This window comes from Lithobates pipiens, unplaced genomic scaffold (genome assembly GCF_037356315.1).
Source record: "Lithobates pipiens isolate NorthernLeopardFrog02 unplaced genomic scaffold, aLitPip1_a1.2 Scaffold_44, whole genome shotgun sequence".
NCBI lineage: Eukaryota > Metazoa > Chordata > Amphibia > Anura > Ranidae > Lithobates > Lithobates pipiens.
In genome coordinates, this window is record NW_027507870.1 from 5,555,956 (window position 1) to 5,700,134 (window position 144,179).

General features: G+C 46.0%; 2 protein-coding genes across 3 annotated transcripts in view; both read right to left on the minus strand.

Annotated features, from left to right (window-relative positions):
- Positions 1-45,289: 45,289 nt before the first annotated feature.
- Positions 45,290-107,836, minus strand: LOC143956866 (uncharacterized). Its single transcript, XM_077467028.1, has 11 exons — positions 107,717-107,836; positions 97,120-97,215; positions 72,670-72,765; positions 71,060-71,161; positions 67,270-67,371; positions 62,968-63,057; positions 55,914-56,006; positions 52,073-52,135; positions 47,869-48,017; positions 47,650-47,750; positions 45,290-45,461 (listed from the first exon to the last, which is right to left on the minus strand). Exons 1-11 carry the CDS (start codon positions 107,781-107,783, stop codon positions 45,356-45,358), a joined length of 1,065 nt encoding a protein of 354 aa, XP_077323154.1. The 5' UTR covers positions 107,784-107,836; the 3' UTR covers positions 45,290-45,355.
- A 27,404-nt stretch (positions 107,837-135,240) lies between these two features.
- LOC143956868 (C-type lectin domain family 5 member A-like) overlaps positions 135,241-144,179 on the minus strand; it is a 13,658-nt gene continuing 4,719 nt past the window's right edge. Inside the window, exons 2-5 of one of the 2 annotated variants that reach the window (XM_077467031.1) lie at positions 142,758-142,871; positions 141,149-141,300; positions 138,987-139,093; positions 135,241-135,672 (exon numbers count right to left, since the gene is read on the minus strand). In XM_077467031.1, coding sequence (XP_077323157.1) covers positions 135,528-135,672; positions 138,987-139,093; positions 141,149-141,300; positions 142,758-142,871 — 518 coding nt within the window. In that variant the 3' untranslated portion in view covers positions 135,241-135,527. Of the gene's footprint in view, positions 135,673-138,986; positions 139,094-141,148; positions 141,304-142,757; positions 142,872-144,179 lie in introns of both variants that reach the window. The other variant, XM_077467030.1, reaches the window with a different exon arrangement.

The window sequence follows — 144,179 nt, forward strand, 5'->3', positions numbered from 1 at the left end:
CAGCTCCCTACAGCAAACTGGCTCTTTTTTTTCGGATCTGTCTCCCGCCACCATGGAGCTCCGCAGATCATTCTCACCGGTTACATCCCTGCTTCAGGAACCCAATATTGCATATAAGTGGGGCTACCCGACCAAATTATTGGTCACCTACCAGCAAAAATTAATACCGATTTTGTCTCCCAAAGATGGCTACAAAAAACTAACTAATTGGGGCCTACTCCCCATCCGCACGAAACCACAAGTGCAGGAGAAACACTCTGCCGGAATGGCATATCCACCTCGACGTCCTTCAAATGGGAGGGATAAAGTCTGATGTCTCTTAAGGATCAACTGCGCCCCTTGCATGTGCAAGCCTGCCAGGGTGACCTTTCAGTTTCACACCCCCGACGATTCGAAGTGTGCCAAGCACACTGCTGTATACTCCCTTTTTTTGCTTATAGCACTGCACAAGTTAAGATCTTCTAGTTAAGCACTCCTGTTCTTTTTTGCTCTTATATTTTTTTTTTGTTTTTATTGTTACTGTTAATTTGTTTACAACTGCTTTATCATTGACCCACTGGTATCTAACTCTTTGTGACCGATCACCTAGTCCCTGAGATCCGGTTTACTATTGCATAACCCCAGTAGTATAAGATATCGTGATCCTCGTCCTGTTCCTGTTTGCAGGCCGCGGTTCACAGCTTGTAGAGTGTATATGCCACATTGTACAATTACCATAACTACACGGTGTAATACTTTGTTCTTTATAACTTGTGGCTTGACATCTGTGCACAGCCCATACCACTTTATCATCATGCCACTCAAGATAGTATCCCTCAATGTCAAAGGGCTTAACTCCCCTTTCAAAAGAAACCTCCTTTGGAAAGAAGCTTGCAAACAACAAGCTGATATACTATGTGTACAAGAAACGCATTTTCTAAAATCTAACCCTCCCAAATGCACACACAAAAATGATTCTCATTATTTCTTCTCCAATCATAGCCAGAAAAAAGGATGTGGAGTGATGATAGCCATCAAATCCAACCTGACCTTTGTCCCTCATCAAATCGACTCAGATGAGGATGGTAGATACATAATAATGACGGCTACAGTTGACAATCACCACGTAACACTGGTGAATGTCTATGCACCCAATACATCTCAGAAAAAAATTCTATAAACAACTTAAAGCCAAATTACACCTGCTCAAACCTGACTCCCTTGTTATTTGTGGAGATTTCAATGCCATTCCAGATCCACTACTAGACTCCACCAACCCCGGAAGGAAGGAAACTTCCGCTTTTTCCCCGTTTATGGACTCTGAGAATCTATATGACCCATGGAGATGTGCACACGATGTTGAGCGCGACTACACCTTTTATTCCCACCCTGGTAATTCTTACTCTCGGATTGATCTCTTTCTAACGAACAAAAAAGCACTACTAGCCTCCGCAAAATCCCAAATTGGCACGATCACATGGTCAGACCATGCACCAATCTCCCTGATCCTGTTTCCCCAGGCCTGCCCCACTAATCACTCTGTTTGGCGTATGAACTCATCCCTGCTCACTAACCAGTCGTATGAACAGGTCATAAAATCCGATATTGAAAATTACTTTGAGCATAATTGTGCATCGGTAGCCAATCAGGCCATAGTTTGGTTGGCTCACAAAGCTTCTCTACGACGGCTCTTTATAAAATTGGGAGCCCAAGAACGTAAGAAACGTTCTGCGGAAGTAGATAAAATTCTACAGCAAAAAAGGACCCATAAATCCAACCCCACTAAACTAGTGTTAGACTCCCTACGTGAACGCAGAAGGGAACTTACTGAACTACTCAACCACAAATTTGACTATTACATTAAAAGATTAAAATTAAAAACGTATGCCTACAGTAATAAATCAGGAGCCTTCCTAGCCAAACAAGTCAAACAACAACAGCGCAAATCGAAAATCTCATACCTTTTCAATCCCAAGGGGGTACGCATGACTAGCCCCTTGGATATAGCTAATGCATTTGCATCCTTTTACTCAGACCTCTACAATCTTCAAAAGACGATGTCAAACCCTCCAATTGACACTATCGCTATAGAATCCTTCCTGTCCTCAGTACAACTTCCTTCATTGACCCCGACACAACTACAAGACCTGTCTGCCCCTTTTTCAATTAATGAAATCCAGACCGCTATCAAATCCCTCCCTTTACACAAAGCGCCGGGCCCAGACGGATTCGTCAACGAATACTATAAACATTTTTCTGACATCCTTGCCCCCCACCTATGCACTGCATTCAATCAGTACGCATCCTCGGGAACAATGCCGAAGGAGTGCCTAGAAGCCCTCATTGTAACTCTGCCCAAACCAGGTAAACCCGCAGATACACCAGGGAATTTCAGACCCATATCGCTCTTGAACACGGACACCAAGATCTATGCTAAGCTATTGGCTCTCCGAATCTCTACAGTGATGACCCAGCTGATCCACATTGATCAGGTGGGCTTCATCCCTGGCAGGCAGGCCTCAGATGGCACTCGTCGCTTTATAGATATTATCCAGTGGGCAGAACACACCAAAACGCCTTCTCTGCTTCTCTCTCTAGACGCAGAGAAGGCGTTTGATAGGGTACATTGGAAATATCTAGAAGCTGTCCTACAAAAATTTGGTATATCTGGCACACTCCTGCGTGCCATTCTATGTCTCTACACAAACCCTAGCGCGAGAGTTTGGACATCGGGAGTCCTATCGGATCCCTTTTATATTACTAACGGCACCCGCCAGGGGTGTCCTCTCTCACCCTTGATTTTCGCCATGATTATGGAACCCTTAGCCCAACACATCCGATCTGACCCAGAAATCTCAGGTATCACTATAGGTTCAATAGAACATAAAATAGGCTTATATGCGGATGACGTGATCATATCGCTCTCCGACCCGCATCGCTCATTGTCTGCTGTGAATCAAACTCTAGACCATTTTAGTGCAATATCTTTATATAAAGTAAATCACAACAAATCCCTAATGCTAGCATTAGGCATAGACAAACCAACTATACAACAAATATCTGACTCCTCTCCCTTTTCCTGGTCCAAAAATAATACTCTGACTTATTTAGGAATCCATCTGACTGCCTCTAGCAAACTTCTTCTGTGCACTAACTTTTCAGCCCTCGTAGAGAAACTCCATAAACTATCACATGAACTGAACCACCCATTTGTATCATGGGCTGGTAGAATTGCTCTAGTTAAAATGTTTCTGCTACCGCATGTTTTATATACCTTCCGCACTTTACCGGTACCATTCCTTCCGACACATCTGAAGTCTCTTCAATCCCTTTTCCATGCTTTCATCTGGCAACACAAAAAGCCTAGGATCAAGAAGCAAAACCTGATGGCCCCAACATGTTTGGGAGGTCTAGGTACCCCGAACATTGTCCTTTATTATAAGGCGGTCCTTTTAGACCAACTTAAACTTTGGTGGGACAGGTCCACCCCCTCCAATTGGGCACAGATAGAAGCAGCAATGCTTCCTGCCGAACCTAAATTAATTCTAGCTGCCTCACTTCTAACGCCCGGAATACAGTATTACCCTTTAAGCACTATTTCTGTCTCCCTGAGAGTCTGGACCTCTCTGCCTCAAATGTCCGGAGGCATACCACACTCTATGCTACCCTTTATACCAACCCAATCGCTCAAATTGGTCCTCCCTGATCTTCCACTTCAGCCGTGGATTGAAGCAGGTATTTCTGATCTCGGAAAGTTATTCTCTGGTTCACAACTGAAATCTTTCGCTACACTACAAACCTCCTTCAACATCTCCCCCAAATCTTTCTACATGTATCTGAGGATCAGATCTTTATTCGACAAAATTGATTGGACAGACCAATTTGGGACTTTACGCAATACGCTCGCATACTTCAATCTGAAGAATCACATCCGTAAGGGCATCTCGTATTTCTACAAAGAATTGTCTCGACCCTCGAAAGACCCTCTCCAGCCGCTAATCCTCCAATGGGCTACACACGTTCCGTCAAGCCCGCCTACAGAAATATGGTACCACGCTCTGTTGTTGCCTGCTAAACTTTCAAGAAGTTCAACACATTGGGAGTCACTACAAAAACTCTTCCAACATTGGTACTATACACCCAACAGGCTTGCTAAGATGTTCCCGAATACATCACCTCTCTGTTGGAGGGGATGCGGATCCATAGGATCCCTTTATCATGTCTGGTGGGAGTGTCCTTCTCTCAAAGTCTTTTGGTCCCAAATCCGAGCTGTTCTTCAGTCACTTGTCTGTAACACTTTGTCTCTTTCTCCCTTGGATCTCCTCCTTGGATTGTCAATCCCATCTTGGCCCAACCATTCCCACACAGTGTCCACCCACGTCCTAATCGCAGCAAGACTGGCGATTGCCCGCAAATGGAAAAGCCCTAATCCTCCGGATCTCCAAGAAGTACTGACAATCTTGAACTCCAACTTCACTATGGAATACAGCTTCTCTAAAGCCCACCTTACCACGACTAAGTTTCTCAGGGACTGGGACCCGTGGATTAAAGATCCGCGGAGCACGCAACTCACATGACTTTGACATCAGTTCAATCCAGTGGTCGGTTCTGTTTTATATTATACTTTTATTGTTTTATTCTATAGGTTAATGACGAATACAGTCAATACTTAATATTGTGTATATGACGTACATAATTCATTGTAAGATCCACTATGATAGCTACCTATTCTATCCATCGAATATCACACTGTTGCTATTCTAGATTTGATCTCTTTGTTGAGAAGCACGCTAGCATTAGTAGCGTAACATGTTGTTGACATTCACATATTCATTAGCAACCTTTGTGTTCATCAATGTAATTGAATGTAATTGCTTTTTTTGCTTTGGTACAACCTGTACACATTGTATCTCAGGAAATAACTTCAATAAACCTTTAAGTTAAAAAAAAAAAAATGAACAAAGCACATCCTTCTATAGCAGGGTGGACAAACTTTGGCCCTCCAGCTGTTGCAGAACTACAAGTCCCATCATACCTCTGCTTCTGGGAGTCATGCCTGTGACTGTCGTTCCTGCAAAGCATTATGGGACATTTACTTCTACAACAGCTGTAGTTGCCAACCCCTGTTCTATAGTGTGTATTTGCCTCAGTCCAAAGCACCTGCTGTGGTTCTTGTCTGATGTCTCTTCCCTCTTCTATTTGCTCGACTCACTTGTGACAGGTTAAGCCGACACCACAGAATTCCAGGACACAGTCCAACCCCCCTCCAGCACACAACAGGTGATTCATGTTTCCCTAAAAGACTGTGTGAGGAGGGGGGTGTCAATTCCCTTCACTTGGGTCTCAGATTACACTCAGCTCCCTGCTCTATGCTGTCCAGTAGGGATGAGCTTTGAGTTTGAGTCGAACTCATGTTCGACTCAAACATTGCCTGTTTGCCTGTTCGTCGAACAGTGAACAATTTGGGGTGTTCGCGGCAAATTCAAAAAGCTGGAACACCCTGTACAAGTCTATGGGAGAAATCTAAAGTGCTAATTTAAAAGGCTAATATGCAAATTATTGTCATAAAAAGTGTTTGGGGACCTTGGTCCTGCCCCAGGGGACATGTATCAATGCAAAAAAAAAGTTTTAAAAGGGAGCAGTGATTTTAATCATTCTTAACCACTTCCCACCCGGCCAATGCATATATACGGCCGGGTGGGAGCCGTCTACTTCTGATAGGAAGTTCAGGAATGTCCTTCAGAAGGAGCGGGATCACGTGCGCGCGTGCCCGCGCAGCGGCGCGATCCCGATGTGCTCGTGTCACCCGGACACGGCACATCTCAGATCGGCAGGAGGGCTCTGTGATTGGCCCTCCTGATCACATGACGGCCGTGTCCAATCACGGCCGTCATGTGATGTAAACAAACAGCCGGTTGCTAGGCAATCGGCTCCTCCTCTCCTCACACAGAAGTCATCGCTGAGGAGAGGAGAGCAGATCGCTGCAGCCAGCTGATGATCAGTGAGTATGAGCTGTTTTTTACAACTTTTTACTCACTGATCACCAGTCTAGTGTAAACACACACCACACAGTGTAAACACACATGTCACCACATATGTCCCCAAAACACACATGTCCCCAAAACATACATGTCCCCAAATAATAAAAACACATGTCCCTAATAATAAAAACATGTCCCCCACATATGTCCCACTAAAATCACATGTCCCAATGATTATCTGCACACATATGTACATGATCATTTGCGTACATATGTCCGTGATTACACAAACAAATTATTATACACTTAACGGAATTTTTTTTACCAAAAACATGTAGCAGAATAAATTTTGGCTTAAATTTATGACAAAATTTGATTTTATTGGATTTCTTTTAAAATAGAAAAAAGAAAATATATTTTTTTCAAAATTTCCGCTTTTTTTGCGCTTATATCGCAAAAAATTAAAAACGGAGTCGTGAATAAATACCACCAAAATAAAGCTCTATTTGTGCGAACAAAATGATAAAAATTTCATTTGAGTACAGTGTAGCATGACCGCGCAATTGTCACTGAAAGCGCTAGAGCGATGAAAGCTGAAAATTGGGCTGGGAAGGAAGGGGGCGAAAGTGCCCTGTATTGAAGTGGTTAAAGTGAAACAATAAAAGTGTAATATTCCTTTAAATTTCCTACCTGGGGCTGTGAATTGTCGGCTCCCGTAATACAGAGAACAGTCATTGATAAAAAAAAAAAAAAAAAAGAGTGGGGTTCCCCCAAATTCAATTACCAGGCCCTTCAGGTCTCTATGGATATTAAGGGGAACCCCGCGTCAAATTAAAAAAAAAATTACGTGGGGTTCCCCCTAAATATCCATACCAGACCCTTCAGATCCCCATCAGATCCCTGCCCCCTGCCTTCTGGAGAAATGTTGTGTATATTCTGTATTTTGAATGAATGTAGAGAAGAGAGGGCTGCAGAACCAAGCGTTTGCAGAAAGTTGTACATCTGTGCACTGAGCAGGATGGGAGTGATGAGTTATCACACCTCTCTGAATTTTAAAGATTGAAATACAGACGTTTGTTTCTGAGGTGAGACGTCGCACCTTGTCTGTACTAATCTGGGATGCCGACATATCATCTGGTGTCCAGTGGGGAACACACAAGATCTAAATGACCCCCCACTGGGAGGAGATACAGATTAAACATTTGGCCTCCCTTCAGCACTATATTGTAAATATCATAGCAGACGTGTCCTGTGATTTATTCATTATACAATTATATTCAGACCTTCTCACTCTTGGCTGGAACATGACACCATCCATCCATTCTTCTCCTATCCCCCTCTAACCTTATCTCTCTTCCTGCTATAAACCCTTTCTTCTTCTCCCTTCCCCTCCCCTTACCTTCTTTTCCTTCCTCCCCTGAACCCTCCCCTCCTCTATCTTCCACTTCTCTCTAACCTTTTTTCCCTTCCTCTCTTGAAACTCCCCATTCCCTTCTCTTTTCTTAACTTCTCTCTCTTCCTTTCTTAAATCTCCCCTCCTCTCAATTCCCTTTCTCCAACCTCCTTTCCCCAACCCTCCCTTCTTCTATCCTCCTCCCACAACCTCTCCTGAACCCTCCCTTTCTCTAATCTCCTAACCTCCTCTCCTGTACCCTCCATTCTTCTAACCTCCTCTCCCGAACCCTTCATTCTTCTAACCTCCTCTCCTGAACCCCCCATTCTTCTAACCTCCTCTCCCAAACTCTCCATTCTTCTAACCTCCTCTCCCAAACCCTCCATTCTTCTAACCTCCTCTCACAAACCCTCCCTTCTTCAAACCTCCTTGTCAGGGTTATGCAGTAATCTTCCTAGGTTTGCTTACCTCTCCTCCTATGTTCAGACTAAGAGGCCAGCCACTTCCACCTGGTGGTTTTTATAACCTCTCCTCTAAGCATGGCTCCAACCCAGGCCCTATCAGGGAACCTTATATTAACCTGTGCACTGCAAGCCAACAGTGCTGCTGATCAACCATTGTGTGTTTGGCTTCCTGTTTCCTGCTTACCGTGTGCTCTACATTTGTCTCTGTTACCGAACTTGGCGTGTTCTCAATGATTCCTGTCTGCTTGTGACCCTGACCTTTTGGCGTGTCCCTGACCATCCCTGTCTGCCTGTGACTCTGAACCTTTGGTGTGTACTCTGTTGTTCCCGTCTGCTAGTTGCCCTGACCCCTACTATCCTTGTTGTTCAACCTATACAACTAATGCGACACTGCGCTGTCCCAAAAAAGGGTTTGCTGTAAGAAGAAAACAAATGAAGATTGTCAGTTCATTCCAGTGACTGTCGGAGATGTCATTTTAATGATTATGACTACATAAACCCAAAAGTTGGAGAAGGGTTGCTTTTGAGGTAGGATCTATTGACCAGTGACTGGAGAGTCAGTGCCCCAGAATTGGAGCAACATGCCTTTGGTGACCCCTTGAATATATGTTCAATTGGGCCAATATTTTCTGGTAAGCCTACATCTTTTAAGGTGGGGGTACTAACATGTTGGTGAAAGCCTCCAGAGGAAACATCTTTGGACACTAATTAGCACATTCCATTCCGCTTGGATCTTCTTTTATACACAGACTATTCACATTGCTTTTGTTTCATTTCATTCATTCACTTGGTTATATGATATGTTATTGTTTGTGTAACCGTTCAATTTCTTTTATGAACACAGGATTATATATATTGCCCTGTTTTTCAATTTTTCACTTTGCTATATGACACGTTATTGTTTATGTAACTGTTTAGTTGCAACTAATATCACATGGTGTATTTTATATATAATTTCTTTTGTGATTCTGTCACGCTTTTCAAACATTACGATTTAGCGCTGCACTTTATACCATATTTACTGTATCCTTGTTGTTCAAGCCTGCTTCTTCTTTCTCCTGTAGTCTACTGTGAGTGTGAGCTGTGAGACCCTAGGGGCCGCGACCTGGAGTCAGACTGCAGCAAAGTCCATCCTCACCACTGGAGGCTCTGGTGAACACCCGCTGCTCTTAGACTCCGTGCCCTGGGGAATCTATGCTCTAGCTCCCACTGGGATCTGTGTTAGTGATCCTGTAGACCTGTGTCCTGAATATCCCTGGGTACAATCAGTCAGTCCTAAGGTCCACTACCTAGCGGAGCACTTCCGACTCCTACGGAGCGCATCTGTCACCAGGTGACCTGACAGTTTGATCAGCCATGGCCCCGGCTGACGTGCCGCTACCCACAGATGATCCGTTGCAAGGCCTAGTTTGCAGACTTGAGACTCAAGAATCGCATCAGACCCAGGTGATGCGATTCCTTCAGGATTTGGCATCCCGTTTTGAACAGGTTCAGGCCTCATTAGGACCCCCGGTTCAACAACCTCAACTGCTATCTACTGCTGCACCTATCACATCAGTTGAAGCCAGACATTCATTACAACTACCAGCTCCGGCCCATTTCTCTGTGGACTCCAAGGCTTGCAGGGGGCTCCTTAGCCAGTGCACAATTCATTTTGAATTTCAGCCCCAAAACATCATGTCTGATCAGGCAAAAGTAGCATATATTATATCCCTCCTGTCCGGCGAGGCGCTAGCTTGGGCTGCCCCTCTGTGGGACCTGAATGATCCAGTGGTTTCTAGCCTGTCTGATTTCTTGAAACTTTTTTGGAATATTTTTGAGGAACCGGATCGTGTCTCCTCAGTGGCTAGCGCTCTTTTATGTCTCCGTCAAGAGTCCACTTCTGTGGGACAGTACGCTCTTCAGTAGGGATGAGCTTGGTGTTCGAGTCAAACGCATGTTCGACTCGAACACTGACTGTTCGCCCGTTCGGCGAAGCCAGATCTCTGTGGGCCGTTTGTGCCAAATTCGTGTGGTGCTCAAGGCCCACAATGCACTGCACCATCGCAGTGCATTGCTGGCTCATGATTGGCCAAGCATGCACTGTGACCCCACATGCTTGGGCAATCACAGCGCCGGCAGCGAGGAGAGCCATAATTGGCCACAGACATCCTGCCTGTGGCCAATTATAGCTCAGGGGTTTAGTACACGCCCCACACTATATCAGGCTGCCAGCGCGGCGGCCTTGTGTAGTGTGTTCAGCCGTGCAGGGAAAGAGCTAGATAGGCAGGGACAGTGTGTTCTTTTCTCAGGCATCAGCAGGAGTTAGTGGGTGTTGTGTGCCTCCAGCGCAGTATACACCTATATCTACCCTTTATTGCTGGTGTTCTATAATACAGGCATCTGCAGGAGTTAGTGGGTGTTGTGTTCCTCCAGCGCACTATACACCTGTATCTACCCTTTATTGCTGTTGTTCTCTAATACAGCGATCTGCAGGAGTTAGTGGGTGTTGTGTGCCTCCAGCACAGTATACACCTGTATCTACCATTTATTGCTGTTGTTCTCTAATACAGCCATCTGCAGGAGTTAGTGGGTGTTGTGTGCCTCCAGTGCAGTATACACCTGTATCTACCCTTTATTGCTGGTGTTGTCTAATACAGCCACCTGCAAGAGTTAGTGGGTGTTCTGTGCCTTCAGCACAGTATACACCTGTATCTACCCTTTATTGCTGGTGTTCTCTAATACAGGCATCTGCAGGAGTTGGTGGGTGTTGTGTGCCTCCAGCACAGTATACACCTGTATCTACTGTTTATTGCTGGTGTTCTATAATAAAGGCATCTGCAGGAGTTAGTGGGAGTTGTGTGCCTCCAGAACAGCGCAGTATACACCTGTATCTACCCTTTACTGCTTGTGTTCTTTAATACAGGCATCTGCAGGAGTGTCAGAAACCATGAATCAGACTGAGACAGAAGTACAATTAAATCACACTTGTTTATTAATAAAAATAAAAAGGTAAATAGAAAAAGCATAGTCAAGCATAGTCAGAGTCCAGTATCCAGATCGGGTAGTCAGCCAGGCCAGAAGTCAGGGATCCAAGTAGAGCAACAGCAAGCAGGATGAGGAGCAAGAAGGGATGTCAGTAAGCCAGTCTTTAAACAAACTGCAGAAGATGGTTTCTAGTGATGTGACCAAGGCAAAGGCAGATATGAAGTGAGCTGGACAGCTTTAAGTAGGCAGGTCAGACGAGCTGGATAAGGAACAGCTGGTAACTGTGGACAGAGATGGGAGCTGGCAATTAGCTGACAGCTGAGCAGCCAGCCCAGAGAAGGAAGGGCTAAGCCAGCCCTGACAGTACCCCCTCCTCAATGACCCCTCTCCCTCGGAGGGCCACCGGGCTTGAGGGGAAAACGTCTATGGAACTCGTGGAGGAGGACAGGGGCATGTATGTCCGAGGATGAAACCCAGGAGCGTTCCTCCGGCCCGTACCCCTTCCAATGCACCAGGTACTGTATGCGCCCACAGAACCTACGGGAGTCAACAATGGATTGTACCTCATATTCCCCATGGTTCCCAACCTGAATAGGGTGAGGACATGGCACTGAGGTGGTAAATCGGTTGCAGACCAACGGTTTCAATAAGGAGACATGAAACACATTTGAGATGCGCATACTAGGAGGAAGGTCCAACGCGTAAGCTACTGGGTTAATCCTGCGAAGGATACGGAAAGGCCCAATGAACCGAGGTGCAAACTTCAGTGAGGGAACACGAAGCTGGAGGTTGCGAGATGACAGCCAGACTCTGTGCCCAACCTGGTAGGAAGGCGCAGGCAGGCGTCTGCAGTCAGCATGTAGTCTGTACCTATCATTAGCATGACGCAAAGCCTCCTGGACTTGTACCCAAGTGGAATGAAGACCATGGAGGAATACTGTGCGGAACAAACGAGTCAGGCAACATGGAAGGTTGGAAACCATAATTCGCCATAAATGGAGACAATCGGGAGGCAGAATTCAAGGCACTGTTGTGAGCAAACTCTGCCCTAGGTAATAGGTCAGACCAGTTGTTATGATGGTCAGAAATATAGCAACGTACGAATTGCTCCAAGGACTGATTGGCTCATTCAGCGGCCCCATTAGACTGCGGGTGATACGCAGAAGAGAACGCAAGCTGGATTCCCAACTGTGCACAAAAGGCTCACCAGAACCGGGAGACAAACTGACTGCCCCTGTCTGAGACAATCACCTTGGGTAGCCCATGTAAGTGAAAGATCTCCCGAGCAAAAATGGAAGCCAGTTCCTTAGAGGTGGGCAACTTCTTAAGTGGAATACAATGACAAATCTTTGAGAACCGGTCAACTACCATAAGGATAACAGTGTAGCCTTGGGAGTTGGGCAACTCTACAATGAAATCCATAGACAGGTCAGTCCAGGGCCTCTCTCCATTGGGTATTGGTTGTAGGAGGCCCACTGGAAGGTGTTGTGGAGTCTTACTCTGAGCACACATGGGAGAGGCAGCTACAAAGGCAGTAACATCAGCCCGTAGACTAGGCCACCAGAATTGTTGGGAAATGGCCCAAATGAGTTGATTCTTCCCAGGATGGCCAGCTGCCTTGGGAGAATGGTAAGTCTGGGGCACAGCAGTATGGAGACTCTCTGGGACAAAGCAGCGGTCACAAGGTTTATCAGGAGGAGCATGGACCTGAGCAGCAAGAATTTTGTCACCCAAAGGAGAAGTAAGATTGGTGCGAACCGTAGCCAAGATACGATCAGGAGGAATTATAGGAACCGGAACCGACTCCGACTTGGAAGTGGAGGAAAATTGTCGTAACAAGGCATCAGCCCTAATATTCTTAGTAATGGGTAAGAATGAGACAATGTAATTAAAGCTCGACAAGAAAAGAGCCCATCGTGCCCTTCTGGGAGAGAGTCGCTTAGCCTCAGACAAGAATGTAAGATTCTTATGGTCAGTAACAGGCACAGTGGTACCTTCAAGGAGATGTCTCCATTCTTTCAGGGCTAAAATTATCGCCAACAGCTCTCTGTCACCAATCTCATAATTGCACTCAGCAAGTGACAATTTCTTGGAAAATTGCCACACGGATGCATAGCACTCTCAGAGTTAGGACGTTGAGACAGAAGGGCACCAACTCCAGTCTTAGAAGCATCAAATTCTAGGATAAAAGGCAACGTAGGATCAGGATGTGCCAACACAGGAGCAGAAACAAAGGCAGCCTTGAAAGTCTCAAATAGGGATGAGCTTCGTGTTCGAGTCGAACATACGTTCGACTCGAACATTGGCTGTTCGCCCATTCGGCGAATTCCGAACGTTATGGACCATTCGCGCCAAATTCGTGTGGCGCTCACGGCCCACAATGCACTGCGTCATCGCAGTGCATTGCTGGCTCATGATTGGCCAAGCATGCACTGTGACCCCGCATGATTGGCCAATCACAGCGCCAGCAGCGAGGAGAGCCATGATTGGCCACAGGCAGGATGCCTGTGGCCAATCATAGCTCAGGCTGTGTAGTACACGCCCAACACTATATAAGGCCGCCAGCGCGGCGGCCTAGTGTAGTGTGTTGGCGTCTGAAGCAGTTAGTGGGTGTTCTGTGTACCTTCAACACAGTACACACCGATCGTTATCGGCCGATTTTCGATCTTGCTCTTCTGTAGTGGTTGTTGTCTGTGTGCCCTGACCGCAGTATACACCGCTATATTCACCTCACCTATATAGCTAGTGATCTATCTTTTATAATAGAGCTTGCAGTCAGTAGTGTTAGGAGCTTGTGCGTGCTGTCTGCATGCTCTGTACCCAGTACACACCGCTATATCCACCTACATAGCTCTTCTCTATTTGAGCCCACTTGCCATCTGCAGGAGTTATTGGAAGTTGTGTGTGCCTCCAGCACAGCACAGTATACATCTGTATATACCCCTTTATCTCTGGTGTTCTATAATAAAGGCATCTGCAGGAGTTAGTGGGTTTTTTGTGCCTCCAGCACAATATACACCTGTATCTGCCCTTTTTTTTTTTTTTTTTTAAATTGTAATTTTTATTGAGAGAATTTTTTTACAGAAAATGAAAAGATACAGAACTGACAATATTCAAAGAAAATCTGGTGCATACCTTATTGGAGAGACTGATATAACCTCATGGTGACTACAGATATACAGTAGCAATGGAAGGATAAAAATAGATAACTAAAAGAAAACAAAGCAAAATAAAATGCAGAAAGGAAATAAACAACAGAAAAGTATTACGTAAAACCTTATGAAAATAAAAGGCTGAGAGACAACACATATGTCGTAATGCAGGGGTTGGGGTCTTGAGCAGATGCTTCAATAACGTGACTAATATCTGACAAAAGAGGGCTACATACCACTATAAATTTCCACAGGAGGTAAGGTAAGCTTCAAATGGCCGTTGGGCCAGCAGAAACAGACTTGAAGTACCGACAAGATACAAAACATCGGGGAGCGGGAAGGTCAGGGAACACTAGGGGACGGACACCGACCGGGTGGCTAGGGGTACCAAGGGCACCTGTGGGAGCCCAAAAATCGAGGCATCCCAGGGGGCCCAGATCACGCCAAACCGGTCAATCCCATCCTTCACCATAGCCGTCAAATGTTCCATCCTGCGTATGTCCCCGACGGTTTGTATCAGCTGAGTCTGGGTTGGGGGCTGAGTAGACAACCAATTAGAGGGGATAGCTCTTTTAGCAGCAAGCAGCACATAGGAAGCTAATTTATTAGCTGCCTTCCCCAACTCCGGGAAGGGAAGGCCTAGGAGAAGGTGGACAGGATCCAATGGAATGGGGGTGTCAAAAATTTGCTGGAGCATGTGAGATACCATGGACCAGAAAGGAGTAATTAGAGCGCATTGCCAAAAGATATGATAATGCGTACCCTTGGTCCTCCCACACCTCCAGCACATGGGAGAAAGAGAGGCGTCATATCGATGAATAACCTCGGGGGTCCTATACCAGAACAGTAGGATATGCTGTCTCTCTCTGTGCCACACATCTGGAAATTTTAGAGGTGGAGGACCAAATTCTGGACCATTGCGGGAGAGTGATTTGTCGATTAAGGAGCTGCGTCCATTTGTCCATGTAGGAGTGGGATAGGGCAGTGAGAGAGGACCTCTGCTGGAGTATATGGTAAATACTAGAGATAAGCTTTGCTTGGTAGGGGCCCTGGGAGCAGAGCAGCTCAAAAGGCGTCGGTGTGGAGAGGGAGAGAGAGGGGGAAAGAGTTGAAAAGTAGTGAGTTATCTGGAGGTAGGAATACCGCATGTGGTTTGGGAGTTGACTGTCGGTTTGGAGGGCCGAAAAGGGCTTAAGTTTACGCGTGACAGGGTGAACGAAGTGGCGGAGTTGGAACAACCCCTCTTTACCCCAGGGAAACATACGAACATGCAATAGACTGTCAGGAACTAAAGGATTAAACAGCACATTAGAGAGGGGGGGACAGGGTGATGACAATGCAAATTTGGAAGAGCAGGAACGCCACAGTCTAAGCGTGAACAACATGGGACCCAGGCATAGATCCAGAAGCCCGGGGTCCCTCATTGTCCCCGGCGACCACGCCAAGGAGCAAGGATGGGTCGGATATAGGGAACCCATCTCAATCTCCGTCCAGCGATTCGGAGGTCTCAGGCAAGACCAAGACACTATCGGGCGCAGATGAGATGCCAGATAGTATTTGTAGACGTCCGGTGCACCCATGCCCCCCTGATCTTTGGGGGCAAAAACCACCGAACCAGCCACTCTATGGGCCCTGCCATTCCAAATAAATTTCAAGAACCAGCGCTTAAGCAACTTAATCTGTGACATCGGGATGGGGACAGGCAAGGTTTCAAAATAATATAACAGTTTTGGCATGATGGACATTTTCAACACGTTAATTCGGCCTATCCAGGACAGGGGAAGGGAGGTCCATCGAGATAACATACTGTTGATAGACTTAAACAGAGGGATGTAATTGGTCGGGTAAAGGGCGGAGTAGGAAGTCGTTAGCTGAACCCCAAGATATTTGAGGGACGATGTGCACCATTGGTAGGGGAATGTATTTTGTAGACGCAGGAGTTCCTCCGGGGGAACATGGAGGGGGAGGGCCTCCGTGTTTGCCGTGTTGACCTTATAGCCCGACAGGGAACTAAATTGAGTGAGTAGGGCATGAAGGGAAGGGAGGGAAATGTGGGGACTGGTTAGAGTAAGGAGGACGTCATCCGCAAATAAAGATAATTTATACTCCCTTTGCCGCATGGGCACCCCCTTGATATCAGGGTGAGATCTGATAGCCTCTGCCAGGGGCTCTAGGCAGAGTATAAAGAGGAGCGGGGAGAGAGGGCAGCCCTGTCTCGTCCCGTTTGTCATAGGGAATGAGTGGGAGGTGAAGGACACTAATCGGACCTGGGAAGAGGGGTTGGAGTATAGGGATTGTAGCGCTGAGAGAAAGGGTCCCCGCAAGCCAAATCTAGTGAGGGTCGCGAACATGTAGGGCAAGCTTAACCGGTCAAACACCTTTTGGGCGTCCAGACTGAGAATCAGGGCGGGGCGACGAACCCTGTTCAGCATGTCAATTAGGTCTATAGTTCGCCGGGTGTTGTCACCCGCATGCCTGGTTGGAACGAAGCCCACCTGGTCTCTGTCTATGAGCTTCGTCAGGAATTGGGACAAACGGTTTGCAAGGATTTTTGTAAATAGTTTGTAGTCTGAACTTAAAAGGGCTATAGGTCTGTAGTTGTCTGGTAGGGTCGGGTCCTTGTCCTGTTTAGGAATGACCGTGATGAAGAAGTGAAGAAAATGTTGGTGAGGTGACTTACCTAGAAGCAGCGAGTTATACAGGGTCACTAGATGAGGCGACAGGATGGGGAGGAAATGTTTGTAATAGGAGTATGGGAGGCCATCCGGACCTGGGGCTTTGTGGGAGGGGAGAGCCTTAACAGTGTTATCCACCTCATCCTCTGTAACGGGTGTGTTTAGTATATGCAGATCCGAATCTGACAACTGGGGGAGCTTCAGGCCCGACATGAACTCCTCAAAAGCAGCCAAATCAAAAGTTGGATGTTGTGCGGGGGTTAGGCAATTATAGAGTTTGTTATAGAAGTCGCCAAACACCTGGGTCATTGTCTGGGGGCAGAAAGTGTGGGACCCGTCAGGGAGTTTGATGTGGTCCGGGAAGGCGTGATAAGGCCTAGGGTTAAGTCTAGAAACCAACATCCTGTGTGGCTTATTCGAGTACTCATAGAACTTCTGTTTAGCCCACAGGATTGATTTGTCTATGTGAGACATGTCTAGGGATTTAATACGGTTCCGCAGGCCTGTGACCGTGCTCAGCCGATCCACCGTGGGGGAGCGCAACAGAGCCCTTTCTGCTCTGTGAAGTTCTAGGAGCATAGAAGTTTTCAAGAGAGCTGCATCTTTTTCCTTTGAGAACCGAGAGCAATACATTGCCCCCGGAAGAAGGCCTTGTGGGCCTCCCAGAGGGTGGATGGGCTGGGCACGGAGCCCTTGTTCAGGAGAAAATATTCGGTCAGGGCCGCTTCGAGTTTAGCATTGGTTTTAGGGTGCTTGAACAGGGACTCGTTGAGTCTCCAGTGACATTTCTTGGGGAAAGCAGCAGATAGCCATAAATCTAGAGTCAAGGGGGCATGGTCCGACCAGGTTATCGCACCCAGGTCAGAGAACACTGCATGAGATATCAAGGGGGCCGTAATAAAAAAATAATCCAAGCGAGAGAACATCTTGTGAGGAGGGGAGTAAAATGAGTATTGCCTACCCGAGGGATGTTTCAGCCGCCAAGCGTCGAACAAGTGGTGTGTACGAATAAGTTTCCTAAAGGAGGTAGCCAGGGTGTGAGAGGCCGGGGGAGGAGTGAGATTAAATAGAGATCGTCTGTCCCGGGCGGGAGAGAGCACAGCATTAAAGTCCCCCCTAGAACTGTAAAGGGAGTAGAAAGCTTATGCAGACGTGCCAAGGCATCTGTGAGAAATTTCACCTGGCCTGAATTGGGGGCGTAGACGTTCATGATCGTCATAGGATTAGAGAGATAGGATCCCTGCAAAATAATATAACGACCATGAGGATCCACTTGAGAGGACCTAACCTGGAAAGGACATGAGTTTTTTATTAAAATTGCTACTCCAGCCTTCCCCGAGGGGTCCGATGCCACATAAGACACCGGAAAATGTTTAGATGCGAATCTAAATGAGCTTCCGGCCCGGAAGTGCGTCTCTTGGACTAATATCACATCCGCGCCGGAGGCCCTAAACTCCCTCAAGGCCAGCCATCTCTTCCTGACGGAATTCAGGCCCTTTACGTTATAGGAGACCAGTTTCAAAGCCATGTCGCGTCGGGGCTGTCAGGCCAGTGAACATGCAGGTCAAAGGGCGGAGGCCCAGACACAACACGGCTCAAAAGGGGGCCAGGGAGGGGCCCCAACCCGCCTATCAGCACATTATAATTAAAACAGATATTGCTTACAATAGAGTTAGTTGCAACATGGAAAGAAACACCCAAAGACATATATAGACATAAAATGCACATAACAGTTATCGGCAAATGGATCAGAGGAAAAACCCCAATAAAAGCAATAAAATCAGAGAAATAAATGAAAAAAAAATAAAAAACAAAAAATAAGAATAAAAAATTAAAAATTAAAAATAAAAAACAAAACACCAAGAAGACATCAGAGCAATAATATGAAAAAAGGAAAACACATATCAGTCCCCAAAAAAGGGGGTACGCGTGCAGGCCCAAAAAGGGGGCCACTGAACATAGTGATGCGGAGCAACCATAAGGCCAGGACGGCCTAAAAAAAACAAGAAAAATCAGCAAAAAAAAACCTGAGAGAGTCAAACCCCTCAGGGGTCCTTGGCCGCAGCCCAAGGACTTGGTGGGGAGCATGGCAGTTCCCAACATGGAAGGGGGTCCGTGACGACCCGCCCCGACGATCCAGAGAGGTCGGTGGCGTAGTAAGGGCTCCTCATGTCCTCCGTAACAAAGTCAGTAGCCGAGGGAAGCAAACATAAACTGAAGTATAAAACAGAACCGTAGAAAAAACAGCCCAACTGGGATCTATGAACTAGCGGTGGATCCGCGCAGGGCCGAAAGCCAACTGTAGAGGCATACCTCACTCCACGGGGGGGGGGGGGGGGGGGGGACCGTCAAGAAGGTCGCAACCCCCCGTGTGAGGCAACAAAAAGAAAAAAAAAAGGAATGAAGTGGGCAAATCCCGAGGGGACCCCGACAGGTCTTCAGGTGGGGGGTCTGGAGCGTTGAGAGCGTTGGGGTGTGGAGTAGGCCCTTGATCCTCTTCCTCTCACCGGGGTCCAGATCCTGGGAGGAAGAGAGCTGTGTCTCGGAGTAGTCGGAGGAGCTTGGTCAAACTCTGCAGGGAGTGGGGGAAGGCCCAGCTTCTTGAGGAAAGCCTCCCCCTCCTGGGGGTCCCGCAGGGTGTGCTGGGCCCCCTCCATGGTGACACTCAAACGGAAGGGAAAGCCCCAATAATAAGGGACCTTGAGCTCCTGAAGGTGGGATGTGATGGGTCTAAGAGAGCGACGCTTGGCCAATGTGATGGGAGAAAGGTCACTAAACAGTTGAATCTTATCCCCCTTGTACTCGATGCTGGACCTGTTACGTGTAGCCTTGGTCAGGGCCTCCTTGCTTTCATAGAAGTGGAAACGCACCACTATATCCCAGGGCCTGGCCCCCGCAGGGGGTTTAGGAGCCAGGGACCTGTGGGCTCTGTCCAGGCGCCAGTCTATGTCCACTATGTCCGGGGCCAGAGTGTTGAAGAGGCCTAGAAGATACGGCCTGATGTTATTGTCAGCTATCTTCTCCGAGACACCGCGGATCCTGAGGTTTTGGCGTCGTTCCAAGTTCTCGAGATCCTCCTGTTGGAGTTGTAGCTGGGAGACGGAATTTTTAAGAGTAGCGTTTTCCTCTTCAAGGGCCTGCACATAATGCAGAGTCTCGTCAAATTTCGTTTCCAGGGTCGCCGTGCGTTCCCCTAGGGCATCTATTTCCCCCCTAAGTTCTCTGGAGATCCTCCCCATCTCCTGGGCTATGTCCCTGGTAACTTGCTGCGCCAGGGCCTGGAGCTTGAGATCCATCAATTCCGGTGTAAGGGCCTGCGGAGGGGGGGAAGGCGGGGGCTGTCGGGGTGACCGCTGCGAGGAATCCTCCGCCATAAGCGCACTGACATAGTCCTTCGGATCCCCCTGCGTGATCGGGGCCGGGGATGAGGGCCTAGTTAGAAAGCGATCCATATTGGAGGAGGGCTGCGGGGGACGATACGCCGATCGCTGATCCCCGATTTTTCCCATGAAGTGCCTGGGAGGGATGAGGAGGGTCGGAGGCTTGCCCCTGGATCAATCTTGTGCTAGCGTTAGCGTTACAGGGGCCGCGGATCGCGGGACGGGACCGGAACTCACGGATTAAACATCCGCCATCTTGGAGAGCCGCGCAGGCGACCTAGTAGAGATGTTTAAGGCATAAATCAGGTTGGTAGAAGGGCGAACGAAAGCCTTTGAGTGTAGTTGAAGGGCTTGGGTGGGCCAAGATGGCCGCCGGCTGGGCCAAGGCCTCAGACCCAAAGTGTGGAGGTGACCGCGGGGCAGGTAGAGGACCTTCCAGGTCCCCCAGTCCCCGCTGTGGCGGGGTAATATGTCCTTTCCCCTGGGGACAGTGGTACTGGTGCTGTAGGGGAGCCAGACAGGAGATCCTGGGTGTAGCAAGATGGCCGCCGGAATACAGCTCACTAACCTCTGAGCTGATTGCTGCTCCTGTGTCCTCAAGCTCGGCTCCCGTCCTCCAGCGGGGGGCCCCGAGGGTCGAGCGGTGCTGTGTGGTGCCTGGATGGCCGAAGGGCGGCCCAGATTCCGCCCTCCGGCGGCCGCGGGGACTGAGTAGGCTGCAAGATGGCGGCGCCCGGCCTGTGGTGTAGATCGCAGCGGCGGGCCAGTGTATGATGCCGAGACCGGCCAAATACCGCCACCGTCCGAAGGAGAGGTGTCCCGCAGGGGAGATGGGTGGTCCAGCGGGCTCCCAAATCGGATCCTGAGAGAGGATGGACCCGGATTGCGAGAGGCGCCAGCGGAGCTCCTCTCGAACGCGTCCCTCTTCTTCCGCTGTCGGCCACGCCCCCCTGTATCTGCCCTTTATTGCTGTTCTCTAATAGAGCCATCTGCAGGGCTTAGTGGGTGTTGTGTGACTCAATTACAGTATACCCCTTTATCTCTGGTGTTCTATAATAAAGGCATCTGCAGGAGTTAGTGGGTGTTGTGTGACTCCAGCACAATATACACCTGTATCTATCGTTTATTGCTGTTCTCTAATAGAGCCATCTGCAGGGCTTAGTGGGTGTTGTGTGACTCCATTACAGTATACCCCTTTATCTCTGGTGTTCTATAATAAAGGCATCTGCAGGAGTTAGTGGGTGTTGTGTGCCTCCAGCACAATATACACTACCCAACTGCTGTTTTACCCAACTCCCTTCAGGCCATTACCATGTCTGGAAGGCCAGCAAGGAGAGGCAGACAGGCGCGAGCCAATAAAAGAGGGCAAGTAGGCTCTGTGTCTAGAGACAACAGTGCTGGTCGTGGACGCGGTGCATTGTCATCAGCACGTGGCCATGGGACACGCTTGCTCTTCTTTTCGGCAGCTGGACATGTTGAACCGCAACATGCCAATGACTTGGTAGAGTGGATGACCAAGCCCTCTTCATCCTCCTCATCCTCTCTCACCCAGTCTCAGGGTACTAGCAAAGCAGCTGCCAACGCATTGTCTTCCCTCCTCTCAATGTCATCATCAGTGACTCCTTCCCTAGACCCACCACGTCCTCCTGAGGAGTCTCCTGAACTCTTTGAGCACAGTGTTGGGTACATGCTCCAGGAGGATGCCCAGTGTTTTGTAGGCTCTGATGATGACACTCATCTAGAGGAAGGCAGTAGCGTGAGCGCAGAGAGAGGGGATGCTCAAGAAGGACAGCAATCTGGCAGTCATGTTCCCCAAGCTGCAGCATACTGCCAGGTTTGCTACAGCGATGAAGAGGGAGGGGATGATGAGGGCACTGACTCCACGTGGGTGCCTGGTAGAAGAGAGGAGGAGGAGGCACATGTCCAACGAGGCAGGATGCCCTCCGGGGGCCAGCTTAGGGGCAGCACACCGACTGAATCACACAGCAGAGCTCCGCCTGTGCAGGGCGCTGCCTCTGCGCGTTATTCTAAAAGTTCTTTGGTGTGGGCCTTTTTTGAGACGAGTGCATCAGATCGCACCGCTGCTATTTGCAACATATGTCTCAAAAATATCTCGCGTGGCCAAAACATCAGCCGCTTGGGCACCACATGCTTGACCAGACATATGTTGACCTGCCATGCAGCTCGTTGGCGGTTCCTCAGTGGCATGTCCCCAAACGCCACTTTTTCTCACGGAAGGCGATTCCGGCTCTCTACCGGCATGTGGAAGGCAATGTCCTTGCCTCGCTGGACAGGGCGGTCAGCGGTAAGGTGCATATTACCGCTGACTCATGGTCCAGCAGGCATGGACAGGGACGTAACCTGTCTTTCACGGCCCATTGGGTCACTCTTCTGGCAGCTGGGAAGGATGCAGGACAAGGTGCAGTAGTGTTGGAGGTTGTTCCGCCACCACGCCTCCAAAATGCTACTATTGGTTGTGACACACCTCTCTCCTCCACCCCCTCCTCTTCTTCTTCCTCCATGGCCTCTTCCAGTGCTCTGTCCTCAGAACCAGCGGTGCTCCGTAGGCGTTCCAGGGGCTACACAAGTACGCAGGCAAAACGATGCCATGCCGTGCTTGCGCTGGTTTGTTTGGGGGACAGGAGCCACACTGGGGCGGATGTTTTGTCAGCTCTGCAGGGGCAGGCCGAGAGGTGGTTGACGCCACGCCAGCTTAAGCCAGGAATGGTGGTTTGGGACAATGGCACCAACCTCCTCTCCGCCCTCCGACAGGGACAACTGACCCATGTGCCCTGTGTAGCTCACGTCCTTAACCTGGTGGTGCAGCGGTTCTTGGGCAGGTACCCCGGCTTACAGGATGTCCTGAAGCAGGCCAGGAAAGTCTGTGTGCATTTCCGCCGATCATTTAATGCCTGTGCTCGGCTGGCTGAGCTCCAAAAGGAGTTGAACCTGCCCAAGAACCGCCTTATATGTGACATGCCCACCAGGTGGAACTCAACGTTGGCCATGCTGCAGCGGCTGCACACGCAGCAGAGGGCCATCAATGAGTACCTGTGCGACTACGGCACCAGGACAGGGTCAGGGGAGCTCGGTTTTTTCTCACCACGCCAGTGGGGCATGATCAGGGATGCATGCACTGTCCTGTCACCGTTTGAGGAGGCCACAAGGATGGTGAGCAGTGACAGTGCATGCATCAGTGACACTGTACCTCTTGTCCACCTCTTGGAGCATACGCTGCGTGGAATAATGGACAGGGCACTTGAGGCAGAACAGAGGCAGGAGGAGGAGGACTTCCTTGCCTCTCAAGGCCCCCTTTATCTAGACAGTGTTCCTGCTATGCCACCCATCACACAGGAAGAGGATGAGGAGGAGGAAGAGGAGGAGGAGGATGATTGTGTCAGCATGGAGGTGGAGGCTGGCACTCAGCATCAGCAGCAGCAGCAGCAGCAGTCTTGTAGGGATGATTTACAGTCCCAAGAAACACGTGGACTTGTACGTGGCTGGGAGGAGGTAGCTGCGGATCATGTTGCCCTTAGTGACCCAGAGGACTCCGGACCGAATGCCTCAGCTAACCTACGCTGCATGGCCTCCCTGATCCTGCAAAGCCTGCGGAAGGATCCTCGTATTCTTCGGATCAAGGAGAGGGACCATTACTGGCTGGCCACTCTCCTTGATCCACGGTACAAGGGTAAGGTTGCCGACCTTATCTTGCCATCGCAGAGGGAGCAGAGGATGAGACATCTCCGGGAGGCCTTGCAGAAAGGTCTGTGCAACGCGTTCCCAGAGACTGGGAGGTTACAAACTCCTGGTCCTGGACAACGTGTTGCTGAGGCATCGGTCAGAAGGAGCGGTGGAGAAGGTGGCCGTCTGACTGATGCTTTCAGACAATTTTTTAGTCCGCAGCCCCAAGGTATGATCGGTTCCAGCAACCATCGCCAGCGTCTGATTTACATGGTGCAGGAATACCTAGGGGCAAGGTCAGACTTGGACACCTTTCCCACCGAAAATCCTCTGGCTTACTGGGTGTTGAGGATGGATCACTGGCCAGAGCTTGCACAGTATGCAATTGAGCTACTGGCCTGTCCTGCATCCAGCGTTCTTTCGGAACGCACCTTCAGTGCTGCTGGTGGCTTTGTTACCGATCACAGGGTGTGCCTGTCCACCGAATCAGTTGATCAACTGACCTTCATCAAGATGAATCAGTCTTGGATCACCCACAGCTACCAAGCACCTGAAGCTGATGTAACCGAAAAAATTTTTTTGAAATATCACATCCCTTCAAGACTGCCTATGCTGAGTGACTGTCCTGTTATGTTGATTGTCTATCCTCTTCCTCCTCCGCTGATATGTTGGAAGAACATTTCTGGCTCTGGGTGATGCCATCAGCCCAATTTTTCTGCCCCTGTTTAACAGGGGCGTTTAATTACAATTTTTGATGCAATGCTTTGCAGCAGGGCTAATTCCTGCAATAAAACTAGAGTATATGGAAGAGTTTGCAGTGTGGTGGCACCAGCACCAGTGCCTAAGGCCCAATTTTTCTGCCCCTGTTTAACAGGGCCGTTTAATTACAATTTTTGATGCAATGCTTTGCAGCAGGGCTAATTCCTGCAATAAAACTAGAGTATATGGAAGAGTTTGCAGTGTGGTGGCACCAGCACCAGTGCCTAAGGCCCAATTTTTCTGCCCCTGTTTAACAGGGGCGTTTAATTACAATTTTTGATGCAATGCTTTGCAGCAGGGCTAATTCCTGCAATAAAACAAGAGTATATGGGAGAGGTTGCAGTGTCGTGGCACCAGCACCAGTGCCTAAGGCCCAATTTTTCTGTCCCTGTTTAACAGGGACTAGTAATTACAATTCTTGATATAATATTTCACAGGAGGGCCCGTTCCTGTGCCCACCCAGAGTAACTGTGAGGACTTATAGTGTTGTGGCACCAGCACCACAACCACCAAAGGTCAATTTTTCTACCACTGTTCAACAATGGCATGTAATTACAATTCTTGATATAATCGTTCACAGCAGGGCGCTCCAGCGCCCACCAAGAGTCACTTTGAGGGCTTACAATGTTGTGGCAAAACTAACACCTTGTTCCGCCATTTCTGCAGAGCATATAGGGCAGGCCCCTACTTTCAAACATCCAACTTACAAACATCTCCTACTTGCAAACGGAAGGAGACAACAGCAAGTGAGATGAAAAAAGACGGACGACAAAACAAATTATACAGGGGTGATAACCCTTCCCTATGTTTTCCAAAAAGCTTAAAAATAGTTTTTTTGACTGGAGCTACACTTTAAAAATGTACCAGTTGAAAATTACAAACAGATTCAACTTAACACAACAAACCTACACAGTCCCTGTCTTGTTTGCACCGCCTGTATACTGCTGTTCTGAGTATATAGGGCCTGGGTTCCACACGCATTTCCTTTTTTTAATATGGGTACAGGGTTCCCCTTAATATCCGTACAAGACCCAAATAGGCTGGTAATGGGCAGGGAGGGCTACCCATGCCATTTTTCTCAATGATTTTCAACAATATTGCAGAAACCAGATATAACATTAAAACCGCAAGCAGTTTTAAATGGTGTTATTTCCGTTTAATGTCATTTTGTACAGGGACTGTTCTAAACACAGGAAACACGTGGCACTTCACAGGCATACTACAGACACCCCCAGGGCACCATATTTAAAGGAATATTTCACTTTTTTTTTCACTTTAATCGTCATTAAAATCAGTGCTCCCGCCAAAACTGACATTTTTAAAAACATTTTAGGCATTGACCCATGTCCCCTGGGGCAGGAGCCAGATCCCCAAACCCTTTTTAGGACAGTATCTTGCATATTAGCCGTTAAAATTAGCACTTTTAATTTCGAATGTTTGAGTCCCATAGACTTCAATGGGGTTCTAACGTTCGTACGAATTTGGGGTCCGTTCGAAAGTTCTGGTGCGAACCGAACCGGGGGGGGGTTCGGCTCATCCCTAGTCTCAAAGGCCTTAATGGACTCCGGAGACCAACTCTGTGGGTTACCGTCCTTTCTGGTCATATCAGTCAAGGGCTTGACCAGAGACGAGAAGTTACGAATAAACTTCCGATAGTAGATGACAAAGCCCAGGAAACGCTGCAGAGGACGTAATCCTACGGGTCGAGGCCACTATAGGACTGCCGAAAGTTTTTCTTGGTCCATCGAAAAACCAGCAGTGGAAATGACATAGCCCAGGAATGTAACCTGTTCGCGATGGAACTTCTCCAATTTACAATAGAGATTGTTCTCTCTTAGTTTCTGAAGCACACGACAGACATCTGTGTGGTGGCTCTTCAGGGACTTGGAAAATATGAGGATATCATCGAGATAAACCACCACACACAACTGCAACAAATCTCAGAGGACATCGTTAATAAATTCCTGGAAAACTAACGGGGCGTTACAGAGGCCAAAAGGCATTACCAGGTATTCATAATGGCCTGTTCTGGTATTAAACTCAGTTTTCCACTCGCCGCCCTCCTTAATGCGCATGAGATTGTATGCCCTTCTCAATTCAAGCTTTCTGAAAACCGTTGCTCCCTTGAGGCAGTCAAATAACTCTGTAATCAATGGAATTGGGTAGGCATTCTTAATCGTGACACAATTTAGACCCCTATAATCTGTACAAGGTCTCAGTTTACCGCTGAGTCAGTCCTTGGAGCTTTTTACAAAGAAGAAACCAGCACCAGCAGGAGACAAGGATTTGCGGATGAAACCTTGAGAAAGTGCGTCAGCAACATACTCCTCCATGGCCTTATCCTCCAAGACCGACAAAGGGTAAACCCGGCCATGAGAAGGTATGGCACCAGGTTGAAGGTCAATTGTGCAATCATAATACCGGTGTGGAGGCAAACTACCGGATTGACCTTTATCAAAGACATCGCTAAAATTGCGGTATTCGCTAAAATTGCGGGAGTGAAGAGGTGCACAGGACCTTGGATACCTTCAGGAAGCATGTCTGCTGGGGTTCTCTAATACAGCCATCTGCAGGAGTTAGTGGGTGTTCTGTGCCTCCAGCATAGTGCAATATACATCTGTATCTACCCTTTATTGCTGGTGTTCTTTAATACGGGCATCTGCAGGAGTTAGTGGGTGTTGTGTGCCTCCAGCACAGTATACACCTGTATCTACCGTTTATTGCTGGTGTTCTATAATAAAGGCATCTGCAGGAGTTAGTGGGTGTTGTGTGCCTCCAGCACAGTATACACCTGTATCTACCGTTTATTGCTGGTGTTCTATAATAAAGGCATCTGCAGGAGTTAGTGGGTGTTGTGTGCCTCCAGCACAGTATACACCTGTATCTACCCTTTATTGCTGGTGTTCTCTAATACAGGCATCTGCAGGAGTTAAAGTGGTTGTTGTGTGCCTCCAGCACAGTATACATCTGTATCGACCCTTTTTTGCTGGTGTTCTCTAATACAGGCATCTGGAGCCTTTACAGTGAGTGTTGTGTGCCTCCAGCACAATATACACTACCCAATTGCTTCTTTTCCCATCTCCCTGCCTGCGTTACTATGTCTGGAAGGCCAACAAGGAGAGGCAGATAGTCACGAGCCAATAAAAGAGGGCAAGCAGGCTCTGTGTCTAGAGACAACAGTGCTGGTCATGGACGCGGTGCATCGCCATCAGCACGTGGCCATGGAACACGCTTGTCCTTATTTTCGGCAGCTGGACGTGTTGAGCCGCATCACGCCGAAGACCTGGTAGAGTGGATGATGAAGCCCTCTTCATCCTCCTCATCCTCTCTCACCCAGACTCAGGGTACTAGCAAAGCAGCTGCCAACGCGTTCTCTTCCCTCGTCTCAATGTCATCAGTCACTCCTTCCCTAGACTCACCATGTCCTCCTGAGGAGTGCCCTGTACTATTTGAGCACAGTGTTGGGTACATGCTCCAGGAGGATGCCCAGCCTTTTGAAGGCTCTGATGATGATACCCAGCTAGAGAAAGGCAGTAGCATGAGCGCAGAGACAGGGAATGCTCAAGAAGGACAGCAATCTGGCAGTCATGTTCCACCAGCTGCAGCATACTGCCAGGTTTGCTCCAGTGATGAAGAGGGAGGGGATGATGAGGTCACTGACACCACGTGGATGCCTGATAGGAGAGAGGAGGTGGAGGAGACACATCTCCAAAGAGGCAGGATGCCCTTTGGGGGCCAGCTTAGGGGCAGCACACCGACTGAATCACACCGCAGAGCTCCACCTGTGCAGGGCGCTGCCTCTGCACGTTATACCAAAAGTTCTTTGGTGTGGGCCTTTTTTGGGACCAGTACATCAGATCGCACCTCTGCTATTTGCAACATATGTCTCAAGCGTATCTCGCGTGGCCAAAACATCAGCCGCTTGGGCACCACATTCTTGACCAGACATATGTTGACCTGCCATGCAGCTCGTTGGCAAGCGTACCTTAAAGACCCATACCAAAGAACAAAGCGGACCTCTCCTTGCTCCTCATCAGCTGGGATCTCCAACCCCACTAGACCTTCAATCCTCTCAGAAACCCGCACTGAGGGGTTGTGGAGGGGCCCTTCCGGGGGAGGAGTCTGATAATGGTGCATATCTGCACCTAGCGTTCCGGTTAGCGCTCCATGCCCCCCGCCGCGCGGATAATGCCGCTGTTTGCGGTCCTCCTCTGATCCCCACCCTTCCGACCTAACCCTCGGCGGAGCCCCACCGCTAGTGAGGTGGGTCTTCTCTCCTACCTTCCCCCTTCGCTTCCCCCCCCCCCCTGGGGTCGGGACACGTTATATTGCGCTGAGCGGCGCGGCTGGTGGAGACCCGGATCTCCTGTGTGTTTGTGGAGATTCCTGTGTTGGAGCGGAGGTATGCCGGCGATGTCTTTGCATCGGTAGTACTGGCTGTGTAGAGCTAGGTAAATCTCCTTGGAAGGCCTACGAAGAGCTCTGCACGCCATCTACTGGACAAAGAAAGGTACTGCTCCCAGAGGACACTGGAAGGTATTGTGGAAAGAAAAAGGAAAAAAAGATCCCAAGAAGGTCAGTAAAAAAAAAAAAAAAAAACAGAACCTGCATGAGAATGCTGAATGTCGGGCAGAATTAAATTATGAAGACAAACCAGACTGCAAGCAACCACGGGGTAAGTGGACATATAATATAAAGCATTAAAATACTCTGCACTATAATCTCTGTTAAATAACGGGACTGATTGGAAAACCCGCTAAGATAAAAAGTTAATATATAACCAGGAATACACAGTTTTTTTGTGGTGTAATTGTGCCGGCAAGTAAGCAATTAGTTACACAATACAAAGTGACCCACCTTAATAAAACAAAATAAAAGGGGACAGATCTTTATATCACGTGATTGCTGTCGATTATTAGTAAAAAACGGAGTGAAAAAAGGAGTATGTTGAGATCGGAATAAAGGTGTACTAGCATCAACCCGACGGTAACACGAAAACACTGCGACAGAAAGAAACCTTAAAACCACATCTCAGTAGCCGTAGGTGGGCACATATAACAATAGTAATAAAGGTGCTCAAATATCGCGGTGCCAGATGAAGGGAAAAACAGCAAAAGCAGGGGCTATCCCGAAATCACCACGCCGGAGCTTGGTTACCAGCCCCGGTGCAATGAATAAGTATGTTACACAGACAGTAGCTACAGATAAGCAGCATGCTGAAAAATCTCAATACACAAAATTACAACAGGCGGAAAGCAGTGATAAAAAGGAGAGAGAAAAGAGCAAAACAGAGAAAAGGAAACATCAAACGCAAAACATCTCCGCACATGACTTAGAAACATTACTTGATGCACCATCAGAAGAAGGAATAGACCCAATAACTGAACTAGACCGAGATGTAGAACCCTCAATAACTCAACAGATACAACAAGACAACCGCCAAGTATTGCCCACTAAAAATGAGATAATATCTATGTTTGCAGCTCTGGAAAATACTATGAAAGCCGAAATGGAAAGATTACATAAGAACCTTGGACACATACTCGAAAGGGTAGAAGAAGTAGAAAAAAAAGTGGAAAAAGTTATGAATATAATAAAGAATCTGGAAGTAGAAATACAAAGTCTAAAAAAAGCACAACAAGATCAAGCATATAAGATGGAAGACCAAGAAAACAGAGACAGAAGAAAAAATCTAAGAATACACGGAGTTCCAGACGCACAACAACGAGAGGATTTGATTGATATAATTAAGAAGATTTGTAACCCCTTAATGAACAAAGGGATAACTAATGTAATAAATCTTTTGACACGATACCACTACTTCTAGTTAAAAAAATTAGAAAAAGTTTAGGCTGGTATAATGTCGGAAATTAAAATAGCAACATATAATGTGAGAGGAATGAATTCTCCAAAAAAAAGGTATAATATACTGAGAGAGGTGGAGGGAAATTCTGTAGATATTGTTTTTTTACAAGAAACGCATTTAACATTAGATTTAACCACTTGCTTACTGGGCACTTAAACCCCCCTCAGTCCCAGACCAATTTTCAGCTTTCAGCGCTGATGCACTTTGAATGACAATTGCGCGGGCATACAACACTGTACCCAAATTAAATTTTTATCATTTTTTTCCCACAAATAGAGCTTTCTTTTGGTGGTATTTAGTTACAGCTCGGAGTTTTATTTTTTGCTAAACAAACAAAAAAAAATGCAAAAAAAAAAAAATCATGTTTTAATAGTTTGTTATAAAATTTAGCAAACGGGTCATTTTTCTCCTTCATTGAAGTGCGCTGATTAGATGGCACTGATAGGCTGCACTGGTGGGCACTGATGGGCTGCATTGGTGGGCACTGATGGGCTGCATTGGTGGGCACTGATAGGCTGCATTGGTGGGCACTGATAGGCTGCACTGGTGAGCACTGATAGGCATAGTTAAGGTGGCACTAATAGGCACAGATAAGGCGGCACTGATGGGCAAAGATGGGCACAGATAAGATGGCACGGATGGGTGGCACGGATGGGTGGCATGGATGGGTGGCACGGATGGGCACTGATAGGTACCACTGATAGATGGGACTGATGGGCACTGATAGGTGGCACTGATAGGTGGCTCTGATAGGTGGCACTGCTGGGCACTGATGGGGGGCACTGCTGGGCACTGGTAGATGACACTGATGGGCATGGATATGTGGCACTGGGGTGCAGCACCTTTGAGGCAGATTGTGGGCACTGCTGGGTGGCACTGCTGGGTGGCACTGTGGGTGGCACTGCTGGGTGGCACTGTGGGCACTGCTGGGTGGCACTGTGGGCACTGCTGGGTGGCACTATGGGCACTGCTGGGTGGCACTGACGGGGGGCACTTACTTTTAATACATGTGGCACTGCAGGGGGCAGGTGGGCACTGGCAGGGGGCAGGTGGGCACTAGCAGGGCTGGCCATGATCGGGACTGATGTCCCGATCACGGCCGCCGGTGATCGGCTTTTTTTTTTTCTCCTCGCGCTGACAGCGCGAGGAGGAATAATAGCCGATTACCGGCTCTGTTATATCACATGATCAGCTGTCATTGGCTGACAGCTGATCACGTGATAAGGGGTCGGGATCGACCCCTTGCACGGATTGGTGATCAGCGAGTCTCATGGACTCGCCGATCACAGTGCACGGGACGACGTCAATAGACGTAGTCCCGGAAAAGGAGATCCGCGCTGTAGCCGTCATTTGGCTATAGCGCGGATCTCAAGTGGTTAAGTATTAGGTTAAATACACAGATGTTTCCAACATGGTATTATGCGGATACCCCATGTAAGGGCTCTAGGGGAGTAGCAATTGGGATCTCTAAAAAAGTCAATTGGAAAATGGAAGAAATAAAAGTGGACCCACAGGGGAGGTTTTTATTTGTAAAAGGATACATAGAAAGAAAAAGATATACATTGGTAAATATCTATTGCCCTAATAAAGGTCCAAAGGAAATATCTAAATAAAATCCTGAATATATTAGAAACATATAAACAAGGCCACATAATTTTGGGTGGGGATCTAAATTTTGCCATAGACCCGTTTATAGATAGCACTTCACAGGGTTTGGTACATGAAAATAAACAACATAGAATCTTAAAAAAGAGGATGCTTCAGCAACAATTAATAGATACTTGGCGAATATTCAATTTAGGAAAAAAAGACTACACATATTATTCCGCAGTACATGATACGTATGTCAGATTGGACTACATACTAGTAGACCATGAATTGTTAGAAAATATACTAGAGGTTAAAATAGGATCCATAACCCTTTCGGATCACACGCCTGTAATAATAAAACTAAAAGATCCTGGAAGAGAAAACAGAAAAGGGTTATGGAGACTAAATGAGTCCCTATTGGAAAATGTGGAAACTGAAAATATTATAAAAAATGAAATTGAACAATATTTTATAGTCAATGACTCAGAAGAGATCCCAAGGGCTACACTCTGGGAGGCCCATAAAGCCCTAATAAGGGGGAAGTTAATCTCCATAGGTTCCTGGGAAAAAAAAAGAAAGTGAAAAGAAGCAATATTTAAAAAAAGAACTTTATCTACTAGAACAAAAGCATAAGTGTCAACTTGATAAAAACATTTATAAAGAAATAATATACAAACGTACTCAATTAAATAATAGAATGGAACAAGAAGTAAGAAAAACCTATAAAAATGTAGCTAAAGAAAGATACATATGGGGAAATAAGACGGGGAAACATTTGGCTAGATTAGTAAGAGATAAAAAAGCTATCAATTATATAGAAAAGATCAAAAACGCGAAAGGAGAAATAAAATATAGAACATCAGAAATAGCGAATGCGTTTAAAACATATTATAGTGCCCTATATTCAATTAGGAACATGGAGACTGAAAAACAGAAGGAGACCAAAAAAATTAAAATACAAGAATACTTGAGGGAGATAGACCTACCAAGGATAACCCCAGAGATGTCTAAAAGCTTAGAGGACCTGATTACCCCGGAGGAAATTGAGAACGCAATAAGTGATATGCCCAATGGGAAAAGCCCAGGACCAGATGGTTTTACCATCAGGTACTATAAAACATTTAAACAGCAGTTGGTCCCACAGTTATGTAAACTCTGGAACAAACTGGCAGAGGACGAGTTTCTGAGGAAAGAATCACTCTTAGCAAATATTACACTTATCCCAAAACCCGGTAAAGATGGTTTCGATCTGTTCTAATTACCGTCCAATTGCGTTGCTGAACACAGATACTAAACTACAGGGCTGGACTGGGACAAAAATTTGGCCCTGGACTTCATCCAGACCAGCCCACTTTAATTTTGCAAACAAGCACAAAAACAGTATATAAAACTATACATAATTGTGCAAAAAAACATAAGTAGCATAACATAAGGAGTCCTCACTAAACTCTTTTATTATTTCACTTATTCTCCTCTGTATTTTTCTCATCTTTCTCACATCACTGCGTGAAGTTGAGGGGAAGCCACGCAGACATTACTTTGTCACTGAAACTGGCCCACTGAGCCATCGGCCCACCGGGAAACTCCCTGTAGTCCCAATGGCCAGTACATGCCTGCTAAACTATATGCAAAAGTATTAGCAACGAGGATAAAAAACTTACTTCCTGAACTGATCAATGGAGATCAAGTAGGATTTGTACCAGGAAGGGAGGACCGAGATAATAGTCTCCGAACGTTGTTGTTAATGGGGAAGGATAAGGAAACCAATCCTCCAATGATATTGGTTTCGATCGATGCTGAAAAAGCTTTCGATCAAGTGGATTGGTGTTTTATAATGGAAACTTTACAGATACTTGGCCTCGGTCCAAGAATGCTGAAATGGATAAATAATCTATATACGTTCCCATCAGTTAGAGTGGGGGTAAACGGGAGTATGTCGTCCGCTTTTGATATGCAAAATGGTACAAGGCAGGGGTGTCCCCTCTCGCCCTTGCTATACATGATAGCCCTGGAGCCCCTTTTAGTAAAAATCCGTAATAACCCAGTTATAGAAGGAATAAGAATGGGGGGGGAAGAACACAAAGTGGCGGCATACGCGGACGACATACTCCTATATATGATTAACCCCCAAACGTCGTTACCAGGTCTGATAAGGGAGATCAGAGATTATGGGGCCCTCTCTAAATTTAAAATAAACCCAATAAAAACAGTTATCCTGAACATTGGATTAGATAAGCAGGAAGAGGAAAGGATACGGCAAAAATTCCCTTTTACATGGGAAAAAAAAGAAATAACATACTTAGGGATTAAAATAACAAAGACAATTCAGGAGTTATACCAGGCTAATTATATCCCGCTAATAAATGAAATTAAAATGTTACTTAAGAAGATGAATAAAGGTACAATATCTTGGTTGGGAAGAATTAACGTGTTGAAGATGGTGGTATTACCAAAAAATACATATAAAATGCAAATGCTTCCGATAAATATTCCAAATGGTTTCTTTAATATAATAAGAACTTTATTTTTAAAATTTATATGGCAAAACAAAAAACCCAGGATAAAATATAATTTATTAACTAGGAAAAAAAATAGGGGTGGAATGGCACTACCAGATATACTGTACACAGATATTATTTAGCAATTATTTTAGCGAGATTGGTTGAATGGACAAACCAAAACACTAAAAAGAAATGGGTAAAAATGGAGGAGATATTGAATGGGTCACAATTACAAAAAAAAACATTTGGATTCCACCAAAATTTAGACTAATTAGTATTACGACGCACGAAATCACCTTAACGTCACTGAAAAAATGGGATATACCGTATATACTCGAGTATAAGCCGAGATTTTCAGCCTCTTTTTTGAGGCTGAAAGTGCCCCCTCGGCTTATACTCGAGTCACCGCTGTCTGACTGCTCGATCAGCGTATCGAGCAGACAGACGGCGGACATTAAAATTTAAAAGCCGCGCCTCCTTCTCCGCCTCCGCCTGTGATAGGCGGAACACTGAATTTCCCAGCAGTCAGTGTTCCACCTATCACGGACATCCGCTCATTCTCATACTACGGACGAGTATGAGAGGATGTCCGTGATAGGCGGAACACAGGCTGCTGGGAAATTGAGTGTTCCGCCTATCACAGGCGGAGGCGGAATTTTGAATTGTAGAATGGCCGCCGAGAAGAGCGGCGATCCATCGGCACGGCACGGGACGGAGGAGGCACGGGACGGAGGAGGCACGGCACGGGACGGAGGAGGCACGGGAAGGAGGAGGCACGGCACGGGACGGAGGAGGCACGGGACGGAGGAGGCACGGCACGGGTCGGAGGAGGCTCGGGACGACGGCGGCTCGGGACGGAGGCTTGGGACACAGGTAGGCTGGACACACACACAAGGCTGCACGGACACACACACACACAAGGCTGCACGGACACACACACACACACACAAGGCTGCACGGACACACACACACACACACACACACAAGGCTGCACGGACACACACACACACACACACACACACACACACACACACACACACACACACACACACACACAGGGATGGATGGATGGATGGATGGATACACACACACACACACAGGGATGGATGGATGGATGGATACACACACACACACACACACACACACACACAGGGATGGATGGATGGATGAATACACACACACACACACACACACACAGGGATGGATGGATGGATGGATGGATACACACACAGGGATGGATGGACGGACACACACACAGGGATGGATGGACACACAGGGATGGACGGACACACACACAGGGATGGACAGCCATGTCTCACCCTCGGCTTATACACGAGTCAATAAGTTTTCCAGTTTTTTGGGGGTAAATTGGGGGCCTCGGCTTATATTCGGGTCGGCCTATACTCGAGTATATACGGTAATACAACGTAAAAATAAAGGGCAATATAATTCACCATAAATCCACCTCGAGGGCACGAGTTTTTTTACACCAGGACACGGTACACCACTAGGGAAACAAATGAAGGATTTACAATTAAAAGATATCATTCGGGAGTGGAAATTAATGTTAAAACAAGATTTAATGACGAAACATAAATGGGAAATGTTAAAGGACTGGGAATACCTGCAGATTCAACACTTTGTTAATTCTATCCCAAAACCAATAAGAAATGAAACTAGGTTAACACCAATTGAAAAATTATGTTTAAGGAAATCAGTAGTTAAACATTGCATCTCACAACTATACGATTGTCTTTCAGAAATAGAAGGCCAAGGAAATATCCCATTCATAGCTAAATGCGAAAAAGACTTGGGCTATAAAGTGGATGAGACCCAAATGATCAACTCGGTATATGACTCTGTATTCGATACAGGATCAATAGAAGTAAATTATAAATGTTTAATGAGATGGCACTTAACTCCAGATAAACTACATAGAATGGATCCCTCCAAATCCAAGTTATGTTGGAGAGAATGTAGTTTACCAGGAACAATATTCCGCTTATGGTGGGAATGCCCAGTAATAAATCAATACTGGAGTAAAATAATTGAATATATATAGAAAATAACAGGGCAAAAAATACCTTTAACCCCAGGGGAGTGTTTGTTTTTAGTAGTAGATGAAAAAATGAGTAAGAGGTGTAAAAAAATAATAAAAAACTCATTAGTACCCGTCTTACTTAATGCCGCAAAAGCCATAATACCAAAAAATTGGTTACAGGTTAAAAAACCCCTGATTAGAGAATGGATCCAAAGAATAGAATATATCAATAACATGGAATATCTAAGAAAAATGGAGGAAAATAAAATGAAAAAATATGGTAGAACGTGGGAAAAATGGAGAATATTTAAAAAGACATAGCATTATACACAAGCATTAATGGAATAAAGAGTAGTGGATACGGGGAAGGTCAACAGATTGTAGAGAAGAGGGTAGGGTGGGTGGGTAAGGTAAAATTTAATTAAATAAGGACATTAATAAGTAAGATAAGGTATCTCTAATATGATGGCAAAGGTAACTAAGGAGATGTCAGTTTCATTTGCTTTTTCAATTTGTACGGTCTTCTCTTTTTAACAGATAACATTAAATTGATATAAGATATAAGTAATAACGAGAAGTCTAAAAAAAAAAAAAAAAAAGACACTTTGCCACAATGATGTTAACAAAAAAAAAAGGGATTCTGAGAGTTAAGCTGATTAGAATCCATTAACAACAAAAATCTTACTGAGTGGTACAAAAAAAAAAAAAAAAGAAAGAAACCCGCACTGAGAGGAATGAAGGTGTAGAATTAGGTGTGTCAAAGCCAAGTACTTGCGGGCATTCTGCTAGCAGTACACCCACGTCCAATTGTAGCAGGTAAATTTTCCTGCCCCAGCTGCTGGACCATAGAAAGAAGTTCACTCCCAGCCATCCACATGCCCAGCGGTTGAATGCTAGCTTGGCTAAATTGCTAGCATTTCATCTGCTGCTTTTTCAGTTGGTAGACTCGGCCCCCTTCCGTTAGTTTGTGCAATGTGCGGTTCCTCAGTGGCAGGTCCCCAAACGCCACTTTTTCTCATGGAAGGTGATTCCGGCTCTCTACCGGCATGTGGAAGGCAATGTCCATGCCTCACTGGACAGGGAGGTCAACAGTAAGGTGCATATTACCGCTGACTCATGGTCCAGCAGGCATGGACAGGGATGTTACCTATCTTTCACGGCCCATTGGGTCACTCTTCTGGCAGCTGGTAAGGATGCAGGACAAGGTGCAGTAGTGTTGGAGGTTGTTCCACCACCACACCTCCAAAATTCTACTACTGGTTGTGACTAGGGATGAGCTTCGTGTTCGAGTCGAACATACGTTCGACTCAAACATCAGCTGTTCGCCTGTTCGGCGAATTCCGAACGTTATGGGCCGTTCGCGCCAAATTCGTGTGGCGCTCACGGCCCACAATGCACTGCGTCATCGCAATGCATTGCTGGCTCATGATTGGCCAAGCATGCACTGTGACCCCGCATACTTGGCCAATCACAGCGCCAGCAGCGAGGAGAGCCATGATTGGCCACAGGCAGGATGCCTGTGGCCAATCATAGCTCAGGCTGTGTAGTACACGCCCCACACTATATAAGGCCGCCAGCGCGGAGGCCTAGTGTAGTGTGTTGGCGTCTGAAGCAGTTAGTGGGTGTTCTGTGTACCTTCAACACAGTACACACCGATCGTTTTCGGCCGATTTTCGATCTTGCTGTTGTGTAGTGGTTGTTGTCTGTGTGCCCTGACCGCAGTATACACCGCTATATTCACCTCACCTATATAGCTAGTGATCTATCTTTTATAATAGAGCTTGCAGTCAGTAGTGTTAGGAGCTTGTGCGTGCTGTCTGCGTGCTCTGTACTCAGTACACACCGCTATATCCACCTACATAGCTCTTCTCTATTTGAGCCCACTTGCCATCTGCAGGAGTTATTGGAAGTTGTGTGTGCCTCCAGCACAGCACAGTATACATCTGCATATACCCCTTTATCTCTGGTGTTCTATAAAAAAGGCATCTGCAGGAGTTAGTGGGTTTTTTTGTGCCTCCAGCACAATATACACCTGTATCTACCCTTTATTGCTGTTCTCTAATAGAGCCATCTGCAGGGCTTAGTGGGTGTTGTGTGACTCCATTACACTGCTGTTTTACCCAACTCCCTTCAGGCCATTACCATGTCTGGAAGGCCAGCAAGGAGAGGCAGACAGGCGCGAGCCGATAAAAGAGGGCAAGCAGGCTCTGTGTCTAGAGACAACAGTGCTGGTCGTGGACGCGGTGCATTGTCATCAGCACGTGGCCATGGGACACGCTTGTCCTTCTTTTCGGCAGCTGGACATGTTGAACCGCAACATTCCAACGACTTGGTAGAGTGGATGACCAAGCCCTCTTCATCCTCCTCATCCTCTCTCCCCCAGTCTCAGGGTACTAGCAAAGCAGCTGCCAACGCATCGTCTTCCCTCCTCTCAATGTCATAATCAGTGACTCCTTCCCTAGACCCACCACGTCCTCCTGAGGAGTCTCCTGAACTCTTTGAGCACAGTGTTGGGTACATGCTCCAGGAGGATGCCCAGTGTTTTGTGGGCTCTGATGATGACACTCAGCTAGAGGAAGGCAGTAGCGTGAGCGCAGAGAGAGGGGATGCTCAAGAAGGACAGCAATCTGGCAGTCATGTTCCACAAGCTGCAGCATACTGCCAGGTTTGCTACAGCGATGAAGAGGGAGGGGATGATGAGGGCACTGACTCCACGTGGGTGCCTGGAAGGAGAGAGGAGGAGGAGGAGGCACATGTCCAACGAGGCAGGATGCCCTCCAGGGGCCAGCTTAGGGGCAGCACACCGACTGAATCACACCGCAGAGCTCCGCCTGTGCAGGGCGCTGCCTCTGCGTGTTATTCTAAAAGTTCTTTGGTGTGGGCCCTTTTTGAGATGAGTGCATCAGATCGCACCGCTGCTATTTGCAACATATGTCTCAAGCATATCTCGCGTGGCCAAAACATCAGCCGCTTGGGCACCACATGCTTGACCAGACATATGTTGACCTGCCATGCAGCTCGTTGGCAAGCGTACCTCAAAGACCCACACCAAAGAACAAAGCGGACCTCTCCTTGCTCCTCATCAGCTGGCATCTCCAACCCCACTAGACCTTCAGTCCTCTCTGAAACCTGCTCTGAGAGGAATGAAGGTGTAGAATTAGGTGTGTCACAGCCAAGTGCTTTTGGGAACTCTGCTAGCGGTACACCCACGTCCGATTATAGCAGGCAAATGTCCCTGCCCCAGCTGCTGGACCGGTGAAAGAAGTTCACTCCCAGCCATCCACATGCCCAGCGGTTGAATGCTAGCTTGGCTAAATTGCTAGCACTTCAACTGCTGCCTTTTCAGTTGGTAGACTCGGCCCCCTTCCGTGAGTTTGTACAATGTGCGGTTCCTCAGTGGCAGATCCCCAAACGCCACTTTTTCTCACGGAAGGAGATTCCGGCTCTCTACCGGCATGTGGAAGGCAATGTCCTTGCCTCGCTGGACAGGGCGGTCAGCGGTAAGGTGCATATTATCGCTGACTCATGGTCCAGCAGGCATGGACAGGGACGTTACCTGTCTTTCACGGCCCATTGGGTCACTCTTCTGGCAGCTGGGAAGGATGCAGGACAAGGTGCAGTAGTGTTGGAGGTTGTTCCGCCACCACGCCTCCAAAATGCTACTATTGGTTGTGACACACCTCTCTCCTCCACCCCCTCCTCTTCTTCTTCCTCCATGGCCTCTTCCAGTGCTCTGTCCTCAGAACCAGCGGTGCTCCGTAGGCGTTCCAGGGGCTACGCAAGTACGCAGGCAAAATGATGCCATGCCGTGCTTGCGCTGGTTTGTTTGGGGGACAGGAGCCACACTGGGGCGGATGTTTTGTCAGCTCTGCAGGGGCAGGCCGAGAGGTGGTTGACGCCACGCCAGCTTAAGCCAGGAATGGTGGTTTGTGACAATGGCACCAACCTCCTCTCCGCCCTCCGACAGGGACAACTGACCCATGTGCCCTGTGCAGCTCACGTCCTTAACCTGGTGGTGCAGCGGTTCTTGGGCAGGTACCCCGGCTTACAGGCAAGAAGCTGAAGCATGCCAGGAAAGTCTGTGTGCATTTCCGCCGATCATTTAATGCCTGTGCTCGGCTGGCTGAGCTCCAAAAGGAGTTGAACCTGCCCAAGAACCGCCTTATATGTGACATGCCCACCAGGTGGAACTCAACGTTGGCCATGCTGCAGCAGCTGCACACGCAGCAGAGGGCCATCAATGAGTACCTGTGCGACTACGGCACCAGGACAGGGTCAGGGGAGCTCGGTTTTTTCTCACCACCACCATGATCAGGGATGCATGCACTGTCCTGTCACCATTTGAGGAGGCCACAAGGATGGTGAGCAATGACAGTGCATGCATCAGTGACACTGTACCTCTTGTCCACCTCTTGGAGCATACGCTGCGTGGAATAATGGACAGGGCACTTGAGGCAGAACAGAGGCAGGAAGAGGAGGACTTCCTTGCCTCTCAAGGCCCCCTTTATCCAGACAGTGTTCCTGCTGTGCCACCCATCACACAGGAAGAGGATGAGGAGGAGGAAGAGGAGGAGGAGGAGGAGGATTGTGTCAGCATGGAGGTGGAGGCTGGCACTCAGCATCAGCAGCAGCAGCAGCAGCAGTCTTGTGGGGATGGTTTACAGTTCCAAGTGGCTGGGAGGAGGTAGCTGTGGATCATGTTGTCCTTAGTGACCCAGAGGACACCGGACCGAATGCCTCAGCTAACCTACGCTGCATGGCCTCCCTGATCCTGCAAAGCCTGCGGAAGTATCCTCGTATTCTTCGGATCAAGGAGAGGGACCATTACTGGCTGGCCACTCTCCTTGATCCACGGTACAAGGGTAAGGTTGCCGACCTTATCTTGCCATCGCAGAGGGAGCAGAGGATGAGACATCTCCGGGAGGCCTTGCAGAAAGCTCTGTGCAACGCGTTCCCAGAGACTGGGAGGTTACAAACTCCTGGTCCTGGACAACGTGTTGCTGAGGCATCGGTCAGAAGGAGCGGTGGAGAAGGTGGCCGTTTGACTGATGCTTTCAGACAATTTTTTAGTCCGCAGCCCCAAGGTATGATCGGTTCCAGCACCCATCGCCAGCGTCTGATTTACATGGTGCAGGAATACCTAGGGGCAAGGTCAGACTTGGACACCTTTCCCACCGAAAATCCTCTGGCTTACTGGGTCTTGAGGATGGATCACTGGCCAGAGCTTGCACAGTATGCAATTGAGCTACTGGCCTGTCCTGCATCCAGCGTTCTTTCGGAACACACCTTCAGTGCTGCTGGTGGCTTTGTTACCGATCACAGGGTGCGCCTGTCCACCGAATCAGTTGATTGACTGACCTTCATCAAGATGAATCAGTCTTGGATCACCCACAGCTACCAAGCACCTGAAGCTGATGTAACAGAATAATTTTTTTTGAAATATCACATCCCTTCAAGACTGCCTATGCTGATGCTGAGTGACTGTCCTGTTATGTTGATTGTCTATCCTCTTCCTCCTCCGCTGATATGTTGGAAGAACATTTCTGGTTCTGGGTGATGCCATCAGCCCAATTTTTCTGCCCCTGTTTAACAGGGGCGTTTAAGTACAATTTTTGATGCAATGCTTTGCAGCAGGGCTAATTCCTGCAATCAAACAAGAGTATATGGGAGAGGTTGCAGTGTGGTGGCACCAGCACCAGTGCCTAAGGCCCAATTTTTCTGCCCCTGTTTAACAGGGGCGTTTAATTACAATTTTTGATGCAATGCTTTGCAGCAGGGCTAATTCCTGCAATAAAACTAGAGTATATGGCAGAGGTTGCAGTGTGGTGGCACCAGCACCAGTGCCTAAGGCCAAATTTTTCTGCCCCTGTTTAACAGGGACATGTAATTACAATTCTTGATATAATATTTCACAGGAGGGCCCCTTCCTGTGCCCACCCAGAGTAACGGTGAGGACTTATAGTGTTGTGGCACCAGCACCACAACCACCAAAGGTCAATTTTTCTACCACTGTTCAACAATGGCATGTAATTACAATTCTTGATATAATCGTTCACAGCAGGGCGCTCCAGCGCCCACCAAGAGTCACTTTGAGGGCTTACAATGTTGTGGCAAAACCAACACCTTGTTCCGCCATTTCTGCAGAGCATATAGGGCAGGCCCCTACTTTCAAACATCCAACTTACAAACATCTCCTACTTGCAAACGGAAGGAGACAACAGCAAGTGAGATGAAAAAAGATGGATGGCAAAACAAATTATACAGGGGTGATAACCCTTCCCTATGTTTTCCAAAAAGCTTAAAAATCATTTTTTTGACTGGAGCTACACTTTAAAAATGTACCAGTTGAAAATTACAAACAGATTCAACATAACACAACAAACCTACACAGTCCCTGTCTTGTTTGCACCGCCTGTATACTGCTATTCTGAGTATATAGGGCCTGGGGGCCATCACGCATTTCCTTTTTTTAATATGGGTACGGGGTTCCCCTTAATATCCGTACAAGACCCAAAGGGGCTGGTAATGGGCAGGGAGGGCTACCCATGCCATTTTTCTCAATGATTTTCAACCATATTGCAGGAACCAGATATAACATTAAAACCGCAAGCAGTTTTAAATGGTGTTATTTCCGTTTAATGTCATTTTGTGCAGGGACTGTTCTAAACACGGGAAACACGTGGCACTTCACAGGCATACTACAGACACCCCCCAGGCACCATATTTAAAGGAATATTTCACTTTTTTTTTTTCACTTTAATCGTCATTAAAATCAGTTTATTAAATTAAAACCCATGTCCCCTGGGGCAGGAGCCAGATCCCCAAACCCTTTTTAGGACAGTATCTTGCATATTAGCCGTTAAAATTAGCACTTTTAATTTCGAACGTTCGAGTCCCATAGACTTCAATGGGGTTCTAAAGTTCGTACGAATTTGGGGTCCGTTCGAAAGTTCTGGTGCGAACCAAACCGGGGGGTGTTCGGCTCATCCCTAGTTGTGACACACCTCTCTCCTCCACCCCCTCCTCTTCTTCTTCCTCCATGGCCTCTTCCAGTGCTCTGTCCTCGGAACCAGCGGTGCTCCGTAGGCGTTCAAGGGGCTATACAAGTATGCAGGCAAAAAGATGCCATGCCGTGCTTACGCTAGTTTGTTTGGGGGACAGTAGCCACACTGGGGCAGATATTTTGTCAGCTCTGCAGGGGCAGGCTGAGAGGTGGTTGACGTCTATACTGTGAAAGCCCATCTACCCCAGCTGGCGTGAGAGTTCTGGTGAGAGCATTCACATTATTACAGCACAGAGTGGCGCACCGGGGAGGATTGCCTTCTCTAGATTGAAGATACCAGCACTTTGCACTAGTCACTTTAACTCTTTGTCATATGGGACTATTTATTTTCCAATGAATTTTGGTTTTGATTTTATTTGCTTTTGTATTTTTGTATTACTGAAGACACCAGCACTTGGCACTAGTCACTTTAATTCACTGTCATATGGGACTATTCAGGTTCCAATGAATTTTGGTTTTGGGTCTACCTGTTTTTGTACCATTGTATTATGTTTTTGTAAAATGGATTTTGACACATGATATATTTAATTTAATTTGGATTTAATTAGTACATGTTCCAGCACTTTTTATGCGAGTACACAGTATATTAATTAATATTATTGTTTAATTAATGAATTAAGTATAGTTGTTTAGTCATTTCCCCTTTTTCTGGGGCACTTATACATTTAATTAGGAGCATGTAATTGTGAGTAAGCATTGCACCAGAGGATCACGTAAATTAACACAATCCCTCTGTTAAGGATTGGTCAAACTCACACTAGGTTTAGCGCCACTATCTATTTCTCTATACCTTTAATCCCAGTACCCTCTCCCCTATTTTGGGGTGGCGGTTTCCAAATAGAGGCAGCTCTAACCCATTTGTTATCAACGTTCTGGACAGTCCGTAGTGCAACTTTGTCTAATTTCTCACTATTGAACTTTTGTTCCTGGATTGTCCTTTTGGGATTTGAAGAGCTGCACACCATAGATATGATGTCCTTCACCATCTCTAACCGTCTCTCCTGAACCCGCATCTTCTCTAAACCCCTCTACCTTTCTCTCTTGAACCCTCCCCTTATCACCCTTCTTCTCAAACTGTCTAATTCTTCCTCTCCTCTCCTGAACGCTCCCCTCCCTTTCCCTAACCCTTTTTCCCCAACCCTTTTTCCCCTCTTCTTCTTTTACCCTCTCTATCCTCCTCTCTGGAACCCTCCCCTCTTCTAACCTTCTTTCTCTTCCTCTCTTAAACCCTCTCCTCCTCACCCTTCCTCTCCCTAACCTTCTCTCCCTTTGAACCTTCCCCTATTCTCCTTTCTATTTGTATTAACTCCTCATTTGTCCTCATCTACTCGCCACACCACCCACCTCCAAGGATCACCATTCCATTGTATTCTATGACAAACATGATCAGTTCTGAGGAGACATCTGAGGATGGAGTCAGAAAGGTCTTCTTACCTTTTAATGTTCCGAGATTCAGTACACGCATATTGGTATCAATCATTTTATTACTTGACCAATACAGAAATTAACAAGGAGGAGCAACAACTATGACTTCATCCGTACTTTATATACAATTCAGAATAATTTCAGAAAGATCAGAACATTCACACAGCGTTCCTCAGATCGGAGCGGTCACACAGTGTTCCTCAGATCAGTCCGGTCACACAGTGTTCCTCAGATCAGTGCGAACACACAGCGTTCCTCAGATCAGTGCGAACACACAGCGCTCCTCAGATCAGTGCGGTCACACAGCGTTCCTCAGATCAGTGCGGTCACACAGCGTTCCTCAGATCGGAGCGGTCACACAGTGTTCCTCAGATCAGTGCGAACACACAGCGCTCCTCAGATCAGTGCGGTCACACAGCGTTCCTCAGATCAGTGCGGTCACACAGCATCTCTCTCACAGATATAGTTCAGTTCGATATAACAGTTCTCCAGTGTTAGATGAGATCCAAGCTTGGCACAGCTTCCAGTCCCTTCAGTGACAGTTCTAGAAGGGAGACAAAGCCTGGTGAGAGAATTCCCATAGTCGTTGTAGATGAGCAGTAATGGTTGGGGGAAGATAGAGGAGACCATTGGGCAAAATATATACAGAGCCCTCTACTTATGTAGTTGGCTTGGTGCACACACCGGCGGCCGTACTTGAGTGTCTGGCGATGAGAGTCCATGGAGGACACTGCCGGGACAAGGGGGAGGGGCTGTATGTGACGGCGTGCGCCAAGGAACACACAGCTATTGAAGTTAAAGCTGTGATGTTCCCGGCGCAGTCCATCTAAGTACCTGAGTACCTGAGTACCTGTCACAGCCCTTCTGAGTACCCGAGTACCTGAGTACCCATCACAGCCCATCTGAGTACCTGAGTACCTGTCACAGTCCATCTGAGTACCTGTCACAGTCCATCTGAGTACCTGAGTACCTGTCCCAGCCCATCTGAGTACCTGAGTACCTGTCACAGCCCATCTGAGTACCCGAGTACCTGTCACAGCCCATCTGAGTACCCAAGTACCTGTCACAACACATCTGAGTACCCAAGTACCTGAGTACCTGTCACAGTCCATCTGAGTACCTGAGTAAGTGACTACCTGTCACAGCCCATCTGAGTACCCAAGTACCTGAGTACCTGTCACAGCCTACCTGAGTACCTGTCACAGCCCATCTGAGTACCTGAGTACCTGTCACAGTTCATCTGAGTACCCGAATGCCTGTCACCAGCCTGTCAGAGTACCTGTCACCAGCCCGTTGGAGTATCCGAGTACCTGTCACCAGCCCGTCGGAGTAACGGAGTACCTGTCACCAGCCCGTAGGGAGTAACGGAGTACCTGTCACCAGCTCGTCGGAGTAATGGAGTACCTGTCCCCAGCCCGTCAGAGTACCTACGTACCTGTCACCAGCCCATCGGAGTACCCGAGTACCTGTCACCAGCCCGTCAGAGTACCCGAGTACCTGTCACCAGCCCGTCGGAGTACCCGAGTACCTGTCACCAGCCCGTCGGAGTAACAGAGTACCTGTCACCAGCCCGTCAGAGTACCCGAGTACCTATTTGCATCCCATGCCTCATAGAATACACATTGGGGGGTTTGCTTTCCAAAATGTGGTCATTTTGTGGGTAATTTCATTGTCCTGGTGCTTCAGGACCTTCAAAAGTATGATAGGTAGGAACGAAATGAGATGTGTCATTTATGCTCCTAGAACGCCTGAAGGTACCACTTCCATGTTGGACCTCTGTATATGGTCAGGCTGTATAAAAGTCTCACACATGTGGTATCGCCATACTCAGGAGGAGTAGCAGAATGTGTTTTGGGGTGTAATTTTTGCTATATACATGCTATGTGTTAGAAATATCTTATAAATGAACAACTTTGTGTAAAAAAAAAAAAAAGATTTAAATTTTCTTTCCACGTTTTCTGAAGACTTGTGTAAAAAAATTAACATTTCAAAAGACTCATAATGCTTCATAGAATATACTTTGGGGTGTTTGTTTTCCAAAATGGGGTCATTTCGTGGGTAATTCCATTGTCCTGGTGCTCCAGGGCCTTCACAAATGTAATAGGTCGTTAGGAAATTAGAGGTGTAATTTATGCTCCTAGAACACCTGACGGCGCTCCCTGCATGTTGGGCCTCTGTATGTGGACACGCTGTGTAAAAGTCTCACACATGTGGTATCGACATACTCAGGATGAGTAGCAGAATGTATTTTGAGGTGTAATTTTTGCTATGTACATGCTTTGAGTTAGAAATATCTTATAAACTGACCACTTTGTGTAAAAAAAAATATGTTTTCATTTTCTTTCCACGTTTTCCGAAGACTTGTGGAAAAAAATGAACTGTTCAAAAGACTCATTATGCCTCATAGAATATACGTTGGGGTGTTTGCTTTCCAAAATGGGGTCATTTTGTGGGTAATTCTACCGTCCTAGTGCTCCAGGGCCTTCACAAATGTAATAGGTCTTTAGGAAATTAGTGGTGTCATTTATGCTCCTACATTCTTCTTTTTCCCAAGATTTGTGGGAAAAAATTACAACTTCCAAAAACTCACCATGCCTCTTACTAAATAATTTCAAAAAGGGGTCATTTGGGGGGTATTTTTACTTTCCTGACATTTCAGAGCCTCAAGAAATGAAGCACGACTCCAGAGATGTGTATCTAATGATCAATATAAATAATCCTGAGATACTTACTCCATGCTGCCATCTGCCCATTTTCCTGTCCACACTCCACCATGGATGTTATATGGGGATAATCCGACCCAGAATTGTTTCCCTGTGACGGTCACCAGTCTCTGGATAACACAATACACAACACATTATTCACCATAATCTCATCACCTTCCTGGATGTCTCTTGAGAAACAGAACATAATGTCCACCCCACACCCAACCCAATGACTCCGACACTGACCTGTAGGGTCTTCTCCTTCACCTGGGCCAGTCTGGAGTCACGTTCTCCACAATCTTTATCACAGAGTGATCGTGACTTCTTGTCCTCAGAGAAGAAATAACATTTATCATTGATGGAGATCCAAAGATACGGACATCTAAGAGACCGTCCTGCAATATGGAATAATAGAAACAGTCAGTAATGATAGAGAGACAGCCGGACACAGGAGAGACCGTCCTGTAATATGGAATAATAGAGACAATCAGTAATGATGAAGAGACAGCCGGACACAGTGGGGACCATCCAGTTATATGGAATAATAGAGACAGTCCTTAATGATAGAGAGACAGCCGGACACAGGAGAGACCGTCCTGTAATATGGAATAATAGAGACAGTCAGTAATGATGGACAGACAGCCAGGCACAGGAGAGACCGTCCTGTAATATGGAATAATAGAGACTGTCAGTAATGATAGAGAGACAGCCGGACACAGGAGAGACCGTCCTGTGATATGGTATAATAGAGACAGTCAGTAATGATGAAGAGACAGCCGGACACAGGAGAGACCATCCTGTAATATGGAATAATAGAGACAGTCAGTAATGATGGAGAGACAGCCGGACACAGGAGAGACCGTCCTGTAATATGGAATAATAGAGACAGTCAGTAATGATGGAGAGACAGCCGGACACAGGAGAGACCGTCATGTAATATGGAATAATAGAGACAGTCAGTAATGATGGAGAGACAGCCGGACATAGGAGAGACCGTCCTGTAATATGGAATAATAGAGACAGTCAGTAATGATGAAGAGACAGCCAGACACAGGAGAGACCGTCCTGTAATATGGAATAATAGAGACAGTCAGTAATGATAGAGAGAAAGCCGGACACAGGAGAGACCGTCCTGTAATATGGAATAATAGAGACAGTCAGTAATGATGAAGAGACAGCTGGACACAGGAGAGACCATCCTGTAATATGGAATAATAGAGACAGTCAGTAATGATAGAGAGACAGCCGGACACAGGAGAGACCATCCTGTAATATGGAATAATAGAGACAATCAGTAATGATAGAGAGACAGCCGGACACAGGAGAGACCATTCTGTAATATGGAATAACAGAGACAATCAGCAATGATGAAGAGACAGCCTGACACAGGAGAGACCGACCGGTAATATGAAATAATAGAGACAGTCAGTAATGATGAAGAGACAGCTGGACACAGGAGAGACTGTCCTGTAATATGGAATAATAGAGACAGTCACTAATGATGAAGAGACAGCCGGACACAGGAGAGACCGTCCTGTAATATGGAGTAATAGAAACAGTCAGTAATAATAGAGAGACAGCCGGACACAGGAGAGACTGTCCTTTAATATGGAATAATAGAGACAATCAGTAATGATGAAGAGACAGCCGGACACAGGGGGGACCATCCAGTTATATGGAATAATAGAGACAGTCTGTAATGATAGAGATACAGCCAGACACAGGAGAGACCGTCCTGTAATATGGAATAATAGAGACAGTCAGTAATGATAGAGAGACAGCCGGACACAGGAGAGACCATCCTGTAATATGGAATAATAGAGACAGTCACTAATGATGAAGAGACAGCCGGACACAGGAGAGACTGTCCTGTAATATGGAATAATAGAGACAGTCAGTAATGATAGAGAGACAGCCAGACACAGGAGAGACCGTCCTGTAATATGAAATAATAGAGCTAGTCAGTAATGATGAAGAGACAGCCGGACACAGGAGAGACCATCCTGTAATATTGAATAATACAGACAGTCAGTAATGATGAAGAGACAGCTGGACATAGGAAAGACCGTCCTGTAATATGGAATAATAGAGACAGTCAGTAATGATGGACAGAAGAATTTCACATAGTGAGTCACTCAATAAAAGAGCATGTGCATTGTCTCTGTGTGAATGAGGCAAAGTAATAAACAATGTTATTAGTCTATTTCCAGTGCTGGTTGAATGATGTTCATTGATTTAAAATGGAAAATACTGCTTTCGGCCACTAGATGGTGCTAATTATTGTTTGCGGCTTCTAGTGTCCAAAATTATGAATCTCTCTGTCCACCTGCAAGGTGATTGTTGTGTGTGGCAACCAAACCTGATTTAAGCCAGCCAAGCTTGCAGTCTCATGTTTGCGATGGAGAGTGATAGAGTGTGTAATATGCACTGGTTTGATTTCCCTTTGTATGACCTCGGATCAGATAAGGACTATCCTCTGAACCATGCCTGCCTTTTTTGTTTTACCTGGACTGTCATTGAAGCACTCTGCCTGTCTGCAACCACAAGCACCTGTTAGCTTTGCTCAGTTCATGCCTGCCCTGGCGTGGTGGCCAGACACTATAGCATTGTATATAAGTCCTGGGGGCAACCAAGTATCGGTAGGCCTGCTTGCCTTATGGGAAAAAGGGGCTGCTATAGGTGAAGAACACAGAAGCCAGCTATAGTGTCTGACCACCTGCGCTTGGGGTAAGTACGACATTGTGGTGGTTCAATTAATTTGTGTGAAATAGCTTCACTTTATTTTATTTTTTTAAAGTGAGTGGAAAACATTTCCTATTGGCTCTCCTAGACATTTGATAAAAGAGGTGATTGGCGTTCTTTGAGATTACAACTTTCGCCACCATACTTCTTCCTGTACCAATCAATGACAGAGGTGAAGCATACAGCTCTGGAATAATTAAGTCACTCCCCCGAGGAACACACCTATTGGGATAAACGACTGTTTGGTCATTTTTATAATCACAGATTATATTTTCAATGCACAATTACTATTTCATGTACAACAGTTTGGAAATTGCCCTATCGTGCAATGCTTACACATATGAACAGAATATTTTGATAAGGAAATTAATGATTACTCAAAAAAAATACAAATATTATGGCAGTAAAAGTAGAAGGTGTATTTTTAGTTGAGTCTCGGTGTCTTTGGTGTATTTCCTCTGGCGACGTGTATTATTTCGGCTTGAAACAACCCCTGAACCTCACATCCAGGAAGGAGCTTCTTCTAATAAGGACCAGTCACTGCTGCTCTCTCTCCTTCTGCAGGGTGACTGGTCTTGTCTCCGCCCCCTGTTGTAGCTTCCTGTAGTTTGTAGTGGGGGAGCCTGTTGGGTCCCTCCCACAGCTCTGCTCTCTCTCCTTGTGCAGGGTGACTGGTCTTGTCTCCGCCCCCTGCTGTAGTTTCCTGTAGGTAGTTTGTAGTGGGTGGAGCCTGCTGGGTCCCTCCCACAGCTCTGCTCTCTATCCTTGTGCAGGGTGACTGGTCTTGTCTCCTCCCCCTGCTGTAGTTTCTTGTAGGTAGTTTTTAGTGGGTGGAGCCTGTTGAGTCCCTCCCACAGCTCTGCTCTCTCTCCTTGTGCAGGGTGACTGGTCTTGTCTCCGCCCCCCTGCTGTAGTTTTCTGTAGGTAGTTTTTAGTGGGTGGAGCCTGTTGGGTCCCTCCCACAGCTCTGCTCTCTCTCCTTGTGCAGGGTGACTGGTCTTGTCTCCGCCCCCCTGCTGTAGTTTTCTGTAGGTAGTTTTTAGTGGGTGGAGCCTGTTGGGTCCCTCCCACAGCTCTGCTCTCTCTCCTTGTGCAGGGTGACTGGTCTTGTCTCCGCCCCTGTTGTAGTTTCCTGTAGGTAGTTTTTAGCGGGTGGAGCCTGTTGGGTCCCTCCCACAGCTCTGCTCTCTCTCCTTGTGCAGGGTGACTGGTCTTGTCTCCGCCCCTGCTGTAGTTTCCTGTAGGTAGTTTGTAGTGGGTGGAGCCTGCTGGGTCCCTCCCACAGCTCTGCTCTCTATCCTTTGCAAGGTGACTGGTCTTGTCTCCGCCCCCTGCTGTAGTTTCCTGTAGGTAGTTTTTAGTGGGTGGAGCCTGTTGGGTCCCTCCCACAGCTCCGCTCTCTCTCCTTGTGCGGGGTGACTGGTCTTGTCTCCTCCCCCCCGTAGTTTCCTGTAGGTAGTTTGTAGTGGGTGGAGCTTGTTGGGTCCCCCCCACAGCTCTTCTCTCTGCACAATCCTATGTAGAGCACAGCGATGATGTTGTTGCTATTTATACAACATAATATCTGAGTTTGCAATGATATAGGGACACATAGTGGATTTATATCCTTTGTGGTTATTGAGAGATATATTTTAATAAACGCTCTTGTGCCCAGAGTTCACCTTTAAGACCTACACAATGAGTAGACAAAGAAGGTCATACACATTACCTGATGGGTCATTTGATCTGGATGGCTCTGATGATCCATCACGTGAACTTGGGTCATTTCCACCTGGAATTTGAAGCAGAGACTTAATCCAAATCAACTCCATGCTGAATTACAAATGAAGACAGTTGGGGGCTGTGACAGAATCCGCTGTCACTGTGTGTTTTGGAGGGGGCTGTGGGCTTCGCCTCCTACCCACATACTTTGGCCCAGAAGAGAATGTGAGATTTGAAAGGCTATTTGCCGTCTCCTCCCACCTGGAGAAGATTCCACCTCTAGACATTTGTGTCCGCGGTCGCCGGTTCATCGGAACCGGGTGAACGCGGTATCTGTGGCTGGGCTCCTGGAGTCATTTCTGGCTACCTAAACCTATTGGCCCGGCTGGGCTAAATATATACTTTTATTCCACAATGTACTTTTAGCTGATAAAGGCATATACAAGATAACGGTATTCCCAAAGTGGGGGGCTACAAGACTTGGGGACAAAACGGCATTAAGATAATGTAATGTAATGCTACATCCCTTCTTCCCCACCCCCCACTTGTTGCTGTGTTAATTGTGTTGGGTCATGGCACATAGACAAAGGTCTGGAGACACCTCTCAGCAGGGGATGTGTAAGGAGGGGCTGCCTGCTTGTCACAATCTTTTCATGTGTTTCAACTGTAGTTGTTTGAATATACAAGTGTTGAGTTTCCATTGGTTCTTCCTTGTCCCCTACCCCCTCTATGACAAGGCTAAGAGGAGTGTCCCTAACTGTGTTTAAAGGTGCATGTTTGGTTTTTAATAAACAGTTTATGCTCTGGATGTTTAACCCTCAACACCTGTGTGGCTTTTCTCGTGATTGAGGGGTTAAGGGCTGGTTATGGCGAATCTGTAGGCTGCGGGTGCATTTGGAGGACAGGAGACACGGGTCTGGCGGAGATGCCCAGCAGGGGTATCCGAGATCCGTCATAGTGGTGGCAGCAGTGGGGTGTCTCCTGCAGTCCGTGACATCCAAATCACCACCGGGATTCAAGATCCAGGCAGCCGCCGAGGAGCGATACGGGAACCAGCCAGCATGAGAGCGGAGTTCAGGAGGAGGCTGCAAGGCATGCGGAAGCAAAATTGGGGACCAGCAACAGAGCACACCATGCTCGGCTGGGAGGATGTGGTCCGCCAGCAACTCTGGCAAGAGACGCTAAGCCACGAGCGACACCATCAGGGGAAGATCCTTCTCTCCTCCACAGAGATGTACTGGATGCAGTACCATGAGTGAGAGGTGTGCCTGAGGGAACAACCACGAGATGAGTGGAAGACGGAGCTCGGAAGATTGGTCTGGGAGGAGATGAGACTGGACGCCAGCTACAGAGCCCTCTGGTTGTTCGCAGGTCAACTGTGGCCAGGTACAGAAGATGGCAGCCCGACAGAAGGCATTGGCTATGGCGGCATGAGGCTGCTCCATCAAAAAATGTACGGAGACCCAGACTTTGGGAGCATCGGGGAGTGGCGGCTGGAAGACATCCTGGACTTCTGAGATGAGGTGCTGGACCTCCCAGAAGAGACATGTGACCTGGAGGAATTTGAGTTCCTGTTTGAGCACGAGCTCGAGATTGCCTACAAGCGGCTGTTTGACGGTGATCAGCAGCTCAACATGACTCCCGTTGCCTGGGACTGTCCGGGAGAAATAGCGGACAGTCGCAAAGATGCAGCGCAAATGGGGCCAGGGGTGCCCCTAAGTTTTCTCATCCTAACTGCAATGGAAGAAACAGCGATGATACAGAGGACACTGCGAGTGCTAGAATGCCGGAACACATAGGAGGTTCCCCAGGCAGCGAGACAAGCTAATAGCATAAAAGTCTCGGAGTTGAGACGGGCGCTGGAAGGCTGGTAGATGGGGATCAGCAGCAAGTCCAGAGTATCGCATCCGGTGTCCCAGCAGAGGCACTGGCTACGAGGAAGACTGCCGCTGGCCCCTGCCCACCCTCAGAGTTAGATCCAGTGAGTACGAAAGATGACTTCAGTGAGCTGTTTACCCAGCAGCAGATATTCCCACCATGAGTGGAGAAAGTAATTCTCCCTCCCAAGCACTTGGACCCTACCCCAGTGTTTATATCCCCAGCAGAAATGATGGCTACGAGGCAGAGCGCCACTGGCCTCTGCTCACCCTCAGAATTGGATCCGGAGAGTCCGAGAGATGATCTTCGGGAGCTGTTTCCCCAGCAGCGGATATCCCCACTGGGAGTGGAGAAAGCAATTCTCCCTCCCCAGCACTTGGACACTACCCCAGTGTTTGTCCCCCCAGCAGAAGTGTTGGCTATGGGGCAGAGTGTGCTGGCCCCTTCCCATCCCTCAGTACGCTTTTGGAGGGTTTGGGAGATAGCCCCTGTCAGAAGTCGCCCCTGCAGCTGGTCACAAAACCGGGAGGGGAGAATACCCTTCCCCCTCTCCAGCGGCTGAACTCTACCTTTGTATGTGTCCCCCCAGCAGAAGCACTGGCTATGGGGCAGATCGCTTTTGGTCTCTGCCCAGCATCAGAAAAAGAGATGGAGAGTCCGTGAGATAGTCCCTGCAAGATACCACCCCAGCAGCTGGTAACTACACCAGGAGAAAATCAAGCACCTTTTCCTCCCCAATGGCTTAGCACTACCAGCCTAAGCTCCCTACCAGCTGAAGCTTTGGCATCGGGGCAGAGGATTATTCAGCTCCCCCCAATACCTGCAACCAGGCCCCAGATCAGGGGAGTGCAGACAGCTGTTCCCACTCTGCAGTTGCTGTTTTTATTCACGTGACACCATATGTGCAGTTTTGTGCCTGAGCGCTAGAGTCATATTTTTCCTCTTCCTGTTTGCCTGGGGTGGGAATTTGTGAGTAACGCAGGTCCAGACCAGTTGAGGGTCAGGAACCTGGTTAGTGTGTTTTTAAAAGGGGAGAAATGTGACAGAACCCACTGTCACTGTGTGTTTTGGAAGGGGCTGTGGGCTCGCCTCCTACCCACATACTATGGCCCAGCAGAGAATTTGAGATTTAGAGGGCTATTTTCTGTCTCCTACCACCTGGAAAAGATTCCACCTCCAGACATTTGTGTCCGCAGTCACCGGTTCATCGGAACCAGGTGAATGCGCTATCTGTGGCTGGGCTCCTGGAGTAATTTCTGGCTACCTAAACCTATTGGCCCGGCTGGGCTAAATATATACTTTTATTCCACAATGTACTTTTAGCTGATAAAGGCATATACAAAATAACGGTATTCCCAAAGCCTGGGGCTACAAGACTTGGGGACAAAATGGCATTGAGATAATGTAATGTAATGCGTAATGCTACATCCCTTCTCCGCCCCCCCCCCCCCCCCCCCCCCTTGTTGCTGTGTTAATTGTGTTGGGTCATGGCACATAGACAAAGGTCTGTAGACACCTCTCAGCAGGGGATGTGTAAGGAGGGGCTGCCTGCTTGTCATAAGCTCTTCATGTGTTTCAACTGTAGTTGTTTGAATATACAAGTGTTGAGTTTCCATTGGTTCTTCCTTGTCTCCTACCCCCTCTATGAGAAGGCTAAGAGGAGTGTCCCTAACTGTGTTTAAAGGTGCATGTTTGGTTTTTAATAAACAGTTTATGCTCTGCATGTTTAACCCTCAACACCTGTGTGGCTTTTCTCGTGATTGATGGGTTAAGGGCTGGTTATGGTGAATCTGCAGGCTGCAGATGCGTTTGGAGGACAGGAGACACGGGTCTGGCAGAGATGCCCAGCAGGAGTATCCGAGATCCGTCACAGGGGCCAACATTCCAGCTACAGCCACCCAACATTTTACTGCTGAGCACTTATATAAAAAATGTATTTCTTTAAACACAGATACATTGTCTGTACTCACATGACACCCCCAGAGATATGATGGTAATCAGGAGAATCAGAAAGATGATGATCAGCACACCGACCAGAAGCTTTACATGTCTGTTCTCTGTAACTGAAAATTTGAATCGTTATTATTAATATAATGTAATATTAATAATAATATAATAATATAATACAGGAGCCATACAGTGGCAACAGTTTAAAAAATAGAGAACACAATGCAAGACAAAAGGGTTTGGAGGACGCTGCTCCCGAGAGCTTAAAATCTAGAAGGAAAGGGCGAGTGATACAAAATGGTAATGTCAGGTCATTTGAGTCGAGGTGACAGATGCACTCCATAGGAGTCAGGAGTGCACCGCTAAGGTAGTGGACCCTAGGACTGACTGCTGCTCATTGAACTCTGGGAGGTTCAGGAAGCAGGTCCACTGGAGCACCAACACAGATCCTACTGGAAGCTAGAGCATAGATTCCCCAGGGCACGGAGTCTAAGGCCGCGTACACACGGGCGGACTGTTCGCTCAACTTTGTCCGCTGAACAGTGTTTCAGCGGACAGTCCGCTCGTGTGTGGGGCTTCAGCGGACAGTTTCAGCGGACAGTTTGACGAACAAAGTTTTTCGGAAATTCCGAAAAACTGTCCAAGGGTCTGTTGTGGACTTTAGGGGGACCCCCACGCCGATTTTTTTTGGCGTTGGGGTTCCCCTTTAAGTCCATTCCAGGCGGCGGAGCCCGCTACGTCTCCGTCGCGGGCCCCGCCTACCTTGACACGCGCTCGAAATGAGCGGACTGTTGCCTCGTGTGTGGGCGAGTCCGCTCATTTCAAAAGTTGCGCGGACTTAGTACGACGAACAAAGTTTGCCGTATTTGTCCGCTCAAAAAGTGCCGTGTGTGGGCGTGTTCGTTCATTCAAAAGTTTGAGCGGACTGTTTGACGAACTTAGTTTCGGCAAACAGTCCCCGCGTGTGTACGCCGCCTAAGAGCCAGCAGATGTTCACCAGAGCCTCTAGTGGTGAGGATGGACTACGCTGCAGTCTGACTCCAGGTCGTGGCCCCCCAGGTTCTCACAGCTCACGTTCACGGTAAACTTACAGGAGGAAGGACGCAGCAGGCTGGATCAACAAGGATAGTAAAATGATAAGCCAAAGGTCGGGGCGACTAGCAGACAAGGATAAACAGAACACACCAAAGGTCAGGGTCACAAGCAGACAGGGATAGTCGAGAACAGGCCAAGATCGGTAACTGGAATCAGACGTAGGAGACACAGCAAGTAGCACACGAAAGCTAAACACACAATGGTTGATCAGTGAGGTTGGCTTGCAATGCTAAGGTTATTATAGTGTTCCTAATTAGAGGCTGAGGTGGAGCTATGCTGAGGGAAGATTATATACGCAGTCAGGTGAGGGTGGCTGGCCTCTAAAGGTGAACACATGGAGGAGAGGTAAGCTGACAGAGAAATATCACTGCATAACCATGACAGGTAATAACTGTGTAGAGATGAGTTGATGGCAAAAAAAATAAAAATTAGCTATTAGGTGGAGGCAGGATAGGCTTCTCTGAAGAGATGAGTTTTCGGGGATCATCTAAAACCAGACAGAGGAGGAGAAATCCAGGCAGATTGGGGTAGGAAGTTCCAGAAGATGGGAGGAGAGCAAGGGAGGAGATGAGGGAGTAAGAGAGTAGGAGGTCATGGGAGGAAAGAAGGGGATGGTTTTGGTAATATTTTGAGTAGAGGTTGGAGTCGTAGTTTGGAGAAGAGTCGTGGATGACTTTGTATGTTACATTTAGAATTTTACATGTTTTGCAAGGTGGAAGCCAGTGGTGGGTTTAGCAGAGAGACAGACTATATACTATAACCATATTTATCACTTGCATTCATCAGTTAGTAAGCTCCTACCTAGAGTATTTGATTTTGACAGATCTATATGCAAGTATTTGTGCCAAAAAAGTCCCAAAGAGCTGAAGAGATCCGAGTACTCACCTAGCAAAATGACAGACATAGGAAAGGAACTTGCCTTTCCTTGTTTTCTATCTTGGATGATCCCTCTGTTACATTTACTGTAAAATTATTACACATAATTCAAAATTATATCATCTATGTAAAAACTCAAAAACATAAGAAAATAAATTTGTCATAAGACACTGGCCAATGACTTGAAATACAGCTCCAGTGTCAACATGACATGGAAGATAATAGAGGTTATCCAGAAAATCCGAATTTAATTAAAAAGCCCAATCTATTAAAAAAATTAAATAAAACTTAATGTCATTAAATAAGCCTAATTCAAAAACTAAAAAAAAAATCAAAAAATCTAATTTAAAACACAAACTTAATCAATTTTAGAATCCTAACCCAATTAAAAATCGAATCCGATTCAAAATCCAAATCTAAAAAAACCCAATTCAATTAAACGAAAATCAAAAACCCAATTAAATACAAAACTCAATCCATTCCAGAAACCTAAAATCATTCAAAAATGAAATCCAATTTAAAATCCCAAATCCAAAGAAAAAGCCAAATTCAATCCAAAAAAAAGCATTTCAAATAATGCAAATACCCAATCCAATAGAAAAAAATTATGTCTAAAAAACCCAATCCAATCTAAAAGCCCAATCCAGTCAAAAAACAAAAAACAAAAAAAAAACAATTCGATTGAAAAGCCCAATCCAATCCAATAATAAAAAAAACAATTAATTCCAAAAATTCAATCCAGTCCAAAAATCCAATACCATCCAAATTCCTGCCTAATCAAAAATCCAATCCAACCTAAAAACTGAATCCAGTTTTAAAACCCAAATCAGTCCAAAAACCCAATCCAGTCTAAAACCACAATCCAAAAAAAACCCTGATCCAGTCCAACACCCAAATCAGTCCAAAAGACAAATACAATATAAAATGTGATCCATTCCAAAAGCCAGATCCAATCTAAAAACCTAGTCCAAAAACAAAAAAAAAAATTAATTTAAAAACACAAGGCAACCTAAAAAAATCAAAATCCCATCCATATCCAAGCTCATTCAAAAATCCAATCCAACCTAAAAAAAATCTAATAATAAAAAAAATCCAATCCAAAAATCCAATCCAGTCTAAAAACCAAATTCACTTTAAAAACCCAAATTCAGTCTAAAACGCCCCATTTATTAAAAAATAAATAAAAAATCTAATTTTGTCCAAAAACGCAATCCACTTAAAAACCCAAATCAATACCAAAAACCTAATCCAATTCACAAACCCAGTCCATTCCAAAAACCCAATCTATTCCAAAAATCTAATCCAACCCAAAAACCCAATCTCTTCCAAAACCTCAATCCATTCCAAAAAAAAATCCAATCCAAAAATCCAATCCATTTCAAAAACCCAATCCATTCCAGAAACCCAATCCATTCCAGAAACCCAATCCATTCCAGAAACCCAATCCATTACAAAAACCCAATCCATTACAAAAAACTTTGTTCATTCTAAAATTCCATTTCATTCTAAAAATCCAATCAATTACACAAAACCCAATCCAATTCACAAACCCAATCTCTTCCAAAACCCCAATCCATTCCAAAAAAAAAATCAAAAAATCCAATCCATTTCAAAAACCCAATCCATTCCAGAAACCCAATCCATTCAAGAAATCCAATTCATTCCAAAAACCCAATCCATTACAAAAACCCAATCCATTACAAAATAAACAATCCATTACAAAAACCTAATCTTTTCCAAAAACGTAGTTCATTCTAAAATTCCATTTCATTCTAAAAATCCAATCAATTCCAAAAAAAAAAATCCAATCCAATCTAAAACATCAGTCTAGTCCAAAAATCCAATCCATTCCAAAGTCTACGCCATTCCAAATCCAATCCAAACCGATGACCAGTAAATTCCACTTCATTCCAAAAACCAAATGTATTCCAAAAAAAACTGAATCTATTCCAAAAACTTAATCCAACCTAAAACCCCAATCCATTTCAAAACCCCAATCCATTACAAAATAAACAATCCACTCCAAAAACCCAAATCCATTCCAAAAAGCCAATCCATTACAAAAACCCCATCCATTAAAAAAACCCAATCCATTACAAAAACTCAATCCATTACAAAATAAACAATCCACTTCAAAACCTCAATCCATTACAAAAACCCAATCCATTTCCAAAAATGTAATTAATTCTAAAATTCAATTTCATTCTAAAAACCCAATCAATTCCAAAAAACCCATTCCAATCCAATCTAAACCTCAGTCTAGTCCAAAAAATCCAATCCATTCCAAAATCTACTCCATCCCAAATCCAATCCAATCCAATGCCTAGTACATTCCACTTCATTCCAAAAACCAAATCTATTCCAAAAACCTAATCCATTCCAGAAAACCCAATCCAATCCAAATTCAGCCACTGACTTGTACCAAGTTTATATAATAATCCCCTTAGATGGAGGAAATATGTAGCTTCAGAGTTGGAATGATTGCTTCAGACAAACAAAAAAACAAGAAAGTTTTCACCAAGATGAAGTCCATCAGCTGCATACCGCAAACTGACAGCTTCCATCTGGTTTTATCCCATTGTAAAAAAGATGGTGAGGATCTTGGGTGACCCCATTGACCATATATGTTGTCCCCCAGCATCCCTGGCTAGTTTGTTCTGGCATTTAGCATGTAGCTGGGGCTTGTAATTTTTACGGCTGGAGAATTGATGGTAAATTATCATTGTGGCACAGGTCATCGTGACAGCAGGTATTCAGGATGTTCCTCATCATGATTGACATTGGACCTACATTGCTGGATGACATGATTGATGTTTGATTCATTGTTTATTTTTTTATTAGGACTTTATCTATAGTGGTATGTGTTTATTTCCATGATTTTTTGTGAATGAGTAACAAATATGTACCCCATGCTCATTCACACACAGTGGAGGGCAGGGGCGTTGCTAGTAGACATGTGCAAAAGGAAAAATTTTGTTTAGTTTCGTTTCGTTTTAATTCGTTAATTCATTCATTTCATTTAGTTATATTCGTTAACTTCCTTAAATTCGTTTTTGGATTTCGTTTAGTTTTCTACCGAATTCGAAAAATCGGCCACATTCGAAAATATTTCAACCAAATTCGAAAATATTTCTACCGGATTCGAAATGATTTCAACATGATTCGACATTATTTCAACCACATTCGAAAATATTTTGTGACCCGACTTTAGGGCATTGTATCTCGGGGTCACTTGGTGCTCCAAATTTGGATATGTTGTAGTGCTAGTATTATCGTGTTTGCATACCAAATTTGGGGTTTTTAGCTATAAGTGACCCCGAGATATGTGGCCCCAAAATCGGGTCGCAAAATGTTATTAGTTATTAGAGCAGAGAATGACATTTTGCGACCCGATTTTGGGGCCACATATCTCGGGGTCACTTATAGCTAGAAACCCCAAATTTGGCATGCAAACACAATAGTACTAGCACTACAACATGCACAAAATATTTTCGAATGTGGTTGAAATAATGTCGAATCATGTTGAAATCATTTCGAATGCATTCGAAATTATTTCGAATGCATTCGAAATTATTTCAACATGATTCGACATTATTTCAACCGCATTCGAAAATATTTTGTGACCCGAATTTAGGGCCATGTATCTCGGGGTCACTTGGTGCTAGAAACATGGATATGTTGTAGTGCTAGTACTATTGTGTTTGCATACCAAATTTGGGGTTTCTAGCTATAAGTGATCCCGAGATATGTGGCCCCAAAATCGGGTCACAAAATCTCATTCTCTGCTCTAATAACATTTTGCGACCCGAATTTGGGGCCACATATCTCGGGGTCACTTATAGCTAGAAACCCCAAGTTTGGTATGCAAACACAATGGCACTAGCACTACAACATATTCAAGTTTGGAGTTTCTAGCACCAAGTGACCCCGAGATACATGGCCCTAAAGTCGGGTCACAAAATATTTTCGAATGCGGTTGAAATAATGTCGAATCATGTTGAAATAATTTCGAATGCGGTTGAAATAATTTCGAATCATGTCGAATTAATTCAAATTCATTCGTTATATTTCTTTCGTATTCGTTGTAATTTGTTATTTTTTTATTCGGACATTCGGATGCATCCGAATGTCCGAAAGATGCAAAATTCGTCTGAATTTCGATTCGTTACGAAACGAATTGCACAAGCCTAGTTGCTAGGTCTACAAAAGATCGGGGGCTAGAGCCCATAGCAGCGTAGTAAATAAAGTCATATTCTTGAGTGGGCATACACATGTATATAATATATATGTGAGAGCTCCCCACTTACATCAGGGTTCCCTTACATTAGGGTCCCCAGGGAGCCTCCCCCTTAATTCAGGGTCCCCAGAGAGCCTCCCCTCTAAATCAGGGTCCCCAGAGAGCCTCCCCTCTAAATCAGGGTCCTCAGAGAGCCTCCTACCCAAATCAGGGACCCCAGAGAGCCTCCCCTTAAATCAGGGTCCCCAGAGAGCCTCCCCCTAAAAATCAGGGTCCTCAGAGAGCCTCCCCCTTAAATCAGAGTTCCAAGAGAGCCTCCCCCTTAAATCAGGGTCACCATAGAGCCTCCACCCTGCATCAGGGTCCCCAAAGAGCCCCCCTTTTACATCAGGGTCCCCAGAGAGCCTCCCCTCCCCTTGGGGACCCCATGCAAAGACTCACAGCCTTGGGCCCCAGATTCAGGGCTATAGCCTTGTGTGGGGGAATGTCTCTCTAGTCTGATATGTCATTTGTCACCTTGTGTGAGGGAAGGTCTCTCCAGTCTGATGTGTCATTTGTCACCTTGTGTGGGGGAAGGTCTCTCTAGTCTGATGTGTCATTTGTCATCTTGTGTGGGGGATGTCTCTCTAGTCTGATGCGTCATTTGTTACCTTGTTGTGTCTCTCTATGTCTCTTGTCTGTAGACTCACCTTGTGTAAACAAACATTTCTTTGGTCTGATATGTCCATTTTCTGTAGACTTCCTTGTGTGGGGATGTGTCTGTCTTATATGTCTGTTGTCACCTCTTATGGGAATGCTTCTCTGATTTTCTGTCATTTATCATCTAGTATGGGGGAAGGCCTTTCTATGCCCCTTGTCTGTAGACTCACCTTGTCTAAACAAAAGTGTTTTTGGACTGATATGTCCATTTTCTCTAGACTCGCGGAGCATCTTAAGATCTTCATAGGCTGGAGGATGTTCTGAAAGAAGGAAACATTATAGAGTATGATGTATAGGAGAAATATGATAACATGTCACAGTGAGTATCATCTTCGGATGTACGCAAAGTAACTGTAGGGGCCTCTGTACATCAGTGGTGGCTGGTGGATTTTTAAGATGGGGGGCGTCAGACCCTGCCACTTCTCATAAGCCCCACCCCTTATAGAATCCACCCACTTCGCCCCCTGTATACCACTTGCTTCCACCCATAGTGTCAGGAGTATACAGCTCAGCATCACAGGACAGAGTATACAGCCCCAGAATCACAGGGGAGAGTATACAACTCAGCATCACAGATCAGGTTATATAGTGGTACAGATTAGGGTATATAGCTCAGCCTCACAGATCAGGGCATAGAGCATTACAGATCAGGGTATACAGCTCAGCCTCATAGATTAGGGTATATATCATTACAAATTTGGTTATACAGCTCAGTCTCACATAACAGGGTATATAGTATTGCAGATCAGGGTATACAGCTCAGCCTCACAGATCAGGGTATATAGTATTACAGATCAGGGTATACAGCTCAGCCTCACAGATCAGGTCCTCATCAGTGTATACTACACCCATCATCATCATCCTCATCATTGTATAATACACCTGTCGTCATCCTCATCATTGTATAATACACCTGTCGTCATCCTCATCATTGTATAATACACCTGTCATTGCTATCCTCATCATTGTATAATACACCCATCATCTTCATCATTGTATAATACACCCATCATCTTCATCATTGTATAATATACCCATCATCTTCATCCTCATCATTGTATAATACAACCATCATCATAATCCTCATCATTGTGTAATACACCCGTCATCATCATCATCATCCTCATCATTGTGTAATACACCCGTCATCATCATCCTCATCATTGTATTTTACACCTATCATTGCTATCCTCATCAATGTATAATACATTCATCATCTGATGACATGTGTATTATACAATGATGAGGATAGCAATGACCCTGGGTGTATTATACGATGACAAGAATAGCAATGAAGGGTGTATTATACAATGATGAGGATGATCATCATCATCCTCATCATTGTGACTTTATATAATACACCCGGCGGCTGGTGTCATCGCTATCTTCATCCAGTGAGTGACCAGGACATCTGGCCAGGTAAGTGGTAACTAATCCTCTTTTATGATTTTTTTTCTTAGCAAGTTGCAAGTGAAGTTTCAGTTTGACTCCTGAGGATTAAACTGACACCTCATTGCAAACAAAATGGGTGTCAGTTACACCTCTGTCAGAAAGTCAGAGCGATCATTAGACATGTGCACCGTCAATAAAGTTTTGTTCTGTTCCGTTTCGTATTAGCCGTTAATTCGTATTTCGTCATTCGTCTCCGAAATTCAATTTGGATTCGTATGAAATACGAATTTTCGTTAGGTTCGTTAACTTTTTGTAACAATTACGAACGTTCGTTATGATGAATTTAAAAAACAAAAAATACCTTTCTCAATATTGCAGTCGTTGACTCATTATGCTCATTATGAGGGGCTCCCACCATCCCTGTGCTGTGATCATTATGAGGGGCTCCCACCATCCCTGTGCTGTGCCCATTATGGGGGGCTCCCACCCTCCCTGTGCTCATTATGAGGGGCTCCCCACCATCCCTGCTCTGTGCCCATTATGAGGGGCTCCCACCATCCCTGTGCTGTGCCCATTATGAGGGGCTGCCACCATCCCTGTGCTGTGATCATTATGAGGGGCTCCCACCATCCCTGTGCTGTGCCCATTATGGGGGGCTCTCACTATCCCTGTGCTCATTATGAGGGGCTCCCCACCATCCCTGTGCTGTGCCCATTATAAGGGGCTCCTACCATCCCTGTTCTCATTATGTGGGGCTCCCACCATCCCTGTGCTGTGCTCATTATAAGGGGCTCCCCACCATCCCTGTGCTGTGCTCATTATGAGGGGCTCCCCACCATCCCTGTGCTGTGCTCATTATGAGGGGCTCCCCACCATCTCTGTGCTGTGCTCATTATGAGGGTCTCCCACCATCCCTGTGCTGTGATCATTATGAGGGGCTCCCCACCACCCCTGTACTGTGCTTATTATGAGGGGCTCCCACCATCCCTGTGCTGTGATGACTTCCTGGGTTTTTAACTTCATCACAACGAGTAATTGTAATTAACTAAGATTCTAATTTTGTCCGATTCTGAATCTCCCATTGACTACCAGTACCAGTCTTTCCCACTCCCATATTAAAAACCAAACCTCTGATTGGTCAACAAAACACCAGTCACGTTTCCGTAACGGAATTATAAGAAGCATAGAAATTTGTATTTCGGATTCTTCTGAATGTACAAATTTTCGGAAATTCGTACGAATTTTCGATTTGTAGGAAAACGAGCCGCACATGTCTAGCGATCATAGAGAGAGCAGTGCAGAGTGCTTTTGCACAGACCTAGCTATCTAGCACAGTGCATGTGAGATAATAACAATAGGACAGAGATACTTCTGTCACCAGACTTCAGATACACACATACAGTATGTAAGGGACCCTTATCAGGCAGCTGTCCTCCCCATGCTGGCTCAAGTCCTGCCCCGCTTCTTTTTCAGATAAGATAGTCACTTACCCGCCTTTATGGAGAAACTCCACCATATTGTGTCACACTCTCCAAGCCGTAGGCCAGTGATGGCGAACCTTGGCACCCCAGATGTTTTGGAACTACATTTCCCATGATGCTCATCCACTCTGCAGTGTAATTGAGCATCATGGGAAATGTAGTTCCAAAACATCTGGGGTGCCAAGGCTCGCCATCACTGCCTTAGGCCAACTTTACCAATATTCCTAGCCTAAGGCCTAAACCAAGCCACAGGACCTGCTAGACCAAGGTCAGGGGTGGCAAGGTTTCTCCACCATTCCTCACTGATCACCTTGGCAGTTCATCCCTGAAGTGGGACCTCTCTCCCCACATCACATCACTACATCTTGCTGATTAGAGGTGTCTTTCTCCCATGCCCCAACTCCACCAGGCCCCACCCACAGCTGGCATATAAAAGGATAATAACTCCACCCACTATATCATCAAAGGAGGGGCAACAAATAAAAGAGCACTACACCTGACAGCACATAAACTTCAACAAGTAAACTATGAGAACTCAGAAAAACTTCCCTAATAGTCACTGCTTCTGGTCTGGATGAAATACAGAAGCAGCTCCTGCATGGATGCTCACGTGGTCCAATTGTGTCTCTACTTCCTGGAAACTCTCTTTTATAAGTGTAACACTCTGTAGCTAGTGTGCTATGTAGTTGTAGTATAAGCAAATAGGTTTGGCTGAGAGCTAGGCCTGGGCTGAATCTGGGTCAGGGTTAAGTGATGCTGGAAGGTTGGATGACTCATCAGGTAGCTTTTCTGGTGTCTCTCCCTCTTCTGGAACCTTGGAGAAGCTTCCAGATGTAGTGGGTGGAAACCAGGAGGAGCTGCTTGGCATATTTATGAGGTCCTTGACCAATCCCCAGCAGAAAGGGGCTGAAAGGGGGTCTGTTTACCTCATATAAAAGCATGAGTCAGGTCAGTAGGGGGAAGAAGGGTGGAATATGGAGACGGAGTGCTGAGGAGGCTGTTGGGGGCCCTTGAAGGTGCCCCTAGTCTTTTGGGTAACCTCGGGCCTGGGGCTCAGGTGCTGGAAGGATCCCCCCACAACACATGGAGGAACTCCTTCCTGGTGGCACGGGAGCAAGGAGAGAGGACAGTAGGGACAGGTCAACATGTCTGGGAGTTCTCCTGAGAAGTCAGCCGGGTGGCTAAGTGACTGTAGGGACCTCTGTATACAATACACTCATGGGGCAATGTCTAGAACAGTTGGGTTGAATGGGCAGCACATTGCCTCAAATTATTTTACATAAAAGGATTTTAAAAATAATTTTAAATTGAGAAAATAATAATACATTTATGCCCCCATGTATAGCACACTGCTTTCAACACAATGGCTCTGAGTGATGACGTGATATGACAACACACCTTGTCTTTACTCCATCAGCTCTAAAAGTAATCCCTACGCTGCCAACTTTCACCTCATTGGCTGATTCTCTCCTAAAGATGTATAAAGTGGTTAGTGTGCATCAGAATTTAGACGTTGCTCCAAAAGTAAAAATAACATTGGGTGGTTTACATTTGAACAGCAGGTCCTCTTTAGTATTTAGGTGATGATATAATGCCCACCTTGTTGGGTCTTGGTGGTGGTTGTGTTGTCCTTCTGTGCTGACTTGTTGGGTTTATTGATAGGAGTGTACAGTAAACTCTTATCTTCTGCCTGTGTAGAGACTGGGATAACATGACATATAAATTCTCTGTATAGAATATGACATCACACCCTCATACTGAGCTTTCTGCTGGGATAAAATGACATATAAACCTCCAATACTGAATATAACATCAGACCTTTCTACTGAGCTGCCTGCTCAGACATGAAAACTCCCCTTTTACTTGTAGGACAAAGTCCTCCAACACTGCTTTGTGATATGTGGAGTTTGCAACACTTCATGTTGATATGGATTTGCATCCATATCAACATCCTTTATTTAGCAAAGGGGGACACTATGCAGATACTTTATGATGTAAAATGTATTGATATACTCAACATATCAGAGCCAAAGGAATTTGTTGTATGATGGATGATAGTTTAACGTGAACTTTTAATCAGAGCAACATTGAGCTGCCATATCTGACCAGTTGGCTTTGCTACTTTGAGACACTGATCTACAAAAAAAATACAGATGGGTATTGATGCCAGAGGGTCAGCTTGATGGCCAAGCAATTAGGAATTTCATCCCATGGCTTTCTATAACTGGAACTCCATCAGAATGTCCTTTTTTTTGTTTTTCATGGGAGCAGACGCACAAGCTAATTGTCCGGCGTACTTAGTCCGGCAAACAATCCGGCGGACTTTCTACCGACGGACTTGGCCACACACGGACACACAGAAAGTCCGGCGTTTGCTAGCGCGGTGACGTACGGCACGTACGACGGGACTAGAAAAAGGAAGTTCAATAGCCAGTAGCCAATAGCTTCCTTTTTTGTACTCGCTTCTGAGCATGAGTCATTCTTAGTCCGCCGGACTAGCATACCGACGAACGTATTGTCCGCTGAAACCCAAGTCTGGCGGAAAGATTGGAGTGCAAAACTACTTTCTAAGTCCGCCGGACTTTACGCTGGAAAAGTCAGCTGAAGCCCACGCACGATCGCATTTTTCCGCTGAAATGCGTTTCGGCGGACCAAGTACGCCGGACAATTTGATCGTGTGTACGCGGCATTAGAATGCCTGTTAGGTTCTTATTACTGGCATTTACTCTCCATTTTTTGCTTCTGGGGCAAAAAAGAAAATGGTCGGAAAACCAAAATGTTCCTGTTGTCATTAAAACCTGAATAGAGAGGAAAGGTTCATATGATGACACCTGTTCTGGTGACAACCATCTAAAGCCTCATACACACACAATCGGACTTTGTACAAACTTTCCCGTGGACTTTTGTACAAATGGCGTAGTCCACAAGTTTGTATTGCATACACACGGCAGGACTTTTTAGGCAACAAACGCGAACGTAGTGACGTTTCAAGGTACTGATGACACTTCAAAAGAGGACGTTCAATTACTCCAGCGCCACCTTTGGTCAACTTCTGTATTGTAGTCTGATCTTTTGCATTGGTTCTGAGCATGCGTGTTTGTACCTTGTATAAAAGTCCGATGATTTTGCGTACACACGATCGGACTTTGCTCCATCGGACTTATGCTGTCAAAAAGTTTGTCTGTTCGCACAGCCAACAAAAGTCCCACGAAAACAGAAAAAGTTTGTCCGATCCCACCATCCATGTGCTGTGATGACTTCCTGGGTTTTTAACTTCATCATAACGAATAATCGTAATTAACGAAGATTCTTATTTTGTCCGATTCTGAATCTCCCATCGACTACCAGTACCAGTCTCTCCACTCCCATATTAAAAAAGGTCATTTTCCCAACATTCACTCAGCAGCAGAAGAAAACCTCTCATTGGTCAACAAAACACCAGTCACGTTTCCGTTGTAACTGAATTTGGATCTGAAATTCATCAACGAAATTTCGTATACAATTCGGAAGCATAGAAATTTGTATTTCGGATCCTTCTGAATGTACAAATTTTCGGAAATTCATACGATTCGTAGGAAATGAACCGCACATGTCTAGCGATCATAGAGAGAGCAGTGCCGAGTGCTTTTGCACAGACCTAGCTATCTAGCACAGTGCGTGTGAGATAATAACAATAGGACAGAGATACTTCTGTCACCAGACTTCAGACACACACATACAGTATGTAAGGGACCCTTATCAGGCAGCTGTCCTCCCCATGCTGGCTCAAGTCCTGCCCCGCTTCTTTTTCAGATGGGATAGTCACATACCCGCCTTTATGGAGAAACTCCACCATATTGTGTCACACTCTCCAAGCCGTAGGCCAGTGATGGCGAACCTTGGCACCCCAGATGTTTTGGAACTACATTTCCCATGATGCTCATCCACTCTGCAGTGTAATTGAGCATCATGGGAAATGTAGTTCCAAAACATCTGGGGTGCCAAGGCTCGCCATCACTGCCTTAGGCCAACTTTACCAATATTCCTAGCCTAAGGCCTAAACCAAGCCACAGGACCTGCTAGACCAAGGTCAGGGGTGGCAAGGTTTCTCCACCATTCCTCACTGATCACCTTGGCAGTTCATCCCTGAAGTGGGACCTCTCTCCTCACATCACATCACTACATCTTGCTGATTAGAGGTGTCTTTCTCCCATGCCCCAACTCCACCAGGCCCCACCCACAGCTGGCATATAAAAGGATAATAACTCCACCCACTATATCATCAAAGGAGGGGCAACAAATAAAAGAGCACTACACCTGACAGCACATAAACTTCAACAAGTAAACTATGAGAACTCAGAAACACTTCCCTAATAGTCACTCCTTCTGGTCTGGATGAAATACAGCAGCAGCTCCTGCATGGATTCTCACGTGGTCCAATTGTGTCTCTACTTCCTGGAAACTCTCTTTTATAAGTGTAACACTCTGTAGCTAGTGTGCTATGTAGTTGTAGTATAGGCAAATTGGTTTGGCTGAGAGCTAGGCCTGGGCTGAATCTGGGTCAGGGTTAAGTGATGCTGGAAGGTTGGATGACTCATCAGGTAGCTTTTCTGGTGTCTCTCCCTCTTCTGGAACCTTGGAGAAGCTTCCAGATGTAGTGGGTGGAAACCAGGAGGAGCTGCTTGGCATATTTATGAGGTCCTTGACCAATCCCCAGCAGAAAGGGGCTGAAAGGGGGTCTGTTTACCTCATATAAAAGCATGAGTCAGGTCAGTAGGGAGAAAAAGGGTGGAATATGGAGACGGAGTGCTGAGGAAGCTGTCGGGGGCCCTTGAAGGTGCCCCTAATCTTTTAGGTAATCTCGGGCCTGGGGCTCAGGTGCTGGAAGGATCTCCCCACAACACATGGAGGAACTCCTTCCTGGTGGCACGGGAGCAAGGAGAGAGGACAGTAGGGACAGGTCAACATGTCTGGGAGTTCTCCTGAGAAGTCAGCCGGGTGGCTAAGTGACTGTAGGGACCTCTGTATACAATACACTCATGGGGCAATGTCTAGAACAGTTGGGTTGAAGGGGCAGCACATTGCCTCAAACTATTTTACATAAAAGGATTTTAAAAATAATTTTAAATTGAAAAAATAATAATACATTTATGCCCCCATGTATAGCACACTGCTTTCACCACAATGGCTCTGAGTGATGACGTGATATGACAACACACCTTGTCTTTACTCCATCAGCTCTAAAAGTAATCCCTACGCTGCCAACTTTCACCTCATTGGCCTAAAGATGTATAAAGTGGTTAGTGTGCATCAGAATTTAGACGTTGCTCCAAAAGTAAAAATAACATTGGGTGGTTTACATTTGAACAACAGGTCCTCTTTAGTATTTAGGTGATGATATAATTCCCACCTTGTTGGGTCTTGGTGGTGGTTGTGTTGTCCTTCTGTGCTGACTTGTTGGGTTTATTGATAGGAGTGTACAGTAAACTCTTATCTTCTGCCTGTGTAGAGACTGGGATAACATGACATGTAAATTCTCTGTATAGAATATGACATCACACCCTCATACTGAGCTTTCTGCTGGGATAAAATGACATATAAACCTCCTATACTGAATATAACATCAGACCTTTCTACTGAGCTGCCTGCTCAGACATGAAAACTCCCCTTTTACTTGTAGGACAAAGTCCTCCAACACTGCTATCTATGTGTGATTTGCATCCATATCAACATCCTTTATTTAGGAAAGGGGGACACTACGCAGATACTTTATGATGTAAAAATGTATTGATATACTCAACATATCAGAGCCAATGGAATTTGTTGTATGATGGATGATAGTTTAATGTGAACTTTTAATCAAAGCAACATTGAGCTGCCATTTCTGACCAGTTGGCTTTGCTACTTTGAGACACTGATCTACAAAAAAAATACAGATGGGTATTGATGCCAGAGGGTCAGCTTGATGGCCAAGCAATTAGGAATTTCATCCCATGGCTTTCTATAACTGGAACTCCATCAGAATGTCTTTTTTTTTTTGTTTTACATGGGAGCAGAAGAGTTATAATGGCTGTTAGGTTCTTATTACGGGTATTTACTCTCCATTTTTTGCTTCTGGGGCAAAAAAGAAAATGATCGGAAAACCAAAATGTTCCTGTTGTCATTAAAACCTGAATAGAGAGGAAAGGTTCAAATGTTGACACCTGTTCTGGTGACAACCATCTAAGCCCTTGTACACACGGTCGGAGAATCTCTCGGAATGAGTCTTATCGGAACGTGTCGTCGGATAATCCGACTGTGTTTGGTCTGCATCGGACTGTTTTAGTCGGAATATCCGTCGGACCAACTTTTCCAACTTGCCGGAAATATTTTCCGACAAAATGCTCTGATCGGACATACTCCGATTAGGTGTAGAGAATTCCGTTCGGACAAAGTGCCACGCATGCTCAGATCAAATTCCTACATCAAAGCTATTGGCTACTAGCCTGAACATAGTCCCGTCGTAACGAAATAACGTCATCAAGTCGGATTTTCCGACAACTTCGTCCGACCGTGTGTATACAACAGTTTTGGACAAAATCCGTCAGACAAAATCCGACGGATTTCGTTGTCGGAATCTCCGACCGTGTGTACAGGGGCTTAGAATGCCTGTTAGGTTCTTATTACGGGTATTTACTCTCCATTTTTTGCTTCTGGGGCAAAAAAGAAAATGATCGGAAAACCAAAATGTTCCTGTTGTCATTAAAACCTGAATAGAGAGGAAAGGTTCAAATGTTGACACCTGTTCTGGTGACAACCATCTAAGAGGGCATTTCCTTTACTCCCTGCTGTGTTTCTCAGACAGAAAGTGAAGTGAAGTCTACCCAAAGATGGCAATGACATCCAATCTTTCCCCAACAGGTACGAAGAAGGAACACTGTTAGGAAGATGAGTGTTGTTCTGTTGGAGATGTCCATCCCTCAACCCCCATTATAACATTCCATTTGTTATGTTCATGTTATGTTTATACAAAAGTGCTACCTTTCTCTGTCGTGGCAGGATTCTTGTTGTTCTTCACTTTCTTGGGTTTGTTAACCGATGCGTATGTGGGAGCGGAGACATCTGGCTGTGGAGAGACTAAGATACCAACACACAATGAGGAACCACTAGAGATATCTCACAGAACATCTCATTTTTGTTGGGTAATTGGAAACTACAGTTCAAGAGGTCCGGCTACCTCAACAACCACCAAGTGATGTACCCCAAGTTGACCAACGGTGATGTGCACGCTTCCTCTGTCCAGTCATGTGACTCCACCAGTGCTGTCAGAGGGGTCAGCAAGTGGTTAGTCTTTGAGGTAGCAGGAGTCTGTGGAACCTATGATTAGAAGATCATGGGTGCAATGTCAAAGTCCTGCACACTCTCCTTTCAGTGCCCTTGCCTGTGCCTCCATACAGGCTTTCAGGTACAAAGCTTGAGGCAATGTCAATGAACTTCAAGTGTGCTCATCAGTGGGGAGAAGAACCCCCACCCACTGTTATGGGAGGTTAAGGAGAGTAGGGTGGTTGCTGCATAGTGTCATGTTACATGTTATATCCTAAATATGGGTTTACCATGTTACTAATGATGAACTTATCTTTTAAGTTTTGGAGGAAGTGGAGAAGGGGTTTTCTATTTCTGTCTGTGGCCCCCCTTGGGGAGAATTTCATTCACTTCTCGAGAAACAGGGGACAGGAAGACACACAGAGTGATAAAACCTTTGGTAGACATTTTCCACATTCACTGCTCTACTGAAAATGTTTTTTTGTTGTTGTCCATGTCCCAATTGCAAAGGATCTTCATCATTTCTTTTCCTTACAGGAAGTCGGGGTAATTTTTCCCAGCAAGGACACAAAAGGCAATAAAAACCTGGCCAAGGCTCTGAATCGCTCCAACTCCATCCAAACCAAAATAATAACAATTTGGCTGAAGTCAGGAAGCTCACCCAGAAAAACAAATAATCACCACCACCACCACCAGACTTCCTGAGTAAATTAATAGAAATCTTCCTCTGTTATGAGCTGCTGGGGTACATTGCAGTCTAAATCTTAGTTTTTTCCATATTACAACCCAACTGTGTCTTATGCCGTGTACACATGATCGGACTTTTTGATGGACTAGGTCCGACAGTCTTCCCGACGAACTTTCAGCGGGGGTTCCGGTGGACTTTCTGAATGAATGGACTTGGACACACACAATCACACCAAAGTCCGACGGATTAGTGAGGCCCGGAACGGAAAAGAGAGAAAAGAAAAAGTAGTGCAGGGCCGGGCATGACCGTGTGTTTAGCGGAGACAATGCATGGGTTAATAGGGGGACAGTGAGAAAAGTCCAAGGGGGCGTGGTAATATATAAGGAGGAGGCGGGGCTGGGATGGGAAACAGAAAGTTCTGGAGAAAGAAAGGAGGAGGCAGTTTTTCCCACCCACCCTCCCTATATGTTGTCTGTGTTTGTTGGTTTATGTATTTTCTTTCTTTCAGGAGCATGGCAGATGATCGTCATGGCAGCTGTGGATTGGCGGTGTTTTGTTGGTTTTTGACGGTGGCAGTAAACATATGTGATGGAAAGGGGTGGGGGGCTCATCGGTAGTATGTGCCCCTCCGGTGTATTCCAGCGAAAGGTTAGCTGGAATACTGTAATGGTTGCACTGTGGGAAGGGGGTTGTCTCCGAGCTGATTATCCGCTGGAGGCCTATCGTGTGGAAAAAGGTCCCGCAGTGTATTGGTGGAATATGTGTTGGAGTTCGGGGGTGCCGTCAAAGACCAACAGACTGGAGTTGAACAAGTTGTTACGGCGGTGATATTTCGGTATATATTTGATATTGGAGTTATTTATATGGTGTGAATAATAAATAGGCTGCTATGGCCATTTATACTCCAAAATTAAGGTGTGGTCTCATCATTTTAGAAGGGTAAGAAATGGGGATGTTGGAGTACAAGTGGTATAGCAGTAAGAGGCAAGTTGGGTACCTCTGAACTACACTGGTCATGAATAGGGATGAGCTTCGAGTTCGAGTCGAACTCATGTTCTACTCGAACATTGCCTGTTCGCCTGTTCAGCGAACAGTAAACAATTTGGGCTGTTCGCAGCAAATTCGAAAAGCCGGAACACCCTATACAAGTCTATGGGAGAAATCTAAAGTGCTAATTTTAAAGGGTAATATGCAGGTTACTGTCCTAAAAAGTGTTTGGGGACCCGGGTCCTGCCCCAGGGGACATGGATCAATGCAAAAAAAAGTTTTAAAAACGGCCGTTTTTTCAGGAGCAGTGATTTTAATAATGATTAAAGTGAAACAATAAAAGTGTAATATTCCTTTAAATTTCGTAGCTGGGGGGTATCTATAGTATGCCTGTGAAGGGGCGCATGTTTCTGGTGCTTAGAACTGTCCCTGCACAAAGTGTCATTTGTGCAGGAAAAAAAGTCTTTTAAAATCACTTGCAGCTATTATGAGTGTTCTCTGCATTAGCCGACAATTCATTCATTCATTGATAAAAAAAAAAAAAAAAAAGCGTGGGGGTTCCCCTAAATTCAATTACCAGGCCCTTCAGGTCAGACATGGATATTAAGGGGAACCCCGTGTCAAATTTTAAAAAAAATTGACGTGGGGGTCCCCCTAAATATCCATAACCACACCCTTCAGGTCTGATATGGATATTAACCACTTGCCGACCGCCGCACGACGATGTACGTCGACAGAATGGCACTGGCAGGCATATGGGCGTACCTGTACGTCCCTGCCTTCCCGCGGGTGGGGGGCCCGATCGGGCCCCCCCCGGTGCCTGCGGCGGTCGGTATTCATTCGGGAGCGATCCGGGATGAGGGGGCGGCCATTCATTCATGGCCACCCCCTCGCGATCGCTCCCGACGAATGAAAATGCTCCGTGACATCACTTCCTCTCCTGTAATGTAAACACAGGAGAGGAAGTGATGTAATCTCTCCTCCGTGTCGGTATTTTTCGTTCCGACACCGAGGAGAGAGGATCGGTGAGTTGCACCAACACGACACTACACAGTAGAACATGCCAGGCACACTCACACCCCCCCGATCACCACCCCAATTACCACTGCCCCCCAGTCACAGTGACACCAATGTCATTTTTTATTTTTTTTGCATTGGTGTCATTTGTGACTGTAATAACTGTTAGGGCAGTTAGGGTTAGCCCCCTTTAGTTCTAAGGTACCCCCCTAACCCCCCCAATAAAGGTTTAACCCCGTGATCACCCCCCGTCGCCAGTGTCACTAAGGCTGGGTTCACATTGCAGCAGTTTATGAGAACGGATGTGATTCGCACCGCACTGCAGTGCAAATCACATCCGATCTCTGTGCGATTCGAGTTCAGCCATACAGATAGTATGGCTGAATTTGCGTCGCACCCGCCGCACCCGCCGCAAACTCGCACGGGACCCTTTTTTTGGTCCGCAGCAGAATCGGATCGCATGGGTGTTCACACCATGCGATCCGAGTTTGCAGATCGCACTGCGATATGCGAACTGATCTGGGGGTGTCATTAACTTTTCACTGACACTCCCAGCAGTTCGCATAGGGCAGTGTGAACTGCCGCCGGGAGGCATGCGATGCGGGAAACCGCCGCGGATTCGTGGCGTTCCCGCATCGCTCCAGTGTGAACCCAGCCTAATAAGCGATCGTTTTTCTGATCGCTGTATTAGTGTCACAGGTGACGCTAGTTAGGCAGGTAGGTATTTAGGTTCGCCGCAGCTTTTTATAGCGCCAGGGACCCCCATATACTACCGCATAAAGCCCCCTGATTGCCCCCTAGTTAACCCTTTCACCAGTGATCACCATATAACTGTTACAGGTGACGCTGGTTGGTTAGTTATTTTTTTATAGTTTCAGGGCACCCGCCATTTATTACCTAGTCTCACTAGTGTACCCCTGAATTTAGGGGTGTCTACTTTCCAAAATGGGGTCATTTGGGGGGGGTTTGTGCCATCTTGGCATTTTATGGCCTTCAAACCTGTAACGCCCTTAGAAAGCCTGAAGGCGGTGCTTGGTTTTCGGGGCCCCGTACGCGGCTAGGCTCCCAAAAAGTCCCACATATGTGGTATCCCCGTACTCAGGAGAAGCAGCAGAATTTATTTTGGGGTGTCATTTCACATATGCCCATGGCATGCGTGAGCAATATATCATTTAGTGACAACTTTGTGGAAAAAAAAAAAAAGTTTGTAATTTTCCCGCAACTTGTGGCAAAATATAAAATATTCCATGGACTCAACATGCCTCTCAGCAAATAGCTTGGGGTGTCTACTTTCTAAAATGGGGTCATTTGTGGGGGTTTTGTGCCATCTTGGCATTTTATGGCCTTCAAAACTGTAATAGGTAGTGAGGAGTGAAGTCAAATATTTACGCCCTTAGAAAACCTGAAGGCGGTTCTTGGCTTTCGGGGCCCCGTACGCGGCTAGGCTCCCAAAAAATCCCACACATGTGGTATCCCCGTACTCAGGAGAAGCAGCAGAATTTATTTTGGGGTGTCATTTCACATATGCCCATGGCATGTGTGAGCAATATATCATTTAGTGACAACTTTGTGAAAAAAAAATTAAAAAAAATTAAAGTTTGTAATTTTCCCGCAACTTGTGGCAAAATATAAAATATTCCATGGACTCAACATGCCTCTCAGCAAATAGCTTGGGGTGTCTACTTTCTAAAATGGGGTCATTTGTGGGGGTTTTGTGCCATCTTGGCATTTTATGGCCTTCAAAACTGTAATAGGTAGTGAGAAGTGAAATCAAAAATTTACGCCCTTAGAAAGCCTGAAGGCGGTGCTTGGTTTTCGGGGCCCCGTACGCGGCTAGGCTCCCAAAAAGCCCCACATATGTGGTATCCCCGTACTCAGAAGAAGCAGCAGAATTTATTTTGGGGTGTCATTTCACATATGCCCATAGCATGTGTGAGCAATATATCATTTAGTGACAACTTTGTGTAAAAAAAAAAAAAAAAAAAATTGTTTGTCATTATTCAATCGCTTGAGGCAAAAAAATAAAATATTCAATGGGCTCAACATGCCACTTATCAATTTCCTTAGGGGGTCTACTTTCCAAAATGGGGTCATTTGGGGGGGTTTTGTACTGCCCTGCCATTTTAGCACCTCAAGAAATGAGATAGGCAGTCGTAAACTAAAAGCTGCGTAAATTCCAGAAAACGTACCTTAGTTTGTAGATGTGACAACTTTTGCGCAAACCAATAAATATACAGTTATTGACTTTTTTTTTACCAAAGACATGTGGCTGAATACATTTTGGCCTAAATGTATGACTAAAATTGAGTTTATTGGATTTTTCTAATAACAAAAAGTAGAAAATATCATTTTTTTCAAAAATTTGCGGTCTTTTTACGTTTATATCGCAAAAAATAAAAATCGCAGAGGCAATCAAATACCATCAAAAGAAAGCTCTATTTGTGGGAAGAAAAGGACGCAAATTTTGTTTGTGTACAACATTGCATGACCGCGCAATTACCAGTTAAAGCAGCGCAGTGCCAAATTGTAAAAAGACCTCTGGTCATTGACCAGCAAAATGGTCCGGTCTGAAAGTGGTTAAGGGGAACCCCGCATCAAATTTTAAAAAAAATTGACGTGGGGGTCCCCCTAAATATCGCTCCCCCCCCCTCCCTCCTGAACCGTACCAGGCCACATACCCTCAACATTGGGAGGATGCTTTGGGGGTCTGTGACCCCTCAAAGCACCTTGTCCCCATGTTGATGAGGACAAGGGCCTCATCCTCACAACCCTGGCCGTTGGTTGTGAGGGTCTGCGGGCGGGAGGCTTATCAGAATCTGGAAGCCCCCTTTAACAAGGGGACCCCCAGATCCCGCCCCCCCCCTGTTTGAAATGGTAAGGGGGTACAAAAGTACCCCTACCATTTCACAAAGAAAGTGTCAAAATGGTTAAATAAGACAAACACACTTTTGAAAAATTCCTTTATTAAAAATAAAAAAAATAAAAAAAAGATTCCAGCGGTGCTAATCCACTCTTGCTATCCAGCGACGGGTCTCCGGGGTCCAGCGATGGATGATCATATCCAGCGACGGGGGATCTCTCAGTCCAGCGCTGTCCATACATCCTTCTTCTGTCTCCACTCCGGAGACACTGCAGAGATCCCAGCGCTGACGTTTCTTATATTAGGAGGGCGGGGCCATCCGTCACCTGACCCCGCCCCTCTGACGCTGGAGAGGGAAGCCAGGGGTTCCCCAGTGACGTGTGGGTGACCCCGCCCCCTCTGATGTAACGGAAACCTGCATTACATCAGAGGGGGCGGGGTCACCCACACGTCACTGGGGAACCCCGGGCTTCCCTCTCCAGCGTCAGAGGGGCGGGGTCAGGTGACGGGTGGCCCCGCCCTCCTAATATAAGAAACGTCAGCGCTGGGATCTCTGCAGTGTCTCCGGAGTGGAGACAGAAGAAGGATGTATGGATAGCGCTGGACTGAGAGATCCCCTGTCGCTGGATATGATCATCCATTGCTGGACCCCGAAGACCCGTCGCTAGATAGCAAGAGTGGATTAGCACCGCTGGAATCTTTTTTTTATTTTTTTTAATTTTTAATAAAGGAATTTTTCAAAAGTGTGTTTGTCTTATTTAACCATTTTGACACTTTCTTTGTGAAATGGTAGGGGTACTTTTGTACCCCCTTACCATTTCAAACAGGGGGGGCGGGATCTGGGGGTCCCCTTGTTAAAGGGGGCTTCCAGATTCTGATAAGCCCCCCGCCGGCAGACCCTCACAACCAACGGCCAGGGTTGTGAGGATGAGGCCCTTGTCCTCATCAACATGGGGACAAGGTGCTTTGAGGGGTCACAGACCCCCAAAGCATCCTCCCAATGTTGAGGGTATGTGGCCTGGTACGGTTCAGGAGGGAGGGTGGGCCGCTCTCTCGTCCCCCCTCTTTTCCTGCAGCCTGCCAGGTTGCGTGCTCGGATAAAGGGTCTGGTATGGATTTTTAGGGGGACCCCCACGTCAATTTTTTTTTAAATTTGATGCGGGGTTCCCCTTAATATCCATATCAGACCTGAAGGGTCTGGTTATGGATATTTAGGGGGACCCCCACGTCAATTTTTTTTTTTTATTTGACACGGGGTTCCCCTTAATATCCATGTCAGACCTGAAGGGCCTGGTAATTGAATTTAGGGGAACCCCCACGCTTTTTTTTTTTTTTTTTTTTTTTATCAATGAATGAATGAATGAATTGTCGGCTAATGCAGAGAACACTCATTGAGTGTTCTCTGTATTACGGGACCCGACAATAGCTGCAAGTGATTTTAACCACTTCAGCTCCGGACCAATAAACACCTTAAGGACCAGAGGTCTTTTTCCAATTTCACACTGCACTGCTTTAACTGGTAATTGCGCGGTCATGCAATATTGCACCCAAACGAAATTTGTGTCCTTTTCTTCCCACAAATAGAGCTTTCTTTTGATGGTATTTGATTGCCTCTGCGATTTTTATTTTTTGCGATATAAATGGAAAAAGAGCGAAAATTTTGAAAAAAAAAGATATTTTCTTCTTTTTGTTATAAGAAAAATCGTATAAACTACATTTTAGTCATACATTGAGGGCAAAATGTATTCAGCCACATGTCTTTAGTAAAAAAAATGTCAATAAGCGTATATTTTTTGGTTTGCGCAAAAGTTATAGCGTCTACAAACTAGAGTACATTTTCTGGAATTTACACAGCTTTTAATTTATGACTGCCTATCTCATTTCTTGAGGTGCTAAAATGGCAGGGCAGTACAAACCCCCCCCCAAATGACCCCATTTTGGAAAGTAGACACCCCAAGGAAATTGCTGATGGGTATGTTGAGCCCATTGAATATTTATTTTTTTTGTCCTAAGGGATTGAATAATGACAAAAAAAATAAAAATAAAAATTTTACAAAAAGTTGTCACTAAATTATATATTGCTCACACATGCCATGGTTATATGTGGAATTGCACCCCAAAATATATTCCGCTACTTCTCCTGAGTACGGGGATACCACATGTGTGGGACTTTTTGGGAGTCTAGTCGCGCACGGCACCCCGAAAACCAATCACCACCTTCAGGATTTCTAAGGGTGCAAATTTTTGATTTAACTCCTCACTACCTATCACAGTTTCGAAGGCCATAAAATGCCAAAATAGCACAAAACCCCCCAAAATGACCCCATTTTGGAAAGAAGACACCCCAAGCTATTTACTGAGAGGCATGTTGAGTCCATGGAATATTTTATATTTTGCCACAAGTTGCGGGAATATTACAAACTTTTTTTTTTTTGCACAAAGTTGTCACTAAATGATATATTGCTCACACATGCTATGGGCATATGTGAAATGACACCCCAAAATACATTCTGCTGCTTCTCCTGAGTACGGGGATACCACATGTGTGGGACTTTTTAGGAGCCTAGCCGCGTACGGGACCCCGAAATCCAAGCACCGCCTTCAGGATTTCTAAGGGCATACATTTTTTATTTTACCCCTCACTACCTATGACTACCTATCACAGTTTTGAAGGCCATAAAATGCCAAGATGGCACAAAACCCCCCCAAATGACCCCATTTTGGAAAGTAGACACCCCAAGCTATTTGCTGAGGGCCATGTTGAGACCATTGAATATTTTTTTTTTTGTCCCAAGGGATTGAATAACGACAAAAAATAAAAAAATAATTTTTTTTTTTACAAAAAGTTGTCACTAAATGATATATTGCTCACACATGCCAAAATATATTCCGCTACTTCTCCCGAGTATGGGGATACCACATGTGTGGGACTTTTTGGAAGTCTAGTCGCGCACGGCACCCCGAAAACCAACCACCACCTTCAGGATTTCTAAGGGTGCAAATTTTTGATTTAACTCCTCACTACCTATCACAGTTTCGAAGGCCAAAAAATGCCAAAATAGCACAAAACCCCCCAAAATGACCCCATTTTGGAAAGTAGACACCCCAAGCTATTTACTGAGAGGCATGTTGAGTCCATGGAATATTTTATATTTTGCCAAAAAATGCGGGAATATTACAAACTTTTTTTTTTTGCACAAAGTTGTCACTAAATGATATATTGCTCACACATGCTATGGGCGTAAGTCAAATTACACCCCAAAATAAATTCTGCTGCTTCTCCCGAGTACGGGGATACCACATGTGGGGAACTTTTTGGGAGCCTAGCCACGTACGGGACCCCGAAAACCAAGCACCGCCTTCCGGATTTAAATATAAAATGCTACCAAAAAAACTGTTAGCGATCGCAGGGATCAGGCCTGACTCTGCGATCGCTGCAGTTATGTGTTTAGTGTTTTGTAAGTGACAGTGATCGATCGATACTGCACTTGGGTGGGCTGGGCAGAGGGGCAAAACGCAGGGGCTAGCAGGTATCTGGGCTGATCCCGCTAACAATGCGTTTTTTTGGAACCCTGAACTGCTGGGGACGCTAGTATAGATCTGATCAGATCAGATATTGATCTGTTCAGATTCTATAGCACTACGGGAGGTGTATGCTTTGCGCGTGGGTGTTAGCGGTACTGGCACTAACCTAGCGCTGCCTGGGGCGACGCAGACCCTGACCCTAAAACCTAATTGATATCACCCGCTGGGTGATCAGGGGGTTAAACCTTTATTGGGTAATAAATGGTGGGTGCCCTGATGCTATAAAAAGCAAACTAACCAGAGTCACCCGTAACACTTATACGGTGATCAGTGGTGAAAGGGTTAACTAGGGGCAATCAGGGGGTTCAAATTTTTATTAGGTAGTATATGGGGGTCCCTGGCGCTATATAAAAACCTGACGGGGAACCTAAATAACTAACTGGCTAACCAGCGTCACCAGTGACACTTATACTGTGATCGCTGGTGAAAGGGTTAACTAGGGGCAATCAGGGGGTTAAAACCATTATTGGGTAGTATATCGGGGTACCTAGCGCTATAAAAACCTGGCGGTGAACCTAAAAAAATAACTAGCTACCTAGCGACAGTAGCGACACTGATGCAGCGATCAGAAAAATTATCGCTTAGTGACACTGGCAAAAGGGGGTGAAAGGGTTAACTAGGGGCAATCAGGATGTTAAAACCATTATTGGGTAGTATATCGGGGTACCTAGCGATATAAAAACCTGGCGGTGAACCTAAAAAAATAACTAGCTACCTAGCGACAGTAGCGACACTGATGCAGCGATCAGAAAAATGATCGCTTAGTGACACTGGCAAAAGGGGGTGAAAGGGTTAACTAGGGGCAATCAGGATGTTAAAACCATTATTGGGTAGTATATCGGGGTACCTAGCGCTATAAAAACCTGGCGGTGAACCTAAAAAAATAACTAGCTACCTAGCGACAGTAGCGACACTGATGCAGCGATCAGAAAAATGATCGCTTAGTGAAAGTGGCAAAAGGGGGTGAAAGGGTTAACTAGGGGCAATCAGGATGTTAAAACCATTATTGGGTAGTATATCAGGGTACCTAGCGATATAAAAACCTGGTGGTGAACCTAAAAAAATAACTAGCTACCTAGCGACAGTAGCAACACTAATGCAGCGATCAGAAAAATGATCGCTTAGTGACAGTGGAAAAAGGGGGTGAAAGGGTTAACTAGGGGCAATCAGGATGTTAAAACCATTATTGGGTAGTATATCGGGGTACCTAGCGCTATAAAAACCTGGCGGTGAACCTAAAAAAATAACTAGCTACCTAGCGACAGTAGCGACACTGATGCAGCGATCAGAAAAATGATCGCTTAGTGACAGTGGCAAAAGGGGGTGAAAGGGTTAACTAGGGGCAATCAGGATGTTAAAACCATTATTGGGTAGTATATCGGGGTACCTAGCGCTATAAAAACCTAAAAAAATAACTAGCTACCTACCGACACTTGCGACACTACTGCAGCGATCAGAAAAATGATCGCTTAGTGACACTGGCAAAAGGGGGTGAAAGGGTTAACTCTAGGGGCAATCAGGGGGTTAAATCTTTATTGGGGGGTGATAGGGGGCTACCCTGGACCTAACACTAACTGCCCTGACAGTTTTTACTTTTACAACTGACACTGAATGCAGTGATCAGTAAAGAAATGATCAATGCAATCAGTGACACTGTGACTGGGGGGGGAGGGGGGGCGGGGGACGATCGGGGGGCGATCGGGGGGGGGGGGATCGGGGGGGGTTTGTGTGCCTGTGTGTACCTACATGTCAGTGTAGTGTTGGTGCACACTTACTATTAGTCTTCTCCTCGTAGTCCGGTCAAAAAGACCGCCCCGAGGAGAATGACATCACTTCCTCCTTCCTGTGTAAACAATACACAGTGGGAGGAAGTTTGTCATTGGCCAGGAGCGATCCAGAGGGGGTGGCCGAAAACCAACGGCCATCCCCTCATCACGGATCGCTGCTGGAGGGAAATGGACCACCGTATCCAGCGGGAGGGGGTCCGATCGGACCCCCCACCCGCTGGAAGGCAGGCACGTAGATCTACGTGATTGTGCCTGCCTGTGCCATTCTGATCACGTATATTGGCAATACCTTAAGTGGTTAAAAGACTTTTTTTCCTGCACAAATGACACTTTGTGCAGGGACAGTTCTAAGCACCAGAAACATGCGCCCCTTCACAGGCATACTATAGATACCCCCCAGCTACGAAATTTAAAGGAATATTACACTTTTATTGTTTCACTTTAATCATTATTAAAATCACTGCTCCTGAAAAAACGGCCATTTTTAAAACTTTTTTTTGCATTGATCCATGTCCCCTGGGGCAGGACCCGGGTCCCCAAACACTTTTTAGGACAGTAACCTGCATATTACCCTTTAAAATGAGCACTTTAGATTGTGAACGTTCGAGTCCCATAGACTTTAATAGGGTTCTAAAGTTCACACGAAGTTTAGGTCTGTTCGCAGGTTCTGGTGCGAACCGAACAGGGGGGTGTTCGGCTCATCCCTACTCATGAACGTGATGACGTACGACCGAACTAGAATAAGGAAGTTCATAGCTAGTAGCCAATAGCTGCCCTAGCATCGGTTTTTGTCAGTCGGACTAGCATACACACCAATGGATTTCTGGGTCCGGCGGAGTTCCGGCGGGAAAATTTAAAACATGTTCTATTTCTAAAGTCCGCCGGATTTTTGGCAAGCAAAGGTCCAATTGAGCCTACACACGGTCGAATTGTTTCGACGGACTCGTTCCATTAGTCATTAGGACATTATATAATAAATCGTCTATCTGTAGTATAAAAATCTTTTTACACCAAATCAAGGCAAAGAGCTGGAATAGAGCAGAAAACACAACACATCTCAGACAGAGCTGTCTTTAATACTGATTGGACCCTGGGCAAAAAATTTCTTGGGCCCCCTATTCAGTTTCACTCTCCAGCTGCTCTGAGACATACAATAAATAGCAGCTAGACCTAAAATCAGTTTACTATATCAGATCAGGCAACAATTGCGATTGGTTGCCAGTGGTTAAAGCATATCATTACTGCTTACTGACTGGTTGCTAGAGGTTACAGCACATTATTTCTGCTTGTTTATTGGTTGCTAGAGATTACTGTACAGTAACGCTACTCACTGATTGGCTGCTAGAGGTTACAGCACATCATCTCCTCACTGCAGGGTGGCATGATATACATATGAATGCCACCTTTATTTACATATCAATGCCTCCTGCTGCAGCTATTTACTTATGAAAGCTGTTTTTTTATATGTAAACACATGATCTGCAGGCGAGCATTACCAGCACTTCACACTGAGATATCGGGACACAGTACAGGACTAAAACTTCAATGGACAAGGCGATTTTTAACTGGGATAGCTGGCAAGTATGAAGCAGCTGCTTTGGACCCCACAACAATGACAGGGCCCAGGGCAGCTGCTCCTTTTGCCCTGCCTTAAAGATGGCCCTGATCTCAGATCTTCTCAACTTGGCTCTATGCTTTGATATTGTGATAGAACAAACAAGAAGGAATGCGTTTTATACTAAAAATAGATACATTTCTAGTTATTGAATCATTGGGTATTCTAGATCTTTCTCAAGGGCCTCAGGTAAGGGAACATCAAGACCGGTTTGTAGAGTAATGCCAGAACCGTGTGATCAGCAATGATGTTGCCAATTCTAGCGCATGAATAAAGCTGGCCATAGATGGCTCAAATGTCATACAATTCCCTGCTGTGTCAGCACAAAGGCAGCCAGGTGAAAAATTGGCACCCGGACACTGACTGCACCCAATCATATGAGGTCACTGTTCAGGTATTTAGACAGTTGCAGGTCCTCCATCCTCACTATTTGGCATGGGTGGAGAGTGGAATGATTTCTCTCCTTCAATCCATAGGACTAAATGAGAGAACTTTAAATGGGAATGGCTAGTGTATGATTGGTATTACAGACATATACAGGTTGCCCTGCTGTCCTTTCCATCTGAAAATGCAGGTTGCCTAGCCATCATGTCAGTTCCCTAGACTCACTTCTTCTAAATCAAGCAGTTTCAGGAAGCATGACGCAAGTGAAGTCAAACTGAAGTCAAAATTTGTGATTTGCATACGTGTTCGGGGTCAGTGACTCAGAAAGCATTGGTGTCGGAGGTTCCAGGAACCAGCCTTTTTAAAAGAAATAAGGCTTCTGTTAATTTCCGCTTCAGTTTTAGCAATAAGAACTTGAAGATGGGCACAGATCAGAAGGCCCAGGAGAGTTTGAGGTTTTATAAATCTGGATAATATCTGATTTTATGGAGACGTGGCCCAGTATTACTCTTCTGTACCAAGGATTGAAAAACTGTCCTGAAGGACTCAAGCCATCAGTACATGTAGAATCAGATAATTATTGTAGCTACTTAGCTGGACTGCTAATCCCCAAACAGAAGTATCCCATAGAGTATATTATATGTGCCGGAAAGAACAGAGGTCATGTATGTTCCAATTCCTGATGGACCTGATGACACAAACAGCACTCCATAACTTTGTAGCATCCTCCAAAATAGGTTGCTAGGTTGGTTAAGTAAAGTTTTGGCTTTTTTCTTTTTTTTTTTTCTTTTGGCTCCTCTGTAATTAGTGGAGCAGTTTGTGATTACTTTAGGCTGGTCTCTGCGTTTCAATGGCTGCATGTTGGATTGCTTCACCCTGCTTACTGGAGAATATTTATGCTATCTCAGTCAATCTTCAGGGGAAGGGTGCTCAGATGGGGGCTGGGAGTGAGCATAAATACCCAGAAGCCTGGAGCTACCCAAAGAAGACTACAGCCCTCCCAGGCATTCCAGCTGAGATCTTACTAGAGCTAAAGCTGGGGGGGGTCTACTTGCTAAAAACCTCAGAAGCTCAACAAGGGGGATTTCACCTAGTATATGATCTGGACAGTCCACTAAGGTGCCTAGCCTCCTGGATCTCCAGAGGGATCTGCAGAACGTTGCGCTGGACATTAAACATACCCTGACCTCTGCCATTGCCGAACTGAAGACGGACATTCATGCTATGAATCACCGCCTAGCAGCAGTAGAAGACACTTCCCAGCTACAGGCTGCAGCTATCAGGCAAGTGCAACGATCTTTTGACTCACAACTTCCCCATATCTTTGAGCTCCATCGCCAAGTGGAAGACTTGGACAATAGGGGCCGCAGACACAACCTTAGATTGAGGGGGGTCCCAGAAGGGGTAGATGCGGCCGCCATGCCGCAAACAGTCTGTGCCATTTTTAATAACCTGCTGGACCGGCCTGCAGACACCCCGATTGAGATGGAGTGCATCCACCGTGCGCTGAGACCCCCCCCTCGGGACTCCGATCCCCCTAGAGACATTATCTGCTGTATTGTTAACTTCCCTCTTAAGGAAGAAATCCTCAGAAAGGCAAGAGAACGGGGACGTATTTTATTCAACGGAGCAGAGGTAAAACTTTTCCAGGATCTCTCACAAATAACTTTGCAGAACAGGCGCACGTTACGCCCCCTGCTAGACATACTGCAAACACGCAATATCCAATATAGATGGAAATTCCCATTCTGTCTTTCGGCTACCTCCAGAGGGCGCACCACACTGCTCAGGACCCCAGAGGACTTACCTATGTTTTGTGAACAGACATACCGCTGGTGGATATCCCGGATTGGTGTGCCTTTTACTTCCCTACTGAGCCGTGGAAATCAGTGGCCCTCAACGCATCGCCCAAGAGCCAGCGACCGAGCTCCAGACGCCGCAGATTGGATCCCACCTCACCTGGAGACCGCCAGTCCAGAAGGGACCCCTCCTCTCGCAGTGCACACCTGGCTGACACCCCGAGACGAGATCGCCACAATGACTAGTATGCCTTGTCACCTTTTTTTTCTCCTCCTCAAGGCCCCGTCCGAGGACAGCGACAGAACTTACCAGTCCCACCTTTACAGGCACCTGCCTTAGGTGCTATCTCCGTCCCCCCCCCCCCCTTTTTTTTTTTCTTTTTTTTTTCTTTTTGTTTTTCTCTCCAACCAGCTCTAGGCAAGAAAAGCCGTTGACTCTTCACACCTTGTAAAGCTGGCTGCTTTGGAAGACCCATCTAACTCTCTCCACCCCGAGTGGACGACATCTCTGGTTGAACGCTTACAGCAAGCACCCTGACGTCTTCAGCTACTTAGATCCAGGTACTGTCGCTGTGCGGGCACCTGCCTGTTCGCAGGCTAGAGACATATTTTGGAATCCTGTCCCCCTAATAGGGCTATGCCTACATCTATCTCACCTTCAGGACTTTTCCAGTAAGGGTGATTGTGGACCCCTCTACGTTCATTCCTTCGCCCCCCTCCCCTTTCCTCCTCCCCTTTCCCCCCCCCCCCTTCTCTGATTATTATTTTGTTTTGTTTTTGTTTTTGTTTTTGCTTGTTTGCTGTATGGGATTGCACAGCTGTCGTGTTGGTCCTTAGACGACACGTTCGACGAATATGTTGCCACTTTGTTAAGCACCTGTTTACGCTCTCTTTCTCTCCTCATATTTATGGGGCCTGAAATAGGCGTACTTTATGTTATGTTATTTATGCCTGTGGTATTTTGCCTTTACATGTTTATGTTCAGGATGCATTTGAGTTTCAATACTGGTTACCTATATGTGTTCCCTAGACTACCATGCATCGCATGCTTATACGACGGCCTCCCTCCACTGCTGTATACTGAACAGGCCCTCATTTTTGGTTTTGGAGGACCGCTTTTACACACAGCAGGTGACGGCTAAGCTAAGCACCCTACATTGCGAATTAGTCCCCATGCCACTATCTAATATTGCATACTGCCCTGTACAATGCGTACATCCCTCTGTCTTATCTGTTTGCCATACCCGTCCTTCTCGGTGCTACTTCTCCTGACCCTCCCCGAGCTCACTGTCCCCACACAGACGGTCGCATTGACCCGTGCTGACCATCCGGCTCTCCCCCATTAGGTGGATAGGCACGCCTACGCCCACCTCCGGTATAAATCCCTATCAGAAATCTACTTGGATTCCTGAAAACTTTCTTCCCCCTCCTTCCTTCCTTTCCCCCCCCTTATTCTCCTTTCCCTTTTCTGCCATTGCCCCCCCTTCCCTTTCCCCCCCCTTCCCCTTCTCTACGCCTCTTCCCCCCCTTTCCTACGCGGGGCCGCTCCTCTTCCTGCTCCCCCCATTTTTGAGACATACAGTCAATCCCCACTTACTTTAAGATACAGAAGGAAAACCCCCCCCTTTTTTTTTTCCCTTCTTTCACGCTATACTCACCTCTCCTCACGACCATAATCCCAGATCCTTGCAGTCTAGCACGATGAGGCAAGTTTCGAACTCGCAGACACAGCTCTCCCTGAAATGCCTCTCTCTTAATGTGAAGGGTCTGAACCTCCCGGAGAAGAGATCACAGGTTCTTTCTGCCCTGTCTAAACATAAAGCACACTTTATCATGCTACAGGAAACACACTTCCGCTCCGATGCGATTCCTAAGCTGACGAACCATATATACAAACACACGTTTCATTCCACCAACCCTACTTCCAAGACTAAGGGGGTATCTGTACTTATTTCCAAACTTGCTGATTTCCACCTAACTGATACCATGAGTGATCAGGATGGTAGATATATCTTTATCAAAGGCACATACGCTTCTAAGCCTATTACGGTGGCTAATATCTACTGTCCGAATGAACATCAAGTGGCTTTCTTTAGGAAGGCTTGTGATCTTTTGTCCTCATTTAAGGAGGGTATCCTAATTCTAGGGGGAGACTTCAATGTCCCACTCAACCCGGCCCTGGACTGCTCTACGGGAGCCTCGACATTGCCTTACCGAGCCCTAAGACAGATTAGAATTCAACTACAGAACTTGACTCTCCACGACACCTGGCGCACCATGTTCCCGTTGGACAAAGACTACACCTTTTATTCCCACCCACATCAGAAATACTCCAGAATAGATTACATATTTCTCTCCCAGACCGACCTCTCACTCCTCTCCCAAGCTACGATAGAACCAATGTTCCTTTCCGACCACCATCCCATAACAATGACCCTTACTTTCCCCGATTCTAAGACGATATCCAAAACCTGGAGGCTAAACCCTTCCCTTTTAAAGGACCCAGAAAATTTACGACACCTAAACGCCAAATTACGCCTTTACTTTCAGGAAAATACCTCCCCTGAAGTCTCACCCATTTCACTCTGGGAGGCACATAAATGTGTACTGAGAGGGGAACTTATCTCCATGGCTGCTAAGGCCAAACGACAACACCAAGAAAGGATCACGTCCCTTCTTAGCACAATCAAGCGACTTGAAGCAACACATAAGCAATCGACCCTGCAGAACACACTGCAAGACCTCTTATACGCCCGTTCTTCTTTGTTAGACGAACTGGGCAAACGAACCAGACGTAGATATGTCCTTCAAAATAGGGTGTTCTATGAACACGGCAATAAGAGTGGGCGGCTGTTAGCGCGCACGATTCAAACAGCTAAAACCTCGTCTATAATTCACACTCTCCAGGACAATCAGGGATCTCTCCTCTCTAAAAATGAAGACATAGCATCACACTTTGAAAAATTCTATTCTACACTCTATAACCTACCAGAGGCCAACGCAGGGCCTCCTGACTCTCCTGACCGACTTTCCCAAATAAGAGACTTCTTATCTCAATATAGCCCCAACCCTATTACTCCACAGCAAACCACGAACTTAGACCAACCGTTCTCCACCGAGGAATTGTCCCTCGCCATCAAACAAATGAAGCCGGGCAAGAGTCCGGGCCCTGATGGCTTCCCCCTTACCTATTATAGAAGCTTTTCTGACATACTCTCTCCGCGATTGCTGACGACTCTGAACTCTCTTGCGAACCCCGCCACCCCTGCGGGGCATATGTTAGGAGCCCATATAGCCGTTATCCCCAAAGAGGGTAAAGACCCTTCTCAGGTCTCTAATTACAGGCCCATTTCCCTATTGAATGTGGATATCAAGATCTATGCTAAAATGATAGCAAATAGACTCTCACCTCTTGTCCCTGGCCTCGTCTCCCCCGACCAGGTAGGTTTTGTTCTGGGGAGAGAGGCTAGGGACAATACTATCCGGACTTTAAATATCCAACACTGGCTCTCTACAAGCGAGACCGAGGGATTCCTTCTTTCGCTTGACGCAGAGAAGGCGTTTGACAGGGTGGCCTGGGACTATATGCGGGAGGTTTTGAGGGTCATTGGCCTTCCCCCCCGTATGCTCGCATATATCAATGCCCTTTATACGAACCCTTCCGCAAGGGTGAGAGCCAACGGCCTCCTGTCAAACGCCTTCCCCATCAGTAACGGCACCCGACAAGGATGCCCATTGTCCCCACTGATATTTGTACTAACGTTGGAACCCCTTCTTAACAGAATACGTGCCAACACAGACATCCAAGGGATCTTTATTAACCGTAGGGAATACAAGGTTGCCGCATTCGCGGATGATATTTTACTGACCCTCCAAACGCCCCGGACATCTTTACCTAACCTCCTGGAGGACATTAAGAATTTTGGATTCTTATCCAACCTCAAAATCAACTATTCTAAATCCCACGCCCTCAACATCTCTCTTCCCCCACAGGACGTATCCCACTGCCAAGACTCCTTCCCCTTTCAGTGGAAGAGGGAAGCGATCACCTATCTTGGTATTCAACTCACCAAGGGAACGGCGGGTCTCTACGCCCACAACTACCTGTCGGCTCTAGCCAGAGTCCAGGCTGACTTGAAGAGCTGGGCGAACCTTAATGTGTCATGGTTTGGCCGCTCTGCCTTAATAAAAATGATAATTCTTACACGCATATTATATCTCCTACAGACAATCCCAATCCAATTGCCCCCATCTTTTTTCCTATCATACAAGAAGTTATGCACACTGTTTATTTGGAGAGGCACCGCCCCCCGTATTAAATACACTCGCCTGACGCGCCCTAAGACTAAAGGTGGCATTGCCCTACCTGATTTATACCATTACTACCTAGCATGCCACCTGACGAGACTGGTGGACTGGAAAGCTCATAGAGGAGGAAAGACTTGGGTGGCCTTGGAAAGCTCTTTCTCAGGTTACCCACTGCACACCCTTCCCTGGCTCTCACCGAAGCACTGGCCCCACCCCGTTAAGACCCATCCGCTTATTTACACCTCACTGCTGGTCTTCAAGAAAACGGTAGCCTCCCACCATCTCTCCTCACACTTGGGTCCGTTGACCCCCTTGAGGGGAAACCCTGACTTCTCTCCAGGGGAGTCGACCACGTTTCTTATACAAGAATGGCCACATGATGACGTCTTAGCTCAGCACTTCTTTCACAATGGACGACTAAGATCCTATGAGGCACTTAAAAATACCTCACTCACGAGGGAATTCCCCTTCTGGACCTATAGGCAATTAAGGCACTTCTTTACCTCCCAGAATCATACTGACGTTTGGACAAGACGACTCACCCCATTCGAATCTCTTCATTCCCAAACCACACCACAAAGACATCTAATATCCCAGATCTATTCTATCCTCCAAGACGATTCCCACACTTCCCAGACTGACCCCCCTAAAGCATCATGGGGTAGGGACCTGCAAATCTCCTTCACAGACGATGACTGGGGTACTATCGCCACGTATGCACATACAGGCTCACTGAATGTAGCCATTCAAGAAAATGGCTACAAGATTATCACAAAGTGGTATAGGACACCTTCCCGCTTACATAAATTCTCTCCCTCAATCCCAAACGTGTGTTGGAGGTGTAATAAAGAAGAAGGCTCTATGCTTCACATATGGTGGGAATGCACCATGCTTCAACCATTTTGGAAAGAAGTACATGCCATTATAGCACAAGTCACCACATACACCCTTGACTTTAATGCTGCTCAGTATCTCCTCCATCACACTTCTCTGACCAAACGATCATATCACAAATCTCTGGCCATGCACATGGTCAATGCCGCTAGACTTTGCATCCCTGCGCTTTGGCGCTCCAATAAGACCCCTACTATTAGAGATTGGCTGACAAGGATCGCTAAAATTGAGGAAATAGAGGAACTAATCTATACCTCCCAGGATCGCATACAGAAATTCTCCACCACATGGGCCTGCTGGACGCATTTTAAGTCCACGGGAAGATATAAATCTTACTTTCCACAGTAACAGTTATACCTGTAAGCCACCAGAGTTGAACCTTGGCTGGACCTGGATGTTGTAATAGGGCCGGGAAGAGGAGCGCCCCCCCCCCCATCCTCCCTTTTCTCCCTATACTCCACCCCTTCCCCCTAACCCTATACAGCTGCCCTTCTAAGGTCCCTCTCAGGGACCCCCCTGCTCCCTTCTTCCCCATGTCTTACCTTCCCTTCCCCACTTTTACCCTCTTCTCTTTCAACTCCCTATAGATATACTCCATTTCATTGGCACACTACCCAACGAAAATACCCATCACCCCGTGAGAAAATGATACCGGGAGGCGCGTCGAACCTCATAAACCTATCTGCTAGTCTTATGCTCCCTCTGAGGCCGCGGGAGGGCCGAGTATTTGGCATCCCCGTGGTCATTGTCTACTCTTGATTATGCTAGCCACCACAAGTTTGGAGCTTCCCGGGAGCTCGTAACTGTTGGTAGTAAATACACTGGTTCTACCCGTTTATTAATCATATTTACATAGTACATTGTGTACTCTATCTCTTCATGTCTAGTAACTCAAATGTCTTGCCTCAATATGATTTGTCATTGTACCGCACAGTAATTGTTGTTACCTTTCTGTACCAGTTTGCTATGACATGTATGTGATTACTTTATCTTTGAATAATAAAAAAAAATTTTGAGGAAAAAAAAAATTGGAGGGCTAGGGGGCCAGTCACTGCCAGGTGTTTTTTCACCTTAAAGCGGGAGTCCGCTGGGACTCCGCGTTTTGTTTTGTTTTTTTAAAAGCCAGCAGCTACAAATACTGCAGCTGCTGACTTTTAAAATAGTGACACTTACCTGTCCAGCGCGCCCGCGATGTCGGCACCCGAAGCCGATCTCTCGATCGTCTCTCGGGTGCTGCCGCCGCCATCTTGGGTATGGGAATCAGGAAGTGGAGCCTTTCGGCTTCATTTCCCGGTTCCCTACTGCGCATGCGCGAGTCGCGCTGTGCAATAAGGATGGACCCGCTGCCTCTGGGATCTGTGTGTTTCCCAGCAGGCAGCGGGGGACTTTCGGAAAGGGGCGTAATCTACGCCCCTTTCCGCAGAGAGCTATCCCGGAAGTGGGTGCAGATACCTGTACTGTACAGGTACCTGCACCCCCCTCCCCCCTGAAAGGTGCCAATTGTGGCGCCGGAGGGGGTGAGGGTTCCGATGAGCGGAAGGTCCACTTTAGGGTGGACCTCCGCTTTAATGCATAAAAACACGAGGGTTTACAACCCATTTAAGATATAGAGTCCACAAACTATGGGATAGAGCTCTAAAAATTGATCAGTCCTGGTGTACTCATTTCTCAAGGCCCTAAAATGCCAGGACAGTACAAATACTCCTCAAATAACCCCTTTTTTGGAAAGTAGACAGTTCAAGGTATTTGGTAAGAGTAAAGCCGCGTACACACGAGCGGACTGTCTGGCCAACTTAGTCCGTCGAAACACATTTCAGCGGACAGTCCGCTCGTGTGTGGGCTTCAGCGGACTTTTTCAGCGTGCAGTCTGGCGGACTAAGTATTTCGGAATTTCCGTAATATTGTCCATCAGACTTTGGTTTCAGCGGACAATCCCCTCGTCAGTAGGCTAGTTCGACGGACTAAGTATGGCGCATGCTCAGAAAGGTTTTACACGGCGAAAGGTTGCTTTGCTGTGTATTGGACTTCCTATTTCTAGTCCCGTCGTACGTGCTGTACACGTCATCGCGCAAACTTTTGACGGACTGTTTGTGCATCCGTGTGTGGTCAAGTCCGTTCATTCGAAAGTAGGACGGACTGTCCGTCGGATTGTCTGACGGACTAAGTTGGCCATACAGTCCGCCCGTGTGTACGCGGCTGCATGGTGAGTTTTATGAAGTTGTAATTTTTTTGCCCGATTTTTTGGGGAAAATTAAGAAATAAAAAAATAAAAAAATAAAGTAAATAAATAAATGTATGTATTTTTAATTTTCTTATTTGTTTTTTTTTTTTTTTAACAAACTGTGATCAGAGCATAGTAATGCCCCATACACACGGTCGGATTTTCTGACGGAAAATGTTCGATGGGAGCTTGTTGTCGGAAATTCCAACCATGTGTAGGCTCCATCGGACATTTTCCATCGGATCCGATCGTGTGTACACAATTCCGATGCACAAAGTTCCACACATGTTCGGAATCAAACAGAAGAGCCGCGCTGGCTATTGAACTTCAATTTTCTTGGCTCGTCGTGCGTGTTGTAGATCACCGCGTTCTTGACGTTCGGAATTTCCGACAAGATTTGTGTGACTGTGTGTATGCAAGACAAGTTTGAGCCAACGTCCGTCGGTAAAAAAATCCATTAATTTTGTTGTCAGAAAATCCTATCGTGTGTACAGGGCTTAACACTGTACTACTCTGTACTACTCTGTGCTACTCTTTACCTACTCTGTAACACTCTGCTGGGGAAGTGATCAGGATTTTTATTTCATTTTTTGCCCTTTATAATTGCTTATATTGTGTACCAATGAATTTCATTGGTATATGCAATCATTTTTACTGAATAAAGCTAGTTCATTCAATGTATTTTGTTATATTTAGCTGTGATTGGCCAAAGCTAATCACATGGGGCAGATGGGCTGTGATTGGCCCTGTCAGTACCATGTGATCACTGTGGCCAATCACAGATACCGTAGCAACACAATTGTATACAATGGATGGCATAAAAAGGAAGCCATGCATTGTTTACAGTGGTCACGTGATCTTCTGTGATCGGTCACAGCAATCACATGACACTGGCAGTGGGCCGGTGCAGTGATCAGTCATTGGCTGTGTCCAGACAGTGACAGGTGGCGCCATTGCACAGCCCTGCGGCATTGTGAGAGGAGCATTCTGGGAGGACATCATATGACTTCTTCCCAGAACAACAGTGCTCCCGCCCGGCTGTCATTGTACTATAGGCTGGGCGGAAAGGTGTTAATGGGCACCTCTGCTGACCACAGATTAGTTCTATGTTGGCATCTCTTCCTCTACCATTTTTCACTGGATGTGATCAGAGGCTAGCACAGTGCAAGAATCTCCAGAAGACCTCAATGGTCATCGAGTGCAACAACCCCCACTCTGCATGGAGACAGTCATATTATCCACATGTGCTAAAAGGGTTGCTTGACTCGAGGACAGGAGTTGAGAACCGCTGCCCTAAGGACCCACTAACAGGTCAGGTTTTAAGTATTACCTTGGGGGAGATGCAGTCTAGAATACTGCAAACACTGAGCAGCAATTGATATCACCTGTAATGTATTTCAGTTATCTTGCAAACCTGGCCTGCTAGTGGGTCCCGAGGACAGGGGTTGAGAACCACTGCTTTAGGACGAGTATCCAGTAACTTTATAAATGTGGGTATACATGAGTCTACTATACTTTCCATATATGTACACTACTCTTATGCCACGTACACATGACCGGACTTTCCGGCAGACTAGGTCCGACAGGATCAGTTTGTAAAAAAAAATCAGATGACCTAGAAATAGAACATGTTTCAAATCTATCTGACTGACTCAAGTGCAACGGACTAAAAATCGGGAAAACCGTTCATCTGTGTGCTGGTCCGACGGAAGAAATACGACTCAAGGGCAGCTATTGGCCACTTTCGAATGGACTTAGTCCATTCGTCTGTGGCCAAGTCCGTTCATGCAGAAAGCCCGTTGGACCTCCGCCGTGAAGACCGTCAAATGCAGTCCTTCGGAAAGTCCGGTCGCGTGTACTCGGCATTAGGAGGATCTCGCTTGTGGCTTCCCATTTCTCTTTTTTCTACTTCTCTCTACTCATCTGGAGAACAATTGACTAATTTCATATATTTGCACCCGACTTATTCTACAAAAGAAAATGAACCTGCACCACGTAGAGAATACAAGAATGGAGACTTCACCTTCCTGGGTCAGGTTATATTTTGTCTTCTTCTTCTTTACTTCTGGCTTCTTCTTCACAGCCGCATATGTGACCGCATCTTCATTCTGCACAGAGCCTGAAACGATAGAGAAGATAGGAACCAATTTCATATTTTACCATCATTCACCCATTCCCCCCCCCAACCTAGGTACTGAACTACGGTATGTCAGCAGCTATTATAGGGTAACAAGACTTATTCTATAGCCTCCCCTGTCCAATAGTGTGCCAGCTTCAGCAGTGACCCTTTTCAGGAAAGCGCTGTCACCATATCTTTCTTTATCCATGTTTGTCTTGTCTGTGCCAAGCTGGCCTGTGGTTTCCTTTTATGATGGGGCATTTCACAAATCTAAAGTCTCATTTCCAGTGGCAATGATTACCGATATCTTCTACCAGCACTCTTGATAGGTCTGTGGATTCCTCTTCTTATCATATTCGTTCTGCTCCCTCACCATTGTCCTCCATGTATGATCTATTATTATTATCTGAGACCCAATTGGGAAAAATTTGATTTCTTTGATTCCCAATGGAAGCCAACAAAATCAATAAATCTTCCAAACCATGAAATGTATTTATTACATGTCATACTATTTGTATTATTTTCATTTTACAATCCTATGGAGCTCCCTACCAGTGGTAATTTCGTTGACTAAAATATTTTAGTCGACTCAACTAACGCTATTTTAGTCGACCAAAATACGACTAAAACTAAAACCATTCACATGACCAAAATATGACTAAAATTGCTCCCTACCCCAAATTGTCTATCTCCTACTCTGTCCACTTTTAGGTGATCCCTGAAAACATGTGTCTACAGAGAAGCTTATCTTGCCTCCACCTAACAACTGTACTTTCATTTTCTCCATCAGCCCATTACCTTTCATATCGCTTGACCCTCGCTCCTAGATTGTAAGCTCTAATGATCAGGGCCCACTGACTCTGAAATCCTGTATAATAATAATATTAAAAAGACTCAAAATAACCTTTAGAATGACTGTGGTGGTCAACATGCATACAGAGTACAAGGGAAAGCTTTGGCTAAGTGGGGGATGGAGACTTATTTCTGAGGGCCATGGTACTGTCAGGGTCTCAAATGAGGACTCATTGTTGAGGTGGTGTTGGTCATACTTTGGTGTTACCAAACACTACAGTATCTGTCTTTCCCAGCACCTATGCAACCAGTGATTTCCTTATTGAGCTATGCACTTGTTCCTCATCAAATGGATTTACCCATTTTTTTTCAGAATCCTTATCTAGTGTTCCTTGGCTTGGTATTGACCTCATATTGTTACTGCCTGCCTCGGTCATGGTCTTTCTCCGATTCTCTGCTTTTGGCTGACTTGCTGCATAACCAAGGCCTGTCTTTCACCATTTCACCACCTTCTATCCGGAAGATCCTTCTGCACTCATTGGTGTCCTTGACTCTGCCCAGCTTTCTTACTATAACTATTTGAGAGTTCTACATCTTGTGATTGTCAGGCAGAAAATCCATCCTTACCATTAGAGCAGTGGTTCTCAACCTGTCTAGTGCCATGACTCCTTGATAAAATTTCCCAAGTTGTGGGGACCCCAACAGTAAACTTATTTTGCGTAGCGTGGGTTGTCAGCCCCCAAGGCGCCCCTAACCCACGGACATTTAGCGCTCCCTGAGTCCCTTCCACTCGTACAATATTAAAACCCCTTATGGTACATTTTAGGATGTACCACTCTTTCTCTTTGTTCTGCTTTTATCTCTCTCTATCCTAATTTCTTGTTTTTCCCCCCTATCCGCCTCTCTAGCTATCTTTCTTGTTCTTTCCTCTCCCTTTTTTTTGTTCCTCCCCCTCTTTTCCTCTCCCTTCCATGTATTCTCTATTTTTATTCCTTCTCTTACTCCTTGGTGGGTGGGGGTAATGAGATGAGTGGCAGTGCTGGGGGGAGTTCTGATCAGCCAACTTACAGTAGGTGCTCTTGGTCAAGATCATCTGCTGATCTGAGAACTGCAGTGGGGACTTTTAATGGCAACTCTTATCACAGGTAGTGTTACTCATTGTGTCTTTGACAGTAACTTTGTCAGTTAGCAGTGACACCTAGGCCAAAATCAGGAGATAGGGTCTCCTCCACTCCCCCACTTCACTTTCCTCACCAATCAGCTGACCTCTGGTCTCTGCCACCCAACCATGCTGTGAACTGAATGGGAGGCTGAGAAGAGGCCGAGTGGGCGGCCGCAGGCTCCAGGAGCAGCCCAGCTGGGCGGCCGTGAAAAGGCGTGAGCTTCAGGAACAGCCCAGGATTCAGTGAACCCTGGCTAATCGTCACTCGAACGCCAGGTTGGGAACCACTGCATTAGAGGATCTGAAGAAAGTAGGGTTCTGCCCTCTCTGCACATTCCAAGATTCAATGTGTTAAAGCATAATACATCATCTCCTCCATTTGATGTTGGTCACCATCCCATATCATGAAAAAGTCATCAACGTACCTGAGCCTCGATCTCAAGCGGGAAGGGTGCGGACTGGGCACTTTAGACTTTATGGTTTTAACCCCTTCCCACCAACCATACGCATTCATGCTGCTTCACGGAAGTGGGTCTATTTTCATGGAGCTGCATATATGCATATCTCTCTTTGTGCTAGGAGCGCACCACACAGCACGTCCCATACATGGAGACTGGGCTCTCGCCAAGAGCCTTGGGTCTCTTACTAATGATCAGGGCCCAGGACTCCCAGTTCCAAGTCACCTGATCACTGTGATAGCCTCTGATTGTCTATCATAGTGATCAGTCACTGTGACCCCGCTCCTGTGTTAACCTCCTCTTCTGAATGAAGAGGAAGATACATCTTTTTCATCTTGCAGGAGAGGAAGATACACATAAACAAGCATAGGCGTGTGCAGGGGGTGTGCTAGGTGTGCCTGGGCACACCCTAGTCACACTATGTTCAGTTCCAATTCCCCCTACTGCCTGCTTCCCCCCCCCCCCCCCCGGGGTCCCTCCCACCCTGCAGTTATGCTATGCTAGCTTCCCTCTTCTCCCCCCCCAGCTTCTGCGGGGGATGTTCCAGGTTGAAAATATTGTAATTTACCAGCACCTTCCTTTTTTAAATGAAGACAGTGGACACACTCGCTCAGGGTGTCCATTCATAACTGAAACATAGTAAACTGTGTTTACTATGCTTCAGTTTGTGAATGAACAGGAAGCCACAGGAGGCTTTAGGGTACACAGCATAATGCAGTAGGCTGTGCACACCTGTGTAATCAAGTTTGTGGTTAAAAAAAAAAAATATATATATATATATATATATATATATATATATATATATATATATATATATATATATATATATATATATATATATATATATCTTTATATTTTCTTCCTTTATTTTCTTTTTAATCAAAAAGAAATATATATATATATATATATATATATATATATATATATATAGACACACACACACATACACACACACATACATATATATATACATACATATATATATATATATATATATATATATATATATATATATATATATATATATATATATATTACATTTATATATATTTCTTTTTGATTAAAAATAAAAATAAGGAAGAAAATATGAAGTAACAAAAATAAAGAAAAAAAATAACAAGATCAAGGTTTGCCACAGTTAGGGTCAAGGTTAGAGTCAAAGGTTACGGTCTGCATATTTTGGGCAGAATTAAAAAAAGAATACGTTAATTAGTATCAGTGTTTTAGGCAGGATAAAAAAAAAATCCAAAATGTACATAAATTATTTCTGGGCTGTACTACGGGTACAAACAATAACTAACACACTTGTGTGGTATTTTTGCTGTGATCGTCAGGAGCAGGAAACATTTTTTTTGGATGAGTCTTTGGTGATATATTAAGGTGAAGCAAAAAATGTACAGCTAAATAAAAAAATAAAAACAAAAAATATTTTCTTTACTACTTTGGGTCAGTTTTCCTTCGATAATAAAACATCAGGAGATATCTGTTACCATTTACCACCAACTGAAAGCCCAACTTGTCCTAAAAAAAACAAAAAAAACGTGGTATAATCCATTTTTGTGAAGAATCACCAACAAGTGGGACACAATTGTGAAGTGGAACGAAATCTAATGGATTTTTGAAACTTTTTTAACTAATAAAAAAATGAAAAGTGGGACGTGCAAAATGATTGGGCCCCCTTGCGTTAATACTTTGTAGAGCCACCTTTTGCTGCGATTACAGCTGCAAGTCGCTTGGGGTGTCTCTATCAGTTTTGCACATCGAGAGACTGAAATTCTTGCCCATTCTTCCTTGCAAAACAGCTGGAGCTCAGTGAGGTTGGATGGAGAGCGTTTGTGAACAGCAGTTTTCAGCTCTTTCCACAGATTCTCGATTGGATTCAGGTCTGGACTTTGACTTGGCCATTCTAACACCTGGATACGTTTATTTGTGAACCATTCCTTTGTAGATTTTGCTGTATGTTTGGGATCATTGTCTTGTTGGAAGATAAATCTCCGTCCCAGTTTCAGGTCTTTTGCAGACTCCAACAGGTTTTCATCCAGAATGGTCCTGGAATTGGGCTGCATCCATCTTCCCCTCAATTTTAACCATCTTCCCTGTCCCTGCTGAAGAAAAGCAGGCCCAAACCATGATGCTGCCACCACCATGTTTGACAGTGGGGATGGTGTGTTGAGGGTGATGAGCTGTGTTGCTTTTACGCCAAACATATTGTTTTGCATTGTGGGCAAAAAGTTGGATTTTGGTTTCATCTGAGCAGAGCACCTTCTTCCACATGTTTGGTGTGTCTCCCAGGTGGCTTGTGGCAAACTTTACACAAGACTTTTTATGGATATCTTTGAGAAATGGCTTTCTTCTTGCCACTCTTCCATAAAGGGCAGATTTGTGCAGTGTACGACTGATTGTTGTCCTATGGACAGACTCTCCCACCTCAGCTGTAGTTCTCTGCAGTTCATCCAGAGTGATCATGGGCCTCTTGGCTGCATCTCTGATCAGTCTTCTCCTTGTCTGAGCTGAAAGTTTAGAGGGACGGCCAGGTCTTGGTAGATTTGCAGTGGTCTGATACTCCTTCCATTTCAAAATGATCGCTTGCACAGTGCTCCTTGGGATGTTTAAAGCTTGGGAAATCTTTTTGTATCCAAATCCAGCTTTAAACTTCTCCACAACAGTATTACGGACCTGCCTGGTGTGTTCCTTGGTCTTCATGATGCTCTCTGCGCTTTCAACAGAACCCTGAGACTATCACAGAGCAGGTGCATTTATACAGAGACTTGATTACACACAGGTGGATTCTATTTATCACCATCAGTCATTTAGGACAACATTGGATCATTCAGAGATCCTCGCTGAACTTCTGAAGTGAGTTTGCTGCACTGAAAGTAAAGGGGCCGAATAATTTTGCACGCACCACTTTTCAGTTTTTTATTTGCTAAAAAAGTTTAAATTATCCAATAGATTTTGTTCCACTTCACAATTGTGTCCCACTTGTTGGTGATTCTTCACAAAAAATAAAATTTTATATCTTTATGTTTGAAGCCTGAAATGTGGCAAAAGGTTGAAAAGTTCAAGGGGGCCGAATACTTTCACAAGGCACTGTATAACTGTATTACATCGAAAGGGTAAAAAAATGGAGGCTGAGTAATTTACAGTCTTGGTGCAGAAATTTCTGATGGAAAGAGATGGCATGTATAATTTAGATATTTCCATAGAGGATGAGATAATAAAACCAATAACAATGTTACCAGTTTATGCCATTGTGATAATACAATACGATAAACTAAAACTCATGAAACATTTCCAGTATTGGTCATTTGGTTATATTTGGCCAATTTGTGTCCAGGTATTCTCTTTTTTTGTACTGATACATCAGATTATAGTAACTGAATAGGTAACCATGACCACAATGAGGTATACAGTAGATGGATCAGGTGGAAGGATGGTCATAGATTGGCCATGCGATGGAAGTCAGGAGGTCGGAACTAGATACATAAAAATGCAAACTAGTCTGAACGCATGGAGGGAGGTCAGGGCAAAAAGCAGTAAATCAGGAAATCAGAAACAAGCTTGATGGGTTACCATGACCACAAAGAGTTAAAGATGGACCAGGTTGAAGGGTGGTCCTATATGGGTCAGGGGACAGAAGTCAGGAGGTCATAACCAAGGTAAAAGGAGCAATGAGGAGCAGCATGACTTCACAGTGGTCAGGACACTTGGCAGTGAATCAGAAAACCAGGAACAACCTGGATGGGTTACCATGACCACAATGAAGTAAAGATGGACCAGGTTGGAGGATGGTCCTATATGGGTCAGGGGACAGAATTCAGGAGGTCAGAACCAAGATAAAAGGAGCAATGAGGAGCAGCATGACTTCATAGTGGTCAGGACACTTAGCAGTGAATCAGGAAACCAGGAACAAGCTGGATGGGTTATCATGACCACAATTAGGTAAAGATGGACCAGGTGTAAGGATGGGGGCATAGATGGGTCCGGGGACCAAAATCAGGAGGTCAGGACAAGTAATAAAAAAAGGAGAAATGAGTAGCAGCATGACTTCACAGTGGTCATGACATGCAGCAGTGAAACCAGGGACAAGCTGGATAGGCTAGATGAACATTTGATGATCAGTGGTTAAGATGACTACACCCCAGAAGCAACAAACTAACTGCCAGCTCCAGAAGCTTTGTAGAGGCTTGAAAGGGATAAAGTCTTCAAATCTAGGTCCTGGTTTTGGCAACAATGAGCTCACTGATTGGGCAGTGCTTTTATTAGAGATATGACTATGGTTCATGGCTCCACCACAGTGGACAGAGGAGGTCTCACGTGTCGAACTGGAACGTTGTGTTAATAACAGTGGGTCAGCATAAAAAACTGTGAGAGCAAAGAAGAATAAAAACTCCAGTTTTGTACTCACTGTGAAGATTTTCAATATTGAAGAAAGGGATGTTGGCTTTGCTTTGCCTCTTCCCTATCTGACTGGGGGAGAGGGTGACTCTGCCTTCATTATTACCACCTTAGCAATCTCTGTATTACAATAGGATAAACAGCACCCTCTGCATCCCCTGAAGATTAATAAGGGTCTCTAGGTATTAAAAAAAAAAAATGCTTTGCAAATGTCTCATCATTCAAGCAAACGTAACAAATAATATCCATACTATTTGTAATATGTGTGTCAGTTTCTATTTGTTGCCTTTTGCCGGGATGATGTAACATTCCCTAACATGCAGTGCTAAGAGGAAAATATCCATAAGAACATTCAATCATAAGAGTTACAGAACATTTACCAATGGAGAAAATAGGTTAACTCTATAGGCTACGAACATTCCACCAGTGGGGAAATATTGCCACTGCTAAATATGACAGTTTCCTGCTTAGGGCACCTGGTTGTCAGAGTGGAGCCACCCGCTGGTGTCCTAACAACCAGTGGCTCATCCCTACCTGGCACATTCAGCTGTGAGTCAGGAATTCCTGACTGAGGGGTAAATGTAAAAACACAGTGGGTAGAGTGTAAAACAAGCCACTGGGTCCCCCCAAAATTCATGGGCCCTTTAGGTCTGGTATGGATTTTAAGGACAGCTCCCCACAAAAATCAAGAAAAAAGGTCCACCCAACAGTCCCTACCAGATCCTTAACCGCTTAACATGGGACGCATGCAAATATGTGGCCTCTCGGCGGGTGGGCCTTGGTGCTGAGGTGCCGTGCATTTGCATGAATTAGTGTAAATACAGCTGTGCCGAGAGTGCGCCCCTACTTACGATCCTGTGACTACCATGGCAGCCAATCACAGCCGTCCCAAGATCATAAACCCTGCCCTGCCTCACGGCATCCTAAACCCCTTAAAGAGCCAGAAAGCACCAGCGCCAAGAGGTTATTACAAGCATACAGCCTGGCTGGCAAGATTGCCCACCTCAGCTCCCATTTGGAGCTACGTCCGGATGGCTCTTCTTGCCCCATTACCAGATGGGCACCTCATTAGACCTTAATAAGTAAGTTTCGATTGTGGGGATGATACCCCCTTTCCCTACTCTGCCTTCCCTAGTTATTACCACTCTCCTCCTATAATTATTCTCAATCTTCTAGATCATTACACGTGTTTGCTCCTGATGAGTGGCATCAAAGCCACGAAACGCGTCGAGCTACCGACTACCGTGTTCTTATCATTTTCAAGACCTTATAAATTTATGTACCATCTTGTACCTATCTTCTACTTCTCCAGGCTAATGAGACCATAGACCCCGCAAGTAATAATAGATGAACCATTGTATACTTTGCATTGTCTTGGATGAATTAAGGAATTGAATGCTTTATATCATGTGAGATTATCATTGTCTTCAACATACTGTATAGCATGTTACTGTTATCATATATTGTACTGTGACTGCATTATTATGCCTCAGTCTATATATTTATACAACTTGTACCATTGTTATTATTAACAGTTAATTTTTACCTAAATATTGTTATTATATATTGCACTGTGACTGCATTACCATGCCTCAGTCTATATATTTAAACAATCTGTATCATTGTTATTTCTAATATTTACAGATATTTTTTACCTAAGTCCTCCAATAAAATTTCCTTTTTTATTCATCCAATTATATTTATTGCTGTCCGGTGCTTCAAATAAAGTCCCAACCTTCTTTGGGTGTTTTATACACCTTTTCTGCCTAATGTCAGAAAGGGGTGGGGATACCAGGTGACCTATATACTGTAGGTAAGGAGTGGGGCCACCTGGCTATGCCACCTGGTGGCACCACCCCCTTCTGGCATCAAGGACCTGTGCATGCTGGGTCAGCAGCGTCACAAGGGGGGCGGTGCCACCAGGTGACATAGCCAGGAGGCCCCACTCCTTACCTACAGTATATAGAGTATATAGGTCACCTGGTGGCACCACCCCTTACCTATATATGTCACCAGGTGGCACTGCCCCCTTGTGATGCTGCCGACCTAGCATGCACCAGTCCGTGATGTCAGAAAGAGGTGGTGCCACCAGGTGACCTATATACTGTAGATAAGGAGCGGGGCCACCTGGCTATGTCATCTGATGGCACCACCCCCTTCTGGCATCACGGACCGGGTCGACAGCATCACAAGGGGGGCGGTGCCACCAGGTGACATAGCCAGGAGGCCCCGCCCCTTACCTACACAAGAACTGTCAAATGTTGCAGCCTTCATAGACAGAGGGGGCGTTTTTATTTTCTTATTTTTTAGGGTCGGCAGGCGGTGTGATTGATGATGAATTTACATCTGGGGACACTTTTTTTTTAATAAAGAATTTGTCAAAATCTTTCTCTGTGTTTTTATTACTTTTTGACACTTTTATGGTGAATGGGTACTATGCACCCCATAGTCATTCACTAAGGGGGGGGGGAGCCGGGATCTGGGGGACCCCTTGTTATAGAGGGCTTCAAGATTCTGATAAGCCCCCCTGCCCGCAGACCTCCACAACCACTGGCCATGGTTGAAAGTGTCCCTGTGTGAGAATTAGGGGCCATTCATGCTATTGTGGTGCACTAGGCATTGCACGTTAATGCATCAATTAAGGTCCATGTAGTATGTCTGGAAGCGGAGCCCCATGCTTCAATGCTAGTCTGTCAGCTGGCTTTGTTGGGTTGGCATCACCACATCACCCCAACACCTGGTATGTGCACTGCGGCAATGTGCTCTGCAACACACCTCTGTCAGCAAAGTGTACCAATCTGCAATTCAGAATGAACAGCACCGCATTGCACCAACGCATATACCATGCAAAACATATAGCAAGTAGTGTGACCGCAACCAGCAGCGTGAATGAGCCCTAAATGTCCTTTATAGGTCTACAGAGAGGATTCTAATGTCCCGTACAAACGATCGGACATTCCGACAACAAATGATCAATGGGAGCTTGTTGTGGGAAATTCTGACCGTGTGTAGGCTCCATCGGACATTTTCCATTGGAATTTCTGACAACAAAAATTTGAGAGCTGCTTTTCAAATTTTCTGACAACAAAACCCGTCGCCGTAAATTCCGATCGGGTGTAGACAATTCCGACGCACAAAATTCCACGCATGCTCGGAATCAAGCAGGAGAGCCGCCACTGGCTATTGAACTTCATTTTTCTCAGCTCGTCCTACGTCTTGTACGTCACCACGTTCTTGGCGTTCGCAATTTCTGACAACATTTGTGCGACCGTGTGTATGCAAGACAAGTTTGAGCCGACGTCCGTCGCAAATAAATCCATTGATTTTGTTGTCGGAATGTCCGATCGTGTGTACGGGTCATGAGAAGATGATATTCCACATTATGGAAGGCAGACACACAATAGATTTGTAGAACAAAGTTACAATTCTACAGCAGAATCTGTTACAATGTATCTACAGTATAATGTATGTAATATAATGTACAATGTATATAATATAAAGTACAATGTATATGTATCTGAAACTTTTGTTTACCATTAAAGGGAAAGAAAAGAAAATGATCAAGAAAAGGAGTAAAGTGGAAGACTATGATGCATGATCTCACTTCTTACCATTTACAGGTACACCAGTCTACTGTATATAACCCACCCCATTTGTGAAGGTGTCAGGTACCCCCCAATGTCCTTCTTACCTGATGATATTCGGGAGTTGTGTTTATTGGCGAAGGTCATCTCGGAGTAGGTGACGGAGTCCCCCATGTTTGCTCTGTGTGTGATCAGCTCTGGTCTCTGCAGAGAAGTGAGATTGTAGATGGGAAGTGACCCCCCAGTATATGGAAGTGACAGATGTGCTGTGTGTAGAATGCTGGGTGTCTCAGTCACTGGACCTCCCAGTCATGGGACCTGTGCCAGTCTGAGCTCTGACCCACCGCCACATCTACAGACTACACTTCTCCACTCTGTGCCAGTCTCATGTGGAATCATCTTTTACTCCATCTACAATAACAATGGAAACAGGACTATTTAGCAAAAGGGTCTATTAGGCTTTGTGCATTCTCTGTGTGCCCACCATCAGTGCCTGCTCTCTGTGTCCACTCTTGTGCCCTTCTATGTGCCTGCTATCTATGCTGTTCTTTTCCTGCTCTCTCTGCCACTCTATTCTTTCTCTCTTCTCCTACTCAGTATGTCACCCACTGTGGCTGCTCTCTGTACCACTCACTGTGCCCACTCTTTTGCTGCTCACTGTGCCTGTTCTCTGTGCCATTCTTTGCTTGCTCTCTGTAATAGTTACTGTGCCAGCTTTTACTGCCACTCACTGTGCCTGCTCACTGTACCTGATCACTGTGCCACCCACTGTGCCACACACTGTGCCTGTTCACTGTGCCTGTTTTCTGTGCCACACACTGTGCTTGATCACAGTGATTACTGTGTCTGCTTTTACTGACACTCACTGTGCCTGCTCACTGTACCTGATCACTGTGCCACCCACTGTGCCACACACTGTGCCTGTTCACTGTGCCTGTTTTCTGTGCCACACACTGTGCTTGATCACAGTGATCACTGTGTCTGCTTTTACTGACACTCACTGTGCCTGCTCACTGTACCTGATCACTGTGCCACCCACTGTGCCACACACTGTGCCTGTTCACTGTGCCTGTTCTCTGTGCCACGCACTGTGCCTGATCACAGTGATCACCGTGTCTGCTTTTACTGACAATCACGTGCCTGCTCACTGTATATTCAAACAAAGGAACTCGCTGCTCCAGGTGAGACAGGAAGCCTAATGATATCACAGGTGCCCAACTCGGCTCGCCACCGCATACCATCAACACTGAAGAAATAGCTGCACTCCAAGATCCATCAAAATATCATGTTTAATAACCAACATCCCAAGTGTTACAGACAGTTCAAATGGTAGACGCGTTTCACACACTAACAGGTGCGCTTATTCATTGTTTTTGCCTGCTCACTGTGCCTGATCTCTGTGCCACACACTGTGCCTGTTCTCTGTGCCACACACACTGTGCCTGTTCTCTATGCCACACACTGTGCCTTCTCACTGTGCCACTCACTTTTTCACACACTGTGCCTGTTATCTGTGCCATGCACTATGCCTGTTCTCTGTACCACACACTGTGCCTGTTATCTGTGCCACGCACTGTGTCTGTTCTCTGTGCCACTCACTGCGCCTGTTATCTGTGCCACACACTGTGCTTTCTCACTGTGCCACACACTTTGCCTGTTCTCTGTGCCATTCACTCTGCCTGCTCTATGTGGCATTTACTCTGCCTGTCCCCTTTGCCACTCCCTGTGCCTGTTCTCTCTGCCACTCTGTGTGCCTGTTCTCTGTGCCACTCACTGTGTCTGCTCTTTGTGCCACTTACTGTGCCTGCTCTTTGTGCCACTTGCTGTGACTGTTCACTGTGCCAATCACTGTGCCTGCTCTCTGTGCCACTTACTGTGCCTGCTTATTGTGCTGCTCACTGTGCCTGCTCGCTGTGCCACTCACTGTGCCTTTTTTCTGTGCCACTTACTGTTCCTGTTCTCTGTGCCAGTCACTATGCCTTCTCACTGTGCCACTCACTGTGCCTCTTTTCTGTGCTACTCACTGTGCCACTCACTGTGCTTGCTCAATGTGTCACTCCCTGTGCCTGTTATCTGTGTCACTCACTGTGCCTCTTCTCTGTACCACTCACTGTTCCTCTTCTCTGTGCCACACACTGTGCCTCTTCTCTTTGCCAAACACTGTGCCTGCTCACTATGCCACTCACTGTGCTTGCTCTATGTGCCACTCACTGTGCCTCTTCTCTGTGCCACTCACTGTTCCCCTTCTCTGTGCCACACAGTGTGCCTTTTCTCTGTGCCGCTCGCTGTGCCTGCTCTCTGTGCCACTCACTGTGCCTGTTCTCTGTGCCACTCACTGTGCCTGTTCTCTGTGCTGCTCACTGTGCCTCTTCTCTGTGCCACTCAATGTGCTTGCTCTATGTGCCACTCACTGTTCCTCTTCTCTGTGCCACACACTGTGGCTGTTCTCTGTGCCGGTCACTGTGCCTGCTCTCTGTGCCACTCACTGTGCCTGTTCTCTGTGCTGCTCACTGTGCCTCTTCTCTGTGCCACTCAATGTGCTTGCTCTATGTGCCACTCACTGTTCCTCTTCTCTGTGCCACACACTGTGGCTGTTCTCTGTGCCGGTCACTGTGCCTGCTCTCTGTGCCACTCACTGTGCCTGTTCTCTGTGCTGCTCACTGTGCCTCTTCTCTGTGCCACTCAATGTGCTTGCTCTATGTGCCACTCACTGTGCCTGTTCCCTGTGTCACTCATTGTGCCTGTTATCTGTGTCACTCACTGTTCCTCTTCTCTGCACCACACGCTGTGCCTCTTCTCTTTGCTGCTCGCTGTGTCTGCTCTCTGTGCCACTCCCTATGCCTGTTCTCTGTGCCGATCACTGTACCTCTTCTCTGTGCCACTCACTGTGCCTCTCCTCTGTGCCAATCTATGTGATGCTCACTGTACCTACTCTCTGTATGACTCTATTACTGCTCTCTGTGGTGCTCACTGTGCCCACTCTTTGTGCCACTCACTCTACCTGTCCTCTGTGACACCCACTTTGCCTGGACTCTTCTCACTATTTAGTGCTGCTCACTGCGCCTGCTCTCTGTGCCACTCACTGTGCCTCTTCTCTGTGCCACTCACTCTGCCTGTTCTTTGTATTATTCGCAATGCTGGCACTCTGTGCTGCTCACTGTATGTGCCCACTGTGCCCTTTCTCTGTGCCTCTCCTTGTGCTACTTACTGTGCCCTGTGGTGAAGTGGGGGGGGGGGGGTCTGTGGAAGGAACAACGACAATGACCAATGAGGACACACCTGAAAATGTTGAAAAGCAGTATGACGAGGCCCAGCCACAGAGAAAATGGCTGGAAGAAAGAGCACAGGGTTCAAAACAAAACCAAAGGAAATTGCCAGCTCAACTCGCTTTTCTCCAGATTTTGGTATTCCCGGATTTGGCTCTGAAGTTTGGAGATTTCAAAGCGCCATGGGAGGGAAGAAATTGCCGACCCAGTGCCCGGGCTTTGTTGGTGAAGACCAGCGGGGTGTGTGCCCAGGATCACACCTAATAATGAAGGATGGGAATAGCTCTGGGCACCAGCCAGGAGGGAGGTGGGCTCCCGTTTTGGAGACGGGGCTCCACCTGAGCGAGGAGCATCAATGGGTGCTGACAAAGGGCCTCACCTTAGGAGCCGGTATTGCCGGTAGTACAATGAAAGGCCAATGGGGTGAGGGAGCCATTACTATGAGCAGTGGTGCTGCTGAAGTGAGAGCCAGGTGGCTTGGTATTTCTGTTCTGTGTTTTTGCTGTGTACAGTCAAAGCCCTGGCGTAGGCACGTTTGTAGACCTCTCCTTGATCTCTTTTAATACAAGTGTGATAAAAGGCCCTTAAAAACAAAGTATGAATTTCACTAGAAAGTACATCTACCACGGGGCCCACCATCCCCCATATCACAGCAGCTGCACCCAGAGAAGGAAGATTGCCCCCTCCACCCACCAGGAAGGTAAGTGTCTTCTCACACAGGGTGGCCGCAGGGTGTCTCTAATGCTGGACTCCAGAACACACTTCAAATGTTTCCTGCAAACATTTCCTACTTGTCAAAGCATCTGCAATTCTGTCCATCCTTTCCCGATATATACACAGCAATACCGGACTGCAGAGCCAAATCTGACTTTTCTCTACTGCAGCAGTCTCCAAACTATAGCCCACAGTCCAGGTGTGGCCCTTTGCTCACCTTCATCTGGCCCTTGGGGCACCATTCAATCCACTGACACCAATGATGGGGCACCATTCAATCCACTGACACCAATGATGGGGCACCATTCAATCCACTGACACCAATGATGGGGCACAATTCAATCCATTGGCACCGATGATGGGGCACCATTCAATCCATTGACCCCAATTATGGAGCATCATTCTATCCACTGACACCAATGATGGGGCACCATTCCATCTACTGAACCAATGATGGAGCACCATTCAATCCATTGGCACTGATGATGGGGCACCATTCAATTCATTGACACCAATGATGGGGCACTATTCCTCCCATTGACACCAATGATGGGGCACTATTCCTCCCATTGACACCAATGATGGGACACTATTTCTCCCACTGACACCAATGATGGGACACTATTCTGCCCAATGATACAAATGATGAGGCACTATTCCTCCCACTGATACCAATGATGAGGCACTATTCATCCCACTGACACCAATGATGGGGCACCATTCTATCCACTGACATCCAATGATGGGGCAGCATTCCATCCACTGACGCCAGTAATGGGGCACCATTTCATCCACTGACACCAATGATGGGGCACCATTCTATCCACTGAAAGCAATGATGGGGCACCATTCTATCCACTGACAGCAATGATGGGGCACCATTCTATCCACTGACACCAATGATGGGGCACCATTCTATCCACTGACACCAATGATGGGCCACCATTTTATCCACTGATCCTAATAATGGGGCACCATTCTATCCACTGACACCAATGATGGGTCACCATTTTATCCACTGACCCTAATGATGGGGCACCATTCTATCCACTGACACCAATGATGGGGCACCATTCCATCCACTGATACCAATGATGGAGCACCATTTTATCCATTGACCCCAATGATGGGGCACCATTCTATCCACTGACACCAATAACGGGGCACTATTCTATTCATGGACTCCAATGATAGGACACCATCCTATCCACTGACACCAATGATGGGGCACCATTCCATCTACTGAACCCAATGATGGAGCACTATTCAATCCACTGACTCCAATGATGGAGCACCATTCTATCCACTGACACCAATGACAGGGCACCATTCTATTCATTGACCCCAATCATGGGTCACCATTCCATCCACTGACATCAATGGGTCACTATTCTTCCTATTAAAAACAATGATGGGGCAATGTTTTCTCTCCCAGTGACACCTGGGGCATTTTCTACTCCCACTGGCCACAGTCCAGCCCGCCTAAAGCCTGAAGGACAGTAAACTGGTCCATTGTTTTAGAAGGTTTGGAGACCCCCGTTCTTCTGCAGTTAATACAAACTGGTCACCTCCCCACCTCCAGTCTGTGACTGCACAATAGAATAGCAGCAAATGACCCATGAGGTCATCTCCCTGCTCTCCACATCTATCAGAATGCTCCCTGTCAGCACATGGGTATGCAGGACACTTTATTGGCCCTAAGTACAGTCCCTCCCTCTCCCAGTCTGAGCTCTGCTGTATAGAGGGTTATAGGAAGTTTGCATTAAGACAAATTTGGTGTTTTCTTTATTATTGGTAGCATTTAAATGACATTTAATGATTTTTCGTGAATATATACTGTCACTGGATTTTACTGATGTCCTTAGTATCTGCCTGGAGTCCAGGGAGGGGGAAGGAGAACGTGATGACTTCTGAATAATCCTGGAATATGATTGGACGGTGTGCTCATGAATAACCAGATCTGACGATCAAACCCGTAAAGGATCCTATGGGAATCCTGGAATGCGGTGTGATCCCGGGATTATTCCATCCATCTGATGTTTCTCCTCTCGGTGGAATAAATTGGCCCTATGATGAGAATGGAGGGGGGGGGGGGGAGGGGGTCTGTTTTGGAATCTGGAGAAGTTGGTGTCTCTCAGTCTGGTGACTGCAAATCTGAAAATATTCTGAAAGATATTTCTGTAAGAACAGGTAGTGAGATGTTTTATTTCCTCTTCCATTATTACTGGGAGGAAACCATCACAGGGAGGATCAGGACGCCGACACCTTTCCTCTGATGTTATGTGACCTGCCAGGAGTGACCTTCCAATGACCAGCGTGAGGGGCATCTACTGACCAGTCCAGTCCTGGCCATGACTTGGCACACTGGAAGGTCCATTTAATAAATCAGTAAGATGGGTAAAATGCAGTACAAAGCAACCAATCAAACATCCGCTTATGGAATGATAAAAGATGAATAGGGATTGGTTGATGAAAGAAACCCCTCAGTGACTCCCGTTTCCTGCTCTTGGTGTGCAGACTTTGATGGTCTTCATTTCTTGCCTATGACTTTTGTCTCATGATCCACAGCCCCTCCCAATGGGAGCTCACTATCCCATAATACACCCCTCTCCCAATGAGAGCTCACTATCTCAAGATCCACCCCTCTCCCAATGAGAGCTCACTATCCCATGATCTACCCCTCTCCCAATGAGAGCTCACTATCCCATGATCTACCCCTCTCCCAATGAGAGCTCACTATCCCATGATCTACCACCCTTCCCAATGAGAGCTCACTATCCCATGAGCTACCCCTCTCCCAAAGAGAGCTCACTATCCCATGATCCACCACCCTTCCCAATGAGAGCTCACTCTCCCATGATCCACCCCTCTCCCAATGAGAGCTCACTATCCCATGATCCACCACCTCTCCCAATGAGAGCTCACTATCCCATGATCCACCACCCTTCCCAATGAGAGCTCACTATCCTATGATCCACCCCTCTCCCAATGGGAGCACACTATTCCATGATCCACCCCTCTCCCAATGGGAGCTCACTATCCAATGATCCACTGCCCCTCCCAATGAGAGCTCACTATCCCATGATCCAACCCTCTCCCAATGAGATCACACTATCACATGATCTACCCCTCTCCCAATGGGAGCACACTATCCCATGATCCACCCCTCTCCCAATGAGAGCTCACTATCCCATGATCCACCGCCCCTCCCAATGGGAGCTCACTATCCCATGATCCACCACCCTTCCCAATGAGAGCTCACTATCCCATGATCCACCCCTCTCCCAATGGGAGCACACTATTCCATGATCCACCCCTCTCCCAATGGGAGCTCACTATCCCATAATCCACCCCTCTCCCAATGGGAGCACACTCTCCAATTATCCACCCCTCTCCCAATGAGAGCTCACTATACCGTGGTCCACCCACGTCCCAATGGAAGCACACTATCCCATGATCTACCCCTCTCCCAATGAGATCTCACTATCCCATGATCTACCACCCCTCTCCCAATGGGGGCTCACTATTCCATGATCTACCACTCTCCCAATGGGAGCACACTATCCCATGATCTACCACCCCTCTCCCAATGGGATCTCACTATCACATGATCTACCCTTCTCCCAATGAGATCTCACTATCCCATGATCTACCACCCCTCTCCCAATGGGCGCACACTATCCCATCATCCACCCCTCTCCCAATGGAAGCACACTATTCCATGATCCACCCCTCTCCCAATGAGATCTCACTATCCCATGATCTACCACCCCTCTCCCAATGGGGGCTCACTATTCCATGACCTACCACTCTCCCGATGGGAGCACACTATCCTATGATCCACCCCTCTCCCGATGGGAGCACACTATCCCATGATCTACCCCTCTCCCAATGGGAGCTCACTATCCCATAATCCACTGCTGCTTCCAATGACAGCTCACTATCCCATGATCCACCACCCCTCCCAATGAGAGCTCACTATTCCACATCTCCCAATGAGAGCTCACTATACCATGGTCCATCCACCTCCCAATGGAAGCACACTATCCCATGATCCACCCTTCTCCCAATGGAAGCGCACTATCCCATGATCTACCCGCTTCCCCAGGGGAGCTCACTATCCCTTTATGAACCCTCCATCCCAGCAGAGCACACTATTCCATGATCCACCCCTCTCCCAATGGGAGCACACTATCCCATGATCCACCCCTCTCCCAATGGAAGCTCACTATCCCATGATCCACCCCCCTTCCCCAGGACTCGTATTGCAATGACCGCCATTTTATTCTCTAGGGTGTTAGAAAAAAACAATATATAATGTTCTAAGTAATTTTCTAGCAAAAAAAAAAACTGTTTTAAACATGTAAACACCAAAATCTCAAAATGAGGCTGGTCCTTAACTGCTTAAACAGGAATTCAGAAGATAGTCTCTGTGATGTTGCCCAAGGAGAAGGCAGAGCTCCCCTGGACTGAACAGCTTAAGCAGGCAGGACTAACGAGCGGGATCATCAACAGCTGAGTCACTGTGGAGAGATAGGCAGGGCTGGTGCTACCACTAGCCAAACTAGGCAGTGCTGCCTAGGGCGCCCGACCACTGGTGTTCCTACTCTCTTCTCTCTGCAGCAAGCAACTAAGTCTCAGCATCAGCAGGCAGTCACCACTCTGTTCACACATAGTGTCAGATTCGCAGCGGCGGTCGGGGGACTGTGTCTGTGTCCCAACGATGGAAGCAAGCAAACATTCATTGATGGACACTGGGGAGGCTGCATTGATGGGCACTGGTAAGGCTGCATAGATGGGCACTGGTAAGGCTTCATAGATGGGCACTGGTAGGCTGCATAGATGGGCACTGGTAAGGCTGCAGGATGGACACTGGTGAGGCTGCATTGATGGGCACTGGTTAGGCTGCATTGATGGGCACTGGTGAGGCTGCATTGATGGGCACTGGTAGGCTGCATTGATTGGCACTGGTGAGGCTGCATTGATGGGCACTGCTGGTTAGGCTGCATTGATGGGCACTGGTGAGGCTGCATTGATGGGCACTGGTAGGCTGCATTGATGGGCACTGGTAGGCTGCATTGATGGGCACTGGTGAGGCTGCATTGATGGGCACTGGTAGGCTTCATTGATGGGCACTGGTGAGGCTGCATTGATGGGCACTGGTAAGGCTGCATTGATGGGCACTGGTGAGGCTGCATTGATGGGCACTGGTAGGCTGCATTGATGGGCATTGGTGAGGCTGCATTGATGGGCACTGGTAAGGCTGCATTGATGGGCACTGGTGAGGCTGCATTGATGGGCACTGGTAGGGTGCATTGATGGGCACTGGTGAGGCTGCATTGATGGACACTGGTAGGTTGCATTGATGGGCACTGGTGAGGCTGCATTGATGGGCACTGGTAAGGCTGCATTGATGGGCACTGGTAAGGCTGCATTGATGGGCACTGGTAGACCGCATTTGATGGGTGCTTCATTAAAAAAGTGGGGTATACAGGGGCAGGGCAAAAGGGTGGGGTCAGGGGTCGAGCCAAGGAAGGGTGGAAAAATTAGGTTTCGCCTAGGGTGTTAAAAATCCTTGCACCAACCCTGGAGATGGGAGCTGCCAATTAGCTGACAGCTGAGCGGCCAGCTCAGAGAAGGAAGGGCTGAGCCCAGCCCAGACAGTATTCTAAACAACGGCCATGTTTTTTCCCTTTGTTGTATCTCAGTGATGCTGATCTCCTGCAGACTTATTTGGCAACTTCCTGCCTATATGTAGGAAGAAGCAGCTTTGCCTCATTGCTTTGGTCTGGCATCCTGATAGTAACAACAATGGGTCATGGCTTTCCAATGCGTTTCAGCACCACCACCTGTAGGATCCAGCACCACCTGTAGTATCCAGCAGGGGGTGCATGTGACAGCACAGGAGGGCAATTACTATGCAGGGACAGAGTGCTGTCACCATATACCAGGAAGTGCCGGAACTGCTAATGGAAGCCCTAACCCTAATAGTGACCCTGACAGTAACCGTAGTGCTAGCTTTACAACTAACTGAAGCCCTAACCCTACTGCTAGCTTTACAACTAATGGCTAAGGCCATAACCCCAGTGCTGCCCCTAACCTTAAAATTAACTGTAACAATAATCCCTACTGCTAATGGAAGCTAAACCTAATAGTGACCCTGACAGTAATTCTACTGCTCGCTGTACCACTATTGTAAGCTCTAACCCTAATGATGACCCTAAAAGTATCCCTAGTGGGAGCCCTACCACTAATGGAAGCCATAACATTAATTGTGATCCTAAGCCAAGCCTTACACTTAATGGAAACCCTAACCCTAGTGCTAGCCCTACTGCTAATGGAAGCCCTGATCTTAGTGCAAACCCTTACCTTAAATTTAACCCTAACAATAACCCTAGTGCTAGCCCTACTGCTAATGGAAGCCCTAACCCTAATAGTGACCCTGACAGTAACTCTAATGCTCACCTTACCACTAATGTAAGCTCTAACCCTAAGGCTGACCCTAACAGTAATCCCAGTGCTTGCCCTACTGCTAATGGAAGCCCTAACCCTAATAGTGACCATGACAGTAGCCTTAGTGGTCGCCTTACAACTAATGTAAGCTCTAACCTTAACAGTGATCCTAAAGGTAACCCTAGTGTTAACCTTACAACTAATGGAAGCCCCAATCGTAGTTCTAGCCTTACCACTAATGGAAGCCCTAACCACAGTGTTAAACCCTAACCTTAAAGTTATCCCTAACAATAATCCTAGTGCTTGCCCTACTGCTACTAGAAGCCCTAACCCTAATAGTGACCCTGACAGTAATTCTATTGCTTGCCTTACCACTAATGTAAGCTAATGTAAGCTCTAACCCCAATGCTGACCCTAAAAGTAACCCTAGTGCTAGCCCTACCACTAATGGAAGCCCTAACCCTAATTTGTGATCCTAAATATAACCCTAGTGCTAACCCTACTGCTAATGGAAGCCCTAATCCTGATATTGACCCTGACAGTTACTCTAGTGGTCGCACATTACTACTAATGTAAGCTCTAACCCTAATCATGATCCTAACGGTAACCCTAGTGATAGCCTTACAACTAATGGAAGCCCTAACCCCAGTGCTAGCCTTATCACTAATGGAAGCCCTAACCCTAGTGCTAGCCTTACCACTAATGGAAACCATAACTCTAGTGCTAGCCTTACCACTAATGGAAGCCCTAACCCTAACCTTAAAGTTAACCCTAACAGTAAATTACTGCTAGTCCTAACACTATTGGAAGCTGTCATGGAAAGGTCCACCCGTTGGTGGCGCTGTTGATCTCTTGGATTGCAGTACCAGTGTCCACCAGCGGGTGTCTTCTAACACCCAGGGCCTGTAATAAGAGGACCTACCTCCTGGTGGCACTATTGGATCCCTGGACTGTAGTACCAGCGCCCACCAGCGGGTGTACTCCGGCAGTGTGGAGCAGACAGCACCTGCTGCGATCAGCTGTTACGTGAGGTTAATCATTGGTAGTCCTATAAATACCCGGCAAGCCCTCACATGCTTGCCCTGGAATTGCTCTCTCCGTGGAACCTGGACCGTGGAACCTGGACCGTGGAACCTGGACCGTGGAACCTGGACCGTGGAACCTGGACCGTGGAACCTGGACCGTGGAACCTGGACCGTGGAACCTTGTATCTACCTGACCTGTTCCTTGCTGATTCTGAGTCCATCCTGGACCTGTCCCTCTTGTCTCCTGCTACCTAGATCCCTGCTCTGCAGCCCATCCATCCGTCCTTACCTTCTACTGATTCCCCGGTGTATGACCTCGACCTGGCTTTCGTTGACGTCTCTGGTAGTTCCCATTTATTATATATATATATATATATATATATATATATATATATATATATATATATATATATATATATATATATATATATATATATATATATATATATATATATATATATATATGTGTATATTACTTTTTGTTGTGGTTGGTAGTGCACTGTTTGTTTTCACTTCCCTTTTATTTATAATAAACACATTGTTATTTCACTCACATGTGTTTTGTGTTTCCTCTGTGCAGTCCACACAGTCTGGTCTAATCACTTCCTGTATACCAAGGCCATCCCTGACCAGAAGTGGCTGCATTGAGGAACCATCCTGACCTGTTAGTCGGCCAATATGGATTTCAATGAAATCTCGTATTATTCTCCGCTGGCAGAAGAGGATGGGGAATATTGTCGCCAGCTTCTAAAAAGGTGGACTAGTGACCAGCTGATGGAGACCATCCGATCAGCTCATTCCCTGGTGGATCAGGGCTACATGTCATTTGAGGATGTTCAGCCCTTAATCCAATTATGTGCAGAGCCAGCCCTATCATGTAATTCCAAAGTAAGTGGTGATTTTTCTCCCCCCTTCAATTTGAGCCAAGTGGAATCTCTGGTATGGTTGTTAGAGGATGATCCGGCCTATTTCATGGAATGTTATTCCTCTTGTCCTTAGCAGGTGTTGTTTGATTGCATCCATTCAGTGCAATCTCTGGTTAGTCAGGCTGTGTGTGAATCAGTGTTTGTTCAACCTGTGCTACAGGCATGGTCAGATCTCCTGCATTTAGCCGAGCCACAACATTCCAGCCCTGTCATTAACCACCTGCCTTCCCGGGTATCTATCTCCCCATTGCCTACGGCAACCTCAGCTACAGCCCAGTCTACTCCACTTCCTACCAAATACTACTATCCTGTCACCAAGTGTAGCACCCATCCTGCCTTCAATCCACCTGCCTCTTCTCCTCCACCTGTAACAGTCCCACAGAACCCTCCTCCTGCCACTGTTCCTTGGTCTTCCTTTTGCCCAGACACTTTCTTTTCTCACAGCCCTGCACCTACATACAAAGCTGCAGCAGTTAAGTCAAAAAAGAAACGAAAGTTCTTTCCGACCCGCACAATCCTGCCAGTAACCCAACCCGCCTCCACACCAACCAACCCGGTCCAGCCTGCATGCATGCCAGTTGTACCTGGTGGCCCACCTAAGCCTGACGTTTCAGTTTCCCAGTCGGATGTTTCAGCTTTTCAGTTCAATGTCTCTGCTACCCAGTCTGCGGAGTCGGGGGCCCCCGGCTACCCAGTCTGCGGAGTCGGGGGCCCCCGGCTACCCAGTCTGCGGAGTCGGGGGCCCCCGGCTACCCAGTCTGCGGAGTCGGGGGCCCCCGGCTACCCAGTCTGCGGAGTCGGGGGCCCCCGGCTACCCAGTCTTCTGAACCAGTGTCCATTAACTGGCCTGTTAAGCTTGTGCCCATTATTTGGCTTGCCGGACCAGTGCCTGGTGTCTAGCTCGCTGGGCCGGGGCCCGTTACTCGGCTTGCTGAGCCGGTGCCTGTGATCCAGCTTGCCCTTACAGTACTTGCTGTTCGGCCTAAGGACCCAGAGATTGCTGCCCAGCTCGACGATCTGGTGATTGCTGCACAGCTCGACGACCCGGATGTGCCCGCTGTCTGCCCGGATGTGCCCGCTGTCTGCCCGGATGTGCCCGCTGTCTGCCCGGATGTGCCCGCTGTCTGCCCTGATGTGCCCGCTGTCTGCCCTGATGTGCCCGCTGTCTGCCCTGATGTGCCCGCTGTCCGGTTTGAAGTGCCCAGTACCCAGCTTGACGTGCCCTCATCCATGGTGTGGTTTGAGGCCATTAACTTTGGACAATTACACCTAGTTGGAGCGTCCGGAGGCCGCTCCTTTGAGGGGGGGGGGTACTGTCATGGAAAGGTCCACCCGTTGGTGGCGCTGTTGATCTCTTGGATTGCAGTACCAGTGTCCACCAGCAGGTGTCTTCTAACACCCAGGGCCTGTAAGAGGACCTACCTCCTGGTGGCACTATTGGATCCCTGGACTGTAGTACCGGCGCCCACCAGCGGGTATACTCCGGCAGTGTGAAGCAGACAGCACCTGCTTAGATCAGCTGTTACGTGAGGTTAATCATTGGTAGTCCTATAAATACCCGGCAAGCCCTCACATGCTTGCCCTGGTTTTGCTCTCTCCTTGGAACCTGAACCTTGGAACCTGAACCTTGGAACCTGAACCTTGGAACCTGAACCTTGGAACCTGAACCTTGGAACCTGAACCTTGGAACCTGAACCTTGGAACCTGAACCTTGGAACCTGAACCTTGGAACCTGAACCTTGGATCTACCTGACCTGTTCCTTGCTGATTCTGAGCCCATCCTGGACCTGTCCCTCTTGTCTCCTGCTACCTAGATCCTTGCTCTGCAGCCCATCCATCCGTCCTTACCCTTCTACTGATTCCCCGGTGTATGACCTCGGCCTGGCTTTCGTCGTCTCTGGTAGTTCCCATTTAATATATATATATATATATATATGTATATGTGTGTGTGTGTATATTACTTTTTGTTGTGGTTGGTAGTGCACTGTTTGTTTTCACTTCCCTTTTATTTATAATAAACATATTGTTATTTCACTCACATGCGTTTTGGGTTTCCTCTGTGCAGTCCACACAGTCTGGTCTAATCATTCCCTGACAGAAGCTCTACCCACATTGCTACCTTAACCCTAATGGTAACCCTAACAATAATAAAAGCCCTATTGGTTTCCCTAAGACCAATGGTAACCCTAACCCTAGTGCTAGCCCTGTTGGTAACCCTAATCCTTTAACCACTTGCCGACCAGCGCACGACGATGTACGTTGACAGAATGGCACGGGCAGGCAAATGGGCGTACATTTACGTCCCTTTAAATTTGCCGCCCTGCCGGTGGCGCACTCCCGCGCTGGTCGGGACCTCCGTGAGTCCAGTCGCGGGTCCCGCGGACTTGATCGCCGTGGGCATCCCCGCGATTGTCTCACGGAGCGGCCGAATGGAGAAATGCCGTTGTAAACAACATTTCTCCATTCTGCCTAGCAACTAGTGACGCTGATCTCTGCTCCATGTGATTGGAGCAGAGATCAGTGTTCACTAAATGAAAGCCCAACCCCCCCCCCCCCCCACAGTTAGTAACACACCCCTACACTGCCACCCACTGGTTAACCCCTTCACTGCCAGTGTCCTTTACACAGGAATCACTGCATTTATATAGCAGTGATTACTGTATAAATGACAATGGTCCCAAAAATGTGTCAAAAATGTCCGATGTGTCCCCCACAATGTCGCAGTCACAATAAATAATCGCTGATCACCGCCATTACTAGTAAAAAAAAAAAATATTAATAAAAATGCTATAAAACCATCCCTATTTTATAACCGCAATAACTTTTGCGCAAACCAATCAATAATCGCTTATTGCGTTTTTTTTTTAATTTTTTTTTACCAAAAATATGTAGAAGAATACGTATCGGCCTAAACTGAGGGAAAAAAATGTTTTTTTTATATATTTTTGGGGGATATTTATTATATCAAAAAGTAAAAAATAATGCGTTTTTTTTTTCAAAATTGTCGCTCTATTTTTGTTTATAGCGCAAAAAATAAAAACCGCAGGGGTGATCAAATACCACCAAAAGAAATCTCTATTTGTGGGGAAAAAAAGGACATCAATTTTGTTTGGGAGCCACATCGCACGACCGCGCAATTGTCAGTTAAAGCGACGCAGTGCCGAATCGCAAAAAGTGGTCTGGTCTTTGACCAGCAAATTGGTCCGGTCTGAAAATGGTTAATTAAAAACAAAGCCATGTGATCAGCATGTCACCAATGACAAATAACAAGGGTGAGGGGAAAAAAAAAAGAGGGAACGTAATTAGAGGAAAATAATCTCTGTATTTGTAGGTAATTCAGACTGTAGACACATCTCTGGGGTTGATCTGACCTGGGCAGAGGAGATGAAAGATTCCCAAAGCTGAAAAGAGTTGTAGCCCTTCGAAGGGGTTTTTTTTTACTAAGTGAACCCTCAGTGTTAGAGTTGAGCACACATTTACTCCCCATTTGTAGAGTGTGCTGTGTATCTAAAAGGGCTTTGTAACCAACATGCATTGCTATCATGTTTTTAGTATCATAAGAGATTTATAAGAAAATGTATATTGGAGTGCAGTTCAGGAAGGGCAGAGTGATACCTTGTAGCTAACAAAGGTTTCTCTTTACTATGATGGAAAGAATACAGCTGAGTATGCCCCAAGGCAGGGCTGTAACATTCACAAGACAACGTAGACAAGAGACTAGAGTCTGGGACATGTCCAGGGGCCCAGCTACAACTTTCATGTTCCCTCACAATATAATGAGTTCTGGGTACCAGGTAAGACGTGGACCTAGGAATGGATGCTTTATCCTACCCAAAGCTCTACAAAGGCTCTACAAAGGCCAGGGCCGAATTAAGAGCATCATGTGCTTGGTGCTGAGGATTTTGGTGGGCCTTCTGTGTTTCTAAGAGCCTGTGTTGGCATGAGCCCAAACTCTAAAGGGCACATGCAAACAAGGGAAGCCTGCCATTTGATTTGCCAGGTTGCCGTAAGGGCCGTGCATTGGCGTGAAAAAGTGCAGCCAAGCAGGCCTAACACTATGGAAGCCCCAGATTTCTGCAAGAGCCCTGCATTGGCATGCACCAGGCTTCCGTTAGGACTACACATTAGGTGCCCATTATCAATCCAACCACCCTGCCCAGGCGGTGCATGCATAATGCAGGGCCCGTCAGGGGAGAACTCTGTTGGCCCATTGCTTCTCATGAACAGTGTGTTCTTTTTGAGTGGCTGGGCCTATATTAAGGCAGGGGCCTGGAGCTGCACCTCCAATAGCCCCTATGTTAATCCAGCCCTGACAAAGGCTCCAGGACCCAGAGCTAAAAAGTTGTTCTCCATACCAGCCATAAATCCTGGACCCCCCCCACCATGTGTAAGAGAAAAGCCTTGGTCACACATACACACACCATCCACAATCCTGCCAGCCGGTAGAAAAAGATATAAACTTAAAAAAAAAAATGAAATCAAACCATCATGTCGTCCTTTTAAAGTTTCAAAAGCAAGTTGTCCGGGGCAGCTCCCACATTCCCCTTCACCGGATTCCCATGAAGATGACTTCAGCTATAAATTACTTCTTCTATCATCATCAATATTAGACATCAAATGGTTACTGCAGATACAGTGAGGGGGGAAAAAAAAGTGTTTGATCCCCTGCTGATTTTGTAGGTTTGCCCACTGACAAAGAAATGATCAGTCTATCATTTTAATGGTCGGTTTATTTTAACAGCGAGAGACAGAATAACAACAACAAAAAATTCCAAAAACGCATTTAAAAAAAGTTATAAATTGACTTGGATTTTAACCACTACAATACAGGGCACTTTCGCCCCCTTCCTTCCCAGCCCAATTTTCAGCTTTCATCGCTCTCGCGCTTTCAGTGACAATTACGCGGTCATGCTACACTGTACCCAAATGAAATTGTTATCAATTTGTTCGCGCAAATAGAGCTTTATTTTGGTGTTATTTATTCACGACTACGTTTTTTATTTTTTGCGATATAAGGGCAAAAAAAGCGGAAATTTGGAAAAAAAAAACAATATTTTCTTTTTTCTATTTGAAAAGAAATCCAATAAAATCTAATATTGTCATAAATTTAAGCCAAAATGTATTCTGCTACATGTTTTTGGTAAAAAAAATTCCGTTAAGTGTATAATAATTGGTTTGTGTGATCACGGACATATGTACGCAAATGATCATGTACATATGTGTTCAGATAATCATTGGGACATGTGATTTTAGTGGGACATATGTGGGGGACATGTTTTTATTATTAGGGACATGTGTTTTTATTATTTGGGGACATGTATGTTTTGGGAACATGTGTGGGGACTGTGTTTGTACTGTGTGGTGTGTTGTGTGTTGACACTACACTGATGATCAGTGAGTAAAAAGCAGCCCATACTCACTGATCATCAGCCGGCTGCAGCGTTCTGCTCTCCTCTCCTCAGCGATGACTTGTGTGAGGAGAGGAGGAGCCGATTGCCTAGCAACCGGCTGTTTGTTTACATCACATGACGGCCGTCATTGGACACGGCCGTCATGTGATCAGGAGGGCCAATCACAGAGCCCTCCTGCCGATCTGAGATGTGCCGTGTCCGGGTGACACGAGCACATCGGGATCGCGCCGCTGCGCGGGCATGCGCGGGCATGCGCGCGCGCGATTCCGCTACTTCTGAAGGACGTTCAGGAACGTCCTATCAGGAGTAGACGGCTCCCACCCGGCCGTATATATGCATTGGCCGGGTGGGAAGTGGTTAAAGAGTGAAATAAGTATTTGATCCCCTATCAATCAGCAAGATTTCTGGCTCCCAGGTGTCTTCTATACAGGTAACGAGCTGAGATTAGGAGCACTCTCTTAAAGGAAGTGCTCCTAATCTCAACTTGTTACCTGTATAAAAGACACCTGTCCACAGAAGCAATCAATCAGATTCCAATCTCTCCACCATGGCCAAGACCAAAGAGCTGTCCAAGGAGGTCGGGGACAAGATTGGAGATCTACACAAGGCTGGAATGGGCTACAAGACCGTCGCCAACCAGCTTGGTGAGAGGGTGACAACAGTTGGTGTGATTATTCGCAAAGGGGAGAAACACAAAATAACTGTCACTCTTCCTCGGTCTGGGGCTCCATGGAAGGTCTCACCTCATGGAGTTTCAATGATCATGATAACGGTGAGGAATCCGCCCAGAACTACACGGGAGGATCTTGTCAATGATCTCAGCTGGGACCATAGTCACCAAAACAATTGGTAATACGATACGCCGCGAAGGACTGAAATCCTGCAGCCCCCCGCAAGGTCCCCCTGCTCAGGAAAGCACATGTACAGGCCGGTCTGAAGTTTGCTAATGAACATCTGAATATTTAAAGGAGAACTGGGTGCAAGTGTTGTGGTCAGATGAGTTCAAAATCATGCTCTTTGGCATCAACTCAACTTGCCGTGTTTGGAGGAGGAGGAGGAATGCTGCCTATGACCCCAAGAACACCATCCCCCACCATCATACATGGAGGACCTATGACCCCAAGAACACCATCCCCCACTGTCATACATGGAGGACCTATGACCCCAAGAACACCATCCCCCACTGTCATACATGGAGGACCTATGACCCCAAGAACACCATCCCCCGCCGTCATACATGGAGGACCTATGACCCCAAGAACACCATCCCCACCATCATAAATGGAGGACCTATGACCCCAAGAACACCTTCCCCACCATCATACATGGAGGACCTATGACCCCAAGAACACCATCCCCCACCATCATACATGGAGGACCTATGACCCCAAGAATACCATCCCCCACTGTCATACATGGAGGACCTATGACCCCAAGAACACCTTCCCCACCATCATAAATGGAGGACCTATGACCCCAAGAACACCATCCCCACCGTCATACATGGAGGACCTATGACCCCAAGAACATCTTCCCCACCATCATAAATGGAGGACCTATGACCCCAAGAACCCCTTCCCCACCATCATAAATGGAGGACCTATGACCCCAAGAACACCATCCCCACCGTCATACATGGAGGACCTATGACCCCAAGAACACCATCCCCCACTGTCATACATGGAGGACCTATGAATCCAAGAACACCATCCCCCACTGTCATACATGGAGGACCTATGACCCCAAGAACACCATCCCCACCATCATACATGGAGGACCTATGACCCCAAGAACACCATCCCCACCATCATACATGGAGGACCTATGACCCCAAGAACACCATCCCCCACCATCATACATGGAGAACCTATGACCCCAAGAACACCATCCCCCACTGTCATACATGGAGGACCTATGACCCCAAGAACACCATCCCCACCATCATACATGGAGGACCTATGACCCCAAGAACACCATCCCCACCATCATACATGGAGGACCTATGACCCCAAGAACACCATCCCCCACCATCATACATGGAGGACCTATGACCCCAAGAACACCATCCCCACCATCATACATGGATGACCTATGACCCCAAGAACACCATCCCCACCATCATACATGGAGGACCTATGACCCCAAGAACACCATCCCCACCATCATACATGGAGGGGAAAACATTATGCTTTTGGGGGTGTTTTTCTGCTAAAGGGACAGGACAATTTCACTGCATCAAAGGGACAATGGACGGAGCCATGTACCTTCAAATGTTGCCTGAGAACCTCCTTCCCTCAGCCAGTCCATTAAAAATGGGTCATGGATGGGTATTCCAGCATGACAATGACCCAAAAACACACAGCCAAGACAACAAAGGAGTGGCTCAAGAAGAAGTACATTAAGGTCCCGGAGTGGCCTAGCCAGTCCCCAGACCTTAATCCCATAGAAAACACGTGGAGGGAGCTGAAGGTTCTAAACCAAACGTCAGCCTGGAAACCTTAATGACTTGGAGAGGATCTGCAAAGAGGACAAAATTCCTCCGGAGATGTGTGCAAACCTGGAGGCCAACTACAAGAAACGTCTGACCAACCAGAGTGTCGCCACCAAGTACTACGTCATGTTTTGTGTGAAGGGGCCAAATACTTATTTCACTCATTAAAATGCAAATCAATTTATAACTTTATTGAGATGTGTTTTTCTGGATATTTCTGTTGTTATTCTGTCTCTCACTGTTATAATAAACCGACCAATAAAATTATAGAAAATCAGCAGCTGATCAAATACTTTTTTTCCCCTCGCTGTTTAGCAAAGTTTTCATATGGCTCTTGTGTATCCAGTTTATTACAATATTTATGGAACGTTCGTATAACTCATCGTACACCGACCAATGAGATCTGTGTCTTCACTGCCATCTAGTGGAGTTTAAGCTTATTTCTTGTAATTTTTATTTTATTTTTTTATTTTATTTTTTAGCAGAGGTTCAGCTCATGTCTTCAATAGGAAATATATTTTATATATTGTAACATTGAAAGCTGCAAAAGTTTGCCCTTGGGACTTCAAATGAGGCGCGGGACGCTCAATGGTAAAATAAAGATTGTAGATTTATTGTTACGCCCAATGTCGGTATTAAAGCACACAAACAATTAATATATTGTCAACAGATCTGTAATGTTATACATGATATGTTATATTTAGTAGCTAGATACAACATTCCATAGAATCATCCGTAGTGGGTATAAAAGTGCATCCCAGTACCCCAACGCGTTTCGCGAACAACCGTTCGCTTCTTCAGGGGTGGATGCAAACGCAATATCTACGGAAGTAAAACAGTTTGTGATATACAGTAAACATAAGAGATAATGCTGTACTGGTGCAAAAGCAATAGAGGGCCACGAAAGGGGCCCGTACTTACAAATCTGTTGAAAGCGCTTAAATCCACTCGCCAAATGCGAGCAGGCGAGTGGAAATTTTGAGGGCTGCCATACAGTACATAAGCAACAGTAAAATAAATGAGATTTAGGGTGGGTTCACACTATGTGCAGCACGGGGGGGGGGGGGCACAGCAGGGGGTGTGGCGCGTAGATGACATGTAGCACTGTCCTTACAGTGAGAAATCGGCCAGTGTCGTTTTATACCCAATTTTTCACAGTCCGGTGACTGCTGGATAAAAAAAAACAAAAAAAAAACAGGCATTTGCAGATACTTTTTTTTTCTTTTATAGCAAACCATTGAGTAAGCAGATCAATGAAGGACTCACAGCCACCCTAAAATCAAAGTACGGGGGGGGGGGACGTTTGTTTGGCTGGACTCCTGTGGATCACGGGAGTGCAGTTCATTTTGCACGCCCGTGACCCGTTTTCAACAGAGAGTGGGCTGAAGTCCGTTCTCTGCTGATATTACAGAGTCGGACCAGGCTCGTCATCGTCATGACCATGATCCGCCCAGATCCCTGGACCGGCACCCAGCTCAGCTTCTCAGCGAGCCGTAGAGAGCCTGAGCCGGCTGCTCCCCGCCCCCTCCATGGATCAGCGCTCCTATGAGTGAGGAGGGGGAGGAGCAGAGAGCGGTAACTCACAATCTACGGCTCTCTGCTCAGGGTGTTGGAAGAACCGAGCGATCGGTGGTGTTTGATCGCTCGCTTCTCAGTGTTAGAGCCAGAGGGGGAAAGATGCAACATTCACTTAGGTAAGTATACAAAAAACAAAAAAAAAATGCGTACATCTCTTTTAAATCATCATTCCACAGCCAAATTCACTTAGCTCCTCCTCCATGTTGCTTCACGCACAGCCTTACATGTGCTCCAGCGGAAGGCGGTCTGGGCCCCGTCCCCTCCACAATGAATGAATGAATGATTTGTATAGCGATGCAAATGCGAAATGAATCGACTCAAGGCGGTTGGTCCGTCCTGTGTTGTCCTGCTTCTAATGCCCTGTACACACGGTCGGAAATTCCGACGGAAAAGATCAGATTGGATTATGTTGTCAGAAAATCCGATTGTGTGTGGGCTCTATCTGACTTTTTCCGTCGGAAATTCAGACGGAAAAAGTTTGAGAGCTGGATCTAAAATTTTCCGACAACAAAATCCGATCGTTTGTAGAGAATTCAGACGGACAAAGTGCCACGCATGCTCAGATTAAATTACGAGACCAAAGCTATTGGCTACTAGCCTCTATGTAGTGCCGTTGTATGCAACGAATGTCACCTCGTTTGGAACGATCGGATTTTCCGACAACTTTGTCCGACCGTGTGTATGCAACACAAGTTTCGGCCAAAATCCATCGTAAAAAATCCAATGGATTTTGTGGTCAGAATGTCTGACCGTGTGTACAGGGCATTAGAAAAGGTAGGTCTTGAGTTTTTTTCTGAAGGCCCGATGGTTTTCTTCCATGCGGATGTTCTTGGGTAGAGCGTTCCATAGCCGTGGTCCTTGGTCTTTGGTCCATGTCCCGCACCAATCAAACCTCAAGCCATGCTGAGCCCACCCCTCCTCTAGAACATTCTGGTTTGTGATAACACCAAGGAGTAAAGATTAGACATGTGCAATTTGTTTCTATCCAAATTAGTTTTTTAACCAATTCTGACAAATGTGTTCATTTGGAAAAATATCCGAATTAACGAAAACCCGTTGCATGAATTTTTCCTTATATTCGTAAATTTGAATATTCGACAATTTAAAAAAGTGTCAATTTTAAAATTTGGAAATTCAAAATTTGAAAATCCCCAAACCCCAAAATTTGAAAATCTGAAATAATAACTAATATTAACTTAAAGTGGATGTAAACCCACTCTCATCCTTTCTAAACTACAGCAATATTGGTTATCTAGAAGGATATACATGCCTCCTGCATGTATACTTATCTGTCAAAATGTCTCCCCTCTGTCTGCTATGAGACCTGAAAAACTGCAGATTTTGTGGGTGGGTCTTTTTTCCAGGGTTTAGTGGGTGGAGTCGTGATGTCAGTGGACTCCCTGCCCACCTCTACACTCCCCTTATCAACATGCATTTTCTCCTGTGTATTTCTTACACTGAACTTCTGCTATGATCACTAACATCCAGTCAAAACCCAGAAAAGTCCCCACATAACCTCAGCATGCCAAATCAAGCTGAGGTGTGGAAAAGCCAATCCTTGCAGAGCAGCAGAAGAAAGGAGTGGGGGTGGGAATTCAAAAATAATGCATGTCTCTTAGGCAAGTGCACTAGATATGTAAATCACCCATCACTCACTGCAAAGGGGGAGGATTTGACAAAGTTTTTCTCTGTTTGTCAAGATTTATCACACTGAACAATAAAAGAGGATTGCTCAGAGCTGGATTAACTCTTTGTGGCAAGACTGGGCTCAAATGATAGGAAATCTTATACTCTACATTATGACATCCACTTTAACATCCACTTTAAGTACCACTAATAGGGATGAGCAGAACACCCCCCGGTTCGGTTTGTATCAGAACCTTCGAACGGACCTAAAATTCGTATGAACTTTAGAACCCTATTAAAGTCTATGGGACTTGAATGTTCGAAATCAAAAGTGCTAATTTTAAAGGCTAATATGCAAGCTATGCAACAGACAACACCAGCAATAAGGGGTATCTTCAGGTGTATACTGTGTAGGAGGCACACAACAACCACTTTAACTCTTGCAGATGCCTGTATTAGAGAACACCAGCAATAAAGGGTAGATACAGGTGTATACTGTGCTGGAGGCACACAACACCCACTTTAACTCCTGCAGATGCCTGTATTAGAGAACACCAGCAATAAAGGGTAGATACAGGTGTATACTGTGCTGGAGGCACACAACACACACTAACTCCTACAGATGCCTGTATTAGAGAACACCAGCAATAAAGGGTAGATACAGGTATATACTGTGTTGGAGGCACACAACACCCACTTTAACTCCTGCAGATGCCTATATTAGAGAACAACAGCAATAAAGGGTAGATACAGGTGTATACTGCGCTGGAGGCACACATCACCCACTAACTCCTGCAGATGCCTGTATTAGAGAACACCAGCAATAAAGGGTAGATACAGGTATATACTGTGTTGGAGGCACACAACACCCACTTTAACTCCTGCAGATGCCTATATTAGAGAACAACAGCAATAAAGGGTAGATACAGGTGTATACTGCGCTGGAGGCACACATCACCCACTAACTCCTGCAGATGCCTGTATTAGAGAACACCAGCAATAAAGGGTAGATACAGGTATATACTGTGTTGGAGGCACACAACACCCACTTTAACTCCTGCAGATGCCTATATTAGAGAACAACAGCAATAAAGGGTAGATACAGGTGTATACTGCGCTGGAGGCACACAACACCCACTAACTCCTGCAGATGGCTGAGAAAAGAACACACTGTCCCTGCCTATCTAGCTCTTTCCCTGCACGCCAACACACTACACAAGGCCGCCACAGTGGCGGCCTTATATAGTGTGGGGTGTGTACTAAACCCCCTGAGCTGTAATTGGCCACAGGCATCGTGCCTGTGGCCAATTATGGCTCTCCTCGCTGCCGGCGCTGTGATTGGCCAAGCATGCTGGGTCACAGTGCATGCTTGGCCAATCATGAGCCAGCAATGCACTGCGATGGCGTAGTGCATTGTGGGCTGTTCGTGCCACACGAATTTGGTGCGAACGGTCCACAAAGATCTGAATTTGCTGAACAGACGAACGGCTGATGTTCGAGTTGAACACCGAGCTCACCCCTAATCACTAACTAGTAATATATTAGGTATTGGAATTTCCTTTCAAATTTGTCTGTTAGTGAAAGTAATGAGTATTAATTTATTCAAATATATCAACAAGTATATTTGCGTCTTTTCCGCTTTTTTTCAAACTTCCGCTTTCTGCCAGCCCAGCGGTGGAACGCACGCCAGGATTACGGAAGTTTCTCATTTGTTGTACTAGCTGGACCATTGGAGCTCCTTCTAATTTTTTTAAAACTCAATTTTTTTAATATAATAAAATACTTTGATGTATGGATTTACTCTATGAGGTTCCATCCTTTCCTATACATATGTGGAAGTCCGTTTTAAACCGAACTATTGAGGTGGAAAGAGACTGAAGATCATCATAGAGGTGTGGGAACCAGAGAAAAATCCGGACAAGGGGGACACCACCATCTGGATACAACCATTACACCTGTTACCCCTGCAGGGGTGAGGCGCTCTGGTGAGTGCAGACATAAGAGGGGCACACTGAAGAAGGTGGGGAGGGGCACTGAAAAGTCACCTTATTCTTCCTGCAAAAGTCACCTTATTTTTCTTGCATGGGTCACTTTTTCACAGACTGTTATTTGCTTTTGATTGGACACATGTTATCAGAATTTGTTTTCTTTTTGATATATTAGTCGTGATATTTTTTGGGACAAATTTATGTTTGGAAATAGCACATGTCACTTTATGTGTATTTTTGGATACAACACATGGTATCTTAATTTTTGCACGATTGTTTATTGACTTTTGGAAAAAAAACTTTTTATAATTTACTGGAATTTCACATAATTATTTATTATCTATATATATATATATTTTTTTATTTCTGGATGCACATTTCGCTTTAATAGGAGTATTTGCATTGCATATTACAATAGGTCATATGTATACCCCTTCCACATGGGGCGCTCGCGGTAAGTTCGACCACCGCGGAGCGTCCCATGATGCACTGCGAGATTGTAGTGAATTGGCAGCTGCTGATTGACCAAGGCATGCACCTGACCTGCATGCTTTGGCCAATCACAGCGCGATGTGCTGTGAGAGCCATGATTGGCCAAATGCAGGGTAGCTTTGGTCAATCATGGCTCAGAGGCCACGCCCCCCACTATATAAGGCTGCTGCTTACGCGGCGGCCGTATTTAGTGAATGAATGGAGATTAGGCAGGTAGTTTGTGTAGTGTGCAGTCAATCAGTATAATATATATATATATATATATATATACATACATACATACATACATACATACATACATACATACATACATACATACAGTTCAGAGTATAGAGTGCAGTCCGTGTAGTATATATATTACAGTTCAGAGTATATAGTGCCATCAGTATAGTATATATAATACAGTGGAAAATATGGAGAATATATAGTGAAGTCAGTGTAGTATATATATATATATATACCGTATTTGCCGGCATATAAGGCGACTGGGCGTATAAGGCGACCCCCTAATTGTCCAGCTAAAACGTTGGTTTTGACATATGCTCGCCCTATAAGACGACCCCCTTTCGACTAGTGCTGTGGTGGTAAATACCTCATGTGCCTGGCAAAATACACTGATGGAGGGTCGGGTGCCAGATGGAGGGTCGGGTGCTTAAAACCAAATCTCTGGTGTTGAATGGCGAGGTGGCCGTGGAGGGAAGAGGAGCCGAGGGGTAGCCGCATTCATACTGTATACAGTATTACAGTGTACCGCGCCGAGCCAATCACGGCAAGCAATGTATTCTATTAATGAATACAAAGCCTGCACGGATTGGCTTTGAGATTCAGAGGGGCGCGGGCTGATGATATTACAGCCTCTGCCAATCCGAGCAGGCTTTGTATTCATTAATATAATACATCGCTCGCAGTGATTGGCACAGGTTGGAACATCATCAACCAATGCCTCTCTGAATCTCAAAGCCAATCCGTGCAGGCTTTGTATTCATTAAAAGAATACATTGCTCGCCATGATTGGCTCGGCGCGGACATTAATGCTGACATCCATATACCGGCGTATAAGACGACCCCGATATTTGGGGGATTTTTTTAAGTATAAAAAGTCGTCTTATACGCCGGAAAATACGATATATATATATATATATATATATATATATATATATTATATACAGTATATACACTTTATCACATGATCTATCTAAGTCTGCACCTCTGAACAGCGCCACTTTTCCTTTCCTTGAGTTTAAATGAATTTATCCAAAGTTACAAATTATCTGAAATAATGAATGCCGTATCTAAACAAATGGAACGTAACAAATTAATAATAATAAATAATAATAATAAAAAGGTTTTATTATTGTTATTTATTGAATATATGAATTTGTTTAATTCCATTTGTTTAGATACGGCATTCGTTATTTCAGATAATTTGTAACTTCAGGTAAATTCATATTCGTTACGTTCACTAACAGCCAAATTTGAAAGGAAATTCCAATACCTATCATTTAATAGTTCACTATTATTAGTTAGTTATCATTTCGAATTTCAGATTTTCTTTCTTATTTCCAAGTTTACGAATTTTCTAATTTACGAATTTACAAATTGCGATCATAACGAATGACCTGGAAAAAAACCCCCAAAGAAACAAATTAAACAAAGACGTATCAATTTCAATTTCTTTCTTATTACATTTTCTTTCTTATGAAATTCAGAACTGATTTTTTAGCAGAGCACATGTCTAGTAAAAATATCTAGCAAGTGAAAGTATTCCCCCCAATTCTACCAGAAAAAATGTATCTCATCTTTGATGTCCCTCACCCCAACAAGTGTAGAGTCACCCCATGTCCAGTATTGCTCATAAATTTTCCTTCAAACCCTGGCAATGGAACCAGCAATGGATTCACAGAAACAGGATCTTCTCCCCTAATGTCCTCAGATCATATCACATCCTCTACAGGCAGCGTGAGATGATTTTGTGGAAATTTATCTCGGCTTCCTTCTCACAGATCCAATGAAGTTTTGAAGTACAAGGTTCGGCAGTCAGTTCTTGGTCCAGCTTGGCACAGGTCATGCCCTCTCCGTCGTTTCTGACATGGCTGAAAAATGAAAACATCAGTTTCTGAACAACATTGCACCATGTAACCTTTAGTGATAAGTACTTCTGATCAGGGCCGTCTTTAATATTGATTGGGCCCTGGGCAAAAATTCTCATAGGGCCCCCAACGCCAAAGCCCAACCCCCCCCCCATGCAATTTTGCTCTCTACCTGCTCTGAGATATACAATAAATAGCAGCTAGACACAAAATCAGTTTACTGTATCAGATCAGGCATGAATGAAAGGATTCTACACCAAGCCCCAATGTAATGAGAAGATTTACACTGACCACCAATGTAACTGAGACATTTAGCCTGTGTTCACATTTGTGTGTCAGGAACGCATGCAAAATCTGCAGCTGCCCTTTAGCAGATACACAGCAGTGCCATCAATTGTTAGTGACACCCTCACACATCTGCTGACATGTGCCTCGGCACCGTGTGATTTTTAAAAAGGGTTAGGCTCGGTTCACACAGGGGCGGCACGACTTGCAGCGCCGCGACCTGCACACAATCAGCGGCGACTTGCAAAACGCCTTCTGTATAGAAGTCAATGCAAGTCGCCTGAAGTCGCCCCAAAAATAGTACAGGAACCTTTTTTCTAAGTCGGAGCGACTTGAGTCACTCCTATTAGAACGGTTCCATAGTACAGAACGGAGCGCGACTTGTCAGGCGGCGAAGTCGCCTGGACAAGTCGCCCCCTGTGTGAACCGAGCCTAAGGGACCTTTTTCCGCATTTCTAGCACATAGAAGAAGCCCATTGAAATTAATGGGCTGCCCTACATGCGACCTACATCTTTATCCACCCTGTCAGTACACCTTTGCATCATAAAACCCCTGCTAATCTCTGCACCCCAAACCTCCCCCCATCCTCTCCACACCAACCCTCCACCCCCTTTAACTCTACCTGCCTACTCTGCTCATCTTTGGACCCACCTATTTGTTTGCGTTTGCAGAACAGGCAAATGTTAGGCTTAATGACCACAGTTGTAGGCAGGACTTTCAAGCCTGCCCCTTTACCTCCCCAGTGGGCAGCATTCAGTATAGGTGATGGTGGATTTGACCTGGGGGGGGGGGGCATGATATACATATGAATGCTGCCACTATTTACATGTAAACACAGGGTCTGCAGGTGAGTCATCTGTACACAACAATAGGGCAGAGCTGGGCAGCATTAGTAGCAGCACTTCACACTGAGATATCAGGACACAGCACAGGACTAAAATGTCAAGGAACAAGGGAATTTAAACCAGGATAGTTGGCAAGTATGTGGCAGCTGCTTTGGGCCCCACAACAATGACAGGGCCCAGGGCAGCTGCCCCTTTTGCCCTGCCTTAAAGTGGTTGTAAACCGTTACAAACCACTTTGACCTACAGGTAAGCCTAGATTAAGGCTTACCTGTAGGTCCAAGAAATATCTCCTAAACCTATACGGTTTAGGAGATATTTGCCCAAAGACAGGCACCGTTGTCTACAGCGCATGCACTGAGCGCGGCATTTCCAACAACGGAGCTGCCGCGCGTGTCGGCTTCCGTGCGCATGCGCGGGAGTGACATCATCTCGGCTCCACCGAATGACAGCGGCGGAGCTGCGAGACCCCACTGAAAAGATGGATGCGGCGGACTACAGGGGACAGCGGTGACTTCGCTGGCTCCTGTGTCAGGTAAGTGACACATAATGGACTACTATGCGATGTGATGCGATGCAATGCATAGTAGTCCATTATGCTTTGCCTTTTCAGGGAATGAAAGAGGAAGTAACACCCATCAGGGTTTACTTCCTCTTTAAAATCGGCCCTGCTTCTGATATAAGGATTCAGAAGACCCATCAGTCATTCAGAGGGGTTCCTATACGATAGGGAACACCTGTGTAATAAAATTGACTTTATAATATAGGGACCCTGCCTTAACCTGCAATGTCTCTAGTTTAAACTCACTTTTGACTTGCTTTTATGCCCCGTACACACGATCAGTTTTTATGACAGGAAATGTTGGATGTAAGCTTGTTGGCAGAAAATCTGACCGTGTGTACGCTCCATCGGACATTTGTTGTGCGACTTTCCGCCCAACAAATGTTGGCTAGCATGCTCTCAAATTTTACGCCAACTAATGTGTTTTGTCTGACTTTCTGAGCATGTGTCCACAAGTTTGTTGGACAAAAGTCCAAAGTACAAACACGCATGCTCGGAATCAAGGATGAGCTCGGTCTTGTAAAACTAGCATTTGTAATGGAGACATCACATCGGCTCAACACGTCTTGTACGTCACCACGTTTGTAATTTTTGGCCAACATTTGTGTGACCGTGTGTATGCAAGACAAGTTGGAGCCAACAACCTTTGAACAAAAATCCACGGTTTTGTTGTCAGAAAGTCCTATCGTGTGTACAAGGCATAAGGCTTGTCATGGTTATGCAGTGATCTTCCTCTGGTTGCTTACCTCCCCTCATGTGTTCAGACTAAGAGGCCAGCCACTTCCACCTGGTGGTTTTTATAACCTCTCCTCTAAGCATGGCTCCACCCCAGGCCCTATCAGGGAGCCCTATATTAACCTGTGCACTGCAGGCCATCAGTGCTGATCAACCATTGTGTATTCCTTTGTGTGTTAGCTTCCTGTTACCTGCTGTGCGATTCTGTTGTTTCCCGTTACCAACTTTGGCGTGTCCTTGACTATCCCTCTTTGCCTGTGATCCTGACCCTTTGGCGTGTCTTCGACTATTCCCGTCTGCTTGTGGCCCTGACCTTGGCTTTATCCCTCACTATCCCTATCCTCCTGTTGCCTACTGTGGGTGTGAGCTGGGGGACCCTGGGGGTCGCAACCTGGAGCCAGTTGCAGTCAAGTCCATCCTCACTACTAGAGGCTCTGGTGAACACCTGCTGGCTCTTAGACTCCGTGCCCCATCTGTCACCTCGCCTCAAGGTGACCTGACAAGGCTGTAGCCAGCCTAAGCTTGTTTTACTTTTCTCTTGGCTCTGTAGGTTTTCCTGAGCTCAGGGCATTGATTATTTCTACCTGTAGCTACTCCCAAAAGGTCAAGAGCCTAAGATTGCTTAGAGAAAGATCCACCGATGGATCAAGGAACAGTGCCTGCTAACACAGGGTCAAGAGACAATGGATCTTATTTCACAGTTTACTCAGCAATACATTTATGGAAAACACTAAAGTGACTGGCACCCAAGTTTTTATTTGATCCCACTATAAACCAAGGTTTCCACCCTGAGAAGCACATGTTAGCCTGTCACACCATCTTGGGGGGGGGGGGGGGGGCAGTCTGTACTGCTCTCATGGATGAAGCGGTACCCTAAAATCTGCATACTCACAATTCAGTGTTGTTATCACTCCAGTACCAGAGAGGCGTATCATATGTATCCCGACGTTCCTTCACCAGTCCAATCCAGAAATCTTTCTTCATATTCTTCTTCAAGGTCTGACAACGAAAATCTCAGGTCAGTTAAAAGTTCAACTCATTGTTCTCATAGATATGTTTATATATGAAAATGTCAGATCTATATAAATGTATTATAACAATGATAGTAGTGTATGACTGTGGGGGAGGGGACATTAGAGTATAAGCTCTTCTGGCACTGAGACTGATGTGATTGGCTCAGTGATCTCTGTACAGCACTGCGGTACATGTCGGAGCTATATAAATGTATAATGATAATAGTGTGTGACTGTGGGGGAGGGGACATTTTTATTAAAAAAATCATACAAACATACAGCTCATTAATAAAAACATATTTACACAAAAATAAACAACAACTAAACAAAAACAAGCGTGCTTACATCAGCAAGTAAAGAAAACCATTTCCCGACAAGATAAAATATTAAGAAACATTGTTTAAAGACAACAAAAAAGAGACTACAAACCCTGAACCTCAACTTAAATACAATCCAGGCTAAGAAACCTTTTGAGATTCAATCACCATCAGGATGCTTTTCCAAACCCCCCATTAACCCCTCCCCCCACATCATTCCCCCCGACTTCCACATCTCCCACCTTGCATTCTGCACCAGCCACTCTCATTTTCTACCCCCCCCCCCCATCATTGTCCAATCCATCCCTCACTCCACCCCTTGGTGTCGGCTGACCTCCACCCGCACTTTTGCCACGCGGAGGAGGAGGGGTTGGCACCACCATACATTCTGGTCCAGCACCCTCTGCTGCCTGCACTACACTAGGAGAAACAATAGGTGCAGACACAGATTGACAACCACACTTTCTGACACTGACTGGGAGGCCACAGCCTGGGGGGACACTGACACCACAGAGGGCCTCACAGACACAGATTCTGATGGGACAGAGACACTAGGATTGCCTGGTACAACCTCCGGCCAACCCAGACTCTTCTCTATCCAGACGGAAGAATTCCTCCACTAGCTCTGGCTTATTGTGCATAGCCTCAGGGCACCGGCTATAAGGGTGACCAACCTTATCACATAGGTTGCATTTAATGATGTTACAGTCCCTCGCCAGATGCCCCAGTTCCTGACACAAGGAGCACTTCTGTTCTGGACATTTAGAGGAGAAATGTCCCTTGACTCCACATTTATGGCACAGCTTAGGTTGACCAGGGTAGAAAACGGTAATTCTATCTCTAACAATAAAGGCAGAGGAGGGCAAATGCTGGACCACATTCCCACACACTCTCACACTCAACCTCATTGATACTGACCACCTGCCGTCCAGAAAGATTATCATCCACAATCTTTTTAAGGGGACACAATGTTTCGACCAAACCTCCTCAACCAGACTAAATGAATCCTAAATCCTCGTGGGGTCTTCCGTCACACAGCGGAAGACTCTTACTGAGGCGGATCGTGCGGAGGAAAAAGCGGAGACGAAGAAGCCGGAGGAAGATGCCGGACAAGAAGACTGAAGGAAGATAAAGGAAGAAGCGGAGGAAGAACAAAGATAGAGGAAGAAGAGCAACACCGAAGGAAGACCAGAAGAAGATGGAAGAAGAAGCGGGGAAAGAAGAAGACATTAATAAAGGAATTATCAAAAACCGTCTATTGTCTTTAACATTTTTGATACATTTGTACCCCATTACCAATTCACATGGGGGGGCAGGATATGGGGGTCCCCTTGTTAAAGGGGGCTTCCAGATTCCGATAAGCCCCCGCCCACAGACCACACAACCACCGGGCACGGGTTGTGGGGATGAGGCCCTTCCCCCATCATCATGGAGACAAGGTGCTTTGGTGCACCCTCCCAATGTTGAGAGCATGTGGCCTGGTTCAGGAGGGAGGGCGCTCTCTCGTCCCCCCCCCCCTCTTTTCCTGCAGCCTGCCAGGTTGCGTGCTCGGATAAGGGTCTGGTGTGGATTTTTGGGGGGACCCCACGCCATTTGTTTTTCCATTTTGGTGCGGGGTTTCCCTTAAAATCCATAAAAGACCTGAAGAATCTCTGTGCAACACTACGATTATATGTCAGAGTTATATAAATGTATACTAATAATAGCAGTAATGTTAATAATACCAGCAATCCAGTCTGTGTAGATCTGACGGTAGCCAGCCAGGCCTTGTGTGATTTGCAGAATTTGTCACTTTCATTTCGGGATTCCTCGATGTCTGAGAAGAAGTAACACTTTATATTCTGGAAGATCCAATTCTCCGGACAAGGATTCATTTCTGCTGAGTGAGAAAATTCAGTTTGTATAATTATCTGTAAATTGGAAACTTAATGAACACAATTACATTGTTTTTTTATTGGAATAACGGTGGACATCAGTATGAGGAAGGAAAGCAGGAACATCCAACAGGACCAGATTGTAGCCTTGGTCATCTTGTATGGATGTCTCTTGGTGCCTCCCTTTTATGATGTACATACTGTGATATGGGGGTTGGTTAGCTCAGAGTCCACATCAGTCAGAACTGTATTTAAGGGTATGGCAGCCCAGTTTTATTCATAGTTTCATAGTTAGTAAGGTTGAATAAAGACACCAGTCCATCCAGTTCAACCTGAGTGAGTGTCTACAATTGTCCCTATCCCTGTACATTGCACACTCAAATCAGTCCCTACCCTCAAGGAGCCCACAATCCTAGGTCCCCATTCATATACTAGGGCCAATTTTGGACAGAAGCCAATTAACCTACCTGCATGTCTTTGGATTGTGGGAGGAAACCGGAGTACCCGGAGGAAACCCACGCAGGCACAGGGAGAACATGCAAACTCCAGGCAGGTAGTGTCGTGGGTTGGGATTTGAACCAGCGACCTCTCTTACTGCTAGGTGAGAGTGCTAACCACTACACCACTGTGCCGCCCTTTATTCAAAAGTCAAAACAAAGTTCACAAACTGGTTGCCCATGTAGGTTTTTTGTTTTTTTCCAGAAAATACAAAATAAAAAAAATGCTAGCCCACCTGGCTACACTATTACAGCACTGCTTCTATTAGCACTGGTCTCACAGACCACAGGTTCCTCCACCTTACTCAGCCTTCGGGTCACTGTACAAACCCACTCATGGCCCCCAGATAGGGTTCTCCCAACACTCTGGGTTCTCATACACTTCCTCAGACTTCCTCCGGCCCCCCTGGACTTACTAGTCACCTCAGCTCTCCCGGTCTGTCTGGACTCATGTAGCTGTCCTGACTCTTCCAGTCACTGCAACATAGCATCTCATCTCCCAAGAAGGTCACCTCTCCTGGCTGGAACACACTGCTATCTTCACACAGAGACTCTATCTCTAAATGGGCTACTCTCAGACCTGGCTAATAACGACCCCGCACACCTGGGCACTCACATAGGTTGCAGGCATCTAGCAAAACATGGATATAGGATTGAAGGTTACGTCCTAACCTAGACACTTTTGGAACCTTGAAGGTCAAGGTGTATTTTGGATTTTGTATGGTGTCATTTCTCCAGCGGTTTGTAGGGGAACACTGCAATCAGCTGTACTGTAAATGCCAATTTGTGTGAAGATGGCAAGACTGGCATTTTGTGGTTGAAATAAAATACAATTCAGAAATAGATGATAACAACCAGATACATATTTTCACATTGATAACATAGTGCTCGGCCTTCATACAATTACAGTTTTGCATATTCAAAAATGTTAAAGGAAATATTGTGCGGAGTATCCCACTCACCCCCAAGGGAAACATTGTCCTGAATTCTTCCCGTCATGCAGTTGAGTTTCCTCTCCATATCCTGCAGTCTGTGTGTGACATTACCCTCATGGGCGGGACAAGTGCAGAAAAAGCCTGAAACATTATTTCATAGATATTATCATCCTCGTCTCTTAGCTCACCTGTCCATTATGATTAGATAATGACCTGAAGCTTTCAATCTCCCTTATCAGTACTTTCTACTCTCTTGGCCAGGATTTCAACTGAACTAAACTAATCCCATGGAACTTTCTATATTTTGCTCTCATCTTCCTTATACCACCCAAGCTTAACCAATTCCATAAAACTCATCGCCACCTACTCTCCTCTCCAAACCCCAATCTATGAAACATTCTACTTCCTAATATTCTCTCTGGGAGGTGAACACAATACTTAAAATGCTCTAATTTCTACTCTCCTTTCCAAGAAAATCACCAGCACTAACCTAGTCTATAAAACTTTTATCTTTCACTCGACTCTTCTTCATTTCCCTTGAGATAAACCTAGTCTTTGGACCTTTCTACTTCTACTTTCCTCCTCCTAGGGTATCTTTTTGTTCAATAGTTTTTATTGAAGTAATATACAGTAGATAGGATGACAGAGATTAGAAAAAATCGGGTCCAATATGGAAACAATATGGAAACAATGTAACATCAATTCCATGGACACCAGAGAGGAAAGAATGCATAAAAAAATTAAACAACATTATTAGTCTAAGAAACTAAAATGAATCAGAATGTTACATATTAGAAGTATGGTGCACAAGGATCCCTGGTGTATATAAACAATACCATATCCTAAAAAGAATTTACTCAAAAGCAACAAATAGAATTGAGAATGACATCCTAGCAAGAAAGAAGGAAGAAGTAAACAAGTAGAGTCAGAATAATAAAACAAATAGAGAAGGATAATAAGACTGGAGGGGTTACAGAAGGAGGGAAGGGGTATGTATCCCGGGGTAATCTGAGAATGTGGTCTGCCAAGCAGGATTTCTATGGTATCAAGAGAAAGTCTGTTGAGAGTAGTAACTGTGATAGACTCATCCAGGACATGGGCTTTTGTAGGGGACTCAATGCTAGCCCCTCTGTTTATGGACTATGGGTTCTGGTTTGTTAAGGGGAACCTTTGTTTCAGCACCCCATGCACCTCCTATGTCTAAGTTCCCCTGTGTCTATTAGGGGCACAGGGTGACTGAGAAAATGAGAATGTGGCTTGGAACAGTAATATTTATCCACAATATCTCCCAGGAAATAAACAAAGACTATCTTGGTTTATTTAATTCTGAACTATTCGTGTTAATTGAAAGAGCTGATCACATTGGCCTCTTTACAATGTGGCAGACGGATAGTCTGATACTAGGGGCCCTGCTATTGTGTGAAGTTTTCCTGGGTTTTTACTTATGAT

Coding starts and splice junctions, on each gene's coding strand:
- LOC143956866 (XM_077467028.1), bottom strand. CDS start 107,783: ATGGGGGACTCCGTCACCTACTCCGAGATGACCTTCGCCAATAAACAC. Junction 72,766..97,119: donor ATATAACCTGACCCAGGAAG/GTGAAGTCTCCA, acceptor TTGGTATCTTAG/TCTCTCCACAGCCAGATGTC. Junction 71,162..72,669: donor TCCTGCCACGACAGAGAAAG/GTAGCACTTTTG, acceptor ATGTTATCCCAG/TCTCTACACAGGCAGAAGAT.